Below are 144,179 nucleotides of genomic sequence, written 5' to 3' on the forward strand. Positions count from 1 at the left end.
TTCAGCTCTGCTACATGGCCACTGACAGCAGACACAGACAGCCATGTAGCAGAGGTGAATGGCAGATGACAGCAGACAGAGCCGCACTGTCAGAATGAACTCGGGTGAACTTCCCCCGACTTCATTGTCATGCTGCGGCTCTGTCTGTGTCGCGCCCTGATTAGCGGTCACCTGTGAAGGACTCACCAGTGACCGCTAAACTCCTGAGTAACTGAATTGAGCAGCCCTCTCTCATATACTCACCAATCCCCGATCACCGGCGCTGCACGGCGTTCACACTGCTCCGGCGGCTTTTACTATTTTGAAAAAGCCGGCCGCCCATTAATCAATCTCGTATTCCCTGCTTTCCCCGCCCACCGGCGCCTATGATTGGTTACAGTGAGACACGCCCCCACGCTGAGTGACAGGTGTCACACTGCACCCAATCACAGCAGCCGGTGGGCGTGTCTATACTGTGCAGTCAAATAAATAATTAAATAATTAAAAAAAAACGGCGTGCGGTCCCCCCCAATTTTAAAACCAGCCAGATAAAGCCATACGGCTGAAGGCTGGTATTCTCAGGATGGGAAGCCCCACGTTATGGGGAGCCCCCCAGCCTAACAATATCAGTCAGCAGCCGCCCAGAATTGCCGCATACATTATATGCAACAGTTCTGGGACTGTACCCGGCTCTTCCCGATTTGCCCTGGTGCGTTGGCAAATCGGGGTAATAAGGAGTTATTGGCAGCCCATAGCTGCCAATAAGTCCTAGATTAATCATGTCAGGCGTCTCCCCGAGATTCCTTCCATGAGTAATCTGTAAATTACAGTAATTAAACACACACACCCGAAAAATCATTTATTGGAAATAAAAACACAAACATATACCCTGGTTAACCACTTTAATCAGCCCAAAAAAGCCCTCCATGTCCAGCGTAATCCAGGATGGTCCAGCGTCGCTTCCAGCGCTGCTGCATGGAGGTGACCGGAACTGCAGAATACACCGCCGCTCCGGTCAGCTTCACACAGCAACTGAAGATAGCCGTGCGATCAGCTGAGCTGTCACTGAGGTTACCCGCTGTCACTGGATCCAGCGGTGGCCGCGGGTAACCTCAGTGACAGCTCAGCTGATCGCGCTACTCACCGCCGCTCCTCTCACCTCCACGCAGCAACTGAGGTGAGTAGCGCGATCAGCTGAGCTGTCACTGAGGTTACCCGCATCCACCGCTGCATCCAGTGACAGCGGGTAACCTCAGTGACAGCTCAGCTGATCGCGCGGCTGTCTTCAGTTGCTGTGTGGAGGTGACCGGTGTATTCTGCAGCTCCGGTCATCTCCATGCAGCAGCGCTAGAAGCGACGCTGGAGCATCCTGGATTACGCCGGACATGGAGGGCTTTTTTGGGGCTGATTAAAGTGGTTAACCAGGGTATATGTTTGTGTTTTTATTTCTAATAAATGATTTTTCGGGTGTGTGTGTTTATTTACTGTAATTTACAGATTAATCATGGAAGGTGTCTCATAGACGCCTGACATGATTAATCTAGGACTTATTGGCAGCTATGGGCTGCCAATAACTCCTTATTACCCCGATTTGCCAACGCACCAGGGCAAATCGGGAAGAGCCGGGTACAGTCCCAGAACTGTCGCATCTAATGTATGCGGCAATTCTGGGCGGCTGTTGGCTGATATTGTTAGGCTGGGGGGCTCCCCATAACGTGGAGCTCCCCATCCTGAGAATACCAGCCTTCAGTCGTATGGCTTTATCTGGCTGGTTTTAAAATTGGGGGGGACCGCACGCCGTTTTTTTTAATTATTTAATTATTTATTTCACTACACAGTATAGACACGCTCACTGGCTGCTGTGATTGGGTGCAGTGTAACACCTGTCACTCAGCGTAGGGGCGTGTCTCACTGTAACCAATCATAGGCGCCGGTGGGCGGGGATAGCAGGGAATGCGAGATTGTTTAATGGACGGCCGGCTTTTTCAAAACAGTAAAAGCCGCCGGAGCAGTGTGAATGCCGTGCAGTGCCGGGGATCGGTGAGTATATGAGAGAGGGGGATAGACTGACATGGACAGAGTGAGGGACAGAGATAGTGACCGACTGACAGAGATTAGTGAATGACAGACATTGTGAGGCGCTTCAGAAAGCAGATTTTCAGCTGCGCTCTGAAGCGGACCTTTTTTAAGCTGCGGTGCAGAGCGCACACCTGCGCACATAGCATAGCTTTAAGCCCGCTACACAAGCTTCAATATATCTCACAATCCGTCGTTGGGGTCAAGTTGTAAGTGACGCACATCCGGCATCGTTTGTGAGGTATCTGCGTGTGACAGCTACGTGCGATCAGGATTGAACGCAAAACCGTTGATCGCAAACACATCGTATCATTCTCTAGAATTGAGCGTTTTGTTGCACGAACCTAGTCAATTGTAACGTGTGACATCCCTCATACGATTTCGGTGTCTGACGCTATGTGCGCAGGTGTGCGCTCTGCACCGCAGCTTAAAAATGGTCCGCTTCAGAGCGCAGCTGAAAAGCTGCGTTCTGAAGCGCCTCACAATGTCTGTCATTCACTAATCTCTGTCAGTCGGTCACTATCTCTGTCCCTCACTCTCTGTCCATGTCAGTCTATCCCCCTCTCTCATATACTCACCGATCCCCGGCGCTGCACGGCGTTCACACTGCTCCGGCGGCTTTTACTGTTTTGAAAAAGCCGGCCGCCCATTAAACAATCTCGTATTCCCTGCTTTCCCCGCCGGTCACCTCCATGCAGCAGCGCTGGAAGCGACGCTGGAGCATCCTGGATTACGCCGGACATGGAGGGCTTTTTGGGGCTGATTAAAGTGGTGAACCAGGGTATATGTGTTTTTATTTCTAATAAAGGATTTTTACGGGTGTGTGTGTTTATTTACTGTAATTTACAGATTAATCATGGAGGGTGTCTCATAGATGCCTGACATGATTAATCTAGGATTTATTGGCAACTATGGGCTGCCAATAACTCCTTATTACCCCGATTTGCCAACGCACCAGGGCAAATCGGGAAGAGCCGGGTACAGTCCCAGAACTGTCGCATATAATGTATGCGGCAATTCTGGGCGGCTGTTGGCTGATATTGTTAGGCTGGGGGGCTCCCCATAACGTGGAGCTCCCCATCCTGAGAATACCAGCCTTCAGCCGTATGGCTTTATCTGGCTGGTTTTAAAATTGGGGGGAACCGCACGCCGTTTTTTTTAATTATTTAATTATTTATTTCACTACACAGTATAGACACGCCCACCGGCTGCTGTGATTGGGTGCAGTGTGACAGCTGTCACTCAGAGTGGGGGCGTGTCTCACTGTAACCAATCATAGGCGCCGGTGGGCGGGGAAAGCAGGGAATACGAAATTGTTTAATGGGCGGCCGGCTTTTTCAAAACAGTAAAAGCCGCCGGAGCAGTGTGAACGCCGTGCAGCGCCGGAGATCGGGGATTGGTGAGTATGAGAGAGGGCTGCTAACTTCAGTAACTTAGGAGATTAGCGGTCACCGGTGAGTCCTTCACTGGTGACTGCTAATCAGGGCGCGACACAGACAGAGCCGCAGCATGACAATGAAGTCGGGTGAAGTTCACCCGAGTTCATTCTGACAGTGCGGCTCTGTCTGTGTCTGCTGTCATCTGCCATTCAGCTCTGCTACATGGCTGTCTGTGGCTGCTGTCAGCGGCCATGTAGCAGAGCTGAATGGCAGATGACATAGTAAAAACACATCCCTACTAGTGATGAGCGAGTATGCTTGTTACTACTCGGTACTCGCACGAGTATCAATGTACTCGGGCTACACGGCGGGGACCGAGTAATCTCGCGATACTCGTGCTGTACTCGTGGTCTTCATGTTGGCGCTCTTTTTACAGCCATCCCTTATGCAGGGATTGGCTGGCAGACCACTGCAATGCCACAGCCCTGTTGTGGAATTGCAGTGATTGGCCGGCCCGCACAGCGTGACCGTGCCTTTAGCCCGACACTTCCCCGCTCGGCTACGGCCCCTCCCGCACTCCACTCCGCGTGTATATATATATGCACGCTTACACACACACGCACGTTTTTTTTTTTTAATTTACAGTTTTCTGGTTTCTACATGCTGCCGGTGGTCATTTCACAAAAATACTCGGGTCTCCCATAGGATAACATTGGGCTCAGTGCTCGGGCCGAGTACACGAGTATTTTGAGATGCTCGGCCCGAGCCTCGAGCTCCCGAGCATTTTAGTACTCGCTCATCACTAATCCCTACACATTACACATGCTTGGCAAGTCAATAAATAAAAAAAAAAAAAAAAAAAAAAAAAGGTGCCCAATGCATACGTCACAGAACACATGATCTAAAGGATCGCACACAAAATTGATCAATTTAACATAGACTACTAACGCACGTGTGACAGCAAATGAACGACCAACGTGAAATCTCATAAGATCCCATATGCAACCTGGGCGTGTCACATCGCAAATGCGATTGTACAACTAATTGCAACGTGTAAAGTGGGCTTTACACTGAAAAATTGTAAAACAGAATCATTTACGATCCATCTTAGTTTGTGTACTTTTAGGGACAGATTCCACAGGACCCATCCAGAACTCGATCCCACAATAGGTCAGCCATTTTGGCAGCATGAGCAAGAAACTACACAAAATTAGACAGGCTACAAGTGGCTGATCTAACTTTAGCACTATCATGTAAAAAGTATTTTTGATTACAAAATTCAGCTCTAATTACATGTATTTACATATTTGACATTAGTATTAGAGTTGAGAGAGTAACTATTCATACTCGCTATACTCATAACGAGTACTATCTAATACTCATACGTATTCATTCCCAATAGCGCGTGCAATGCAAGTCAATGGGGAAAAAAACTCAATGTAACGAATAACCCGAATGCTGTACTTATGCGAGTAGCAAATAGTACGGCATTCGGGTTACTCGTTACATTGCGAGTTTTCCCCATTGACTTGCATTACACATGCTATTCGGAATGAATACGCGAGTACTAGACAGTACTCGTTCTGAGTATAGAGAATACAAATAGTTAGGTATTCGCACAACTCTATTGGTAGATGAAGTAGAACATGGCGGATCCTTCTCCCTCCCAACATGCCAGGAGTCATCAGCCCCCATACACAGAGCCTGTACCACCAAAATCAGCAGGTTCAGCGTATGCATATGGGCACTTTTAACAAGCTAATCAGTACAATGTAGCAATGCATTCTTGTAGATATCATATAATCTGCTCATCCATTCTAAAGTGCCATGTTTCTAGTAGATTTAACAAAAGTCCACACCATATAACTCCATGTATGTCCAGAGAGTGATCAGACAAGAACAACCCCCACAACTCCAGGAACAAGTCACGCTCTATATCAACATTAGAAAAACACAAAAAAGGATATAAGGTCCAAGCACTTTCACTGAGCTGCATTGATTCCTTTAATGACCCCTTTGTCCAGCAGCCATAAGACAGACTTTAGCGTTTAGAGAGACCTTGAGATTCCTGAGTATGGACATGAGGCTAGAACCCCCACAGAGTACAGCTTGAGGTTATAGGACAGCCATAAATCAGACAAAAGGGTTATGGGGTCTTCTTCCATGTGTATGATGGCTGTGCTGGGGTTTGCAAGTATTTGAGAGATATTCCTGGAAGCTCATTCCTTGCACAGTGGGAGGGAATGGAGACTGGATTTTCCCACTATGCCCCACGGTGAACTGGCAACTGGGAAGGGACTTTTCATTCCAAATAAACCGACAGGTATTTTAGGCAGTAAAGTGTTGGAATTTGAGGATTACATGCACCCGGGGTGTATCTAAAGACTCCTCTGCCAGATCTCCTGCGCTATAGTGAACGTGCAGCAGCTGCACTTCAGCAGTATAAGCACCTGCCAGACCATCCCCCATACAGCTGTCAGTCTGCGCCCCCACAGGTGCCAGGACGGCAGCGCCGACAGATCGGGCAGCCCCGTACAGTGGAGATATACCTTCACCTACAGCTTTATTCACATTGTCACTGTGCTCCCAAAGTAACAATGAAGTCTTAGGCTAGTTTCACACTTGTGTTGGACGGGATCCGTTGCTATCCGCAGCCTTGAGGAAATACGGTATCCGTTACAGGAAACCGTTATATTCCTCATAGACTTCTATTAGCTACGGATAGCAACGGATGGTCTTGAATTGCATCCGCCCCGCAGCGCATCAGTTGTTTTGACGCTGACCGTCAGTGAGCGTCGGGCGGATGGAACGCTGCATGTAACGTTGTTTTGAGCAGCGGATATCTTTATTTTTCACTGCGCATGCTCTTTTTTTTTTTTTTTTTTTTATCACAAACTTTATTTTATTTCTCGGTGGCCCAACGTTCAGCTGAGCGCTCGGCCGCCGGCATGTCAGGACGCTCAGCTGATCCGCCGGCATGTCAGGGCACTCAGCTGAGCGCTCGGCCGCCGGCATGTCAGGGCGCTCAGCTGAGCGCTCGGCCGCCGGCATGTCAGGGCGCTCAGCTGATCCGCCGGCATGTCAGGGCGCTCAGCTGAGCGCTCGGCCGCCGGCATGTCAGGGCGCTCAGCTGAGTGCTCGGCCGCCGGCATGTCAGGGCGCTCAGCTGAGCGCTCGGCCGCCGGCATGTCAGGGCGCTCAGCTGAGTGCTCGGCCGCCGGCATGTCAGGGCGCTCAGCTGAGCGCTCGGCCACCGGCATGTGAGAGTGCTCGGCCGCCGGCTATTAAGAGCGATCAGCTGATCGTTCACAATAGTCGGCTGCCGGTAAACTGTAAGAAGAAAAGAAAAAAAAAAAAAGCTTTCCGTTATTTTGTACGATCCGTAGCATTGCGTTGTGCCACTATATGCAACGCATCCGTTGCATGCGTCGCACAACGCAATGCTACGGATCCCGTCCAACGCAAGTGTGAAACTAGCCTTAGACTTAGCACCATTGTGCTGGTCAAAACTGCAGCAGCAAAAATCCCTTTTATTTTTAAAAAAAATATATAATTACAAATTTACAAAAATATATACAGAATAAAATAGTCTCAGAAGACTTTAACATATGCTTTGTACAGAACCAGTTCAGTTGGAGATCATGCCCTGGTTTTCCTGCTGCAGTACCCACTCCTCCATAGTCTGTGCCCGTCACATGTATCATCCCCATTCTTTCCATTCCATGGCTCTTTGCAGTAATCCAAAGGCATTGAGTGCGATGACTGTCTGACAGATCACTACCATTCCTGGAGATGGCTCCTTTTTAGTCCAGTTATAAAGTTTTGGATTTTCATTCCCCGATTTCAGACCAGGTGCATTTTCAGGATTAGACCATCGGGTAATTAGGGAACTAACAAGTGAGCATTTACTTCACTTGCAGACGTATCTTTCCACTGTCCGCTCACATTTCTTGCACATGACATAACAGCACCAGTAGTATTTGCACTGGCAACGCTCCACAATAGTTTCTGTATAAACATTGTACCCACGACCACAACACATCAGGTTACAGCTGTCACTGCCCAATGAGGTTTTGTTGCAAAGGCTGAAAAAGAAATAAATAAGATTTAGAACAAGCAAAAAGCAACTTTCTATGAAAGGAAGTTATATGAAAGATTAGCGAGTATGGCTAGATAAGTTGCACTGATGATGTGGCCAACAGCCATCTTCCAGCAAGTTATGTGTAGGAGGTGGGTGAGCCACGTCCATTTGTACATAAAAGTGGTATTATATTATAAATGTATATATAAATATATTGTATATAGTTTAGGATGTAGCAGAGCTTAACAGGCGCAGCATTCGCTTCCACCTAGCGGTCACAGGTATGTTTTATAGCAAGGAAATGTATTTGACTAGATTCATGTTTTAGAGTACTGTAAATGTACCACCCGCGGGCTCTGGCTGCAACCGCCGAGCTGCTCGGATCCGTGATCGTACAGTCGGTGGCTCGAGCTCCTCACGGACCCGGGGGTGACGTCGCTATGCAAGGGGGTTGGCGCTACACGCAGGGACTCCGGTGGGGAGTTCCATGGCCGTGGTGGTTTGGACGGGATGTAAGTTCGTGACGCCACCCACGGGTTGTGGTGAATGGATGGACACCACCGCTGCCGTTAACTAGGCCTCCCGGGGACGGTGTTGCGCAGCTTGGTGTTGACCCCTCCGTGGGTAGAGGAGTGATGGGCCCGAGGGAGGTGCTGAGGCGTGGGGACAGGCGCGGGCAGGATGCTGGCGTGGTGCACGGCCCGAAGGCACTGGTTTACTCACTATGACACAATACACTGGAGTCTCTGGTAAACCAAACAGGATGATGAACGGGGCCCGCGGCCGGCTGCAGTATCTCCCTGAACGGGTTGGTGGTTTCCGCCTTTCTCCTGCACCTCTTTGTGTGAATGTTTTGACTCCTATGCCTAAGCAACGGTAGTCCGCTCCCCGGCTTGCTGGGTGTCGGAAGAGCCCCGTTTGCCCGCAGACGCTGGCCCTTTGGGTCTCTATGCCTTGGCGGTGGCTTTACCCTGTAAAGCCTAATGGGTCTTGTGTGGGAAAGGTCCTTAAGTCCTGACCTCAATCAGTTGATTTAACTCAGCCCTGTCAGTTCGGGGCTTCGTACTGGGTCTGAGTACCCCTCCTGGTGCGCTGGTTTCCAATAGATTCCCCGGTTCGGTACCGGCGGGCCACCGCCCGACCCCGGTCCCTACGGTTCCACCGGCTGTAATCCCAGCTCCTGCAGGCGGCCACCACCATCTGCCTCCTTGCGAGAGGTGACTGGGCTCCAACCCAGCCACCTGAGTAGACTATTGGCAGGCCTGGTCACAGGTCTGCCCTTGAACTTGACCTCTCTCCTTCACTGTCAAGACTAGACTCCCCTACAACCTTTGTCCTTTTTCCTGCCTACAGTCCTGTGAACTCCTCGGTGGGTGGAGCCAACCACCTGGCTCCACCCCCCTGGTGTGGACATCAAACCTGGAGGGTGGTGACAAGGTTTTTAAGTTTGGCTGCTGTCACCTTTTCAGGGAGGGGGTGTGTGTGCATGGGACTACCTGGGACGACCTGACAAGTCCAGGGTGTCACATAAATACTGTGTAAAGTAGAATACTGACCCCTTATGCTGTGTCAGGCAGGAAACATGGTAGAGAACCAGGAGCACAGTAGATAAAAGGGTTAAGGATAAGATATAGTATTAACAGATAAGCTGTTTTAGTGTAGTGTAACTAGGGACCAAATGAGCAGGAGGGGAAGTTAGTGGTAGTTAGAGACAGCAGGAACAGAGGTGAGCAGTGAATGGACACCAGGGAGACAGACAAGGAGGGAGGAGTAAATAGAGTAGGATAAGAAAGACAGGAAGTTTGAGGGGAGTGAAGCAGCAGAAGTTCAAAGTGTGCAGACAGGGCCCAGAGCTAGGGCCTATCCAGGAACGGAGGAGTGAGGAGTCCTCCCATTTGTCAAGACCTCACCCTGTGGACAGGATGTAAAGTGTCCTGAGACCGATGGGATGTCGGGGTATAGAGACACCGCCGGACGGAACCCAGAACTAGTCGGGAGCTGCCAAGTCGTCTGAGAGCTCGAGTGAGATACCACAACCGCACAGAAAGATTACAGGGGGAGGAAGCACAGATAGGACTCCGCTGCTGGACAGTTCTCAGGGCGAGTGCCAGCAAGATGGCAACCTCCCGGGAGAGTAGCAACAGCAAGAGCGGCCCTGAGGGCCTGAAAAGAGAAGTGTGATCTACAATAAAATGTTTTCTATTTGTTTACTAGAGACTGGTGTTTACTTTGTGTTGCCCTCCCAATCTACGAGGAGGACCCAGCAAGTCAAGATGAAGGTAACATCGGACAATCAAACAAAATGCCTCATGGCCCAATGGGAGCATTACACAAACATTTAATGAAGCAGGGGGAAGAACTGCCGGCCATCACCTGGCTCCCCTCTTCACATGCATGAGAGCAATTTTCATTATAGTATCATAGTTTTAAGGTTGAAGGGAGACTCTAAGTCCATCTAGTTCAACCCGTAGCCTAACATGTTGATCCAGAGGAAGGCAAAAAACCCCAATGTGGCAAACAAGTTCCAATGAGGAAAAAAATTTCCTTCCTGACTCCACATCCGGCAATCAGACTATTTTCTGATCTTTTTCAATCTTATATTAGATATTTTTCAATCTATCAGACTAGATTATTGTCATAGCTGCAAGTCAGACGCCATCATGAAGGTTTCAAATCTCACTTTAGATAATGAAAACAGCCAAACCACCACATGTATTACTTGGAAGAAGTTACATGGTAACTCAAGATTTCCTTCTTGATTTAAGAACCATGCATTTTATTTATTTTTTTTACTTTTGACTGTCAAGCAGGAGCTAAATATAGCTTTAAATACTGGTAAGAGAAAAGTTGTGACCCTGGCGTGACCAATGGACACTAAAGGTTGATGCATGGGGCTCAAGTACTCATACGTATCAAGGTGGCACAAAAGTGAGGTAGAACAATCGCTTACCGGTCTTGTGTTCCGTATGACCCCAGCTTAGGATTTCTGGTGCAGTAGTCAGGTGAACTATTCAAATAAACCAACTCAGACTCTCTAACTGGCCTAATGTCCAACTCCTTATGGACCAAATGTTTACGGGTCCCCATTTGTCTGTGGATGACCTTCGTTCCAGCCAAGTACTTGGACTTGAGCTCATCAGCTATATGGGAGAGATCCTGGAGACCCTTCCAGCAAGTCTTCACTGAACAGGACCCAGACACTCCATGGCACTTGCACTTTGTCTCCATTGAGTCCATTAGTACCTATGTGAAGAAAAAACAAAACAACAAGTTAGTATACTGTACTAATGAACAAACAGTGTTGATTAAAATGCTACAAAGACTTCTCTTATAACATGGATATCTAAAAAACGTGCTCCACGATCTCAACCTGCTGCTCTAGATGTGCCATGGGTATTTGACAATTCACATACTTGTGCCTGAGATGGAATGAAATCTTGGACTCGAAAAAGGCATCATGGCCCTAGTGCTACTTATGTATAGGAGTTGGAGATTGCCCTCAAAGGCCAGTTAAAATGCACTTTTAACAGGGAGTGTATAAGGTCTTTGCACTTTAATTTATAAGCCACTATATGGTTTAGCAATACCAATTCTAAAACTCTTACCTGTCTACCAACAGCATTGTTATGCAAATTCATCAGCTTAGTAGCTTGTGTTCCAAATTTGCTAGATTTCATTGGGGCATCAACAAAGGCAGATCCCATCTGAAGGCCATAACGCAGGTTGTCACCACATCCTCCCCATCGGAAACTTGGTCCAGGAACTTCAGCAGGGGTGGCACCACAGGAGCATGTGGGCAGCTCTCCTGAGGCACAGGCTCTGGCAATTGTGTGACTAATAGCGGCTGAGGCCAAGGCATACACAAAGGCAGACTCTCTGGTTCCTAAAATGTAAATATGTTAAATTAAAAATACTTAACCTCGCACAAGAGTATCAAAAAGTGGACAGACAAACAAAAAAAAAAAAAAAAAAAAAAGAAGAAGAACACACACACACACACACACACACCCCTCTAAGTGTGGCACCCCTGAGGCTCTGCTCGCCACAGAGTGCTGCACCTCAATTAAGCTGCGATATTGATCTCAGGTAAGGACGGAGTTAATCACCAGTGTTCCACATTCACACACTACATACAGCTTAGGAGCCTTCACACAGGATGGGTTGGCTCAGGTTAGGCAGGGGGCTGGCCATAACGATCATGGGACTTCCCGGTCACTGAAGCCAGCCACCTGGTGGGGTGGGGTGGTGCAGGTTTCACTTGGGGTAGAAATAGGTGCAACACACTCACATCAAGAGAAGATCTGTTGGGGTCATGGTTCTGGCAATACTTCTCTGGAAAAATTGGACTTTACTGGGCCCGGGGCTTGGAATGGAAGCTCAGCCAGGGTACCTAACTGTGGAGGGGGACACCCTAGGAATAGGACTCTCACTCCTCTCTCAAAACATTGGTGGTGACCCCTTACCAGATTTTGGATAGACCTAAGCCCATCACGGCAGTGACCAGTGACTGGACTGGCAGCTGAAGTTGTGAGTAAACTACACCCTGAATCCACAGACTGTTGGCTCGTCCTTACCGATGCTGCTACCCAGCACTTCGGTGCCAACAGTCATTAAAACCCTCATCCATCTGAGGCCCGCTCCGCCTGTGGGGAGCCACACCATCCCGGCTGCCATAACAAATGCCCCAACGAGGAACCCGGCAGCGGCAGCTACTCTCTGGCCACATACCACCGGTGGCGTCACAACAAACTTTCCCCAATACCCCACTTCTGTGCCGCCCAGGGCTATGGAGTACTCTGTCCCGGGCAGTGTACTACTGGGATGTGTCATTGAGTGGCTGTTCCCGGTTCAGTGACCGTAGGGATCACTTTAAAAGGGTGTTTATATACAAGTGAATGTTCAATAAAGTTTATCTTGTGATGCCACTTGCGGGTTATGGTTATGGAACAGCCGCTGCACAGTCTCTCCACTTGGGGCTGATGTGAGGGCAGCCTGGATGTTGTGCCCTCCGCAAGCAGGGCTGGGGCCCCAGGGGGTTAGGCATGGAAAGAAGGGGAGGCCACATGAGGGGTTACTGTTCAACTGGTTCTCTTTACTTACAGTAGATGGTAAGGCTATGTGCACACACACACAGCATTTGTGCATTTTTGGCCGCAAAAAAAAACAAAACAAAAAAAAAACGCACCCACGGCAAAAACGCAACGGTAAAAACCACATGCATTTTACCGCGTTTTGGTGCATTTTGCTGTGCTTTTGATCAATGCGTTTTGCTGCATTTTTCAAATGCATTGCATGGGTGAAAAACACAGGAAAGAATTGATATCCATTTTTTTTTTTTGCTCAAAAACAAAAAAAAAAGTTGTGTGCGGACAGCAATAATGAAAATTCATAGACTTTGCTGGGGAAGCAAAGTTATGCAGTTTTGAGCCCAAAACCGCACCTGAAAAATGTGCAAAAATGCAGCGGAAACCAAACACTCAGTGCGCACATAGCCTAACTGGTACTCTGAGGAAGGCTGATATTCACCTCTAGTTCAATTAGGCCAAGTGCCGGTTGGTGACCTGGTGGCTTCTTTCCCCTGCAACTTTGTCAAGTTGGTGGGAACCTGTGGCTTGGAGCGTCTTTAGGTCCCCTCCTGTTTGTCTCTCAGTCTCAGGCGGCAGTGTGAACCCTGTAAGGACGGTGTTCGATTCCGGTCCATGGCTCTCGTGTTACTGCTGGTGCCCCCGGACTTCTAAGGTCAACGAGGTCCTGGATGGTCTCCTCACTGTGTAGATTTTTTATCATGTTTGCCTGGAGCATTTGCCTGACCTAGGGCTCTGTGCCCAGTCGGTGCTATGGTTTCGGGAGTACCTCGCCGTACTCCTCCAGCAACCACACGCCTGGGCCTTCAGGTCTCCATTACACTCCCGTGTCAGAGCAGTTACGTCCCGTCTCCTCTCACTTCCACTTACTAACTCTAACTGTCCAACTGTTGTCCCCTCCCACCTGGTCGTTGTCTAGTGGACTGGATCGGCTCCACCCCTGGGTGGTCATCCATTGGGTCCATTTCTAGTCGGTCACCTGTCTATGTGGATGAGGGAAAACTGGGACTACAATGTGTTTTGCTGTTACCAGCACTGGTCTTCCAGGTCCCTGGGGGTAGATCCTGCATCTTTCGCAGGATGCAGTACCTTGTAGTGCCCTGATGGGTTCAGGGGATGCTACACTTCCCCCACCATTAACTGTACGCCTTGGGGCAACGGAAGCGGGCAAGGCCACCCCGTGACAACGCCTGACTTGACCCAGCGACGAGTAGGTTAACCACCTGCCCCGTGAGGCGCTACATAAGCGCTTAGGCTACTTTCACACACCCGGTTTGAGCAGTGCGGCTCAATCCGGCTGTGAAACCTATGCAATGGATGCGGCGAAAACACGGCATCCTTTGCATAAGTTTTTACATGTGGCCCGTCCGTTTTTTGCCGGTTGCGGCATGCTACTGAGCATGTGCAGTGGAAGAAACCGCATGCGGCGGCCGTATGCGTTTTTTTCCGCATCGCGCCGCATCCGGCGTCCATAGGCATGCATTGAAAAATGCGCCGCAGCGGCCGTATGCGGCGCGATGCGGTTTTTTTGCCGGAGCAAAAAACGTTGCAGGCAACGTTCCATCCGGCCGCGGCATCGGCTAAATCTGCCGCATGCGGCAAAAACCGGACCGAACGCAAGCCCAAGCGGCACAATACGGCACTAATGTAAGTCTATGCAAAAAAAACTGCAACCGGCGGCAAAAAAAAAAAAAAAAAAAAAAAATGGTTGCGATTTTTCTGCAGAGCGCCGTATTGTGCCACAGAGCAAAAACCTGATGTGTGAAAGTAGCCTTAGAGATATGAGAACATTGAATATATGACATTTGGACTGTATTACTGCTACATAGAATATATTCATAAAATGTAGGCAAATAAACTGCCAATTCATGAGAGCCTGTTACGACCAGGAGACCTCGCTTCATAAGTGACACGTGCATTTACCTTTGAGCAAATCTGGGGTGAAGTGTGGAGAAAGTTCAATCGACGAGCAGTTCCATCGTATGTCAGAGAACGTCAGCTGACATATTAGTTTGGTTTCCTTGGCTGCTGTAACCACACTCTGCATAAGCTCCAGGTTTCTCTTGCAAAGCTGTGTTTGGTCAGGAACCAGTCCTTCCAGCAGTTTGCAGTGCTCGCTCTCATTCCAGGCTACTGAACTGCCATTTACTGTAAGACCACTGCAAGAAAGACAAAGTTCAAAGGATGAGATTACAAGGAAATAGCAGTGGTATGAAAACCGTTCTATATGTAGAGTAATACTTCGTGTTATCCGTGTGTGACGCCCCTGGACTATCATGTCGTCACAGGGTACTGCACGCCCTCTCTCTTCAGTGCAGTATTCAAATCCCTCATGGTTCTGGGTCCCCATCTTCCGGTCTGCCTCCAACAGCAAGTCAAATCCTAGATACACCCTGCACCACAGCCACCAGTGGGCGGCTTAAGCGGAATAGGGTCGCTCACCTAGGGGTCAGGAAAGGTGAGGTGAGGTGAGGAGTGTCAGGTCAGAGAGTAGAAGAGAGTAGAAGTGAAGGAGAGAGAGGAGTAGTGAAGTGGAGGAGGCAGGGAGTGGTGGCTCCCAAGAGTAGCTGTCTAGGTTGCAGACGGTGGTCTGGACCTAGAGGAGTCGGACCCCCGGTCGCAGGGGACTTAGGCAAGATGCCTGGACCTGTTAAAGAGAACGGTCAGCAGCCTGGTCCTATCACCGGTCCGGGACAGAAGGCACGGCAGGGTACACTGACCCTAGGTCGGGGTGAAGCTTCAGGCAACCCGGCAATTAACCTGTGGAGAACGGAGCCTTCATGGACTGTTCCCACTAGCTCTAGAATAGGGACACTAGCGCAACGAGGCGGATAGGGCCTTCCATATAAGCAGCCCACTAAAATCCCAAGCGTGAGCCCTGAGAGCAGGCTCCCACACTTAGCCATAGTGGGGAGCTGGGCCCGGCAAGTTCTAGACTACCGGGCCACTACGGTGAATTTAAACTTTGTGCTAGGAGGCAGGCACGGACCATCAGGTAGCACTGCAGGGGATGGGACCTGGACGAGCTCCCCTTGAACAGCAGTGGCATGCAGAGACTTGGTTTACCCGGTTGTCAGTGTCTGCTTACTGGCAGAATTAGTACATGAGTGATCTCCCAGTCATGGCACCCCGTATCATCCATCACCCAGAGTCACGGGGCATACCCCTACCCGTGGAGGGTAACGACACCTTGCTGCCCCATTCCATCACCCCGGGTACTCCCACAGGCAGTGTGGGTACTCCCAGCTATCGCACACCATGGGTGGCGTTGTGGCACCCCTGACTGGTCAGGCGCCACTGAGTACTGCACCCATGATGGGTGAGTGCAAACAGGTAATCCTAAAGGCTGAATAGGGTGTGTACGCACAGACACATAGTAACCAGGTTACACACACACACACACACCCACACACACACACACACGTTAGAGGGGACCCCTGGGCAGACCCAGGAAGGGGCGTGGCCTCCATATCTCAGCTAGTGGTGCGGTAGTGAAGCTGGAAACTAGTTCTGCAGTGGCAGTCAGAAGGAGTAGGAGAGCAGCAAGCGGAGTCTGGAGTGGAGATGCAGCAGTGCGGACACGCTAGTCAGACCCTGCAAGTGTAGTGGCTGTTGGCGAGGGAGAACAGTCACCAGAAGTTGGACAGAAAGACGCTGAGGAAGTCAGCTGGTTGTGTACGGAGACTTCTGGAGGGCTAGGCACGCACGGGGAACAGGTCCCTAGAGCCAGACATCCATTTAGTGGTCTGCTTAACCTGCCGGTGGGGTGTGCAACAAGTCCCACACCAGCCAAAACAGAGTCCGAACATCAGCAGCAACGAGGGGGCCCATAAGGAGGATTGAGCCTGAGCTATCCACCTTGGTCCACGCTGCCAGCAAACGGGCCAGAAAAGGGGAGAAAAGGCAGCTGCGACTTCCCTGGATGAATCCCACGGTACTTTAAGTCAGGGGTTGTCCGAAACAAGAAGTGCTAGGAAGGCGAGCCAGCAGTCATCCCTATACCAGCCTGCAGGATACCTGGTTCCCATTTGGTGTATCTCAGCATCGCCCGGGTACCACTTGAAGCACTTGAAAGTGAGTAAAAACCAGTCGCAAGACACTTTGGACTGAGACCGAGTCCTTCTGCGACCTGTTCTACACACATACACCCGAGCACCTGGGGCCAGCTTCACTCTTGGGAGGCCATACCACCAGACTGCAGACCCCATCAGCCCCAGACGCTCGTTAAACTGCAGTGACGGTCACCCATCACCCTGACCGCAAAACAGAGTGGCGTCACGACTCAAAAGTAAACAACCTGACCTACCTGTTGCCAGAAGGGTCCCTAAAGAGAAGTCCCCGCAGTATCCCGGAGGCGACCGCTGCAATACTGTGGTCGGCGACTCAGCGTCACAAACTATTACTTCCCTATAAATATCCCCCTTTACTTTAGAGTGTGGCCTCTAAGCCCCCGGGTCCAGAGACCCTCGAGCCACGAACGGACACTACCCACAGATCCGAGTGGTTCGAGACGCTGCTGGGGCGGCACATGTGCTGTGCATGTGAAGTACCTACACTGTGCTGTCAGTCCCATAGAAGTTAGAGTAGTGATAACACATCAGAACGATTCATAAAGTTGCCTTTGGGACCTACATTCAGAATTGGTGTTCCGAATGGTCAAACCACAAGTAATCATACATTTATTACCCATCTTGCGAATATTTTAACCCATGATATGTTACGTTGTCACTCTGCATTTGATAAACCGGGTCCATATCTTTGACTCAGCCTTCATCTGCCTCCATAAGCCATGGATGGAGCGACACTCTGCCCATGGCTGTTAACCTATTAAATGCTGCAGTTAATCTCAGATAGTGGCATTTAACAAGTGCTAGAGAAGAGGGGAGGGAGGGGGAGGCAGGACTGCTCTGACCCCTCATAGATGTGTAATCGCAGAACACTGATGTGTTTTCATGACAGCCAGGTCAGCTGATGAACCCAGTGTGACTGCTCAGTAGTCCTATGAACGCTGGCCACGGGCTGGCTTTCATAGGAGACTGACTTCTATATACAGCAATGCCACAGTATTGTGTTGGAGGAGAAATTATAGCATTTCACCTTCTTTGCCATGCATGGACATTTTAACCCTGTTAACATTACGTCACATATAAAATGGATAGAGCAAATAGACCGAAAGAACCTCTAAAACATAATTTATTAAGTATTAATTAAAAAAAAAAAAAAAGCTTTATGGCAGAAAACCATATATAGCAATATAGCTCAATGGTCAGCACAAACAAAAAACACAAAACAAAAATTGTATCAGGGTGAGCACACGGGATAGAATGGTCTAAATAGTGCGGGATAGCCGGGTGTATCTTAGTATTGGCCCATAATATAAGACTGTATATTAATATCAAACAACAAGTTAGGTGGGGGTAGGACTAACCGTATCTATTAGCATCCCTACCTGACCGCAGAGGTTAATACACCCTAATTTTCTGGGCACCCCCACACAGCGTTGGCTTACCCTAGTCTATACATAAACCCAGCAAATTGCCAGAATTAGGCCCTGAAACAAAGTACCGAATGCACAGCTCAGATGAATAGAAGAAGAGGTGCTGCAGCCTGCATGAAACCATGAATGAAGGAAGAAGAAAAAAGCTCATGCATAATAGGCGCGCAACCCAATTATGTAAACAATGACTGGTCCATATACTTAATATAAACAACAATTTTATTAGGTCCAAAAACACACATGACGTTGGCATAGTGGAATCCTGGTGACCCCTTAACTGCTACCATACCCCCACCCCCAATACTTAACCCCTTATTGAAATGACCACAGACACATAATTGGATAAAATGGCCACAGCAGCCTTTTATTTAACATAACTTATAAAAACATTTATAAAACAGGGGGTTGTGGTCCTCGAAGCTCAAACAATCTGGTGATCACCCAATACTCCAATCCTACCTTCCCCCTCAACCCCATTACTCCCAGCCGCAACCACAAACTCGGGAGCACCAAACAAATATGAGGGGGAAGGGTTAAACCACCAAGCACGGGAACCGACCCCACCAAGCCGATGTTCCCCCCATGATCACCAGACCACTCCCCAAACCAGTAATTAACGGGGGGGATTCCACCTCCATTGGGACCCCCCAATCCAATTTTCACCAACTTCGAGGACCCCACCCCCACAACGAGAGCGCTTTGACCCCCTCAAACGCTCGAGACCCCCCCTCTATCGGACAATGCCATGGCCCGCTCAATACCCTCCTGAATTCCCAAAGACCACAAATCTGTCCCCACTGCATTCAGGTGAACCCCATCTGCCAACCAGTAATCCTGATCCACCGCCTCCAAATCAAAATGACGGACCGCCACCCCCCCATTCCTCACTACAAAACCCGAAATGGCCCGATTGATTTTTATACGGGTCTTATTCAGCCTTTCAACTGACCGAGCCCTACGCCATGTCCGTCTCGGGACAATCTCTGACCAGACCGTCCTAAGTCCTGGTACAGCCACCCACAGCCGAAGTAAATCATGTTTTATATCCCTGATCAACTCCCGGCCCACCACCATTCCCACATCATTCCCCCCAACGTGCAGGACCAGAATATCCGGCGCCCGGTCCAATCGCATTGCCCTGTGCACCTCGGGCAACACCCGCATCCACCGCATGCCCCGGATACCCAACCACCGGAGTACCGCCACATTTCGTGCAAAGCCCAGCTGACGACCCTCCGATTGGATGTCTGCCCGGATCGCTGCCCAGTGCACAAAGGAGTGGCCCAATATCCAGACCAAACGGGAAAAGTCCCCTGCAAAGGAATACAACAAAAACATTACAGTACCATACCATAACACAACAAATCCAAAACTCCCCACCTCATAAGCCATGCTAAGGGCGCACATAACTCAAATATCTCCTGGATTCCCACCGACCTATCCTCCGTACTACCTCCGGACTCAACCCGCACACAGCCGCCTCAGTTGCCGCTCCAATCCTAAAAGAATGAGGCGCATAACAACCAGGATCCAGGCCAAGACCTTCCACACACCTCCGGAAAATTGCCCGAAACTGATAATTCGACAAGAAAGAACCATCCTCATGACAAAGCAACGGCCCATCTACCCGCGGTCGCAGCCCCCGAAACTCCCGCAAACACCGCACCGGACACATTGCAGATTCCGCCACCATCCCCAGTAACACCCGCCGCCCTCTGCCGGATTGATCCGTCTTGGACCTCCGGAGCCAAAATTCCACGCTGGTGTCAAATAAAAGAACATCTCGCGCCTGAATCCCCCCGGAACCTTGCCGACTAACCGCCACCAATTCCCCAATCCGGAGCGCCCCGAAAAACGCAAACGAAAACGCCAGCCGAAACAAAATAACCTCAAAAACAGACGAACACACCGCACTCAGGTGGGCCCCCATTCGCTCCAAGAGAGCAAAAGAAACTGGCCTCCTTCTATCCCCACAACTCTGCCCCCGGCGAAACCCCCTCAACGCCTGCCGCACCAAAAAGCTTTTCGTCAAATCCGGCCTATTCCGCAACTTAAACCCAAAGGCCAGGCCCGCCACCACCCAACCCACCTTCGCCTGGGACCAACCCCATGCCGACCACCGCCCAATCCACAAGAGTAACACGCCTACCTGATCCTCCACCGACCGAATCAAACCAAAAGACTGCACCCAAACCTCCCATTGCTGCCACGCCTGCTGATAAGCCGTCCAAGTCGCCTCAGCCAACGATCCTCTAATCAAATGTCCAACTGCCCTCATACCACACTCCAAAGTTCGGGAGGGCACTGCAATCCCACGGCCATCGCCCCCGGCGCCAATTCCCTGAAGCGATCCCACTGGAAACGAGAGAGAGCATCAGCAATAGAGTTCAACACCCCCGGCACATGCGACGCAGACACACAAGCATTGATGGACAAACAGGCCAGCACTAATCTCCGCAAAACTTTAATCACCGGAGGGGAATTGGCCGAGATATTGTTAATTGCTAACACGACCCCCATGTTATCACAGTAAAACCGCACCCGCCTGTTCAGAAATTGCTCCTGCCACAGAGTCACTGCCACCAAAATAGGAAAGATTTCCAACAGCACCAAATTCTTCACCAGCCCCGCCGACCGCCAAACCTCCGGCCATCCCTCTGCACACCACTCTCCTCCAAAATAAGCCCCAAAACCCTGACCCCCAGATGCATCGGTAAACAAGTCCAACTCCGAATTACCCACTAGAGGCTCCATGAAGAGGGACCGCCCGTTATAGTCCGCCAAAAAACGTCCCCACACCTCTAAATCCGCCTTGACGTCGGCCGACAGACGCACAAAATGATGAGGCACTAGCACCCCCGCAGTGGCCATCGCAAGCCGCCGTGAAAAAATCCGCCCCATCGGCATCACCCGACACGCAAAATTGAGTCTGCCCAGCAACGATTGCACCTCCCTCAGGGAAAGCTTTTTGACCCTCAGCGCCCTCGCTACCTGCTCCCTGAGAGCGACCACCTTATCCGCCGGTAACCGAAACTCCCACTTGTCCGAATCAATAACAATGCCAAGAAAAGAAATACATGTCCCCGGACCCTCTGTCTTCCCCGGCGCCAACGGGACTCCAAAACGCTGAGCTACCCACTCGATCGTTGCAAGCAAACTCTGGCAAACCCCCGCATTCCCTGGACCAACACAGAAAAAATCGTCTAAATAGTGAATAACAGACTGCAAACCCGAAACATCCCTAACCACCCACTCCAAAAAGGAACTAAATGCCTCAAACAATGAACAGGACAACGAGCATCCCATGGGCAGGCATCTGTCAACAAAATAATTCCCTTCCCAAAAACAGCCGAGCAAGCGTACGCTGTCCGGATGAACCGGCAACAACCGAAATGCGGATTCAATGTCCGTCTTAGCCATCAGAGCCCCCCGTCCACACCGCCGCACCCAGGCCGCCGCTTCATCAAACGACGTATACACCACCGAGCATAGCTCAGGATCTATACCATCATTCACCGATTCCCCCCCCCCCCCGCGGGTAAGATAAGTGGTGAATCAGCCGAAACTTATTCGCCTCCTTCTTCGGCACCACCCCCAACGGTGAAACCACCAGATCCGGAAAAGGCGGGGACCGAAACGGCCCCGCCATACGCCCCAAAGACACCTCTTTTTCCAACTTCTCCCGAACCACCTCCGGATGCTGGGTTGCCGACTGTAAATTCTTAAAAACGCCCCTGCCCCGGACCTGCTCCCGAAGGAATGCAAAAACCGAATTGAAAACCCCTCGCTAGCAACTCTGCCTCCTCCCTCCTAGGAAACCTATTTAGGTAAGGGAGCATCTCTCGAAGCTTCACTGGAGTCTCCCCCTTTTGAATTACCAGGCCCCCCCTTGACCCTGCTACGTCGGAAACACTTCGACGCCCCGTGATTGGTGCCGCTACAGTGTGAGCAGTGGTGTTTAAACTTACACTGCTCCCCAAACTTGCACTGGCCCTCATTGAAGAGCCAGCAAAGTCCTGATTTCTGCGATCCCGGCTGACCTCCGGCTCCCCCGCCGGCCTGCTGGCCGTACCGCCCCCCAGCCTGGCCGGAAGCCCCGGCCGCCCCTGGAAAGGATTGCCCATACCGAGTCGGTGCCATGACCCGCAACCAGAGCCCAATATCCTTCTGGTCCCATCTTATGGATGGCCGAATGGCTTTCCGCTGACGAAACTGTTCGTCGTACCGCAACCAGGCCTGCCCCCCATACACCCTATAAGCTTCCCCTATAGAATCCAAATAGCAGAAAAGGTGCGAACAGTTGTCCGGCGCCTTTTCCCCTATTACACTGGCTAAAATTGCAAACGCTTGCAGCCAGTTTGTAAACGTCTGAGGGATTAACCGCCACCGCCGCTTCTCATCATCCTCTTTGTTGTCGTCTTTCTTGGGTTTGTCCAAATTAAATTTCTCTAACGGCAACAAAGAGAAGATTTCCACATAATCATCCCTCCAAATTTTTTCCCTAACTTCCTTCTTTAAATGCGAGCCCAGCGGCCCATCAAAACACACGTAAACCTCCCCCCTCGCCTTATCAAGGAGTCTTGCGAGGATAATTTGCATATTCCCAGTGCCTTCTGGGATAAGTGAAGAGTCACCGCGAGCTCAAGGAGAACCGGGTTTTGGCCGTTACAGCCGGAAGGAAGACTTCTGAAAGCCAGGGAAGGAGTCTTGCGAGGATAATTTGCATATTCCCAGTGCCTTCTGGGATAAGTGAAGAGTCACCGCGAGCTCAAGGAGAACCGGGTTTTGGCCGTTACAGCCGGAAGGAAGACTTCTGAAAGCCAGGGAAGGAGTCTTGCGAGGATAATTTGCATATTCCCAGTGCCTTCTGGGATAAGTGAAGAGTCACCGCGAGCTCAAGGAGAACCGGGTTTTGGCCGTTACAGCCGGAAGGAAGACTTCTGAAAGCCAGGGAAGGAGTCTTGCGAGGATAATTTGCATATTCCCAGTGCCTTCTGGGATAAGTGAAGAGTCACCGCGAGCTCAAGGAGAACCGGGTTTTGGCCGTTACAGTCGGAAGGAAGACTTCTGAAAGCCAGGGAAGGAGTCTTGCGAGGATAATTTGCATATTCCCAGTGCCTTCTGGGATAAGTGAAGAGTCACCGCGAGCTCAAGGAGAACCGGGTTTTGGCCGTTACATCTGGAAGGAAGACTTCTGAAAGCCGCGCGAATTTTAGCCTGTCTTCTTCATTGTGAGCGTGAGTGAGCAAAGTGTGAGCAAAAGTAAGTGTGAATAGAATTGTTTGTATTTAGTTGTTTAATTACTTAACATTTGTTTAGTGCTATCCCCATTAGAAAATGTGCTCCACTATTGCTAATGCGATCCAGTGTACATCTTGTCTCATGTATGCAGTCCTTGAAAAGCCGTTCGAGGGTGCATACTGTTGTTCGAGATGTGCGCAAGTTGCACGTTTGGAAGCCCAGATACTGGATCTAAATGAGCAGCTGGCAACTCTGAGATGCATTAGCAATATGGAAAGGAGTGTGCTGCTCACTGAGCAGCAGCTTGCTGGGTCAGATGTGGGGGAGGATCGTAGTAGGGAGCGGCAAGACGGTGAGGTAGGTAGCTGGGTGACAGTTAGAAAGGGGGGTAAAGGGAAAAGTGCTAGGGAGGCTAGTCCTGAACTGACACACCCCAATAGGTTTGCAAACTTGGCAGATGAGGGGGATGTCATTACAGGGGTAGCATTGCTGCAGCAAGGCATGACCTCTGAACGCCAGAGGAGTGTCTGCTCCAGTAAGGGGGGGAATAGGAGTGCAGGGCAGGCAAGACAGGTACTGGTAGTGGGGGACTCAATTATTAGGGGGACAGATAGGGCAATCTGTCACAAAGACAGGGATCGCCGAACAGTGTGTTGTCTTCCTGGCGCTCGAGTTCGGCACATCGCTGATCGGGTTGACAGATTACTGGGAGGGGCTGGGGAGGACCCAGCAGTCATTGTACATATTGGCACAAATGACAAAGTTAGAGGTAGGTGGAAGGTCCTTAAAGATGATTTCAGGGAATTAGGTTGTAAGCTTAAAGCATGGACCTCAAAGGTGGTATTTTCGGAAATACTACCTGTGCCACGAGCCACACCAGAGAGGCAAAGAGAGATCAGGGAAGTTAACAGGTGGCTCAAGAATTGGTGTAGGAAAGAGGGTTTTGGGTTCCTGGAGAATTGGGCCGACTTTTCAGTTGGCTACAGATTCTATGCTAGGGATGGGCTGCATCTTAATGGGGAGGGTGCAGCTCTGCTGGGGCAGAAAATGGCTAGAAGGTTGGAGGAGTGTTTAAACTAGGAATGGGGGGCGAGGGTATTCACTTTATAGAAGGGGAATGTAGTGCAGATAGTGACCAGGGCACAAGTAATGAAATTGGGGGTGGTACGGGGGGGGAAGGGTTAGGACAGTCAATACAGTAAGCAGGAATATAGGTACAGAGTCATACGTAACGTGCATGTACACTAATGCCCGAAGCCTCACAAATAAGGTGGAGGAATTAGAATTAATATTGTTGGAAGAAAATTATGATATAGTGGGGATATCAGAGACATGGCTGGATGAGAGCTATGACTGGGCTGTTAATTTACAGGGTTATAGCCTATTCAGGAATGACCGTACAAATAAGCGAGGGGGAGGTGTGTGTCTATATGTAAAATCATCCTTAAAACCCATCCTGCGTGACAACATATGTGAGGGTACTGAGAATGTAGAGTCCCTATGGGTGGAGATAAGGGGGGGGAGAATGAATAATAAAATACTGATAGGGGTGTGTTATAAGACGCCGAATATTATGGAAGAGGTAGAGAATCTCCTCATAAAGCAAATTGATAAAGCAGCGAGTCTCGGAGAGGTAATTATTATGGGGGACTTTAACTATCCTGATATAAATTGGGGAACAGAAACTTGCAGTTCCAGCAAAGGAAATAGATTTTTGATAACAATGAAAGATAATTACCTTTCACAAATGGTACAGGACCCCACAAGAGGGGGAGCACTACTAGACCTTGTACTAACCAATAGGCCAGACCGCATATCAAATATACAAGTTGGGGGTTACTTGGGGAATAGTGATCACAAAATAATACGTTTTCATGTATTCTTTAGTAAGATGTATAGTAGAGGGGCTACAAGGACACTAAACTTCAGGAAAGCAAATTTTAAACGGTTGAGAGATGATCTTAGTGCAATAAACTGGGATGATGTACTAAGTAATAAAAGTACACAAAGCAAATGGGAGACTTTTATGAGCATCCTGAATAGGGCTTGTGCAGAAAATATACCATATGGGAACAAACATGCTAGAAATAGGAGGAAACCCCTATGGCTAAATAGAGCTGTAAGGGAAGCAATAAAAGAAAAACAGAAAGCCTTAAAAGAATTAAAGAGGGTAGGTAGTGATGAGGCATTATATAATTATAGAAAATTAAATAAAATATGTAAAAAGCAAATTAAGTTAGCTAAGTTTGAGACAGAGAGACTCATTGCGAGAGAAAGTAAAAATAATCCTAAAATATTCTTTAACTACATAAACAGTAAAAAACTGAAAAGCGATAGTGTTGGCCCCCTTAAAAATAGTCTTGGTGAAATGGTGGAAGGGGATGAGGGTAAAGCCAACCTGCTGAATGACTTTTTTTCTACGGTTTTTATACAAGAAAATGCCATGGCAGATGACATGACCAGTGATGCCATAAATTCACCCTTGAATATTACCTGCTTAACCCAGCAGGAAGTACGCCGCCGCCTCGAAATCACTAAGGTTGACAAATCTCCGGGCCCGGATGGCATACACCCCAGAGTACTACAGGAATTGAGTTCCGTGATAGATAGACCATTATTTTTAATCTTCTCAGATTCCTTAATAACAGGGTCGGTACCGCAGGACTGGCGCATAGCAAATGTGGTGCCAATATTCAAAAAGGGGACAAAAACTGAGCCGGGAAATTATAGGCCGGTAAGTTTAACCTCTACGGTTGGTAAAATCCTTGAGGGTTTCTTGAGAGATGCTATACTGGAGTATCTCAAGAAAAATAACCTTATGACAGAGTATCAACATGGGTTTATGAGGGATCGATCCTGTCAAACTAATTTGATGAGCTTCTATGAAGAGGTAAGTTCAAGCCTGGACCACGGAAATGCAGTGGATGTTGTGTATATGGACTTTTCAAAAGCTTTTGATACGGTGCCACACAAAAGGTTGGTACATAAAATGAGAATAATGGGGATAGGGGAAAATATTTGTAACTGGGTTAAAAACTGGCTCAGTGATAGGAAACAAAGGGTGGTTATTAATGGTACGTACTCGGACTGGGTCTCAGTTCATAGTGGGGTACCACAGGGGTCAGTATTGGGCCCGCTTCTTTTCAACATATTTATAAATGACCTTGTTGGGGGCATGCGGAGTAGAATTTCAATATTTGCAGATGATACTAAACTCTGCAGGGTAATCAATACAGAGGAGGATAATTTTATATTACAGGGAGATTTATGTAAATTGGAGGATTGGGCTGAGAAGTGGCAATTGAAGTTTAATGTAGATAAATGTAAGGTCATGCACTTGGGTAGAGGAAATAACATTTATGATTATGTACTTAATTGTAGAACACTGGGTAAAACAGACACAGAAAAAGACTTGGGTGTATGGGTGGATGGTAAACTTCACTTTAGTGGACAGTGTCAGGCAGCTGCTGCCAGGGCTAATAAAATAATGGGATGTATTAAAAGAGGTATAAGTGTTCATGAAAAAAATATAGTTCTACCCCTGTACAAGTCACTAGTGCGACCGCACGTAGAATACTGTGTACAATTCTGGTCACCGATATATAAGAAGGACATAGCTGAACTGGAGAGGGTGCAAAGAAGAGCGACCAAGATTATTAGAGGAATGGGGGGGCTGCAATACGAAGACAGGTTATTAAACTTGGGGTTATTTAGTCTGGAAAAACGAAGGCTTAGGGGAGATCTAATCACAATGTATAAATATATGAGGGGACAGTACAGAGACCTTTCCAAAGATCTATTTACACCTAGGCCTGCGACTGGAACACGGGGGCATCCGCTACGTCTTGAGGAAAGAAGGTTTAATCATAATCACAGACGAGGATTCTTTACTGTACGAGCAGTGAGACTGTGGAATTCTCTGCCGCATGATGTTGTAATGAGTGATTCACTACTAACATTTAAGCAGAGCCTGGATGCCTTTCTTGAAAAATTTAATATAACCAGTTATGTATATTAGATTTTATGACAGGGTATTGATCCAGGGAACTAGTCTGATTGCCGGATGTGGAGTCAGGAAGGAAATTTTTTCCCCATTGGAACTTGTTTGCCACATTGGGGTTTTTTGCCTTCCTCTGGATCAACATGTTAGGCTACGGGTTGAACTAGATGGACTTAGAGTCTCCCTTCAACCTTAAAACTATGATACTATGATACTATGATCATCCAAATGAATCCGATCCTTGTCTTTTTCCGTCTGCACAGAAACCGACACTGGCTCGGACCCCCGTCGTACCTCCACCGTACTCGCCGCCGCCACCCCCACACCCGGGACCCCGGATCCCACCCACGCCGACGCACAACTTCCGACACTCCCGCTCCCCTCCAGCCGCGCCAACAACTGCCTGACTTCCGACAAAACCTCCACAACCCCTAGTGACCCCGGCGGCGCCGCCTGCCCCTGAGCCGTCCCAGCCCCAGCCGGACCCACTGCACTACCTAACACATCATTAGTCAAAGAAGACAAACAAGACACAGAGCTGTACTCACCAAGCTGCGCAGGAGCTGTGATCCCGCCAGCCGTCAATCCCGAATCCTGCCGTCCAGCCGTCCCTGGCACCGCGTCCCTCTCCTGTCTGAAGTCCTCCACAGGTCCGATCGCCGAAGGGAACCTCGGATCGGTCGGTCCCGAGCCCAATCCAGGTGGTCCACGCACCGCCGCTCCTGGATCCCGACCACCAGGCTGCTGCTGAGACCCAGAGCAGTCCTGCCCTGGCCCGCCGACCTCCTGCCAGGGATCCCGCTGTCCGTCCTGCGTGTCCCGTGCCGACCAGCCAGGCCGCCCGACCGGAACATCGCCAGTGCGGCCCGCCGCAGCCTCCAGGTCCACTTGTCGCCAGGTAGCAGCAGGCCCCTCCCCCCTATCGGGCCGAGGCCTGCTAACCACCGCTGACCTCAGCCGCGGACGTGAATTCCTCCCGGCCCGGAGGGGGCTCCCAAGGCTGGACACCCCCCCCACCGCCGGAGGGTCCCTAATGGGGCTTCCCCGCTGCCGCTGAGGCCCCGCAGGCACTGCACTAGATCGCCCCGGCTCTAACCCGCGCCTGCCCTGTGGCCCGCCGGGAGAGAGACGCTCCGGAGGCCTGGACCGGCGGCATGGCCGCTCCCTGATAACCGGAGAGACCTCCGCGGCCGGCCCCGGAGCCCCCGCCGACCGCAACGAGCGGGCCGCGCCTGCGGCCTGGCCGGGGCAGACGCACCCGACACCACGCCACCAGCCAGCACCGACCGCAGCTGCTCCTCCAGCCAGCCGGATGGATGGCGCCGGGCCGCCCCCCGCAGCTCCTCCAACAGACCGTCCATAGTAGGTGAAAACGGTCACTTTTTTTTTTTTTTTTTTTTACAGCAGTGTCTGTGACTGGCAGACAACTACTTCAGCTGCAGCCGCAGCAATGCCTGGCTTTTCCCCGCTCCTAGCCTAACGGTCCCTAAACCCCCACCCCTCTCCCTCTTCACCCTATCCCCCCTAGCCACGTCATGCCGGCCTCCACCTACCCCCTGGGGAGGGGGTGGAGGTTCCAGCCGGGCACTCAACACATAATGTCATAAAATCAATTAAAATGTGCAGGAATAGCACAGGTACAAACACATTCCCCCTGGAATCAGGTAGAAAAAAAAAATATTGCCACACATGAAATCATACAAGGTACTGATTATGATATTCAACAAGATAAATATATATACCTCCTATAATATATCAATGGGGTTTTGCATAGGCCCTGTGCGCACACTGCGTTTTTTGCTGGAGAAATTTCTAGAGAAAATGGTTGTAACATTTCTGCAGACAGACATTCTCCAGCAAAACCTATGGGGGAAAGAAAAAGAAAAAAATAAATATATTATATTATATTATATTATATTATAATATATATATATATATATATATATATATATATATATATATATATATATATATATATATATATATATATATATAGCCGTGCGCACACTGCGTTTTTTTTCTCAAGCACATTCTTTCTGCAGAATTTCTTGAGAAAAAGAATGAGCATGCCACTTTTCTGCAGGTACCTGTGCTTTTTGCCACAGATATGGTTAAAAAAAAAATAATGCAGAGACCAACCTGCGGAAAAAACTGATCAGTCGTACCTTTTTTTTTTTTTTCCATTTTAGAAATGAATTTACACCTCATCTGAGCATTCTCGGTTTAAAAAAAAAAAAAAGTTGCCGGAATCTGTCATTTGACGGATTGCGGTGGATACTGCACCCATAGGCTTCCATTATAACAAAGGACGGATCCGTCGCTGTCAGTTTTTAAAAAAAAAAAAAAACAAAAAACAAACACACACACACACACCACACGTTCATGTGGACGTCGGCTGGACTAACATTTTTCGACGGATCCGTCACATGACGGATCCGTCGAAAAATGAATGAAACATGATGATGAAACGTGATCAGCTGCGTTCTGAAGCGCATGGTGCCGGCGAGAACGTGCACTCTGCCTGCAGCTCCTGCCATAGACAGAGCAGGGGCTGCCGGCAAAGTGCACGGAAGAAGTGACATGTCACTTAGAACGCAGCGATTCGGGCAGCAGCCGAAGCGCTGCGTTCTAATATGCCACGTGCGCACGGCCCCTGCACAATCTCCATAGATTGTGCAGGGGACGCAGGACGCATGCAGTTACGCTGCGCTACAAAGCGCAGGGTAACTGCATGAATTACGCACACGTGCGCACATAGCCTTACACCTCTGTTCCACTGAAGGCTGATGCTTAATGGCCCAAGTGGCGCCAACTGCTTGCGTGGAATAAGTCCGCAGCCCACTAGTTGCAAGCGGTAGACTTCCTGGATCGCAGAGCAAATCCAGCGAGCCAGCGTTGCCTATGAAGCTGTCTGTCCTTTTCTTAGGCCTTTCAGGAACGACGAACAAGGAATCTATGTTCCTAAAGGGGCTGTCCTGGGTACGTAATATCTGAGAGCCCTCACAAGATCTAGCAAATGTAGAAACCTTTCCACCCTATGGACTGGGTGTGGACAAAAAGGAAGTCAGAACAATGTCCTCATTCATATGAAACGGGGAAATAACCATCGGAAGAAAATCCGGAAGGGGGCGTAGAACCACCTTGTCCTGATGAAAGATCAGAAAGGGTTCGTGGCAAGAGAGTGATGCCAGTTCCGAAACTTGTCTGATGGACGTAATCGCCACTAAGAATCTTACCTTCCAGGAGAGAAGAGCAAGAGAAGATTCCTTAAGAGGTTTAAAAGGGGACCAAAACGAGATTGAGGTCCCATGGGTCCAGCGACCATTTATACAGGGAAACTAGATGGGAAACACCCTTGAGGAAAGTCTTGATTTGCGGATTGCAATCTAGGCGGTATTGATAGAATATTGAGAGAGATGAAACCTGCCCCTTAAGGGAGCTGAGGGCCAACCCCTTTTGCAACCTGACTGCAAAAAAAAAAAATAAAATAAATAAATAAATAAATAAATAAATAAATCAAGAATTCTGGGGATCGCCAGAGGCATAGGTTGGACATTAGATTCCCTGCACTGGAAAAGGAAAGTTTTCCACGTACGGTGGTAAATATGGGATGAAGGCCGGCTTTCGGGCACTGTACAAGGTGGAGATGACCGCAGAAGAGAATCTCCCTCTTTTTAAAGTCCAGGTCTCAATGGCCAGGCCGTCAGCTTCAGGGCTCTGGAGTTCTGATGGGAAATGGGCCCTTGGTTTAGCAAGTCTGGGATGCTTACGAGGCGCCATGAGCAATTGTACTAATTCAGCATACCAGGCGCACCTGGACTAGTCCGGTGCTATTAGCATCACCGGGAATCCTTCTGCCTTGATCTTCCTGATTACTCGCGGGAGCAGGGGCAGAGGCGAAAAACATGTAAGTTGGACGGAAACGACTTCAGGAGACTAGAGCATCCGCGCCAATGGACTGTGGGTCACATGACCTGGCTAAGAACGCGGGTACCTTTGCGTTCAACCTTGAGGCCATTAGATTATTATTATTTATTTGTAGAGCACCATTAATTCCACGTCTGGTGTACTCCAGTGAGTGCAGATGTGTGGGAACACTTCTGGGTGCAGAAACCACTCTCCGGCGGCCAGGTCTTGGCGACTTAGAAGGTCCGCCACCCAGTTTTCTACTCCCGGTATGTGTAACGTTGAAAACACAGACCCCCGTCGATTCGGTCCAGGTGAGGATCCTGAGGACCTCGAGATAAGCTGTCTTGCTGCTGATACCTCCCTGCTGATTGACATAGGCCACAGCTGTTGCATTGTCCAATTGGACCCGAATCAAACGACCTGCTAGCAGAAAAGGGGAATGACCTGAGTGCGAGAAGATCACGCTGATTTTCAGGATGATTTCTGGGAAGGGAAGACTCCTGGGGTGTCCAACGTCCTGAAGCAGTGTGGAGCCAGTACGCTGCTCCCCAGACTAAGAGGCTGGCGTCCGTGGTCAGGAGTAGCCAGTCCACTTGGGGGAGAAAAACTCCTTCTTGATATGGAAGAAGACTGAAGCCACCAGTAAAGCGCATACGTGACTGAAGGTGTCAGGTGAAAAGTTCGTCCAAGGAAAAGGGGCTCTTGTCCCAGGCAGCTAGAAGCGCAAGCTGCAGTGGGTGGTGGTGTGGCTAAGCGAGCAGCACTGCCTCTATAGCCGCCGCTATCGTACCTAGTACTCTCATACTGAATCGTATGAAGTGACAGGAGTACGTAGAGGGCAGTGTGCCGCTTGTTGTAGAGCGGTTGCCTTGACTTGAGGGAGAAATATCAAGCCCCGGAGAGTGTCCAGGGACATGCCCAGGGAGGTGACGGATTTTGACACGACCGGGGATGATTTGACTGGAGTCAGAAGCCGCCCTAAGCAGGATAAGGTGCCCACAGAGATCTGCACGCTGGTTGAGCCCTTGATGAGGAGGTCATCCAAGCAAGGCAGAACAGCCAATCTCCTGGTGTGAAGGGCACTCATGGCGGCCGCCATGACCTTAGTTAAGACCCTTGGTGCTGTGGCAGAGCCGAGGGTAGGGCCACAAATGAAAATAAGAAGTCCTGAACCGCGAAGCGGAGAAACTTTGGTGAGCTGGAGCGATGGGTATGTGCAGGTACGCGTCCCTGATAGCTAGGGAAGCAAGGAATTCTCCTTCGACCATAAAGGTAATAATGGACCCTAGGAAGTCCATTCTGAATCTCCTTACGTGCACGTTTGCTCAGGTGTTAGAGGTCCAGGATGGGACAAACTGACCAGTCTTTCTTTGGCGACCACGATAGGTATAGCCTTGAACCTCTCGCCGTCCGGAACAGGTACCATCACCCCCGCCGTTTGGAGGGAGTGGATTGCTGAGGAGAAGGCCTCGTGGTGTTTTGGAGCGTTTGGGGGGGGGGTTTGAGGGAAAAGACTGACCAGTGGATCGGGTCCAGAATTCAATGTGGTAACCGGAAGACACAAGGTATCACACCCATTTGTGGTCTGAGGCGGCGGCCCAGATGGAGAAGGACGAGACTTCTCGGTCTTTGTCTAGACTGCCAGGACGAGGTGGACTCGGGGAGGGCTGAGACGGTCGGGCCCTGCATGTCTAGTAAAAAACATCCTGGGCTAGAGTTGGGGGAGAGAGGTACTCTTTTCTTCCCGTGGCGTCAGACAAAAAAAAAAAAAAAAAAAAAAAAGCCTGTCCAGACGATCGGCAAACCATCGGTCTGGAAAGGAGTACTGTGAGAGGCTTCTTAGAGACAGAGTCCGCTCTCCATTATTGGAACCAGAGGACCTTACGGATGGCTATGGTATTTGAGGTGGCAATAACTGCGCAGGTAGCAGCGCCAAGGGAGGCCTGCATGAGGTACTCTGCCACCGCAGCATTGTGAACTGTTACATCTGTGAGGGTCTGAGGGAAACTGGTAGTCCTGGTGCCTGTGCGACCCACACGGAAGGGGAGAGGGACCCGTGGCCTCGAGGCAGAGCGATCGAGCTGCTCCACTTGTCTGTCTGTCAGGTCCTTGAAGGAGGATCCATCAAGTAAAAGACAGGAGGGTCCTTCAGGCAGGCAGAAGCCGGGTGAGGGTCCACCGAGGCCGGATCGGCCCAGCCCTTAGAGACAGCTAAGCCAAAGGGGTACCGGGACTCCATGAGTTTACGGATACCGAAGCGGCGTCAAAAAGCTCTTTTTTTTTTTAAGTTTCTTCACCCTTTTAAAGGAGACCGCAGGGTCAGTAGTAGTGGATGGGAGATCTTCCACATGCAGAGTTTTGGTAGATTGCTGCAATAAGGGCGTCCATCGCAGCTTGATCGCTCGGGGAGGTTGAAACCAAGGAATCATCCCGGTACAAACATCATTCCCCTTCCTCCGGCCCCTCAGACCGCGGAACATGTGGGAGAACCCCATCTGTGAACCCCAGAGGGAGACCCATGGGGGTCATGCCCTTTTTCTGATCTGCAACTGGTGAAGCAGAGGGCTGATTCTTATCAGAAGGACCCTCTATAAAAGTGTCATCAGGCTGCGTTCTGTCCAGGGGCCCCCAGGGGTGTAGGACAATGTTGCATAGCCCACACCAGGTTCTGGGAACTGTGCCCATTCTGGGGCACTGGGAGCCGTAGGCTCTGGGCTGGCAGCGGTAGCTGCGGTGGTGGGGGGGCTACAAAGGCACCGGACTCACAGAAGGAAGCGGTGCTATCATCCCCTAGTAGCTCAGCGTGGCAGGATACATTAAAGGCTGCTTTACACCAGACAATCTATCGTGCGATAGATCGTCGGGGTCACGGTTTTTGTGACGCACATCCGGCATCGCTGGCGATGCCGGCCTGTGTGACACCTCCTAGCGACGCAGTATCGCTCACAAATCGTGAGTCGTGTACTGGTCGTTAGGTTCCATAATATCGTTTAATTTAGTCGTTCATCGTTTCCGTGGTAGCACACGCCGCTCCGTGTGACACCCCGGGAATGATGAACAGCAGCTCACCTGCGTCACGCGGCCGCCGCCGGCTATGTGAAGGAAGAAGGTGGGCGGGATGTTTACGTCCCGCTCATCTCCGCCCCTCCGCTTCCATTGACCGGTGGCCATGTGACGTCGCTGTGACGCCGAACGTCCCTCCCACTCCAGGAAGTGCACGTTCGCCGCCCACAGCGTGGTCGCACGAGAGGCAAGTACGTGTGACGGGGGTTACCGACTTTGTGCGACACGGGCAGCGATTTGCCCGTGACGCAAAAAGGACGGGGGCGGGTACGATCGATTGTGCAATTTCACAATCGGTCGTACCGTGTAAAGCAGCCTTAGTAGTCTTAGTTGTTGCTGTAGTTGTGCAGGGCATAAAACATGTGACTGCAGCCCCTGGCTGATGAGCCACAAACTCTGATTGTAATGAGGGAGCAATGCTCTGCAGAGTTAATATGTAAGTGAGGCTATAACTCATCCAGAACCCTGATGACCCTTTCCCCCTCCTGCGTCACAGTTCCTGTGGGAAGGAGGAAGCCAGCTCTGAGAGACGCCCACAGGCTCTGATCACAACAAGAGGGAGCAATGCTCTGCAGCAATGCTCTGCAGATCCTGTGTGAGGAGGGTTACACGCGCTTTCGTGAGGGAGCGTGGCTTATCGAGTGTCGTAGGGGGCAGGGCTTGGCTCTGACAAGAAGGCATGAGAAAATATAATAAAAAAAGAAAAAAAAAAAAAAAAAAAAATGGTGGGAAGGGACTCCCCTTCCCCCCTCCAGCCCTGTACAACAATGGTGGACAGAAAAACCGCTATAAGTGTACCGCAGCTGCGGGTGCACTTAGTCCAGGGAGTTGTCCCCTCCCCCCGCCACAGGTGGAATGCTCTGCAGGTGTCTGCAATCACAGTCCATGTGCATCCAGTGAGTGTGACCTTTGCTCCAGTTTCCTGTCAGGGAGCCAAATCACAGCCCATGTGTATCCAGTCAGTGTGACCTTTGCTCCAGTTTCCTGTCAGGGAGCCAGTGTGCAGATTCTGACGCCTGCTGTGCCAGGTCACAGAACGTGTATCAACTCCGAACCTGCCAGAAGGGACTGAGGAATGCTCTGGGGCTCTGGAAAAATTGGAATTCTCTCACCTCAGCTCCTGTGGAGATGGCAGTCTGGTCACGCTGGTGCGGAGCGAATATCAACTCAGAGCCTGCAAAAGGGGCTAAGGAAGTTTTCATCTGCTCTGGGCCCTGGAAAATCAGTGCCATGAGACCTGTCGTCCAGTGAGTAACAGCCCAGGAACCAGCGTCGCAGGAGGTGGTACAGGGAGGCAACACTCCGCGTTCCCGCCTGTTGATGGTTTTGGGAGATCGGTCCCCGAAGGAACAGTCGCCCTCTAAAAACAAAAAATTCTTGCTGCATTAGTCTGCAGAGATGTGCCTCCTATAGACACCAAGCTAAAACTAAGGTTGCCTGGCCCGTCCAGGGGGTGTATACTGCAGAGGAGGAGCTATGCTTTTGCATCTACTTAGTGTCCTCCTATGGATAGGCAGCATAACACCCATGGTCCTGTGTCCCCCAATGAGGCGTCAGAGAAATCTCACATTGCACTCAGACACGTTAGTGAATGATTCAGCTCCCATCTGCGATTTTTTTTCTCAGTCCAAATCTGACTGAGAAAAAAAAAAAAAAATAGGATGTCACTGGACAGGCACTCACACCATCCTAGTGACATCCGATTTTCTAAATACAGTTATCGAAGGTTTCCTAAAACACTGGAAACGGGTGAGGTCTCACAGAGTCACAATGTCTGTCAATCTCTATTCTCTGTCAGTCGGTCTCTCCCTCTCGGTCTCTATTCTCTCTCTGTCAATCGGTCGGTCACTATCTCTGTCCATGTCGGTCTATCCCTCTCCCCCCCTTTCTCATACTCACCGATCCCCAGCGCGGCGCTGCACGGCGTTCACACTGCTCCGGCGGCTTCTCCTCTTTTGAAAAAGCTGGCCGCTCATTATTCAATCTCGTATTCCCTGCTTTACCCGCCCACCGGCGCCTATGATTGGTTGCAGTCAGACATGCCCCCACGCTGAGTGACAGCTGTCTCACTGCAACAAATCACAACAGCCGGTGGGCGTGTCTATGCTGTGTAGTAAAATAAAAAAAAAAAAAAACGGCGTGCGGTCTCCCCCAATTTTAATACCAGCCAGATAAAGCCATACGGCTAAAGGCTGGTATTCTCAGGATGGGGAGCACCACGTTATGGGGAGCCCCCCAGCCTAACAATATCAGCCAGCAGCCGCCCAGAATGGCCGCATCTATTAGATGCGACTGTTCTGGGACTGTACCCGGCTCTTCCCAATTTGCCCTGGTGCATTGGCAATTGGGGTAATAAAGGAGTTAATGGCAGCCCATAGCTGCCACTAAATCCTAGATTAATCATTGCAGGCGTCTATGAGACACCCCCAATGATTAACCTGTAAATTAAAGTTAATAAACACATAGTAAAAAAATCCTTTATTTGAAATAATAAACAATAACAAAGACCCTTGTTCACCATTTTTTTAAATACCCAAAAAACCCATCCATGTCCGACGTAATCCACGGAGGTCCCGCGTCGCTTCCAGCTCTGCTACATGAAGGTGACAGGAGCTGCAGAAGACACCGCCGCTCCTGTCAGCTCCACGCAGCAACTGAGGTGAGCATCACGATCAGCTGATCATGTCAGTCAGGTTACTCGCGGACACCGCTGGATCCTCCAACAGTGACAGCAAGTCACCCGAGTGACAGCGATGAAGTCACAGGTGAGTTGCGGTTACGGGGGGGGGAGACTACAGCTGGCCGTGGGTAACCTGAGTGACAGCTGCACTAATCACGCTGCTCAATTCAGTCACTCAGGAGATTAGCGGTCACCGTTGAGTCCTTCACGGGTGACCGCTAATCAGTACGCGACACCCAGACAGAGCCGAGGTATGACAATGAAGTAGAATAAAGTTCACCCGAGTTCATTCTGATCGTGCGGCTCTGTCTGTGTCTGCTGTCATCTGCCATTCAGCTCTGCTACATGGCTGTCTGTGTCTGCTGTCAGCGGCCATGTAGCAGAGCTGAATGGCAGATGGCATAGTAAAAACGGATCCCATATGCATCAAACACGCATTACACATGTCGGCGGGGAAGGACGCCGCTGCGCTGCACTCGCTAACGCTCGGGTCCGGCGCTGCTGCGATGCCTGCTCGGTGGCTCAAGCGGTGGGCCGTATCCGGGGACTCGAGCGGCGCTCCTCGCCCGTGAGTGAAAGGGGGTAGTTTGGTTTGGGGATTTGGTCCGTGACGCCACCCACAGGTTGTGGTGAGGTTGGGCACCACCGCTGCTGGTGATGGGAATCCCGGGAGCAATGGCAGGGAGCAGCTGGGATGTTTTCCCCCTCCGTGGGTAGGGGTTGGTGGTCCCGGGGCCCGGTGAGGTGACAGGGAGGCAGGGTTGGATGAGTGCAGGGTCACTTGGACTGCGCAGCGCGGTGCCAGACGGCACGGTGGTACTCACTCAGCCACAAAGGTACGCAAAGTCTCTGGTAAACGAAATGGCTGGATGGACGGGTTCCGCAGCCGGCTGCTGTGGCTTCTCCTGGACGGTTAGTGGTGGCTGCCTTTCCCTGCACCTGTGTATGTTCGGTCCCGATGGATTCCCACCGGTAACCCGCTCCCCAGCGTATATATGTGCCGGAGGAGCCCTTTTGCCCGCAGGCTCTGGCCCTTGGAACTCTAGCTGTGGCGGTAGCTGTATTTCCTTCTGTTGGTTGGACAATTGCCTTCAATCGGGTCTTGGCTGTTCGGAACCCCAGGGGTTTCCTGTCACTGACGGATTTGACCTCTAATGGCGACTCCAAGCCTGGTCGGGTCCGCAGGCCCTGCCTGAGTGTGCTGGCTTCACTTCGCTCCCCGATTCGGCACCGGCGGGCCACCGCCCGTCCCCGGTCCTACTATTCCGCGTTGATCTGCCTCTCCTGCAGACGGCCACCACCGTCTGCCAACCTTGCTCTTGGTGCCCGGGCCACACACCCGGACACTCTCAGTCTGCTCCTCTCTCTTCCACTTCCCTAACTCAACTCCCCACTGAACTGAACTCCCTTCCTTCTCCCGCCTCCAGGACTGTGAACTCCTTAGTGGGTGGGGCCAACCGCCTGGCTCCACCCCACCTGGTGTGGACATCAGCCCCTGGAGGGAGGCAACAAGGATTTTGTGTCTGGCTGATGTGCCTGTCTCAGGGTGGGGGTGTATGTTGTAGTACCTGTGACGACCTAGCTAGTCCAGGGCGTCACACACACGCTCTGCTATCCTTGAAATAATTAAAAAAAAAAAAAAAAGGAATGCACTTGCGTTGCACACTGACCTAACGTGAACTAAAAATCAGCCAACTCGGACCGATTTTACTCGCATAGATGTGTTTCCAGCCTTAAAGAACATTCAGGGAGAAAGAAGAGAAGATTCCCAGACAGGAAGTGTGAGACACAGGGGTACACAGATTTCAGGTTTCCTTCACCCCTCTCAAGTGCCCGGGGCACAGCAGCAAAGAGAGCCAGGAGCCGGGACCACAGTCCGGTCTAACAAAGGGGCTCACACTGCCTGCTATACGGGACAAGACAAACACATAACAAGAGTCCCTGTAGAGCTTTAGGTCACAGGGATTCACCATACAGCGCAAGGAGGAAAGGTCTCACAGGTCACAACACCGATGGTGGCCTCCGAACTATCCGGGATCGACTGGAGCCCATCACAGCGAGGACCGGCACTCCAAAGGCAACATAAAAGTGAGTAAAGAGAACTTTGACCGCAGCCTCTGTGTCGTCACCATCATTGCCGGCGCCCCTGCGCTTCGGCTCTATAGACTACTACTACCACCATCATCTCCCTGGGGCCATAGCTCTGCCTTTTGGGAGCTGAACCATCCAAGCTGCATTGTCATCCGCCACAGCAGAGAAGTCCTGCAGCGGCGGCTAATATTGGCCGCACACCACAGGTGGCATCACGAACAACTACGCCCATAGTCTCCATCCCCAGCCATTTTATTGACACCTGGGGTCACGGAACCGGGCAAACACTGTGTCCCAGGAGAAGCACTGCGGCCCGGCAACGAGTAACCCCCGACCCCGTGGGCGTGTCACATTGACTTTTTAATTTTTTTTGTTTTTGACCTAAACCTTTGCACTGTTATGCAATTTTTCTGGGTTATGGTTATCGAATTCTGGCAATTTGCCAGGTATAGGGATAGACTAAGGTAAGCTAATACTAAGCGGGGGCGCCCAGAAAATTAGGGTGCATTAACCCTAGAACGCGCAACCATAGAAATCTACCATAGAAAACAAGTAACCTAGCAGGCCTGTGAGGCCCCAGGTATGCATTCTAGGGTTAACCTCCACGGTCAGGTAGGGATTGTGATAGAGACAGTTAGGCGGGCTTTGCACACTGAGACATCGCAGGTGCGATGTTGGTGGGGTCAAATTGAAAGTGACCCACATCCGGCATCGCATGCGACATCGCAGTGTGTAAAGCCTGGATGATACGATTAACGAGCGCAAAAGCGTCGTAATCGTATCATCGGTACAGCGTCGGCGTAATTCATAATTACGCTGACGCGATGGTCCGATGTTGTTCCTCGCTCCTGCGGCAGCACACATCGCTGTGTGTGAAGCTGCAGGAGCGAGGAACATCTCCTACCGGCGTCACTGCGGCTTCCGTAGGATATGCGGAAGGAAGGAGATGGGCAGGATGTTTACATCCTGCTCATCTCCGCCCCTCCGCTCCGATTGGCCGCCTGCCGTGTGACGTCGCAGTGACGCCGCACGACCCGCCCCCTTAACAAGGAGGCGGGTCGCCGGCCACAGGGACGTCGCACGGCAGGTGAGTGTGTGTGTGTGTAGCTGGCGTAGCTATCACCACATATCGCTGCTGCGACGGGGGCGGGCACTATCGCACTCGGCATCGCAGCATCGGCCTGCGATGTCGCAGTGTGCAAAGTGCCCCTTAGTCCTACCATCTACCTAACTTGCTATTTGATCTTAATATAAAATGGGCCAATTCTAAGATACACCCAGCTATCCCACACTATTTAGACCATTCTATCCTGTGTGCCCACCCTGACAAGTTTTGTGTATATTGACCGTTGCTCTATATAGTTTCCTACCATTAAGCTTTTTTTTAATTAATACTGAATAAATTATCTGGTTTAGAGTTAGACTGGTATGAAAATGGGGAGGGGGGGGGGCGCAACACGCCGCTTTTTTTTTTTTAAATTATTTATTTTACTGCACTACATAGAACAGTCCACCGGCGGTTGTGATTGGTTGCAGTGAGACAGCTGTCACTCAGCATGGGGGCGTCTCTGACTGCAACCAATCATAGGCGCCGGTGGGCGGGGGAAGCAGGGAACACAAGATGGAATAATGAGCGGACGGCATTTTCAAAAGCAGAAGAAGCCTCCGGAGCAGTGTGACAGCTGTGCAGCGTTTCGTGAGGGAGAGAGAGAGACTGAGCATGCTCAGTAGAACGTGACGGAATTCTGCACTGGAATTAGTCTCCAAATACATGGCGACGGAATCCAGCACCATAGACATTCATTATGCCTTTTAACGGATTCTGACGGAATCCTGCGGAGTGCGTTTTTTTACAGCAGCAGAAAACGCTACATTCAGCGTTCCTTCCGCCCGACGATCACCGACAAAACAACTGATGCGCCACGGGGCGGATGCAACTCAAGGCCATCCATTGCAATTCGCCCTTAATAGAAGCCTAAAGGCCACTTTACACGCTACGACATCGCTAAAGGTGTCACGGAATTTGTGATGCACATCCAGCCGTGTTAGCGATGTCGTTGCGTGTGACACTTATGAGCGATTTTGAATCGTTGCAAAGACGTTCAAAATCACTAATCGGTGACATGCCCCCCTATTCTCAATTATCGTTGCTGCTTCAGATACGATGTTCGTCGTTCCTGCGGCAGCACACATCGCTACGTGTGACACCGCAGGAACGAGGAACCTCACCTTACCTGCGGCCACCGGCAAGGAGGAAGGAAGGAGGTGGGCGGGGTGTTACGTCCCGCTCATCTCTGCCCCTCCGCTGCTATTGGGCGGCCGCTTAGAGACGCCAAACCGCCCCCTTAGAAAGGAGGCGGTTCGCCGGTCACAGCGACGTCACTAGGCAGGTAAGCAGTGTAACGGGTCGTAGCGATTTTGTGCGCCACGGGCAGCGATTTGCCTGTGACGCACAAACGATGGGGGCGGGTACACTCGCTAGCGATCTCGCTAGCGAGATCGCAGCGTGTAAAGCGGCCTTAAGAGGAATAAACTGCTTCCTGCAACGGTTACCGGAATTCCTCAAGGCGGCAGATTGCAACGGATGCCGCACAACGCAAGTGTGAAAGTAGCCTAATTTATATCTATTTTCTTGGAATAAGGAGGAGAGGGGAAAAAAAAAAAAAAAAAAAAAAACACACCCCAAAAAAACTCAAAAGCACAATGGCCAATAGTTGGTCACCATCACAAAAGTATTGATTACAATAGCGATAAAAGCACGCGCATCTGCCTGATTAAACTCCCTGCATGGTGTTGTTTACCCAAAAAAAATACATTTATAAGTGCCGCTATACAGCAATGGCCAAAAGTTTTGAGAATGCTACAAATATTAATTTTTACAAAGTCTACTGCTTAAGGTTTTCTAATGGCAATTTGCATATACTCCAGAATGTCAAAGAGTGATCAGCTTAACAGCAATTACTTGCAAAGTCAATATTGGCTAAGAAATTGAACTTTAACCCCCAAAACACATTTCAACATCATTGCATTCCTGCCTAAGGCCCCCTTCACACGTCCGTGAAACACGTGCGTGTTTGGTCCGTTTCCGTATATACCGGAGACACGGCCAAACGTGCACCAATGTTAATATATGATTGTGGTCACACGTCCGTTATTTCATTATGTCCGTGTGTGCGTGTCCGTGATCCGTATGTGTTTGCGTTTTGCACGGATGCATGTCCGTTATCTGCACGGAGCACGCACACGTGGACACAATGAAAGTCTATGGGTATGTGCACACACGTTAGTAAACACGTATGCATCTACCTATAGTCCGTGTCCGTTTGGTGTTTTTATTTCTAGTGATGTCGGCTATTCTTTCTATTTCTGTGTATGTCGGTCAATCTCCCTGAGTCCGTCGGTCGGTCTCTGTCGGTCTCTGTCTGTCTGTCCCTCTCTCACAGTCTGTCGGTCAGTTTCCCCCCCTCTCTCATACTTACCGTTCCCCGATCTCCGGCGCAGCGCTGCACGGCATTCACACTGCTGCGGCGGCTTTTACCATTTTGAAAAAGCCGGCCGCTCATTAAACAATCTCCTATTCCCTGCTTTCCCCGCCCACCGGCGCCTATGATTGATTGCAGTGAGACACGCCCCCACGCTGAGTGACAGGTGTCACACTGCACCCAATCACAGCAGCCGGTGGGCGTGTCTATACTGTGCAGTAAAATAAATAAATAAATAAATAAATAAATTAAAAAAAAAACGGCGTGCGGTTCCCCCCAATTTTAATGCCAGCCAGATAAAGCCATACGGCTGAAGGCTGGTATTCTCAGGATGGGGAGCTCCACGTTATGGGGAGCCCCCTAGCCTAACAATATCAGTCAGCAGCCGCCCAGAATTGCCGCATACATTATATGCGACAGTTCTGGGGCTGTACCCGGCTCTTCCCGATTTGCCCTGGTGCTTTGGCAAATCGGGGTAATAAGGAGTTATTGGCAGCCCATAGCTGCCAATAAGTCCTAGATTAATCATGTCAGGCGTCTATGAGACACCTTCCATGATTAATCTGTAAATTACAGTAAATAAACACACACACCCGAAAAAATCCTTTATTAGAAATAAAAAAACCACACACATACCCTGGTTCACCACTTTAATAAGCCCGAAAAAGCCCTCCATGTCCGGCGTACTCCAGGATGGTCCAGCGTCGCATCCAGCGCTGCTGCATGGAGGTGACCGGAGCTGCAGAAGACACCGCCGCTCCGGTCACCTCCACGCAGGTCCGTGCGATCAGCTGAGCTGTGACTGAGGTTACCCGCGGCCACCGCCATATCCAGTGACATCGGGTAACCTCAGTGACAGCAGCTGATCGCACGGCTGTCTTCATTTGCTGCGTGGAGGTGACCGGAGCGGCGGTGTCTTCTGCAGCTCCTGTCACCTCCATGCAGCAGCGCTGGATGCGACGCTGGACCATCCTGGATTACGCCGGACATGGAGGGCTTTTTCGGGCTTATTAAAGTGGTGAACCAGGGTATGTGTGTGGTTTTTTTTATTTCTAATAAAGGATTTTTTCGGGTGTGTGTGTTTATTTACTGTAATTTACAGATTAATCATGGAAGGAATCTCGGGGAGACGCCTGACATGATTAATCTAGGACTTATTGGCAGCTATGGGCTGCCAATAACTCCTTATTACCCCGATTTGCCAAAGCACCAGGGCAAATCGGGAAGAGCCGGGTACAGTCCCAGAACTGTCGCATATAATGTATGCGGCAATTCTGGGCGGCTGCTGACTGATATTGTTAGGCTGGGGGGCTCCCCATAACGTGGAGCTCCCCATCCTGAGAATACCAGCCTTCAGCCGTATGGCTTTATCTGGCTGGCATTAAAATTGGGGGGAACCGCACGCCGTTTTTTTTTAATTATTTATTTATTTATTTTACTGCACAGTATAGACACGCCCACCGGCTGCTGTGATTGGGTGCAGTGTGACACCTGTCACTCAGCGTGGGGGCGTGTCTCACTGCAACCAATCATAGGCGCCGGTGGGCGGGGAAAGCAGGGAATAGGAGATTGTTTAATGAGCGGTCGGCTTTTTCAAAATGGTAAAAGCCGCCGCAGCAGTGTGAATGCCGTGCAGCGCTGCGCCGGGGATCGAGGAACGGTGAGTATGAGAGAGGGGGGGAAACTTCAGTCACTCGGGGGATTAGCGGTCACCGGTGAATCCTTCACAGGTGACCGCTAATCAGTACTCGACACAGACAGAGCCGCGGTATGAGGATGAAGTCGGGTGAAGCTCACCCGAGTTCATTCTCATCGCGCAATTCTGTCTGCTGTCAGCCGACATTTATAAACGACATTGTGCATCACACACACACACACGGACATTCCACACGGACATTCCACGTACACATACACGTTAATTCCACACGCACACACGGACGTTCTGCACACAAACACGGCTAGCATACGCAATTCACACAGGTGCCACACGGACCATAAAAACGGACACAAAAACGGGACACGGACCCGAAAAACGGCCCGTAACACACGTGCGTGTTTTTCACGGACGTGTGAAGGGGGCCTTAAAAGGAGCAGCTAACATTGTTTTAGTGATTGTTTCATTAACACAGGTGTGGGTGTTGATGAGGACAGGGCTGGCAATCAGTCATGATTAAGTAAGAATGACACCACTGGACACTTTAAAAGGAGGCTGGTGCTTGGCATCAGTGTTTCTCTTCAGTTAACCATGGTTATCTCTAAAGAAACATGTGCAGCCATCATTGCACTGCACAAAAATGGCCTAACAGGGAAGAGTATCGCAGCTACAAAGATTGCACCTCAGTCAACAATCTATCGCATTATCAAGAACTTCAAGGAGAGAGCTTACATTGTTGCCAAAAAGGCTCCAGGGTGCCCAAGAAGGACCAGCAAATGCCAGGACCGTATCTTAAAACGGTTTCAGCTGCGGGAAACGGACTACCAGAAGTGCAGAGCTAGCTCAGCAATGGCAGCAGGCTGGTGTGAGTGCTTCTGCACGCACTGTGAGGCGGAGACTGCTTGAGCAAGGCCTGGTTTCAAGGAGGGCAGCAAAGAAGCCACTTGTCTCCAGAAAAAACATCAGGGACCGACTGATATTCTGCAAAAAGTACAGGGAGTGGACTGCTGAGGACTGGGGTAAAGTAATTTTCTCAGATGAATCCCCTTTGATTGTTTGGGACATCTGGAAAACAGCTTATTAGGAGAAGAAGAGGTGAGCGCTACCACCAGTCTTGTCTCATGCCAACTGTTAAGCATCCTGAAACGATTAGTGTGTGGGGTTGCTTCTCAGCCAAGGGAATCAGCTCACTCATAGTCTTGCCTAAAAACACAGCCATGAATAAAGAAGGGTACCAGAATGTCCTCCAAGAGCAACTTCTCCCAACTGTCCAAGAGCAGTTTGGCGTCCAACAATGCCTTTTCCAGCATGATGGAGCACCTTGCCATAAAGCAAAGGTGATCACTAAATAGCTCATGGAACAAAACAGAGATTTTGGGTCCATGGCCTGGAAACTCCCCACATCTTAATCCCATTGAGAACTTGTGGGCAATCAAGAGACGGGTGGACAAACAAAAACCAACAAATTCTGGCAAAATGCAAGCATTGCTTATGCAAGAATGGACAGCTATCAGTCAGGATTTGATCCAGAAGTTGATTGAGAGCATGCCAGGGAGAATTGCAGAGGTCCTGAAGAAGGGTCAACACTGCAAATATTGACTTGCTGCATTAACTCATTCTGTCAATATAACCTTTTGGTACTCATATGATTGCAATTATATTTCTGTATGTGATGTAAACCTCAGACAAACACAATTAAAAACCAGAGGGCAACAGATCATGTGAAAATATAATTTTCGTGTCATTCTCAAAACTTTTGGCCATGACTGTAGTCGATGCTAATTAGGCGTGTGACTGCTCGCAGGGACGTTTTTCCCCCAGACTGGTCAGCACTCTATCCATGATATCCCGCACTTGTAGATGTGATAACATGATTTCCAGCCTCTGTTGTAATCATGCGCCTCTCTGAAGCCGGGACACAGACACTCAACTCCAGAAGCACACTGACCCTGCCGAAATGAGCCCATGCGTGAGATTCCCAGGAGATGGCGATCAGGAATTAAGTGACTAGCATCATAAAGGGCTGGTTAGGCAGGGAATTCATTCACAGATGTGAATGCTGCTGGGATGGAGTTTGGAGGGTATGAAGAACCTGACAAGTTCTCTTTAAAGAGTAACCACCATTTTTTTTTTCTTTTTTTTTTTTAAAGCGTTACACATCTCTGGCACGAACCTCGCCTGAGATGTGTGCCACCAAACATCAGGGATTGGGCCACACGTCTGACAAGAAATGCCAGCAAGAGCATAGTCCTTAATGCTAATTGTCAAAGAATTTTACATGTTTGTAGTCCTGATGAAGTTAAACTTCAAAACATAGAAAATGACCCACATGCAACATCCATTGGATTTCATGAAACTAATATCCGCACAGACTAGGGTACCAACACTTTTTTTTCTTTTAATGAGTCCTGTATGCATTTAAATCAATTTACTTTGCAGTAATTATTTGCTATATTCAGCGGATTTTACCCAGATTTGAATCATTCACTTCTCCATACTCCTAGACCTGTCCTCAACCTCTACATTTTCAATCACTCCCTCCTATTACAGATCCGCTCTTCCCTTGGTGTCAGACCTTGCCCTCTTCTGGATCTCTTCATACCTTTCCAACAGCACCTTTAGTGTTTCCATTTGTGGCGCCCCTGAGGGTTCAGTTGCCACAGAGGTACTGCACGTCAGCTAGAGATGTGGTATCCCATTCCCGGGTAAGGAGGTGGTCACAAATCATGACACACAGACACACTTAATTTAGGCTGTGTGCACACTTGCATTTTTTACTGCGGAACCGCTGCGTTTAGAACCGCAGCGTTTCAGTGACAAATTGCATGTGTTCACCTTTCCCAGCAAAGTGTATGAGAAAGCCAAAAAATCAGTGCACACGCTGCGTTTCTAAACGCAGCGTTTTGGATGCCAAAAATCGGTGCGGAAAGAAAAGCAGCATGTCACTTCTTTTGTGCGGTGTGGCTGCGTTCTCTCCCCCATTAAATCAATGATGTGGGGTCAGAACGCAGCTACACTGCAGTGAGCTGCTTTTTTGTTGCGGTCCGCGGGCTTTGTCGGCATGCCAGAACGCAGGCATTTACCTGGAAGTGAGGTCAAGAGGTTTCCTGTTGACCTCACTTCCTGGCAAAGTCCTGGAAAGCCCCCGGTGTCGCCAAAGTGCCCGCCCCGACCCCCGACCCCCACTCCCGAAAATCCAACATGGCCGCGCGCACAGTAGCGCACCGGCCGCCCTGCTCCTATGATTTCTGTCGTATGTGCCTTGAGACATGCGACAGAAAAATGCCCCCCAGGCCCTGCCAGGTTACCCCCTATTCCCCCGGTATTCCCCCTTACCTGTCCGGTCGCAGCGCTGATCCCCCTCGGCCCCCTCCTCCTTCACAGCAGACGCAGGTCACATGTGCAGAGCAGCTGACAGCCAGCACTGTGTTCAGAGAGCTGTGCTGGCTGCTCGGCACTCTGCAGCTGTGTCTTGGGGAGAGTGGGTGCAGATTTTTGGCACCCACTCTCCTCAAATGGAGGGTCTGCCCTCCTAGAAAATGGGGGATACGTTCCCTGAACGTGCCCCCATATTCTAGAAGGTCCAGAGGCGACGTGGGACGTCCAAATGGATTTCTGCGGACCCATTTTTTTCAAATTTTTTGATTAAATTGGAGAACAAGGGAATGATTTGGGGAGTGTTTTTTCTAATAAAAAAATTTGTCATTTTTTTGCTTTTGTTTACTTTAATTAGTTATGTCTGGTATCTGATAGACGCCGTGACCTCACTAATTGCTGGGCTTGATGCCAGGTGACATTACACATCTGGTATCAACCCCATTTATTACCCCGTTTGCCAACGCACCAGGGCGCGGGATGAGTTGGGGCGAAGCGCCAGGATTGGCGCATCTAATGGATGCGCCACTTCTGGGGCGGCTGTGGCCTGCTATTTTTAGGCTGGGAAGAGTCCAATAACCATGGCTCTTCCCACCCTGAGAATACCAGACCCCAGCTGTCAGCTTCACCTTGGCTGGTGATCTAATTTGGGGGGACCCCACGTTATTTTTTTTTTAATTCTTTATTTATAAATAAAAAAAAAAAAAAAAGCCTGGGGAGCCCTCCAAATTGATCATCAGCCAAGATAAAGCTGCCAGCTGTGGTTTGCAGGCTACAGCTGTCTGCTTTACCCTGACTGGCTATCAAAAATAGGGGGGACCCCACGCCATTTTTTTCATTGTTTTTGGTTTTTTTTTGGATAAATACTAAGCTAGGCACCCTTTAGTGTCACATGAAAAGGTACTAAAGGTGCCAGCTTAGAATATGCAGGCGGGCGTGGGACGTTATATATATTTGACATCCATTCATCCATTGACGCTTTTTAGGCTGTGTGCCCACAATCAGGGTTTGCAGCGTTATGGGCGCTGAGTGTTTTCCCTGCATCCATAGCGCTGCATTGTGCAGTAGAAGCATAGTGGAAGGATTTTTGGAGATCCCATGCCCACTGTGCTTCCTTTCTCCGCAGCATAAACCGACCTGTGGCGCAGCTTCCCGAGCCTCAGCATGTCAATTTATGCTGCGGAGACGAGAGTGTTCTCTGCAGGTAGCATAGAGCTCCACAGCAGCCTGAACCCAAATCGTGGGCATGGGCAGCTGCAGGAAGGCTGACACTGTGTACTAGACGCTGTGTCGCTGGATCATGGCCACATAGCCTTAGGCCTCTTTCACACGTCAGTGATTCTGGTACGTTTGTGCTTTTTTTTTAAACGTACCAGAATCACTGACATACGCAGACCCATTATAATGAATGGGTCTGCACCACACGTCAGTGATTTTTCACTGCACGTGTCTCCGTGCGGCGTACCCGCGTGTGCGTGATTGCCGCACGGAGACATGTCCATTTTTTTCTGGCATCACTGATGTTCCACGGACCACGCAGTGGTATGGTCCGTGAAACACGTGCCAGAAAAAAAACGTACTTTTAAAAATAAAAATCATTTTAACTCACCCAGCGTCCAGCGATGTCCTCTGCAGCCCGTGCAGCTTGTTGCTTCTCAGCCGGCTCATTATTGTCGCGCATATTCATGATGCGCGACACAGCCGACCCGGAAGCAGCTGCTGCGGGGGTCAGCACCAGCCGGTTGCTGCACCGCGGGAGCGATCAGCACCATGGAGAGCGGGAGCGCGCGCAGGTGAGATGATTACTGAGTGCAATCACGGGCCACGGAGAACGGAGCCCGGATTGCACTTAGACAACCCACGTGTGCCGTGAATCACGGCACACGGAGGGACATGTGCGTGTTTTACACGCCAGTGAAAAACGTCAGTGTTTTTCACTGACGTGTGAAACGGGCCTAAAAGTGAGAATATTGTTGCTACAGCAACATTTTGGGGGAAGTAGCTGTGGATTCAAAATGCTTAATATACTCCTGAATAAAATCCTTGAGGGGTGCAGATTCCAAAATGGGGTCACTTGTGGGGGTTTTCTGACGTATAGGTACCCAAGGGGCCCTGCTAATGTGACATGGTGCGCGAAGTTTATTTCAACTTTTCCAAAATTCAAATGGTGCTCCTTCCATTCCAAGCCCTCCCATTTATCCAAACAGAATGTGGAGAAGGAAATGACATCACAGGTTTTTTTTTTCCAAAGGTCTGTGTTCAACCAACTTTATTAACACTGACAAGTCTTAAAAAAAACGCACCTAAAAAAAAAGCATGAAAAACGCATGAAAAACGCGTGCGTTTTCAATGCGTTTTTCTCAAAAAGCATTGTTTACAATTCTCCCCGCTGCCAGAGGGTGCGTTTTTTTCCGCGCTGAAAAAAAAGCAACGTGTGCACATAGCCTTAGCGACACTCCATTAAGACGTGGTAAGGGTGAGTTGCACCTTAGGGAAATCACAGTTCCGAAGCCTGGAGGAGGGGTTTAGTTAGTCAGTCAGGAAGTGGACAAGGAGGAGAAAGTTCCTGGGGTCTGGAGCTGAGGCAGCTTGTCCCAGGATCAGAAAAGGAGAGCTATGGAAGTGCGCCACACACCCATGGGTTCGCATCCACAGCTGGTATACCGATGTGGAGGGACTTGGCCGCAACAGGGAACCTGTCCCTAGACTAGTGGAGAACTACAAGGCTCAGCTAGTAAACCGGAGGCTGAGGTTAGTTCAAGTACCAAGGCCACCACTGTACATAAACCGCTGAAAAGGTGACCACATAGGACCAAGGGACAAAGCAGGAAAGCCACTCATAAAAAGGGATCCGCAGACACCAGCTCAGGGCACTGTGTGTGAGGCATGGGGCAGGCGGGAGAGGACAGCGCAGGAAGACGACCAGGAAAGGAACACAGAAGGGTGTACCGGATTGTGCCTCCAAACTATCCGGGGATTGGCTGGGACCCATCAATACAAGATCCAGCACTCTGATTAGTCATGGTAACCTGGAACTATCAACAGTGAGTAAAGAACTTGTGACTGCATTCCTGTGTTGACCACTTATTGTCTGCACCTCCAGCCCTGCACCCCACCATTACATCTCCCATCGACAGCCCAGCTCTACCTGTGGAGAGCTATACCAACTCAGCTGCATCACCACCGACGCCAAGGGAAATTCATAGCAGCGGCGGCACCTATCTTGCAGCATACCATGGTTGGCGTCACAAATTCATCTCCCCTTGTAAAGAACATTCCCCATTTTAAAAACAACACAGCCGGGGTCACGAATCTGGGCCTTGCCGCCATGGCATCCACTCAGAACAGAACCGGCCTGGTAACGAGTGACCCACGGCCCTGGTGGGCATGTTGTGTCGCCCTGGACAAGTCAGTGGCCACAAAGAAAAACACCAACACACCCCACACTCCCTGCAGGCACATCAAGGTCAGACACAAAACCCTTGTTGCCTTCCTCCAAGGGCTGATGTCCACACCAGGGGGTGGAGCCAGGCGGTTGGTCTCCGCCCACCAAGGAGTTCACAGTCCTGGAGGAGGGAAAACAGGCAGTCTAGTTTGGAGGAGGAAGTGGAAGGAGGTGAAGGAGAGAGATTAGTTTAGGAGTTGGAGGAGTGAGGAAGTGAAGTGGTACTAGAGCAAACAAACAGTCTGAAGAGCGTCCGGGTGTGTGGCCTGGGCGAGACAGCAAGGTTGGCAGACGGTGGTGACCGTCTGCAGGAGTGGCCTATTGGAGTCTACCGTAAGGACCGTGGACGGGTGGTGGCCCGGCGGTACCGGACCGGTACACAAAGAGAAGCCAGCACCAGTGGCAGGGGCCTTTTGGACCCTGGCAAGGATAGGAGTCGCCGTGAAGTTGCCGAATCAGTTAGTGAAGGGGACCTCCGGGTTTCCAAACAGTCAAGTCCCGACAGAAGGCAACAGTCCAACCCAGTGAGAGAGACACCGCCACCGCCAAGGCAACCGTTTCTCAGGGCCAGCGCCTGCGGGCAAAAGGGGCTCCTCCGGCCCATATCCAAGTCGGGGAGCGGGTTACCGGTGGGAACCCATCGAAACCGTACAGACTGAGTAGGTGCAGGGAAAAGACAGTCACCGCTAACCTGCAGGGAACAACAACACCGCAGCCGTCCGAGGGACCCGTCCATCCAGCCGCTTGTTTTACCGTGAACTGTGTCATCATCATTGGGCTGAGTGAGTACCTCCGTGCCGTGCGGCACAGCGCTGCCCCTGCGACCCTGCACCTCATCAGGCCCCGCAACCCGCCTGTCGTCAATCCTTACCCCATCACCGGGCCCCGGGACAACCAACCCCCTACCCACGGAGGGGAGAAATAACAACTGAGCTGCTCCCTGTCACCGCTCCCGGGATCCCCGTCTAGAGCAGCGGTGGTGTCACCAAAATCAACACAACCGTGGGTGGCGTCACGGATAATATCCCTAAAACCAAAACCACCCCTTTTCACTCACGGGCGAGGAGCGCCGCTCGAGTCCCCGGGATCCGGCCCATCGCTCGAGCCACTGAGCAGCAGCAGAGCAGCGGCAGCCGGACCCGAGCAGTGGGAGAGCGCAGCGTCCCTTCCTCCGCCCGCGACAATGTCAAACTCCCAAACAACCTCTTCATCCCGTCCTCTCTGTTGGTGTCCCACAAGGCTCTGTCCTGGGACCCCAACTCTTCTCCATCTATACATTTGGCCTGGGACAATTCAAAGTAACATGGCTTTCAGTACCTCCTATAAGCTGATGACACTCAGATCTACCTTTTTGGACCAGATGTCACATCTCTGCTGTCCAGAGACCCGGAGTGTATCAGCCATATTCTCCTTATTCTCCTTTTTCTCCTCTCTCTTCCTAAGGCCTCCGCCACACATCCGTGAAAACCACGTCCGTGTAAAACGGGCCGTTTTTCGGGTCCGTTTTTATGGTATGTGTGGCCTGCGTGTGTATCCCGTATGCTAGCCGTATGTGCGTGTGGAATGTCCGTGTGTGCGTGAGTGAAATAACTGACGTGTGTGTGTTGTCCGTGTGAAATGTACGTGTGTGATGCAAAATGTCGTTACTACATGTCGGAAGACAGAGTAGCGGGATGAGAATGAACTCGGGTGAACTTCACCCGACTTCATTCTCATGCCGCGGCTCTGTCTTTGTGCCGTGTACTGATTAGCGGTCACCTGTGAAGGATTCACCGGTGACTGAAGTGTCCCCCCCTCTCTCATACTCACCGTTCCCCGATCACCGGCGCTGCACGGCGTTCACACTGTTCCGGCGGCTTTTTCTAATTTGAAAAAGCCGGCCGCCCATTAATCACTCGTATTCCCTGCTTTACCCGCCCACCGGCGGCTGTGATTGGTTGCAGTGAGACACGCCCACCACGCTGAGTGACAGCTGTCTCACTGCACCCAATCACAGCAGCCGGTGGGCGTGTCTATACTGTGCAGTAAAATAAATAAATTAAAAAAAACGGCGTGCGGTCCCCCCCCCCCCCCCCCCATTTTAATACCAGCCAGATAAAGCCATACGGCTGAAGGCTGGTATTCTCAGGATGGGGAGCTCCACGTTATGGGGGGCCCCCCACCCTAACAATATCAGTCAGCAGCCGCCCAGAATTGCCGCATACATTATATGCGACAGTTCTGGGGCTGTACCCGGCTCTTCCCGATTTACCCTGGTGCGTTGGCAAATCGGGGTAATAAGGAGTTATTGGCAGCCCATAGCTGCCAATAAGTCCTAGATTAATCATGTCAGGCGTCTATGAGACACCTTCCATGATTAATCTGTAAGTTACAGTAAAAAAAAAAAACACACCTGAAAAAATCCTTTATTAGAAATAAAAAACACAAACAAATTCCCTCATTACCAATTTATTAACCCCGACAAACCCTCCATGTCCGGCGTACTCCACGGACCTCCAGCGTCGCGTCCAGCTCTGCTGCATGGACGTGACAGGAGCAGCAGAAGACACCGCCGCTCCGGTCAGCTCCACGCAGCTAATGAGATGAGTAGCGCGATCAGCTGCTGTCACTGAGGTTACCCGCGGCCACCGCTAGATCCAGCGGTGGCCGCGAGTTACCTGACTGACAGCAGCTGATCGCGCTACTCATCTCATTAGCTGTGTGGAGCTGACCGGAGCGGCGGTGTCTTCTGCTGCTCCTGTCACCTCCATGCAGCAGAGCTGGACGCGACGCTGGAGGTCCGTGGAGTACGCCAGACATGGAGGGTTTGTCGGGGTTAATAAATTGGTAATGAGGGAATTTGTTTGTGTTTTTTATTTCTAATAAAGGATTTTTTCAGGTGTGTGTTTTTTTTACTGTAACTTACAGATTAATCATGGAAGGTGTCTCATAGACGCCTGACATGATTAATCTAGGACTTATTGGCAGCTATGGGCTGCCAATAACTCCTTATTACCCCGATTTGCCAACGCACCAGGGTAAATCGGGAAGAGCCGGGTACAGCCCCAGAACTGTCACATATAATGTATGCGGCAATTCTGGGCGGCTGCTGACTGATATTGTTAGGGTGGGGGGCCCCCCATAACGTGGAGCTCCCCATCCTGAGAATACCAGCCTTCAGCCGTATGGCTTTATCTGGCTGGTATTAAAATGGGGGGGGACCGCACGCCGTTTTTTTTTTTAATTATTTATTTATTTATTTTACTGCACAGTATAGACACGCCCACCGGCTGCTGTGATTGGGTGCAGTGAGACAGCTGTCACTCAGCGTGGTGGGCGTGTCTCACTGCAACCAATCACAGGCGCCGGTGGGCGGGTAAAGCAGGGAATACGAGATTGATTAATGGGCGGCCGGCTTTTTCAAAAGAGGAAAAGCCGCCGGAGTTTTTATAACAGCCGTGCAGCGCCACGCCGGAGATCGGGGAATGGTAAGTATGAGAGAGGGGGGAACTGACCGCCAGACAGCTAGAGGGACAGACAGACATAGAGACCGACCGACGGACTGAGAGAGAGAACGAAACATAAAAAGAAAAAAGACTGACATCACATGAAAAAAAGCACAAAACATACAGGGAACAAACAGAGATGCGTCCTTGTCACTCGGACGTGCGCACAGACCCATTGACTTTCATTGGGTCCGTGCTGCGTGTTGCGTGAATAAAACGGACATGCTGGCGTGAGACACGGACCAAAAAACGCATCACGGAGATGGACTCACGGACATAACCAAAAACGCAATTGTAACCGCAGAGATATAGTAACATTGGTGCACGTTTGGCAGTGTCTCCACTATACACGGAAACGGACCAAACACGCACGTGTTTCACGGATGTGTGTTTCAGGCCTAAAGCTGTGGCCAAAACTGAACTAATCATCTTTCCATTATCTCACCTCTGTTCACTACCTGACCTTTCTATTAGAATAAACAACATCACACTCTCCCCAGTACCAGAAGTCCGCTGCCTCGGAGCAACATTCGACTCTGCCTTGTCCTTCATACCATACATCAAATCCCTCACCACCTCCTGCCGTCTTCAACTAAAAAAAAAAAAAAAAAAAAAAAATATTTCAAGAATCTGTCCTTTCCTCAATTTTCAATGTACGAAAATGCTAGTGCAAGCCATTATCATCTCCCACCTCGATTACTGTAACATCCTCCTCTGTGGCCTCCCTCCTAAGGGGTACTTTGCACGCTGCTACATCGCTAGATGATGGTAGCGATGCCGAGCGCCATAGTCCTCGCCCCCGTCGCAGCTGCGATATCTTGTGATAGCTGCCGTAGCGAACATTATCGCTACGGCAGTTTGACACGCACTTACCTGCCCTGCAACGTTGCTCTGGCCGGCGACCCGCCTCCTTCCTAAGGGGGCGGGTCGTGCGGCGTCACACGGCAGGCGGCCAATAGAAGCGGAGGGGCGGAGAGGAGCGGGACGTAAACATCCCGCCCACCTCCTTCCTTCCTCATTGCAGGCGGGACGCAGGTAAGGAGATGTTACTCGCTCCTGCGGCTTCATACACGAGGAACAACATCGTACCTGTCGCTGCAGCGAAATTATGAAACTGACCGACACTACACAGATCACCGATTGTCAACGCTTTCGCGATCGTTTATCGGTGTTTCTAGGCTTTACACGTTGTGACGTCGTTACCAGCGCCAAATGTGCGTCACTCTCGATTTGACCCCGACGAGATCGCAGTAGCGATGTTGCAACGTGCAAAGTACCCCTTACACTCTTGCACCTCTCCAGTTCATCCTTAACTCTGCTGCCAGACCGAGCCACCTCTCTCCTCACTACCACCCAACTTCTCCCCTCTGCAAATCCCTCCATTGGCTCCCAATCTTGCACCGTATCCAATTCAATCTACTAACACTGACCTACAAAACTGTCCATAATCTGTCTCCTCCGTATATATCCGAACTAATCTCCTGATAGACTCCAACACGTAATCTCTGATCCTCTCAAGATCTCCTTCTCTCCTCCTCCAACTGCTTCCAAGACTTCTCTAGAGCATCCCCTCCCTGTCTTCTGGAATTCGCTGCCTCAACACATCAGATTATCTGATGCTTCAAACGGAACTTGAAAACTCATCTGTTCAGAAATGCCTATAATCTCTAAAGTCTCCACTGCCTCAGCACCACCAAATCTACCGCCTCACCACTACCCCACCTACTGTCTCCCCAATATTCTATAGAATTTAAGCCCGCAAGGACAGGGTCCTCTTCCCTCTGTACCAGTCTGCCTATTGTAACGTGTATACGTATTTTGTATGTAACCTCCTCTCATGTACAGCACCCTGGAATCAATGATGCACTATAAATAATAATAATTAACCCCATAGCGACGGCCTAATGTCTCAAGACGTCGGAAAAACAGGGTACTTATTCTGTTCCGACGCTTTGAGACGTCAGGCCGGAAAAAGCTTGTAGCGCCCCCCAGTGATGGAAAATCTCGGGGGTTTCAGCTACCGGGGTGTTTTTTTTGGACCCCGATAATGTGATCGCCGGTATACACCGTATACCGATGTACACAAGAAAAAAAAAAAGAAGAAAAAAAAAGGCAAATAATACTGATTTCTTTCTCATCTGACATGATCAAACATGTCAGATGATAAAGAAATATAAGCCCGTAGTGCCCCCAAAGCCCCCGGTACCGGAGAAATCAACCCCCACCACCTCCACCGGACATCCAAAATGACGCCGCCGCGCGCGGAAAACTGCCGCCGCCGCCGGCTCTGCATTAATTTCCCTCTGATCTGAAATGATGAAACATTTCAGATCGGAGGGAAATGTCCTCCCCCTGAGCCCTCCTCCGGTACACTGGAAATCTCTGGTCCCCCGGAGCCCCATCCGGTTCTCCAGAGCAATCCACCCTCCCATCCGGAGCATCCAAGATGGCGACGCACACAGTAGCGCGCGGCCGCATTTATCCTCCTCTCATTTCTGTTGCATGTGACACGTCACATGCGACAGAAAAGTCGTCCCCACGTCCTGCCAGGTCACCCCCCCCATCAGCCCCAGCCCCCGGTCTTCCCCGTTACCTGGCTGCCGCTCTGTCCCCGCGATCACTCCGCCTCCCTCTGAAAAGCGGGAGGCGCATGCGCAGACAGCGGCTGTCAGCTGGCTCCCTGCAAGCAGGGACGCTGAGCTCACTACCGCAACTGCTGTACTATGGACCGGGGGAGTGCGAGTGCAGTAATCTGCAGCCACACTCCTCACATGGAGGGCCTGCTGTTCCAGAAAATGGGGGATACGTTCTCTCAGCGTGCCCCTCATATTCTGGAATGAGGTTACTGCAGGTCACTCTGCCCTAGGTTGGACCGGGGCAGTGTGAGTGCAGTATTCTCAGATTACTGCACCCACACTGCTCACAGGAAGAGCTTGCTCTTCTAGAAAATGGGGGATACGTTCCCTGAGCGTGCCCCCCATATTCTTGAAGGTCCAGAACCTCCAAAATGGATTACGGTGGACCGGAATTTTTTTTATTTTCAATAAATTGGTGAAAGAGGGAAAGTTTTGGGGAGTGTTTTTTCAAATAAATTTTTTTTGTCGTCTATTTTTTTTCTATTACTGACTGGGTTAGTGATGTCGGGTATCTGTTTAGATGCTGTGACATCTCTAACCTCTGGGCTTGCTGCCAGGTGACATTACACATCTAGCATCAACCCCATTTATTACCCCGTTTGCCACCGCTCCAGGGCAACGGGATGAGCTGGGGCAAAGCGCCAGAATTGGCGCATCTAATGGATGTGCCACTTCTGGGGCGGCTGCGGCCTGCTATTATTAGGTTGGGAAAGGCCAAATAACTATGGCCCTTCCCACCCTGATAATACCAGGCCACAGCTGTCTGCTTTACCTTGGCTGGAAATCCAATTTGAGGGGGAGCCCACTTTTTTTTTTTTTTAATTATTTATAAATAATTATAAAAAAACAGCTTGGGGTGACCTCCAAATTGGATCACCAGCCAAGGTGAAGCTGCCAGCTGTGGTCTATAGGCTGCAACCGTCTGCTTTACCCCAGCTGGCTATCAAAAATAGGGGGGACCCCACGTCATTTTTTTTTTTTAAATTATTTATTTATATTTGGGCTAAATACAAGGCACAACACAATGAAAGTCACTAACGGGCACCAGCTTAGAATATGCAGGGGGTAGGACATTATATATGTGTTAGACATCTATCCATCCATCGATCCAAGCGCTTTAGGCTATGTGCCCACAATCAGGATTTGCAGCATTTTGGATGCAGAGTGTTATCACTGCGTCCATAACGCTGCATTGTGCAGTACAAGCACAGTGGAAGGATTTTTAGAAATCTCCTGACCACGCCACTTCTTTTCTCTGCAGCATAAACTTACCTGCGGTGCGGCTTCCTGAGCAGCAGGATGTCAATTTATGCTGCAGAGACTAAAGTGTTCTTCGAAGGAAGAATAAAGTCTGCAGCGGTCTGAACCCGGAGTGTATACACAGGTAGCTGTGTTCTCCCGTGGACAACACTCCCATCTCTGCAGGAGGGCTCGCACTGCATCCTAGACAGTGTCGCCAGATTGTGGGCACATAGCCTAAAAGTGAGACATTTGGCGCAACAGCAACATTTTTGTGAAGTACCTGTAGATTTAAAATTCTCACTATACCCCTGAATAAAGTGCTTGAAGGGTCTAGTTTCCAAAATGGGTTCACTTGTGGGGGTTTCTGCTGTATAGGTGACCTAGGGGCCCTGCAAATGCGACATGGTGCCCACAATTTGTTTCAACTTTTACAAAATTCAAAATCATGTTCCTTCTGTTCCGAACCCTACTGTTTGTCCAAACAGAGCTTTTTTTCACCACATATGGGGGTATCACTGCGCTCATAAGAAATTGGATAACAAACTGTGTGCTCCATTTTTTGGTATTTCCTCTTGAAAAAGTGAGGAATTTTGTGCTAAAGAAACATTTTTCTGAAAAAAAAAACAAAACAAAACCCAAAATTTTCAATATGACTACCTAAGGTTATGAAATTCTATGAAGTATCTGTGGGTTCAAATGCACTATACCCCTAGATAAAATCCTTGAGGGGTCTAGTTTCCAGAATGGGGTCACTTGTGGGGGAGCTCCACTGTTTAGGCACCTCAGGGGGTCACCAAACGCAACATGGCGTTCGCTAATAATTCCTGCCAATTTTGCAGTCAAATGGCACTCCTTCCCTTCCGAGCCCTGCCATGCGCCCAAACAGTTGATTTCCACCACAGATAAGGTATCGCCAAACTCAGGAGAAATTGCACAATACATTTTATGCTGAATTTTTTCCTTTTACTCTTGTTAAAAAAAAAAAAAGCTACCTGGTTGAAGTAACGATTTTGTGGTAAAATGTTATTTTTTTATTTTCATGGCTCAACGTTACAAAATTCTGTGAAGCACCTGGGGGTTCAGGGTAGTCACTAAACAACTAGATAAATTCCCTGAGGGGCCTAGTTTCCAAAATGGGGTCACTTGTGGGGGGTTTCTGCTGTTTAGGTACCTTAGGGGACCTCCAAATGCGACATGGTGCACGCAATCTTTTTCAGCCAAATTTCCTTTCCAAAACTCAAATACTGTTCCTTCCGTTCCAAGCCCTCCCATTTGTCCAAACAAAGGTTTCAGACCACATGTGAGGTATCACTGCGCTCATAAGAAAGTGGGTAACAAACTTTGAGGTGAAATTTTTGGAATTACCTCTTGAAAAAGTGAGAACATTGATGCTAAAGCAACATTTTTGAGAAAATTATTAAAATTTTCAATATGACAACGTAAAGTTAACAAAATCTGTGAATTACTTGTGGGTCCAAAATGCTCACTATACCCCTAGATAGGAGCCTTAAGGGGGTCTAGTTTCCAAAATGGTGTCACTTGTGAGGGGTTTCTTCTGTTTAGGTACCTTAGCGGACCTGTAAATGCAACATGGTGCCCGCAATCTATTTCAGCCAAATTTGCTTTCCAAAATTCAAATATTGCTCCTTCTGTTCCGAGCCCTCCCACTTATCCAAACAGAGGTGTTTGACCACATGTGGGGTATCGGCGCGTTCATAAGAAAGTGGGTAACAAGTTTTGGGGTCCATTTTGTTGTGTTATTTCTTCTAAAAGTGAATAAATTTGGGTTAGAGCATTTTTAGGTAAAATTTAATTTTTGCTTTTTTTCATTCCACATTGCTTTTGTTCATGTGAAACACCTGAAGGGTTAATAAACTTCTTGAATGTGATTTTGAGTACTTTGGGGGGGTGCAGTTTTTAGAATGGGGTAACTTTTGGGTATTTTCTGTCACCTAGGCCTATCAAAGTCACTTCAAATATGATGTGGTCGCTAAAAAAATGTTTTTTTAAATTTTGAAGTAAAAATGAGAAATCGCTGATAAACTTTCAACCCCTCTAACTTCCTAACAAAAAAAAAAAAATTTGGTTCCAAAATTGCGCTGATTTAAAGTAGACATGTGGGAAATGTTATTTATTAACTATTTTGTGTGACATAACTCTCTGGTTTAACGGTATAAAAATTCAAAAGTTGAAAATTGCTAAATTTTCAAAATTTTTGCCAAAATTTATTTTTTTTCATAAATAAAACACAAAAAATATTGTCCTAAATTTGGTACTAACATGAAGTCCAATATGTGCCGAAAAAACACAATCTCAGAATCACTGGGATCGGTTGAAGAGTTCCAGAGTTATAAACTCATGAAGTGACACTGGTCAGAATTGCAAACTTTGGTCTGGTCATTAAGGTGAAAATTAGCTCCGTCACTAAGGGGTTAAGTAAGATGAAAACAATTCACAGGTGGAGAGGAAAATATAAATAAAAAAGGAGAAAAAACACCCCACACTATTAGTGCATTTCTGCTGTGGAAATGCACCAACATCATATGTAATCTGTACATGAATATCAATGAAGATTATCAAAGAAACACGGGGACAATGTTTCCAAAATCAAGCAGTTATTAAAAACAGAAGACCGAAAGCTGTAGGAGGAAGCGATAGAACTAATGGAAATAATGTCAAATATTCACTCATTGTGGGGACTTAGCCTTACAGGGAATTTCAGGTGTGGAGGAGGGGAAGTGACAACCCTGGAGCACATTCTGCTTAATAGTTGTCACCTCAGATTATGGAATATCCTATATAAATTGTGTGCAGAACCTTCCACCCCTCCACGCTCCAAAGCAATCTGAGCACCAAAGTAGAAAAATAAAGATTACCCAGTCTGTGCTGAAGTCTACAGATGACAGCAGTGCCCATACATACATACACACACAGCAGTGCCCATACATACATACATAGCAGTGCCCATACATACATACATAGCAGTGCCCATACATACATAGCAGTGCCCATACATACATACATAGCAGTGCCCATACATACATACATAGCAGTGCCCATACATACATACATACATACATAGCAGTGCCCATACATACATAGTAGTGCCCATACAATACATAGCAGTGCCCATACAATACATACATACATACATACATACATACATACATGTATAGCAGTGCCCATACATACATAGCAGTGCCCATACATACATACATACATACATACAGATTTCTCCCGTGCATCCCCCATACTCTGGAACGCTCTACCTCAGCACATCAGACTCTCCACTACCGTGGAAAGCTTCAAGAGGAACCTCAAGACCCACCTCTTCCAACAAGCCTACAACCTACAATAGCCCTCAGCCCAGTAGACCACTGCGCAACCAGCTCTGTCCTCACCTATTGTACCATCACCCATTCCCTGTAGACTGTGAGCCCTCGCGGGCAGGGTCCTCTCTCCTCCTATACCAGTCTGTCTTGTACTGTTAATGATTGTTGTACGTATACCCTCTTTCACTTGTAAAGCGCCATGGAATAAATGGCGCTATAATAATAATAATAATAATAATAATAATAATAATAATAATAATAATACATACATACATAGCAGTGCTCATACATACATACATAGCAGTACTCATACATACATACATAGCAGTGCTCATACATACATACATAGCAGTGCTCATACATACATACATACATACATACATAGCAGTGCCCATACATACATACATAGCAGTGCCCATACATACATAGTAGTGCCCATACAATACATAGCAGTGCCCATACAATACATAGCAGTGCCCATACAATACATAGCAGTGCCCATACAATACATAGCAGTGCCCATACAATACATAGCAGTGCCCATACATACATAGCAGTGCCCATACATACATAGCAGTGCCCATACATACATAGCAGTGCCCATACATACATACATAGCAGTGCCCATACATACATACATAGCAGTGCCCATACATACATACATAAATAGCAGTGCCCATACATTCATAGCAGTGCCCAGGGGGACTACCAGATAGAACCGCTATGGAGTAATAGGTCACTGTGACACATTGGAAAAGGTGAAGAGGAATTCTCAGAGCTCACTTAGAAGACTAACGATTGGGGCATTCTACCCCCCAAGACGTGTGTAGAGGGCAGATATACTCACAGCCAGTGGATGGCGACACAAGGTCCAACACAAGTAAAAAGTAAGAAGATCCAGAAATGAAGTAAAGCCATTGCGGGTGTATGAAAATCCGGTTGATAAAAGGGGTGCGGGCGGTGAGTGGGGTGCGGGCGTCCTCCTGCGGTGATCAGGTGTAGTGCTGCTCGGTGTCGGGTGACTAGGGACCGACGTCCATTACTCCGCTGTCACTTATCGCTCTGGCTCTCCTCTCTGCCGTACAACTGCTCCCTCCTAGATTTAAAGCCCCAGGTACGTCACGGCAACGCCCCCGCTCCGGCTCCGCCCCTTACCTGATGTACTGCGCTGTGCACCCGGCGTTATAGCGGCTCTGTGCCGGGCGCTGTAGTGGCATCACACTGCTGGGAGTTACTTCTCTGTCTGGACCCTTTGTGCCGCCGATCACGCCCGTTTCATGGCATTGACTATGGCAGAGTTGCGCTCATGGATGTATAGAATAGGATTTGCACCTGGAGTTTTCCTTTTTCCGCCTTGTTTACAGACATAATCCTGATGTGTAGACTCCGATCACTGAGCTGTACAATGATCACAATCATGTATGGGTGTCTCCAGCCTTCCAGACAGGAGAAAGTGCCTTATTTTCCCGATGATCCCGGCCTGATGGGTGATTGACAGCCCTGATAGAAAATTCCGGGGGCGTTTACGGGACATATTTACATCTTCCCATGAAATGGCAGCGATTTCCTTCCCACTATAATCCAGATTAGCACTGACACCTCTCATCACACTGCGGAGGTGAGAACTGCACCACCCCAACTTTCATCACTGCTTTCACAGCAGATTTGTGTCACTTCGCTTCTATTTACATGTGAACAGGAGCCTTAGCACGGCATGGACCTCCTACACATCAGTCACCCATTGCCCCTCATAGACTGCATACATGTGAGTGTGACCAGGGCTGCCACTAGGAATTTCAGGGCCCCATACTGGCAAAAGTTCGGGGCCCCCTTGATGCTTCGCCTCCACCCCACGAATCTTCCACAGTCCCACCGCCACTCTTGGAAAAACTTCACTATTGCACTACAACCTCACCAATCACACATTAACTCTTCACATGGAACACCGTATCACACACGCAGCCATCAGATTTTGTTTTGGCCAAAATATTTTTTTAAGCCTGCCTCCACGACAAGGTAGACTCTTTTGGCCAGGCCCTACTTTACTCTAACTTTTTTTTTTTCTTTTTAAATCTAACTTCTTTGGTATATATTTATTTTTGGTATATCTATTTTTTTTTTCTTTTAGGGAATGTGTCACATACAGTTTTTAAAGTAATTGAAACCAAATTGTGATAATGCAGACTTGTGGATTTAGACCTAACAACCCCTTCAAAGGGAATCTGTCACCAGGTTTTTAACACCTAATCTGAGCGCAGCATAACATAGCGGAAGACATCCTGATTCCAGTGATTGTCACTTATTGGGCTGCTTAGTGTAGTTTTGATAACATCACTGGTTAATCAGCAGGAGATTATAATTACAGGGCTACTTGTCATGCTGCAGGTAGTCCAGCATATTCATGAGCTCTGTATAATTGCTAGATCTGCAGCAGAGAAAACATTGATTTTATTACAATGAAAGCAAACAGCCCAGTAAGTGACACATCCCTGGAATCAGGGTATTTGTTTCTACTTTATGCTCTCTCAGATGGGGGAGCAAAAACCTGCTGACAGATTCACTTTAAGGCCCTTTCAGCAGATAGAGAGAATCATAGATAGATAGATGGATATGTGGCGTCCCTGAGGCTTCAGTCACCACAGGGTACTGCACCTCACTTAAGGTGCAGTACTCATCCTGGATCCAGAGGAGGTCGGTACCAGTTCCACAGCACAAACTCATATACACAACCAGGTTGCCCTCCCCATTAGGGACCAGGCTAGCGTCAGGTCTTAAGGTAGTCACCAAACATGGGGGCCAGCCACCCACTAGTGACAGGGAACCCGGGGAGAAGCAGCCACAAGGGGGAGTTAGGAGCTTACACAACAGTTAGAGTGTTCTCCAGCAGGAGAGAACAGGAGCGGGACCGGTGTGGTTCAGGGTGCAGAGTCTTAGGGTGGAACAGACTTCACGTTGTATCACCAGAATCTGCAGGACAGGGGGCTTGCATGTCCCTCTGACCACCACGAGATCCCGGAGCACAGTTCCACATAGGGTCCGGAGTCGTGATTACAGTCAAGCCCCACGGCGCCCCCGCGTCATCTACACACGGGACAGGAGCTAACACTACACGAACCGGGGTCCCCAAGCAGCATCAGAACACGGGGATCCATCTTTAAAGGCGCAAGAAGAGCCCATCGACCACCGTACCGGTTGTAACCTCCAATGGATCTGGGATCGGCTGGGGCCCATCACGGCTGGAACCACAGCAGCTGATTCAGCCTTTTGATTGCCGTCGCCCCGCACTTTGGTGCCAACGGCCACTACTCTCCTCATCATCCTCCCCGGGGCCCCACTCCACCTGTGGGGAGCAGAACCATCCTTGCTGCGGCACCATCTGCCCCGGAGGACAGAGACAGCAGTGGCGGCTAATCCCTGGCCACGTACCACAGGTGGCGTCACAAGACTATCATCCTCATCATTCCCCCACCATCATCCAAATCCCCTTTTATTGTACACCTCGAGGCCACGAAGCCGGGTAGGGCCACCTGTGACATCCCCCTGACTCGACATCACCGGCCCAGCGATGAGTAACATTTAACCCCTGCCCCGTGGGTGCTACATATTGATGAGAGACGGACAGCCAGAGAGACAGAGGGACACATAGATAAATAGAGGGATAGGTAAAGGGATAGATAGAGGGATAGAGAGATAGTGGGGGATCACAGCAGGTGGTGGTGGGGGAATCACAGCAGGTGGGGGGAAATCACAGCAGGTGGGGAATCACAGCAGGTGGGGAAATCACAGCAGGTGGTGGGGGAATCACAGCAGGTGGTGGTGGGGAATCAGCAGGTGATGGGGGAATCACAGCAGGTGGTGGGGGGAATCACAGCAGGTGGTGGGTGAATCACAGCAGGTGGTGGGGGAATCACAGCAGGTGGTGGGGGAATCACAGCAGGTGGTGGGGGATTGTGGAGAAACGGGGCTCAGTGGGTGCTCTCGTCCACTAAAACCCGCCGTCTTTAGAAAGACAGCGTGGCTCAGGGCTCATCCCAACTGAACGCCGGCCTCCTTAACCGTGGGCGTAACACTACTCAGACAACACAGGGTGAGGGAACCACAATAATTAGACTTTATTGGATCCCCAAACAATTAATGGCACATAACACATAACCAGCAAAACACAAATTTAACAAGCAACAGAGTCTCACCCTTCCGCTGGCTCACCAGGGATTTAGAATGTCCTTGCCTCAGAGCTTCCAAGGGCCGCTTACTCCAATCCAGCAGCACCCCGCTTTCGGCGGGCACCCACCGAGATAGGAATAGCGCCAGATTTAGGAAGCTATGTGAGGTCTGCAAAGTCTGTAGCCAGGTGACTGGATTGTCTCAACCTGAGTGTCCTCTTTAGGTACTCCTGGTATGATGATACAATCCTGGCAACCGGGGTCGAAATCCCTAGGCTGTGGATATGGTCTCCAACCGGAACCGGAGTCCCTAGATTGAAGCCATGAGGTATCCTGATCCTCTAGTCAGCTCCTAAGAGCTTAGACTGGATCCATCAGCATCCATCAACCTTCATCATCCTGGTGGCTTTAAGAAATCCCTTTTATAGCCACATCCTTCCACTTGGATACACTGCGTCCTCATCGATTAGTTGGACAAGATCGCCTCTCCCATTGGATGAATCTCAAGCTGCATGGACAATGTTCATCCAAATGATGTCTACAGAAAGACTGAGGGTATACATGTAGTCTGGAATGCATAGACTAGATAATGGCTACTAAGGTAATCACATTAGCAATACACAACTACAATACAATGATTACTGGAAGAGTCTGGAGAAACAATACATCTGGCTTTCAGTGGCCAACACAATTACATGAGTCAACGAGAGTCTTGTAAAAACAATGAGGGACTTATCCCCCGTCTATAAACAATCTATCATCCTGTCTGGCTGAATTTTAAGAAACTTTAACCCATGAGAGTCCATGTCGTCACATTCCTCCCCCTTCTTAATATAAGCCAGACATGATAGGCTTCCGATCATCCTTCTCCTCTTGACGGCATTGTCCTTTTTAATGGTGAGGTCAGCAACAGAGGCTTGCATCTATACACCTCCCCCTGATTACCTCCCCCAAGTTCAGCAGCCATATTGCGGACAAGCATTAAGGTGGGGTCCATGAGTTGGGCTTGCATACATTTCTTACTATCAATCTTCCCCCAGGCAATAGCCACAGTGTGGTTAGGCTTACTCACGGTTCTTGGCTCAGAAGTGGATGCTAGAGACTGGGAATGTGAATTATCCTTGGAAAAGATGTTAGAAAAATCCACATCAGGGTCCTGCTTGGCTTGGAAGTGGGTGATGGCTGCTTCAAACTGACTGGATAGTCCTTGTCCTAGGTCATTCTCCAAAATGACTGGTGTGAGCAGGTAATCCCCAAGCCCCACTTTCACTTCCCTCTGAGTGGTATCCGAAACAACAGGCTTGGTGGGGCCATCTATGAACCCCACTTCAACTTCCTCCTGGCTAGTCCCTGAAACAACAGGTGTGGGGAGGCTGTCCATAAACTCCATATGGACCTCTTCCTGGTCAGACCCCAAAGTAACTGGTGTGGGGACGGTGTCCATAAGCTCCACATCATCCTTGCTCTGGTCAGTCTCCACAATGACAGGTATAGGGAGACTGTTCACAAGTCCCACATCGATCGCTTCTTGGTTAGTTCCCAAAATACCAGGGGTGGGGATGCTGTTCATAAGCTCCACATCAGCCTTACTCTGGTCAGTCTCCACAATGACCGGTATGGGGAGGCTGTTCACAATCCCCACATCGATCACTTCCTGGTTGGTCCCCAAAATACCAGGTGTGGGGAGGCTATCCACAAGCTCCACCTCGACCTCTCCCTGGTCGGTCCTTAGGTCCAACTGCTCACATGCCAGAGGGACGTCTGAGCGCTGGCCCTCAGCCAGGGAGATGGATAATTGGGAATCTGGTAAATGGTCTTCTGGGGAAACAATAACTGGGCTTACCAGAGTGATGGAAGATCCAATGTCTCGAAGTTCCCTGAGCCTGTTTATCACCGACCTTGACCGTCTGGATGTGGGGATGGAGGTTGGCTGGTGTACGATGTCCGGCCTGCCGTAGGGTGTGGACTGGATAAACCACTTCCTCAGCTATTGGTGTTTCTTGGGAGTAGCATTCCTCAGGTCTCGTTGGTTCATCTCGGCATATGTTGACTGGTTGGAGTGGCAGATGGGCTCCAAGCATGCAGCCTCTTTTGTTTTGGTGCAGCTTCTGCTGGGTAGCGGGACCATCCTTCTCGAGCGGCTGGTGCTAGCAGTACGGCAGCTGGAATCCCATAAACATATTCCAGAACCCAAGCCCTCTCTTCTCTTGAGGATCTAGGCCCCAATGCATCCAACAACGCTGTGGCTTGGGCCATTTTGGACAAAGTTGATTCCCGATTTTCACTAGATCTATGATGTGGCACATAGTGTAAATCCTCTGGGTCAATATCGGCGGGATCCTCATCGTCCTCTGCATCATTCTGGGCATCCCAATGGACTAATTTCTGGATCAAGTCCGACTGAGTCTCAGCGTTTCAGTAGATAATCTTTTGCTTCTGGCACAGATCCTGTAGCATCCATTTACTGCTGTGGTCGTAACTCCTCTCTGGTCCTTGTCCCATGGCTGAGCTGGTGGGGTTGGACATGGCAGCGTCCGAAACCTGAATGCCTCCCCTATGGCCTGCTGGGTATACTTATGTGACCCCCTGGTTGTTGAGCCCTGGACGGTGTCCACGAACACCAGTCCGCTGCAGCTCCCCTGGGTAAACAAGGCTGAGTAGTATCCCACCGCTGCCACCAATTGTGGAGACACGGGGCTCAGTGGGTGCTCTCGTCCACTAAAACCCGCCGCCTTTAGAAAGACTGCGTGGCTCAGGGCTCATCCCAACTGAACGCCGGCCTCCTTAACTGTGGGCGTAACACTACTCAGACAACACAGGGTGAGGGAACCAAAATAATTAGACTTTATTGGATCCCCAAACAATTAACGGCACATAACACATAACCAGCAAAACACACAAATGTAACAGGCAACCCTCACCCTTCCGCTGGCTCACCAGGGATTTAGAATTTCCTTGCCTCAGAGCTTCCAAGGGCCGCTTACTCCAATCCAGCAGCACCCCGCTTTCGGCGGGCACCCACCGAGATAGGAATAGCGCCAGATTTAGGAAGCTGTGTGAGGTCTGCAAAGTCTGTAGCCAGGTGACCGGATTGTCCCAACCTGAGTGTCCTCCTTAGGTAGTCCTGGTATGATGATACAATCCTGGCAGCCGGGGTCGAAATCCCTAGGCTGTGGATATGGTCTCCATCCTGATCCTCTAGTCAGCTCCTAAGAGCTTAGACTGGATCCATCAGCATCCATCAACCTTCATCATCCTGGTGGCTTAAAGAAATCCCTTTTATAGCCGCAGCCTTCCACTTGGATACACTGCGTCCTCATCGATTGGTTGGACAAGATCGCCTCTCCCATTGGATGAATCTCAAGCTGCATGGACAATGTTCATCCAAATGATGTCTATAGAAAGACTGAGGGTATACATGTAGTCTGGAATGCATAGACTAGATAATGGCTACTAAGGTAATCACATTAGCAATACACAACTACAATACAATGATTACTGGAAGAGTCTGGAGAAACAATACGTCTGGCTTTCAGTGGCCAACACAATTACATGAGTCAACAAGAGTCTTGTAAAAACAATGAGGGACTTATCCCCCATCTATAAACAATCTATCATCCTGTCTGGCTGAATTTTAAGAAACTTTAACCCATGAGAGTCCATGTCGTCACAGGGATCACAGCAGGTGGTGGGGGGAATCACAGCAGGTGGTGGGGGAAATCACAGCAGGTGGTGGGGGGAATCACAGCAGGTGGGGGGAATCACAGCAGGTGGTGGGGGAAATCACAGCAGGTGTGGGGGGAATCACAGCAGGTGGGGGGATCACAGCAGGTGGGGGATCACAGCAGGTGGGGGGATCACAGCAGGTGGGGGGTCACAGTAGGTGGGGTCACAGCAGGTGGGGGGTCACATCAGGTGGGGGGGTCACATCAGGTGGGGGGTCATAGCAGGTGGGGGGGTCACAGCAGGTGGGGGGGTGTCAAAGCAGGTGGGTGTCACAGCAGGTGGGGAGATCACAACAGGTGGAGGAAGGTGAGAGGGGGCAGCAGATGAGGGAGGGGGGCAGCGGCTGATGGGGGAGAGCAGTGGCAGATGGAGGGGAGGCAGCAGATGGGTTCAGTGATGGTGGATCGGGGGCAGTGACTGCTGCAGCCGGTGGCTGCAGGGTGGGGGCTGGGGCAATGGCGGCGGCTGAAAGGAGACAGTGTCTATAACTTACCGATCACTCTCCTCAGCTTCCACAGATACCGGAGTGAAGCTGGGGGGAGCGGTCTCTGGCCCCAGATCCACAGTGATTGGAGAGATCGGTAACAAGGCCGGTCTCTCCAATCAGAGCTGGGGGCGGGTGAAACTGACGTCACCCAGCTCCAGCCAATGATCGGTGCTATAGCTGCACTGATCAGGGCTGGATTTCAATGTTTTAACCATTTTCAATGGCTTAAACATTACAGTGGCTGTGATTGGCTGAGCGGCGTTCGTCAGCCAATCACAGCCTCCTTAGGTCCGGGGAGGAGACACCACCCCTCCTGAGGCCAGGCAGAGGTCTCCTCCTCCCCGAATCTAAGATATTTGCAGCGATCGCAGCCACCGGGGCTGCGATTTTGCCATGACGTATGGGGTACATCATGGGTCCTTAGGTGCCAGGGAGCTATGACATACCCAGTACATCATAGATTGCTAAGAGGTTAACGTTTTCAGGCTCTAGGGGCCCGCTCCCGCTTGGGGCCCCTGTGCGACTGCAGGTGCTCTCAGTGCAACTTCCCCACTCCCTGCCCAGAGGAATGAAAGGGGAGGGGCCCGGGCTGTCAGCCGGGCCCCCCCTCCTGCCTGCTGCTCACCAGGCCCGATACAGGAGTCCCAGTAATAATGCCCTGATGGCGACCCTGAGTGTGACTATACATTCCTAATAGAAATGAGCAGATTGGCACTGCCTTGGTCCAGTGCCCCCTCAGGTACGCCACAGGGTAAACTACCCTGGTCCAGTGCCCCCTCATGTATGCTGAAGGGTGAACTGCCCTGGTCCGGTGCCCCTCAGGTACCCCGCAGGGTGAACTGCCCCGATCTAGTGCCCCCTCAGGTACGCCGCAGGGTGAACTGCCCTTGTCCGATGCCCCCTCAGGTACGCCGCAGGGTGAACTGCCCTTGTCTGGAGCCCCCCAGGTACGCCGCAGGGTGAACTGCCCTGGTCCGGAGCCACCCAAGTATGCTGCAGGGTGAACTGCCCTGGTCTGGTGCCCCCTCAGGTATGCCGCAGGGTGAACTGCCCTGGTCCGGAGCCCCGCAGGTACACCGCAGGGTGAACTGCCCTGGTCTAGTGCCCCCTCAGGTACGCCGCAGGGTGAACTGCCCTGGACTGGTGCCCCTCAGGTACGTCGCAGGGTGAACTGCCCTGGTCTAGTGCCCCCTCAGGTACGCCGCAGGGTTAACTGCACTGGTCTAGTGCCCCCTCCTGGTACGCCGCAAGGTGAACTGCATTGGTCTAGTGCCCCCTCAGGTACACCGCAGGGTGAACTGCCCTGGTCTGGTGCCCCCTCAGGTACGCTGCAGGGTGAACTGCCCTGGTCTGGTGCCCCCTCAGGTATGCCGCAGGGTGAACTTCCCTGGTCTGGAACCCCTCAGGTAAGCCGCAGGGTGAACTGCCCTGGTCTGGAGCCCCCCAGGTGCGCCGCAGGGTGAACTGCCCTGGTCCGGAGCCCCCCAGGTACGCTGCAGGGTGAACTACCCATGTCTGGTGCCCCCTAAGGTATGCCGCAGGGTGAACTGCCCTGGTTCGGAGCCCCTCAGGTACGCCGCAGGGTGAACTGCCCTGGTCTGGTGCCCTCTCAGGTATGCCGCAGGGTGAACTGCCCTGGTCTGGTTCCCCTCAGGTACGCCGCAGGGTGAGAAAGGAAAGTTTTTTTCAGCTCACCCGTAGTATTATTTCACCTGGCTCCAGTACCCAGAACGGTGCAGGGATGTAAATTCCGTGTTCAGGAATATAAAGCAGCAAGTGGTGGAAATTCCTTTCCTAATCCAGCAACACGTCCGAGATAGATGTGAATTAAAAATTCATTTTATTGAAAAATTATTAAAATACCAATCATCAGAATGACATCCAAAAAATTTTCTTTAAAAAGAAAGCGTCTTACGCGTTTCTGGCCATTGTGGCCCTTAGTCATAGACATATGTTATCCAAATGAAACACATAATATATAGAAAAAAAAACTTCTTCACTTCCCAGAATGCTACATCCGGTCAAACATACACAGGTTCACCTAATTATGTCAGCAAGGCAGCAGCCTAATACATTGCAAAAGGAGATCTTCCCGAATCAATTTAACCCTTTGGGATGTGCTAAATATAATTCATTAAATTCCATAAGATCCCATAGAGGAAATATTTATATCCATTACTCTCCATGAATTAACACTTTTCAAAAAGATGGATCAATTATGAATAATGATTACAATCATAAATATACCTGTATGCAATAAATACCAAAAGCATTTAGAACAATAATCAATATATTAATATATGTACATTAAATCACTTTTGATGTTCATGCCCATTGGCATGCAAGTGTTGTATGTCAAAATCCACCTGGCTTCCCTGTCCCGCAGTATCTGAATACGGTCACCACCTCTTCTAGGGGCTGGAATCTGCTCCACAGCATTCACTTTAAAGGAACTAACATCCCCATTGTGATTATATAAAAAATGCTGTGAAGCCCCTGACAAGTTCCTTGAAGCGGGATTCATGATATCGTATAAATGTTCCCCAATGCGTCTCCTTAAAGTGCGGCTTGTGGAGCCTACATACTGTTTGCGACATTTTTCGCAAGTTATAACATAAACGCAGTGGTCTGAACTGCAGTTGATGAAAGAATTGATTTTATAGCGTTTCCCAGTAGTGGAATTGACACTCTCTTTGGTGTTATACATATGAGAGCATGTTCCACATTGCTTTTTGCCGCACTTATAGGAGCCACATGTAGGTAACCAGTTTTTTATTGAACTGCATGCAGGTTTTGCCAGATATACATCACTAGGAAAGATGAGACTGCCGATTGTGGGGGCACGTCTAGAAACAAATCTGCAGCCTGTGTCCAAAATATTTTTAAGAGTTTTATCTACAGATAAAATGGGCAAAAACTTGCGTACAATCTCAGTAATTTTCCAAAAGCTATTACTATATTGGGTAGAAAATACTGGGACACTGTTCTGATTTGTTCTTTCCATAGGGATTTTCTGCTTCAAATAGTGTGCTCTGGACTCAAGATTTACTTTATTCTTGGCCCTATTAATCATTGCTCTACCATAACCCCTATTCCGCAGTCTACCATCAATGACCTCGCATTCTCTTGTATAGGCTGTCTCAGTACTGCAAGATCTCCTGGCCCTAACGTATTCTCCTACAGGTATATTCCTCACTATATGTTTAGGATGGTGGCTAGTCGCATAAAGAAGGGAGTTCCCTGATACATCCTTCCTGTAGAGCTCAGAGTTGACTCGTTTATTCACTGGGTCACCAACAAGAGTGAGATCTAGGAAGGAAATAGACTCCCGCTGGCTGCAAGAAACAAAGTTCAGATTGAACATGTTAGAATTAATGTACCTAAAAAACTCTGGTATGGCCGCTTCACATCCACGCCATATTATCAAAATATCGTCTATGAAGCGACCATACCAGAATACATCAGAAAGAAAAGGGTTCCAAGAATTATAAATGAACTGCTTCTCCCACCAATTCATGTAAATATTGGCTAGCGATGGTGAGAATTTTGCCCCCATGCTGCAGCCACAGATCTGGATGTAAAACTGATTCAAAAAAATAAAATAATTATTTCTAAGCAAAAAAGAAATTATGTCCAAGATAAATTCTTGTAATTCTTCTGAATAGTTTGTACAAACCAGCATCTGTTCCTGCAATGCAATTAAAGCCAAGTTGTGGGGTATAGACGAATACAAAGCAGTAACATCACTAACTTATCCATGAGTAGCCTTCTTGCCATTCAATTTCCTGCATTACAGTAAGAACATGTTTAGAGTCCCTGATGTATGCTGGAGAGGACTTCATAAGGGGCTGGAGTCTCTCATCCAGCCATGTTCCGATGTTTTCAAACAGGGACCCTATTCCAGACACGATTGGCCTAAAGGGTGGTGGAAAGACACCCTTATGGGTCTTTGGAAGTGCATGGAATAAAGGGATCCTAGATGTTTCAGGCACCATATACTCCAATTGTTTCTCAGTTAATAATCCCATGTCTGCACCTCTCTGTAATAATAGTTGTAAATCTGTCCGTATTCCAATAGTTGGATCACTATCAACTTTGCGGTATGTCCGTTCATCATTTAACATAAGCTGTAATTGTCCCTCATAGAGGCCACGGTCCAAGATCACCACTGAGCCGCCCTTATCTGAGTTTTTAATGATGATTCTATCGTTGGATTTTAATTTATTCAAGGCTGTTCGTTCCTGGACGGTCATGTTGTCATTATCCAGGATTCCACTATTAACCGCATGCAGCTTTTTGAGCTCCTCGAACACCACATGCTGATAATCATCCATGGCAGGAGATCTTGAAGCCAAAGGATAAAACTGCGGATTTGGCACTCTACTGGAAAAATCAGTGTCAGTTATTAAATCTAGATCTTCCCCATTGTTGGTACTTAATGATTCCAAATTCTGCAAAGTAACCTGCTCCATAAACATTAAATTCTCAAATTGATTAGGGAACACTATTCTCTCATTAATATCATAATCTTCTGTTTCTGGCTGAAAAAAATGTTTCTTTATGGTCAATTGCCTGACGAATTTATTCACGTCTTTGAAGGTAGAATATAAATCAAAGTTCCTACTTGGCACAAAATTCAGGCCTCTCCTGAGTACATTGGTTTCATCTTCAGACAGAATAGTAGCTGATAAATTGAGGACTGTGAATTCATTGCCATTTTTCACTTGCGGTTCCTGAACGAGTAACCATGAGTTTTTATTTGGTTTATGTTTCCTCCCCGACCTCCTTGTTGGTTTCTGTTTTTTTTGGCTCCTTGGCCTAAAAAATTATTACTACTGTTACGTTCTGACGTTCCGGCCAGGGGTTCAGGATCTGATTCTCCCTCAGTGGTGTCCAATTCTGTAGAAGAAAAACTCACCCGTGATTCGCGCCGGTTTAATCTCTAGTCATCCGAGCTGTTCCTTAGTATAGACTTTGGATTTCTCATAGTTCTGATATCCCGCCACGTGTACACCTCATTATTATCATAGTCTCTCCTATCACGGGTGAATTTTCTTCGTTTGGTTTCCGTGATGTCATTTTCTAGTTTCTCAAGTCGTTCAAAAACATCCTTTTTAAGTTTTGTGTACGAGGAATCATCCTTGTATTTCACAAGCGATGCATCCAGTTCTTTGATCTCCTCCTCCAGAGTTATGATCCTAGATTGTTCTTAATCCACTATGAACTTCATTAATTTAGTGGAGCAATCTGATAGAATTGCATTCCATGACACCAAAAATTCTGAATCAAACATAAAAGTAGGCTGTTTTTTGATACGTAAGCCCCGAGGTATCATAGAATTCTCAATGTATTTTTGCAACGTCATGCAATCCCACCAGGTGCGCACCCTGGAGGACATAGATTTCTCCATTTTCTGCATGCATTCTTTTAAATCCACAGGTTCAACACCAGCAGTGGAATAGTCCATTGAAAAAATAGCAGCCGCCCAGTTGAGTCTGTCAGTATTGTCTGGATTAAATAGGGCCATTTTATGCTGAAAAGGTGAAGAGGATTTTTTTCCAAAATGGTAGTTTAAAAAACCATTAATTGTGCATATATACCTAGGAGCCGGTAAATAGATTAAAGTCCAGATAGAAGAAAATTCTCCATCATCCTTATTCAGGAAAATAATGTCCAAGGGGAGCAAGAAACGAACACAATTGGTAAGAAAGGAAAGTTTTTTTCAGCTCACCCGTAGTATTATTTCACCTGGCTCCAGGACCCAGAACGGTGCAGGGATGTAAATTCCGTGTTCAGGAATATAAAGCAGCAAGTGGTGGAAATTCCTTTCCTAATCCTGGTGCCCTCTCAGGTACGCCGCAGGGTGAACTGCCCTGGTCTGGTTCCCCTCAGGTACGCCGCAGGGTGAACTGCCCTGGTCTGGTGTCCCCTCATGTACACTGCAGGGTGAACTGCCCTGGTCTGGTGTCCCCTCAGGTATGCCGCAGGGTGAACTGCCCTGGTCTAGTGCCCCCTCAGGTACGCTGCAGGGTAAACTGCCCTGGTCCAGTGCCCCCTCAGGTACGCCGCAGGGTGGACTCTCCGGGTCATCACTGGAGCTCTGACATCCTGGGTGCCTCTTGGGAAGGTTCATGTAACATCTTGATATTCCAGTGGTTATTCCCAGGATAATAAGTTATCACTTACACATTGTTGGGGTCTGCCCACTAGGACCACCAGTCATCGTGAAAACTGGGTTCCAAGAACAGAGCTGTAACGAACCCGACTTGATGGTAATGGAGGGGCACATGCATTGTCTAGTAATTGTCTATGGCATGGCCAAGTACAGCAATTGACTGTTTTCAGCCATCCAATAGACAATGAATGGAATGGATGCCGACCATGAGCACCTCAGCACCATTTTTATTGTGGCTCAGATGAACCCTGATTCTAGAGCTTTATTTTCAAAATTGCTAGCAGTTGGATTCCCATTGATCTGTAAATTGTCCCCTATCCCATGTACAGGGAATAATTTACTATTTTAGGAATAATCCTTTAACTAAATTGTTATAATGTAAACTTAGGAACAAGGAGTCGTGCTGCAGTCAGATGGCATATGCCTCTTTATTAATCAGGAGTGCAGTATGAAAAGCGCAGGGGCGCAACTGCGACCGGCCCTCAGGGTCGAGGGGCCCACCCTGCAGGGAAGCAGCTGACTCCTCACAGTCAGAGAAAAGCTGCACTGTTCCAGCACACTCAATGGGAAGTGCCGGGCAGTGCTGGGTTCCAACTCTATCTTCTGCCTGTGACTTCAGTCTCCGCATGTGTGACAGTGTGCTGGCTGTGGCTAATTATAAAGCAGGTGAACACAGTGGAATACCCCCAATGGCGGCAAGTTACGCGATCGCTATGGGGCCCGTGAGTAAGGAGGGCCGAATGCCAGCGCTGGCACCGGGCCCCCTGTCTAGGATCGCTCTTTCAATTGTATCATTGTATATATTGCAGATGCCGATACAATTGAAAGCAATGATGAGAGGGGGAGCGGAGCGCAGCCTCTCCGATCATTCTACCGCTGTGTCTGCGGCGCTTTGACTTGTCAGCACAGTGGAGGGCGATGACGTCACTACTGCGTGCCGCTGTGCTGAGATGTGTAGTGCGGCAGAACAGTGACATGCTGAGGAGACCGGAGCAGCAGGGGAATAAGGAGAAGTGAGTACATTTATTTCATCATGGTGGCCAGATGACTATGTGGTGCATTAGACAATATGGGGCTGTATGCTACTTCATGAGGGTGCATAATACTATATGAAGCAATATAAGGGGTGCATAATACTATATGGAGGCTTTTAAGGGCTACATACTACACTATATGGGGCTGCATAATACTATATGGAGGAATATAAGGGCTATATGGGGGCTGAATAATTCTATATGAGCAGGAGCGGAACGATTGTGGTCGCAGGGATCACGATCATACCCAAGGGCACAGGGGGCCTGTTGGCCCCAACCCGTGCTTTAGCTGGACGTGCGTCCGAGGCTGCACATCCAGCTAAAATGCATCACAGTGCAGAGATCTGTTGGGTCCCTGTACTGCAATAGTTGCTGCCAGCCAAACAGAAGCCGGCAGCTTTCATCTATGTCCCAGTGACTGAAGGTGGCGCAAGGCAATGACGTCATGCGTTGCAATAGCATCGACACCGAAGAAAGCTGCCGGCCACTGTGTGCTAGCTACACAGGAAGACACTGTGTGACGTGGGAGCCAGGGATGGTGAGTACAATGTTGTTTTTTGCATTAGACAGAGCGGAGTCATATTTACCAGGAGGGGGACATATATACCAGGAGAGGGACAGTAAATACCAGGAAGGGGACATTGTGTACCAAGAGAGGGACAGTATATACCAGGATGGGCCCAGTATGGGGACATAGATCTATACCAGGATAGTGACATATATACAAGGATGGGGACATATATACCAGGATGGGGACATATATAATAGAATGGGGGACATTTTTACCATGATGGGGTTATACAGTACAGACAAAATGTTTGGACACACCTTCTCATTCAAAGAGTTTTCTTTATTTTCATGACTCTGAAAATTGTAGATTCACATTGAAGGCATCAAAACTATGAATTAACACATGTGGAATGAAATACTTAACAAAAAAGTGTGAAACAACTGAAAATATGTCTTAGATTCTGGGTTCTTCAAAGTAGCCACCTTTTGCTTTGATTACTGCTTTGCACACTCTTGGCATTCTCTTTATGAGCTTCAAGAGGTAGTCACCGGAAATGGATTTCACTACACAGGTGTGCCCTGTCAGGTTAAATAAGTGGGATTTCTTGCCTTATAAATGTGTACCGCCACCGTGCCAGTGGCCAAGCCGCTCGGATCCGGAACCGCAGTGGCTCGAAGGCTCTCCAGACCCGGGGGTTCGTACGGACACTCGAGTTTGAAAAGAGGAGTATGTACAGGGGAGTTAAAAGTTCGTGACGCCACCCACGGTGCGTGGTAAGGTGAGATACCACCGCTGCTGTTTGGGAAAGGGGGAGCCCGGTGGCGATGGTGCGGCAGCAAGGTATTTAACCCCTCCGTTGGTAGGGGGTTTGTGCCCCGGGGCCCGGTGTTGGCAGTGCAGGAGTGGGGTGTTGTTGGGAGAAGGAAGGGTTTCAGCGTACTCACCCAGTCCAAGAATACTGACACCGACAGCTTGTAAACCAGAATTCTGAGCACCGCTGCAGCCAGGAGGGAGCACGCTTGGGTCCATGCCCTTGGTGTTGCTTGTTAGCCTGTGGCCTTTTCCATGGCACTTTGTTCACTGTTTGGACCCTGTAGTGTGGAACTACAGTAGTCAGGTCCCGCTCACCCGTATGGCTAACGGAGTGAGCTTGCTCTCAGGGTTCACGCTTGGGATTTGATGGACTGTGTTTGGGAAAGTCCTATCCCATCGGTGCGCTAGTACCCCTATTTTGGAGCCGGTGAGGGATGAATCTTGAAGGCTTCACCCCCATCGGGTAAATTACCAGGACGCTTGAAGCTACTTCCCGGCCTAGGGTCCACGTACCCAGTCGTGCCATGGCCCCTGCCCGGAGATGGCTCAAGGCCGCCGGCTGCCCTCCTCGGCAATCCGTGCCCCTTGATATGATACCCTGCGATTAGGGTTCCAGCTCCTACCAGGCCCAGACCAATGTCTGCCACCTAGTACTCAAGGAGCCCTGCTCCTCACCGGTGACCTCTCCCTCTCAGAGAGTCACCACACACCTCCTACTCCTTTCACTCCTTTTTCGGTTCTCCTTCACTTTCTCACCTTCCCCTACCAACCTCCCAAGTGGGCGGCCCTATTCCCTTCAGGCCCCCCAACGGTGTGTCTGGTGAGTATATTGTAAAGTGTTTCTAAGATTTTGACTGGCTAAGCTCTTAGCAACACCAAAGGACCAGGACCCGTAACCAAGGAGGATTGGATACTGTGCAGAAGGGCAGATTGCACAATACCCTGCGACGACCTGATAGGCCAGGGTGTCACAAATGGGGTTGGGACCATCAGTTGTGTTGTGCAGAAGTCAGGTGCATACACAGCTGATAGTCCTACTGAATAGACTGTTAGAATCTGTATTATGGCAAGAAAAAAGCAGCTAATTAAAAGAAAAATGAGTGGCCATCATTACTTTAAGAAATGAAGATCAGTCAGTCCGAAAAATTGGGAAAACTTTGAAAGTGTCCCCAAGTGCAGTGCTTAATAAGGAGGTGGGTCGCCGTCCAGAGAGATGTCGCAGGTCAGGTGAGTGCATGTGAAGCTGCCGTAGCGATAATGTTCTACATGCGTTAATTCATAGTTTTGATGCCTTCAATGTGATTCTACAATTTTCAGAGTCATGAAAATAAAGAAAACTCTTTGAATGAGAAGGTGTGTCCAAACTTTTGGTCTGCACTGTATATACACCAAGATGTGGGCTAGAATGGGGAACATATATACTAGGATGGGGGACATATACAACAGCATGGGAAAATATATTTATGATGGGGACATATATATCAGGATAGGGGGGACACATATGCCAGGATGGGGGACATATTTACCAGGAAGAAACCCAGGATAGGGGACATTAGAACAGGATGAGGGACATTGCTACATAATGAGGGAGGGACTTGTTTGTCTTCATAGGACTTAGAACGCTAAATGTATACATACATATACATACATCTGACCAACATAAGGGGTCCCGGGCACCGAGTTCAAATTTTGCACTAGGGCCCATCGAACTCTAGTTATGCCATTGAAGAGGCGCATTCCTCCGTGTGCACCTCTGCAGTACTCTTACTCCTGTCACTGTGGGAGTAAGATTTGAGACATAGCTAATGCTGCTACTAGTATGAATTTGTTGAGCAGTGGTCACCATGCCTTGTCCTGCCCCAGCTCTGCCTGCTTTGTTGGAGCTGGTTAAAAATTATTTAGGAACACCAAAAGCTGCAAAATTTAGAGATAAATTTTGCAATCTTTCAAAGCCTTGATGAATCAGGTTCAAAAAGTATGTGCACACAATGTCTTTTTCAGGCAAATTGCAAATGAAAAAACCATTACAATAAATGGACATGGTGCACAGCAATGTAAAAACAATTTATTGTGAACATAGTCAGTTTTGAGTTACTTAATTTAACCACCTCAGGGTTTGTAAACCAGCAGCGTATCTAGTAAAGGCAGGCGCAGCATTTGCTCCTGGCGCAACTGGCAGGGGGTGCCGTCGGACTGCCTGATGCAGCAGTGCAAGGTGTCTTCCCTGCGGCTCCATTTTGCTGCCTACTGTAATGGAAGTAGGCAGATTTCCCAATGGCTATCAAGGTGACAGCTGGCTCAGAAAAGGTGCAACCGCCAACTCTAGGTATTCAATTGAATTTGCGTCTTTGAGGACGTCTTCAGCAGCATGATCAGGTCAACTGATCACGCTGCTGACATCACTCCTTGGCACTGCAAAGGCTGCAGAAATTTGGTGTGGTAAGTCTTTTTGTGGAGTTGAAGACATTGAAGATTTATTGTAGTTAGGGGAAGGAGGGAAGAAATATGAGACAGGGTCAGGGGAATGTATACAGAGACAATATGGGGATCAAATTGGGGGAAGAAATTTGAGGACACAGTATGAGGAGCAAGGGGGGAATATATAAGGACACAGTATGGGGGAATGAGTGGGGTAATTTGAGGACACAGTATGGGGTATCAGAGGGTGGGATGGGTGCGGACACAGTATGGAGAGTGAGAGATGGAAATATGAGGACACAGTATAGAGAGCGATGAGGGGAGAAATTTGAGGATAGTATGGGGTGAAGGCGCGGTAAATTTGAGGACACAGTATGGAGAGCAAGGGGGTGGGATGGGTGTGGACACAGTATTGGGATCAAGTGGGGTAATGTACTCAGATACTGTATGTGGAGTGAGAGGGGATGATTGCAGAGGTAATGAGACAGCATGAGGATGAGAAAAATGTGAGGGGGCACAGAATAGAGACTGGGTTGCACAGAAAAGAGACTGGGTAGTGTGAGGGGCCGTATAGGGAAGAATAGCATAGGGGGACAGTGTGAGGCCATAGCAAGAAGGGGACAGGGGGAGTATGATGAGGGGGACAGTATAGGGACTGGGCACTATTCAGTGCCACAGTGTGAGAGCACAGTGTGAAAAGAGGGCCCAATATGGAAAGGAGAGGGCGTGTGGGGTGCATGTACCACAAGAGGGACAGTGTGTGTATCATATTTTATGCAGGGAACACAGACTTTTATTCCATGGGTCTACGCGTTTCAAGGTCTAAGACCTCTTCTTCAGGACCAGTAAATCAACAGAGTGTTGATTTACTGGTCCTGAAGAAGAGGTCTTAGACCTTGAAACGCGTAGACCCATGGAATAAAAGATTGTTTAATTTATCAACATCTCCTTCTGGATTACTGGCGGATTGCGCGGGTTTAACCCCTTCTCCCTCTCCACTTTGAAGTCTGAAACATGTGGGGCCGCTGCAGCTGCTATTATCTCATGCTATCTGTGGTGGTTGTGACCTCTCACAACCTCAATCGGTGAGTGCATTTACCATTTGCTAACCGTGTGTTTAATCTGGTAAAACCCTATCAGCGCTTCTCTTTTCTAGTTTATCTAATGCAGGGAACACAGTGAGGGGCAATTATTTATTTAGACGCACAGCATAGAGCAGAAATTTATATTCAGGAGCATTATAATGACAATACTATTTTTAAGGGTATTATGCCAGGATGTGCTGAAGAAGACCAGAGAAGATGGAAGTCTGCAGAGGCAAGTTGTGAATGTGAAAAGTCAACATGGGAGAAAACAACTCCAATCAGAGACAATGTCATCTATAAGGTCCCTGGTTGTAAATGATTATTTGCGATACTGACTAATTCTCATCTGTACTTTGGTTCCTGATAATTACTGATAACAACAACTCCCAGTATGACCTTACTATTGTTAAGGACGTACTGTAAGTTGTAAGTTTATATGATACAAATGTATGTGGGTCTGACCTCACATTACAATTAATGTGCCATGTACTGATGGTGGTTCTAGTGATTTATTAATGTATTGATGAGGGTTTTGACACCGTGTTTATGTCATCATATATCGGTAATATCCTTCTTTGTGTACACATTTACACTGAACAAAAGTATAAACGCAACACTTTTGTTTTTGCTCCCCAGTTGAATTCTACAGCGGGCTTTACACGCTACGATATTGTTAGTGAATTATCATCGGGGTCACGGTGTTTGTGACGCACATCCAGCTTCATTAACGATATCACAGTGTGTGACACTTATGAGCAACCTTAAACGATCGCAAAAGAGGTCAAAATCGTTTGCCACGGAGAGGTCGTTCTGAAACAAAAAATCGTTCTCTGCTTATTAGCGATGTTGTTCGTCATTCCTGCGGCACCATACATCGCTGTGTGTGATACCGCAGGAGCGACGAACATCTCCTTACCTGCATCCACCGGCAATGCGAAAGGAAGGAAGGAGGTGGGTGGGATGTTACATCCCACTCATCTCCGCCCCTCCGCTTCTATTGGACGCCTGCCGTGTGATGTCGCTGTGACGCCGCACGAACCGCCCCTTTAGAAAGGAGGCGGTTCGCTGGCCAGAGCGACGTCGCAGGGCAGGTAAGTGCGTGTGACGGGGTTCAGCGAGGTTGTGCGGCACGGTCAGCGATTTGCCCGTGTCGCACAACCGACGGGGGCAGGTACGATCGCTTGCGTGTAAAGCCCGCTTACGATCTAAGGGGTACTTTGCACACTACGACATCGCAGCTGCGACGTTGGTGTGGTCAAATCGAAAGTGACGCACATCCGGCCTCCCTGTCGATATCATAGTGTGTAAATCCTTTTTGATACTATTAACGAGCGCAAAAGCGTCGTAATCGTATCATTCGTGTAGTGTCCGACATTTTCATAATTTCGCTGCAGCGACGGTACGATGTTGTTCCTCGTTTCTGTGGCAGCACACATCGCTGTGTGAGAAGCCACAGGAACGAGGAACATCAGCTTACCTGCGTCACCGCGGCTCACGCCGGCTATGCGGAAGGACGGAGGTGGGCAGGATGTTTACGTCCCGCTCATCTCCGCCCCTCCGCTTCTATTAGCCACCTGCCGTCTGACGTCGCTGTGACGCCGCACCACCCGCCCCCTTAGGAAGGAGGCGGGTCGCCGGCCAGAGCGACGTCACAGGGCAGGTAAGTCCATGTGAAGCTGCCGTAGCGATAATGTTCGCTACTGCAGCTATCACAAGATATCGCTGCTGCGACGGGGGCGGGGACTATCGCGCTCGGCATCGCAAGCATCGGCTTTCGATGTCGTAGTGTGCAAAGTACCCCTAAGACTTTTTTCATGTATACAAAAGAACATTTTCTATGAAATATTGTTCACAAATTTGTATAAATCTGTGTTAGTGAGCACTTCTCCTTTGTCAAAATAATCCATCCACATCACAGGTGTGGCATATTAAGTTGCTGATTAGACAATATTATTATTGCACAGGTATACCTTAGGCTGGCCACATTAATAGGCCACTCTAAAATGTGCAGTTTTTTTTATAATTGGGGGGTTTGTAACCAGTCTGTATCTGGTGTGAACACTATTTGCCAATAAGTGTGCCACTGAGGGTGTGTCATCCGTGTTTTTCCGATATGGCTAATGAAAAAAAGATATTACATAGTTTCTCCTATACGATCAATGTAAAACACATACAGCACACCATTCAATTGCTGCTCGTGTTTTTCACAGTCCCATAGACATATACTGTATCATCCATGTAGCCAAAAATGGACGTTTCCTTATGGTTCACACGGACATACGTGTGAAAACACAGACATGTGAAGATCACCATAGGTTATATTGAGTAAGTGTGGTATCCGTAAAAAAAAAAAGCGGATACCACACGTACCAGAAGCATGTACATGTGAAGAAGGCCTTTTCCATAGATATATTGGAGAATACAAAAGTGCAGCAGACAGTGTATATATTTGTATTTGATAATTCTTTTCTGGCTTCTGCCTCGAGGAAGGATGGGACCTGGTGAGTTTGGCTGCAATACACAGGCCTATTGTCCATGAAAGCCAGGTGATAACTTGCACTGTACAAAGTAGCATTGGTCTATATAATTAACATAGCATATGCAGCTGCAGATCCCAAGGGCATTGCATTGTTTAACCCTTGCATCTTTGCTTAGAAATCAGTCAGGAAACAGTAGCTTTTGTAAACACTCTAATTTGTTTGTTCTTACAAATATTTCAGCCGTTTCCATATGCCTGGCTTTATCCTGGTTTTCCTTGTTCTCTAATGCACAGGAAAATACAGATCTGATAAAAAATACATGAAATTATTCCTTTGCTTTTTTTCTAATTAAAATTAAATGAGGAGAATATAAAATATTGGGCTTGATTCATCAAAACTTTGAAAGTTTTGAAAAGTTGCCTCTTGCCATTTTCACACGATTTTTGACCAGACCCAACAAAGTGTGTGGAGCATGGGCAGGATGAGGCCATGGCGGCCTCCACTCATCAAATTCATGACGAGTGGTGACGTTTGCTATACCACCAGTCTTACTCCAGCAGGGACTTGAGTATGATCTGTTGTGGGTGCAAATGGAGGCAGGGCTACCATCAGGGCATGACAACAATGACTGGTGTATGGCGCCCAGCTGGCCATGGGGTAATTACTTAACTTTATTAAGCCCCAGGCCGAACCGGGCCGACCTCTTCACCGGGCTCCAGTCACAAACGCAGCAGAGGGACATTGCCATGTTGCTCGAGGCACTACACTGGTTAATTTGCATGCGAACTAGCGCTTCAGGGGCAGCGCATGCGCATGCAAGTTGGCCATCTGCTGTTTGCAAATTCAGTGGCACAGAACAGGGCACCAGCGCTTCATCCCACGGCCCAGGGTGCAGCATCGTAATGAGGTCATTTACAAGTAACAGAGCCACGAAGGTGGCAAGGACGCGGCAGCTAGCGGGAACAGGTAAGGGCTCGGTCAGCTGAAGACAGGAGTGGCGTCAGGGGCGGACTGGGGTGTCTGGGGCCCACCAGGGGAATTGACTCCAGTGGCCCACCCTACAGATAAATATAAACACTCATTAGTGTTATCCCCATTATTGTGTTGCTTTGAATGTATATATGGCGCCCTGGACAAGCCAGGTCGTCACAGAACAACACCAACACACCCCACACTCACGGTCAGGCACACCGAAGTCAGACAAAAACCCTTGTTGCCTCCCTCCAGGGGCTGATGTTTACATCAGGGGGTGGGCCAGGCGGTTAGTCGCGCCCACCAAGGAGTACACAGTCCTGGAGGCGGGAAAAGAGAACAGAGAGTAAACAGATAGAGTTTGGAAGTGGAAGTGAGAGGAGGGAAGTGGCAGTTGAGTAGCCTAAAGTTGGTCCGAGTGTGTGGCCCGGACAGATCAGCAAGGTTGGCAGACGGTGGTGACCGTCTGCAGGAGAGGCCTATTGGAGCTATCCGTAAGGACTGTGGACGGGCGGTGGCCTCGCGGTACCGGACCGGTACGCAAAGAGAAGCCAGCACCATCCGGCAGGGGCTTACGGACCCCGGCAAGGCTAGGAGTCGCCGTGAATTTGCCAAATCCGTTAGCGAAGGGAACCTCCTGGGTTTCCCAGCAGCCAAGTCCCGACAGAAGGCAACCGTCCAACCGAGAGAGGGAAACACAGTCACCGCCAAGGCTAAAGTTCCCAGGGCCAGAGCCTGCGGGCAAAAGGGGCTCCTTCAGCAACCTTCAAGCTGGGGAGTGGGTTACCGGTGGGAACCCATTGGAACGTACACACTACACAGGTGCAGGGAAAGGCAGTCACCATCAACCTGCCGGGAGGAGAAACACCGCAGCCGTCTGTGGGACCCGTCCATCCAGCCGTTTGTTTCACCGGAGACTGTGTATTCGTTACTGGCTGAGTGAGTACCACCGTGCCGTGCGGCATAGCGCTGTCCCCGCGACCCTTCACCTCACCAGGCCCCGTAACCCGCCTGCCATACATCCCTACCCCCATCACCGGGCCCCGGGACAACCAACCCCCTACCCACGGAGGGGAGAACTAACATCCAGGCTGCTCCCTGTCATCGCTTCCGGGATCCCTGTCCAGAGCAGCGGTGGTGTCACCAATCTCACCACAACCGTGGGTGGCGTCACGGACAATACCAAATCCCCACAATCAAATCCCCCTTTTCACTCACGGGCGAGGAACGCCGCTCGAGTCCCCGGGATCCGGCCACCACCGAGCAGCGGCAGCAGCAGCAGCCGGACCCGAGCAGTGGGAGAGCGCAGCGTCCCCTCCTCCGCCCGCGACAACTTGGCGTCACGAACAGGATCTTACCGCTCTGCCGTCTGGTAGAGGTGCGCCTTGTTACCGCCGGAGGTGTCCGGCCGGAAAATTTGAGAAGCCGCCATCTCCAAGCGAGCGTCTCCTTGAGCAGTGGAGGCGCGAAGGCCTAAACCCCGCCCCTGTAGAGGAGGAGCCGGAAAGAGATTAAGGGGGACGGAAACAAGATGTCTGCGCCCGATGAAGCCGCTGGAGGAGCGGCGGTCGCAGCCACGGGGGCGCCCGTAGATGGGAATGGGCCCGCCCAGGTCCCGGCCGCGCTGGCGGGGGGCGCCGTGGCCCCAGCTCTCGCTCAGGTGATGCCGTTCTCCTTGCCCTATGTGCCTGGAGCTGCCTGGCTGCCGCAGTACGATGGGAAACCTGATGCCTTGCAGGTTTTCTGGAAGAAGCTTAGTCCGCTACTGGAACTGTACCCCCTGACTGATAAGCAATGTGCAGCGCTAGTGCTAGGGCAGCTAACCGGCGTGGCTGAGCAGGAGGCGGAGACCTGGGCTGAGGGGGACCGGTCCTCTGTAGCCACCATCTTTGAGAAGCTGCAGACTGCCTTTGAGACCCGTACCGAGGCAGAGTTGCGGATGCAGTTCTATCAATGCCGGCAACGGCCCGCAGATAGCATTCGGGACTATGCCTTGCGCCTGTAAACCGCACTCCGCACATTGAAGCGGGTGGACACCATCAACAGTGGGGACAGCAACAAAATGTTAAGTGAGCAGTTTGTGCAGGGGATGAGGTCCTCAGAGGACCGCAAACAACTTCGGCTGTGGTCCCTAGAACACCCTGATGTGGACTTTGCCGTGTTAGAGGAACGGGCCATCAAAGCTCTGCAACCCCCCGCATCTGAATCCCCTGAGCTAGCCCCATGGCCGGTTGAGACTGCTCCCGTCGTGGTGGCCCCTACCCCACCAGCACCTCCAGCACCTGCAGCCCCAAGCAGAACGATGAAAGAACTCGCTGCTCAGGTTCGCTGCAAGGATGGGAACCTCGCTAAGATCCTCGCCACACTCCAGCCTCCGACCAAATCCCAGGCCCCAGTGAAGATGCAGCTCGCCGACAGCCCTGAGGACGCCCCCTGGATGCAGCGGAGAAGGGCCAATGACTCACGGTATGGACCCCCAATCTCTTACAGGTGCAGCAAACCCGGCCACTACTCCCGACGGTGTCAGGTAAACGAGCAACCCCTGGGGCCACGGGCCAATCCTCAGGAGTAGAACCCCATGGCCCCCCAGACTGGCGGGACCGGTACATCGGAGCCCGGCCCATCATCCCCGTGGCCGTGGACGGCATACTGGTGATGGCTCTCCTGGACACTGGATCACAGGTAACCACTATACCATACACACGGTATCAACGGTATTGGGGAAAAGACGAACTGGCTCCCCCAGATGCCAGCATGACACTGATTGCTGCTAATGGACTCCCATTGACCCAAGTGGGGTACAAACAAGTGGCCATGACTGTGGGACGAGCTGAACTGCAACACCAGGGTATGATTGTGATAATGAATGAACCCAGTGATCATAACCTGAAGGTAGTGCTAGGGACTAACGTGATGGAGCACTGTATGAGTGACGTGCTGACCCTACTGCAGCAGCTGGCCGCCACGGCGGCGGGGAGCCGACAGAGGGCGGTGCAGCGTGAGATCCGAGCCCTGATGTACCGCCAACATGTGAACTCGACAGGAGGAGAGATTGGTGGGGTGAGAGTGATGGATGTTGTCCCTTTGATTGTACCTCCTAGGAGCGAGATGATGATTTGGTGTAGGGCAGCGGTAGGGCCCCAGGGGCGTGACTACCCCGCCATGATAGAGCCCATGCCCTCTGAACACTGGCCCACAGTAATGGCCGCCCGAGGGGTGGTAGACGTAAAGAAGGGGAGAGTGCCCATGAGGGTGCTGAACTGCGGGGAGGAAGAAGTCAGGCTTCCCCGGTACGCTACCCTTGCCAAGTTGCTCACTCTGGATTGCCACACCATCCGCGAGGCCATACCCCCCACCTCACCACCTACTGCCAGCACTCACCCATCCCAAGGGGAGTTAGACTAGTGGTGCCGACAGCTACACGTAGGCACTGACGATACCCCTACACATCATAAAAAAGGGGTATACCGGGTGGTACGGAAGTATGAGCGAGTTTTTAGCAAACATCCCCTAGACTTTGGGCACATTAAAGGGGTCCAACACCATATCCCCACCGGTGAGCACCCCCCTATCAAAGAAAGGTACAGGCCTATTCCCCCTGCACACTACCAATGTGCCAAGGACATGTTGAGGAACATGAAGGAGGCAGGGGTTATTAGGGACAGCTGTAGTCCCTGGGCCACCCCGTTGGTACTGGTTAAGAAGAAAGACGGCACCATGCGGATGTGTGTGGATTACCGAAAAATTAACCAGATAACGCATAAGGACGCCTACCCTCTGCCCCGCATTGAGGAATCCCTGGCTGCGCTGAGAACCACTAACTACTTTTCCACCCTTGATCTCACCAGTGGGTACTGGCAGGTGGCTGTGGCGCCAGAAGACCGAGAGAAGACTGCATTTGCCACCCCTATGGGACTCTGCGAGTTTAATAGCATGCCTTTCGGGCTGTGCAATGCCCCTGTAACCTTCCAACGGCTGATGGAATGCTGTCTGGGGCATCTACATTTTGAGACCATCTTGCTGTACCTGGATGATGTGATTGTGTACTCCCAGATGTATGAAGCCCACCTGGAGCACCTAGCCGAGGTGTTCGCGTCCCTTGCTAAATATGGGATGAAGTTGAAGCCATCAAAGTGTCATCTGCTGAAACCCAGAGTGCAGTACCTAGGGCATGTGGTTGGTGCAGAAGGTGTCGCCCCTGACCCCGAGAAAATCACCGCCATCCAGGACTGGCCGAGGCCGACCACGGTGAGGGAGGTGAGGCAGTTCTTGGGCCTGGTGGGGTATTACCGCCGCTTCATCAAGGGGTACATGAAGATGGCTGTCCCGATGCAAGATCTCCTCGTGGGACAGACCAAAGGTGGTAGACCCCTAGGAGCCCCACTGGTGTGGGAAGAAAGGCATGAGGAATCCTTCCGCCAGCTGAGAGCGGCCCTGACCGGAGAAGAAATCCTAGCGTACCCTGATTACAGCCACCCCTTCATCCTCTACACCGATGCCAGCAATGTAGGCTTGGGGGCAGTCCTATCCCAGGTCCAAGACGGAAAGGAAAAAGTGATTGTTTATGCTAGCCGAAAGCTCCGACCGACTGAGAGGAACCCTGAGAACTACAGCTCTTTCAAGCTTGAGCTCCTGGCCCTGGTGTGGGCTATCACCGAGCGGTTACACCATTACCTGGCAGCAGCTACGTTCACCGCTTTCACGCATAATAACCTACTGACCAACCTGGACACAGCGAAGCTGGGCGCGTTGGAACAGCGGTGGGTGGGCAGGCTAGCCAACTACGATTTCACCATCAAGTACAGGGCCGGCCGTGCCAACGTTAATGCCGATGCACTCTCTCGGTGTTACGGTTGCTGCGAGCACTGGAGACTATGTCCAGATTTCTTGCTACTGCACATGTGCGAGCGCTGGAGACTAAGTCCAGATTTCTTGCTACTGCACATGTGCGAGCGCTGGAGACTAAGTCCAGATTTCTTGCCACTGCACATGTGCGAGCACCGGAGACTAAGTCCTATCTTGGAGCCATTGCACATGTGCGGGTGACATCATCGCTGACACGAGGTCACATGTCTCTGACACCTTCTATGCCGATTGGTCGCTGGTCATGTGCTTGTGACGCCTTGCTCGGTGATAGGCCAGCATGACGTCACTCCTGTCGTTCTGGCAGCGGATTGGCTCTGGTGTCCTCCATCTTGGATGAGGCACAGAGTCTATATAAGACCCTGACACACGCCGCATGGCGCTCAGTCCTCTTGGTTCATGCATAAGAGTAGACGCTCTGTGCGCGTTCCTCTAGGCATTCCTCTGTCTATGCTAGGTGAGCGCTACCGGTAGGGTAGCGTTCTTATACCTTACAGCTTCGGCTGCTGTCCGTATCCTTACCTCTTAGGGGAGCGGACATAGGCAGGTGCCTGAGGCACATGGTCTGGCTGGGCCTTGTGGTTCGACTCGTAGGTGGACGTTGCCGCTAGGGTAACGTTCCTTATACTGCGTCTGGCAGTTGTTCGTATCCTCGCACACTAGGGGAGCGAACAGAGGTAGGAGCTTTGTGCGGCTTACGCTGCTGTTCGTCTCTTTTGCACCACTAGAAGAGCGGACCTAGGCAGGTGCCATATCTAGTGGTTCGTGTCCTCGCACACTAGTGGAGCGAACGCAGGTAGGAGCTTTGTGCGGCTTACGCTGCTGTTCGTCTCTTTTGCACCACTAGAAGAGCGGACCTAGGTAGGTGCCATTTCGCACACATTGCCTTTGTCTCTGTGATTATTAACAGAGATCATTCCACACACCCTCCAAGTAAGGGAGGAATTGCTTTACTTACTTATTATATCCTTCTGTGAGTTAACAGAGGTATCGCACTCTGCCATAGTCTGCAGCAGAGTCTTTGCATGGTGGAACCTGACTGTCTGATACTCCTTTAGGTTATTATCAGACAGCCCCCCGTAACACTCGGATGCCCCACCGGTCGGAAGAAGGGCCCGAGGATGACGACCTCGAAGAGATTGAGTTGCCCGCCTTTCATCGGCCGCCAACTGAGAAGGTGCATGTCCATCAACAACGGGTAAACCTAGACCCGCTGCCCAGCCAGGAGTGGCAAGAAGCTCAGGACCAGGCACCCGCTGTCCGCCTAGTCAAGATCCTGGTGGAACAAGGCGCTGCTGGGATAGACCCTGCCACCCCAGCCGAAGCCCAACGCCTGTGGCGAGAACGGACCCGGCTGTATCTACACCAGGGGAAGTTGTACCGTGAGCTGATTAACCCAAAGACCCATGAGAAGATTCGCCAGTTGGTGATTTCCCAAGCTAATGTGCCCACCATCCTGCAAGCATACCATGATGGTGCTGGACACTTCGGATGGAAGAAACTAGAGATTCTGTTGAGGGAGCGGTTCTATTGGAGTGGAATGCGGGAATCTGTAGAGGCCTGGTGCCGAGAATGTGGCCCTTGCACGCTGAGAAGGAAAGACGAGGCCAGCCAGAAGGCGCCCCTACACCCGATTGTTACACATCAACTGCTGGAGCTGGTTGCCCTGGACCATGTAAAGCTCACCCCCAGCCGAAGTGGGTACACCTACGCTCTAACCATTGTGGACCACTATTCGAGGTTCATGGTGGTTGTCCCAGTCAAGGACCTAACCGGCCGTACCGCCGCTAGAGTGTTCCAGGCTTATTTCTGCCGACCACATGGATACCCTGAGAAGGTGCTTACTGACCAAGGCCCGGCATTGAAGCGGAGGTATTCCAAGAATTTTGTCAGTTGTACGGCTGCAAGAAAATCCAGACCACGCCCTACAATGCCCAAACCAACGGCATGTGTGAAAAGATGAACCACCTGGTCCTGGGCCTCCTTAAGACGTTGCCGCTAGAAGAGCGGAACCTGTGGCCGGAAAAGCTACCTGACCTGGTTGATATGTACAACAATATCCCTTCCAGCTCAACGAAATGCACCCCAGCATACCTGATGAGGGCTCGCCCCGGCCGGCTACCGGTGGATCTGGACATGGGGTTGGAAGCCCCGGAAGCACTCCCTTCAACAGCTGAATGGGACACTCAGCGGAGGGTGCAGTACCGACAAATCCAGGAGTACGTTGAAAAGAACTTGAGTCGGAGTCGGGAACAGCAGGAGCAGCACTTCAATCAGAAGGCGTCTGCTGGTCCTTTCCAGCCTGGAGATGTAGTGCTGAAGCGAAAAAGGAGGACCCACAAGCTGGATGATCAGTGGGAGCAAACCCCATATGTCATACAGCCCACAGGATGGGAGAATGGGAAGGCTTACCAGATCAGTCGTGACCAGGGGGGAACTCTGGCCACGGTTTCCCGGGACCATCTAAAGAGGTGGCCACCAGCATTGAGGGTGGCAGCCGAAGCTCCGGTTCCCAGACCGGCGGAGAAGGCAGAAGAGGTAATCCACACCATAATGGGTGATTTCCCAGCAGACTGGCCTACACAGAACGGCGCGGTGATTCCTCTAGTGATACTGTTCCCACAACCTGTGGATGAGGAAGTAATGGAAGTAGTCAATCATGAGCCAGTGCCCAGGGATGAACCTGTACCCAGCTTCCCTATGCCTCCGCCTGCCCCACACGATAGCAGGGAGGAGGAACTGATGGTTCCCTCTGCCACACTGCCTGTCACCACTGACACCAGGCCCCGGAGGTCCACTCGTCCCAACCTAGGTAGACCCCCACTTAGGTACAGGGAAACTACTCTTTAGGGGGGGGGGGAAATTGTGTGTGTTGAAAGAACCGTTTAAAAGTTGTAAATGAATGATAAGAATGATTACCGAAGATTCATCTGATTTGCAGCGGTCGTTGCCGGCAACTGGTCCCCGTTGGGACCCCTCACAAACCACTGCGTAGGAACTACTACGGACAAGCCCGAGAAATGGAAGGGTAACCACGAACTTGTGGTCTGTAAATAAAAATGTTGGCTTTACCGTAACCGCCTCCGGAGAGGCTGATTTGGAGGATGGGCCTGGAGGGAAGTGATGGCCCAGGCCCGCCACTACCGCAATTGGTGGCGATCCTCTGGGGGTTTCAGGGGTTCCCCATGGACGTGGGTCCCCTGAAAAGGACAAAACCCGCTCGGGTAGCTTGTGCTGGACTGGGGTCAAGGGGTGCTGCCTGTTTGCTTAGGGGCAGCATCAGGGCCAGGTCACTTGGGTGGGAGAGAGCAGAAGCCGTTACCGTTTAGCAACGTTTAAGTACCATGCCTCCCGATGTGTGAAGATGTTATTATAATTGTGATCTCTGTTTACCGTTTATCTTTTTCAGTTTGTGAAAATAAAACCGGTGATGGACGGGCAGCCTGCGGACGGTCTGCATTTTACTAAGGGGGAATGTGGCGCCAAGTCATAACAGAACAACACCAACACACCCCACACTCCCGGTCAGGCACACCGAAGTCAGACAAAAACCCTTGTTGCCTCCCTCCAGGGGCTGATGTTCACACCAGTGGGTGGGGCAGGCGGTTGGTCCCGCCCACCGAGGAGTACACAGTCCTGGAGGCGGGAAAAGAGAACAGAGAGTAAACAGATAGAGTTTGGAAGTGGAAGTGAGAGGAGGGAAGTGGCAGTTGAGTAGCCTAAAGTTGGTCCGGGTGTGTGGCCCAGACAGATCAGCAAGGTTGGCAGACGGTGGTGACCGTCTGCAGGAGAGGCCTATTGGAGCTATCCGTAAGGACCGTGGATGGGCGGTGGCCCGGCGGTACCGGACCGGTACGCAAAGAGAAGCCAGCACCATCCGGCAGGGGCTTACGGACCCCGGCAAGGCTAGGAGTCGCCGTGAATTTGCCAAATTCAAGGGGCTCCTTCAGCAACCTTCAAGCTGGGGAGTGGGTTACCGGTGGGAGCCCATTGGAATCGTACACACTACACAGGTGCAGGGAAAGGCAGTCACCATCAACCTGCCGGGAGGAGAAACACCGCAGCCGTCTGTGGGACCCGTCCATCCAGCCGTTTGTTTGACCGGAGACTGTGTATTCGTTACTGGCTGAGTGAGTACCACCGTGCCGTGCGGCACAGCGCTGCCCCCGCGACCCTGCACCTCACCAGGCCCCGTAACCCGCCTGCCATACATCCCTACCCCCATCACCGGGCCCCGGGACAACCAACCCCCTACCCATGGAGGGGAGAACTAACATCCAGGCTGCTCCCTGTCATCGCTCCCGGGATCCCCGTCCAGAGCAGCGGTGGTGTCACCAATCTCACCACAACCGTGGGTGGCGTCACGGACAATACCAAATCCCCACAATCAAACCCCCCTTTTCACTCACGGGCGAGGAACGCCACTCGAGTCCCCGAGATCCGGCCCACCGCTCGAGCCACCACCGAGCAGCGGCAGCAGCAGCAGCAGCCGGACCCGAGCAGTGGGAGAGCGCAGCGTCCCCTCCTCCGCCCGCGACATATACACAGGCGGCTCCTGCACATCTATATTGTGCACCATAACTGGGATGTACAATTAATAGTAGTTTGCAGTAATGGGGTCTTTGGTGAAAACAAGTTAACACCGATCCACAGGGTAGGTTGGTGATAACTTGTTGATCAGTAGAACCTGACCAGTGGAAACTGCACCGATCGGAAGATTGGGGAACTTTTTGCAGTGGCAGGTGGGATGTGTGACCGCAGCTCCATTCATCCTCTGTGGGGTGGGATGTGTGACCGCAGCTCCATTCATCCTCTGTGGGGTGGGATGTGTGACCGCAGCTCCATTCATCCTCTGTGGGGTGGGATGTGTGACCGCTGCTCCATTCATCCTCTGTGGGGTGGGGTCTGTGACCGCAGCTCCATTCATCCTCTGTGGGGTAGGATGTGTGACCGCAGCTCCATTCATCCTCTGTGGAGCAATCGGATAATAACAAGCACAGCGCTCGCAGACACTGAGGGAATGAATGGATCAGGGGTCGAGTTGGACACGAGCTCCATTGTAATGGGGGATAAAAGTTGCACGATCGGTGCAGGTCCCAGCAATCAGACCCCACTGACGAATAAGTTTTCACTTGTCCTTATGCCACGTTCACACGTTCAGTATTTGGTCATTGTCTTAAGGCCCAGTCACACTAAACAACTTACCAGCGATCCCAACAACGATACAACCTGATAGGGATCGCTGGTAAGTTGCTAGGTGGTCGCTGGTGAGATGTCACACTAAGCGACGCTCCAGCGATCCCACCAGCAACCTGACCTGGCAGGGATCGCTGGAACGTCGCTACACGTGGAAGCATGCTGCGCTTGGTAACTAAGGTAAATATCGGGTAACCAACCCGATATTTACCTTGGTTACCGGTGCACACCACTTAGAGCTGGCTCCCTGCACACCTAGCCACAGTACACATTGGGTTAATTACCCGATTTGTACTCTGCTACGTGTGCAGGCAGCAAGGAGCTGGCTTCTGCGGACGCTGGTAACCACGGTAAACATCGGGTAACCAAGAAGCCCTTCCCTTGGTTACCCGATATTTTCCTTCGTTACCAGCGTCCGCCGCTCTCACACTCCCTGTTCCCTGCACTCCTAGCCAAAGTACACATTGAGCTAATTACCCAATGTGTACTCCAGCTACGTGTGCAGGGAGCAGGGAGCTGGCACTGACAGCTGAGAGCGGCGGACGCTGGTAACGAAGGTAAATATCGGGTAACCAAGGTAAGGGCTTTTTGGTTACCCGATATTTACATTGGTTACAAGCGTCCGCAGAAGCCGGCTCCCTGCTCACTGCACATTTAGTTGTTGCTCTGTCACTGTCACACACAGCGATGTGTGTCCAGGACATTCAGCAACAACCAACGACCTCACAGCAGGGGCCAGGTTGTTGCTGGATGTCACACACAGCAACATCGCTAGCAAGTTGTGCCTCAGCAGCGATGTTGCTAGCGATGTTGCTTTGTGTGACGGTACCTTTACATCAGTATTTGTAGCCAAATCCAGGAATGGGTGATAAATACAGAAGTGGTGCCCGTGTTTCTATTACACTTTTTCTCTGACTTTATCGCTCCTGGTTTTGGCTTCAAATACTGAGGTAAAAAACACACTGAATACTCAGTGTGTGCACGTGGCCTTAGTAAAGGTGATTACTTGTTTTCACTGGAGAACCTCTGTAAGTGCATATTTACTGCAGTGTAATAGTCACAGGGCAGGGAGCGGTTAAATGTTTAAGTATTTAATTTCTACTGGAAATAATCTCCCCCTTATAGAGGGAAAAAGTGACCTCCCTAATCAACACAATCCACTATACCAAAATGAATAATACAATATACAAGGGGGAAATACAGCCACACCATGACCAGACAACATATTACCACCACATAGTGACCGAATACAGCCACATACAAGGGAGAAATACCACCACACTGTGACCAGACCCCATATTACCACCAAACAGTGACCAAATACAGCCACATACAAGGGAGAAATACCACCACACCGTGACCAGACCACAAAGTGACCGAATAATACCACATACAAGGGAGAAATACCGCAACACTATGACCAGATAACATACTACCAACACATAGTGATCAAAAGCAACCACATACCAGAGAGTAATACCACCACATCATAATTAGGCCACACAGTAACCGAATATTACCACATACAAGGGAGAAATACCGCAACACTATAACCACACCACATAATGACCGACTATAACTACATACAAGAACGTAATACTGCCACACCATAATCAGACCACATAGTGACCGAATACAACCACATACAAGGGAGAAATACTGTGACACTATTACCACACCACATAATGACCAAATAATACCACACACGAGACAAATATCAGTACAACATGACCAGACGACATATTACTACCACACAAGGACATATAATACTATAATAATGATCATGAATAAAAACTACAATGCTAATTACACTAATATTATCATCAGTGCCATAATGCACATGAGCTCTGTATATAGTGTATAAGTAATACAGTGCTCACCAGTGACATTATACACAGGAGCTCTGTATATAGTGTACAGTATAGTGTGTGTGTTCATGTAACACACTGACTTACCAGTGACGTCTCTAGCTGACTTTATTCATCTTCGCTTTTTCTCTTCATCCGGTGCTGACCGCCATCACTTCTTCCTGCCATGACGTGACTCTACAGAAAATAAGTCACCTATAGCTGATCACTCCCAGAGCACATTCCTCACTATTTCCCCAATTTCTACATCACGTCAGACTCTTGTTCCCCCATTGGAGACAGTATCCTCAAAATTACCGTAACTTATATTTCATCAGTAATAATGTCCCCTAATTTGCCTCTACAGTAATTATGCCCCAAGTGCCCCCATAAACTAATAATGTATGTCCCTCATTCTGGCCCCATATAGTAATTATGTCCCTCATCCTGGCCCCATTTATTTAAGAATTTCTGGGAAAATAAGTGGAATCAGAAGGGGCTGTTAATTGCTTCCTGCACAAAATATCCCCACACACTGCTCCTCTCCAAAATAGCCCCACAAAGTGCCCCTTTCCAAAATGTCCCCCAAACTACATCCCTGTATAAATCCCCCCCTCCTCATTATACTATGCTGCCTTCCACAATCTTTGATGCCTCATAATGTCCCTTATTGCCCTATAATGTCCCAATTTCTTTCATAACGTCCCCCACTAACCTATAATGCCCCAATTTGCTTCATAATGGCTCCACTGCCCTATAATGTCCTCCACTGCCTTATAATGTCCCCCACTGCCTTATAATGTCCCCCACTGCCCTATAATGTCCCCCACTGCCTTATAATATCCCCCACTGCCCTATAATGTCCCCCACTGCCCTATTATGTCCCCCACAGCCCTATTGTGTCCCCCACTGCCTTATAGTGTCCCTCACTGCTCTATAGAGTCCCCAATTGCCCTATAGTGTCCCCCACTGCCCTATTATGTTCCCCACTGCCTTATAGTGTCCCCCACTGCCTTATAGTTTCCCCCACTGCCCTATAATGTCCCCACTGCCCTATTATCTTCCCCACTGCCCTATTATGTTCCCCACTGCATTATAATGTCCCCTCTGCACTATAATGTCCCCCTGCCCTATTATGTCCCCCACTGACCCATAATATGCTCCAAAAAGTCCCCCACCGCTTGTTAATGCGCCTTGTAAAATAACACTGCTCCTCCCCCACCTGCAGCCCTTCATATAAAAGTACATCTTCGTCTCCTCTGGAGCGCTTACCTGTGCCTGCGCATCCTCCTCTTCATCCTTGCAGCTGCGGCCCGGTGATGATGATGCCGGTGCAGGACTGAGGCGCGCTCCTTTGCATCCCCGGTGAAGACGGTACTTCACGGTGCGGGGCTGAGCAGCGCTGCTCTGCCTCCTGTGATCGGCCGCACTGTACAAATGTATGCGCGCCTGAAAGACACGCATACATCTGAATACCGGCGCGGTCGGTGCAGGCAGGGCTGGCTCCAGGTTTTTGTGGGCCCTGGGCGAAAGAGTCTCAGTGGGCCCCATCCACACATAGACATGCACAGATACATAAACATACAGGCATACGTACACATACTTATTTATAGAGAAATTCACAAAAACACATAAATAGACATAAATCTATACACAGTCATATACACTGACATACATAGATATACATCATACATGCACATACACATTATTTTTATATATTTATCCTGTATATATATTTCTAATATTGGGAAGCCGGCAACAGCCTCATTCACCTCCCCGCTTGTCTAACAGACACGGGCGCACATAGAGCACACTAACACTGCTGTATATACATCACAAGAGAGGCTGGGGACATACACATTACTGGGGGAATCCATATTACTGAGGAAAGGTGTATACAGCAATGGGGGGCATACAGCTCTAGAGGAGGGCAGTGACTCTGAGGTGGGGGGGACATACAGCTCTGAGGGGGTATACAGCACCTGGGTGGAGGGAACATACAGCTCTGAGGGGATATACAGCACCTGGGTGGAGGGGACATACAACTCTGGGGGTATAGTAGTATGCAGCCCCCATATTGTGTTATGAAGCCCCCATTGTCCTCCATATAGTATTATGCAGCCCCCATATACACTATGCAGCCCCCATATAACATTAAGCAGCCCCCGTATAGCACAATGCAGACCCATATATCATTAGGCACCTTCATGTAGTATACAGCCCCTATATACTACAGTGCAGAGCCAGATAGCATTAGGCACCCTCATGTAGTATATAGCCCCTATATACCACAGTGCAGAGCCAGATAGCATTAAGCACCCTCATGTAGTGCAGAGCCCCTATATAGCACTGTGCAGAGCCAATAGCATTAGGTATCCTCATGTAGTACACAGCCATATATAATACAGTGCAGACCCAGACAGCACAGTGCAGAGCCAGTAGCATTAGGCACCTCATGTAGTATACAGCTTGTACAGTTAGGTCCAGAAATATTTGGACAGTGACACAATTTTCGTGAGTTGGGCTCTGCATGCCACCACATTGGATTTGAAATGAAATCTCTACAACAGAATTCAAGTGCAGATTGTAACGTTTAATTTGAAGGTTTGAACAAAAATATCTGATAGAAATTGTAGGAATTGTACACATTTCTTTACAAACACTCCACATTTTAGGAGGTCAAAAGTAATTGGACAAATAAACCAAACCCAAACAAAATATTTTTATTTTCAATATTTTGTTGCGAATCCTTTGGAGGCAATCACTGCCTTAAGTCTGGAACCCATGGACATCACCAAACGCTGGGTTTCCTCCTTCTTAATGCTTTGCCAGGCCTTCACAGCCGCAGCCTTCAGGTCTTGCTTGTTTTTGGGTCTTTCCGTCTTAAGTCTGGATTTGAGCAAGTGAAATGCATGCTCAATTGGGTTAAGATCTGGTGATTGACTTGGCCATTGCAGAATGTTCCACTTTTTTGCACTCATGAACTCCTGGGTAGCTTTGGCTGTATGCTTGGGGTCATTGTCCATCTGTACTATGAAGCGCCGTCCGATCATCTTTGCGGCATTTGGCTGAATCTGGGCTGAAAGTATCTCCCGGTACACTTCAGAATTCATCCGGCTACTCTTGTCTGCTGTTATGTCATCAATAAACACAAGTGACCCAGTGCCATTGAAAGCCATGCATGCCCATGCCATCACGTTGCCTCCACCATGTTTTACAGAGGATGTGGTGTGCCTTGGATCATGTGCCGTTCCCTTTCTTCTCCAAACTTTTTTCTTCCCATCATTCTGGTACAGGTTGATCTTTGTCTCATCTGTCCATAGAATACTTTTCCAGAACTGAGCTGGCTTCATGAGGTGTTTTTCAGCAAATTTAACTCTGGCCTGTCTATTTTTGGAATTGATGAATGGTTTGCATCTAGATGTGAACCCTTTGTATTTACTTTCATGGAGTCTTCTCTTTACTGTTGACTTAGAGACAGATACACCTACTTCACTGAGAGTGTTCTGGACTTCAGTTGATGTTGTGAACGGGTTCTTCTTCACCAAAGAAAGTATGCGGCGATCATCCACCACTGTTGTCATCCGTGGACGCCCAGGCCTTTTTGAGTTCCCAAGCTCACCAGTCAATTCCTTTTTTCTCAGAATGTACCCGACTGTTGATTTTGCTACTCCAAGCATGTCTGCTATCTCTCTGATGGATTTTTTCTTTTTTTTTCAGCCTCAGGATATTCTGCTTCACCTCAATTGAGAGTTCCTTAGACCGCATGTTGTCTGGTCACAGCAACAGCTTCCAAAAGCAAAACCACACACCTGTAATCAACCCCAGACCTTTTAACTACTTCATTGATTACAGGTTAACGAGGGAGACGCCTTCAGAGTTAATTGCAGCCCTTAGAGTCCCTTGTCCAATTACTTTTGGTCCCTTGAAAAAGAGGAGGCTATGCATTACAGAGCTATGATTCCTAAACCCTTTCTCCGATTTGGATGTGAAAACTCTCATATTGCAGCTGGGAGTGTGCACTTTCAGCCCATATTATATATATAATTGTATTTCTGAACATGTTTTTGTAAACAGCTAAAATAACAAAACTTGTGTCACTGTCCAAATATTTCTGGCCCTGACTGTATATAGCACAGCCTGTATATAGCACAGTGCAGAGCCAGATAGCTATAGGCACCCTCATGTAGCATACAGCTTGTATATAGCACAGCCTGTATATATCACAGTGCAGAGCCAGATAGCAGTAGGCACCCTCATGTAGTATACAACTTGTATATATCACAGTCTGTATATAGCGCAGTGCAGAGCCAGATAGCAGTAGGCACCCTCATGTAGCATACAGCTTGTATATAGCACAGCCTGTATATAGCACAGTGCAGAGCCAGATAGCAATAGGCACCCTCATGTAGCATACAGCTTGTATATAGGCTATATACAAGCTGTATGCTACATGAGGCTACCTATGACTCACATAGTCTCCACTGACTGATGGCTACATAAGGAGTCACTGTTAGCCATCCCCTTTTGACATGGGTCAAGCTTGTCTCTCTTAAATCCTACATCACCATGTCTATAAGGGTATGTGAGCCTCAGCATCTGTATATATGTATCTAGTGGACGTACCCACTATAACCACTTCTGGCTCCCCTGTTTTAGTGTCCATATTAGGGTCATATTGTCTCACCTATCTGGGGACATGAGTACCGCTTGTCGGTTACACAAGGAACCCCAGTGGCCACTGTGTCCAGCGTGTGGACCTTATGGCATATTATACGTCATTTAGGTCTATATAAAATTTCGGGACAATCGTTTTTTGAAATAACTAGCATATGTGTTTTATGTTTGACTGACATGGAAATTTGTATTCATGTATACACATTTAAGCAATATCCAACTTTGCTTACATATCCAGATTTACTGCAGACACAGATATATGTGGAACCCTCTGTTTTTTCGCTGTATCTGTGACTATTTGCATATCCATTATTCTCCTTGATTATTGTACTAAAGCATTTTTCCATCTAAATGTTCTACCCACGATAGGGTTAAATTTAGCCCTCTTCCTCCCCTTGTGCCTGACGCATGCGCATAGTTTCGAACAGCCTATTTTATAGAATGTGATTTAATACCTTATTGAGATCATAATATCATTTCCTATAGACCGTTTCGCTACTCTATATCTATCTTATGCGCCGTATTTAATGCTGTGTTTGGGCTGTAAGCACTGGCTGCCTTTTTTTTTTTTTTTTTTTTTTTTTTACACGTCATGTGACTGAGCAAGTTGGAGCTCCATGCTCACTGCCCAGGATCTCCCAGCTGCAACACTGGTGAGTACTGATGATCGGTCCTTAAATAGGACACACAATACCACTGCACACTGCCTTCTTTCCCCTGAGGAAGCCACTGTACACGTGGCGATACGCGTGGGGTTCCACGCCAGGAATTTTGTCGGTACTCTCTCTATCTACTCCCCCTTTATGGCTGCCATTATACTTTGGGGTAGTTGGTACGGTCCCGCTTTTGCACTATCTCTAGCCTAAATCTTTAAAACCCTGCCTCGGCCTCCTTGTATGGCCCTAGTGGCTTCTTGGCCCTATCTTTACAGGCTTGGTTTATATATTTTTTACTTGCTGGGGATATTTGTTTGCATGAGGTATATTCCCTTTACACTCATTGGTCCTATATTGATATTGATTGTGTTGCCCTTCATTGATATACTTGCAAACATGCTAAATATATTGCGCAGGTTTTTTTAAACCTTTATACATATCTGCAGGTTTTTTTGTTTTTTTTTGTTGTTTTTTTTTGTGTACACTATATTAACCATATACTGGTCTATATTGCACATGCTGCATTAATAGGTTTATTATAGGGGTAATAGGCATGGTGTATATCCGCATATACCGGAGATACTGACTGTATGTGGTGCCTGCTGTTGATGCATTTGTATTATATCAAATGTTTTGCAGATTTAGTCTAACCTCCATACGTACCCACAGCGTGCTGCCTTTACCCTGATCAGCTATAAATTTGCCTGTGTATGCATATGGTGTACCACTAGGTCTTCACTATACGACTCATTGACCTCCGTGGTCACTACATATAGGGGTAACTTACTGCAATACGTGTGATCCTTTATATGCAGGTGTTGACATATCTGTTTATATCTATACAGCGACTTTTCAATTTTGCATCCCATTTATTTTGTTCTGTGTAGTATATCATACAGTTTCTGTCTCATTACCATTATAAATAGACCAATTCTGGGACCGGGCCTTTGTGCAATATTCTATAGAGTACCTTCATTGTATCGACATTGTATTCTTTATATGTCACCTTTCCTGGAGTGTATGGTGTCCATGCCTTTGGCTTTTTAAGTGTTTTTAATTGTGTTATTGTGTGCCCATACTCCAAGTGTGGAGACATGTGGTTTCTTGTTTCTGTGTGTATCAATAAAATATTTATCCTTTACATACTGTTGTGGTGATCCCATGTTGGTATACCTTTTCTCCTCCCCTTTCTTAGTACGTGTTTAGTATACCAGGAGATCCCACTAGGTGGTGCCCTTCCCCTTTTCCCCTGTTGTTCTCCTCTCCAGGTTGTCTTGTATACCTTTCTGGAAGGCGGCACACCTTCTGTATAGTGTTCTACACTGCTTATATATTTCTGTATAAAATAGGTTTTTGGTTTAAGTATTTTTGAGTAAATAACGCAGACTTTAACATGAGATATCACATGGATCTGGCAGCAAGGGAGGCAGCCTGGCTTAATCAATCATCTGACGTGTTCGGTGCCTCTGTGAGCTCTGGAGCCACTGGTGGACCAGCTGGCCCCCAGGATGAGAACCAACAGCTCACACAGGACCTAATTAATCTACATAAGAGGGTAGTGAAAGTATGGTGGAACATCAGAACTCTTGAAGAGTACAAAAAACTTAAAATCACACCCAGAGGTCTTAGGGTTCAAATATTCCCGGCCTGGGAGACTGATACCCAGTACAGGATCACTTGGGAGCAGGGTTTACAAACATGTTCTTTTATACTACTGGACATGTTAATTGATCATGACCGCCTACTTCTTTCACAACTAAAAGAGGAAATTAAGAACAAAGAACATATTTTGTACCAACAGGATTCACAAACAGTTGTGATTCCATTCCAAAACAAACTTAAGGGAATCCTTGATATTTTTGAAAGACATTATTAGGGGGAAAAAAAGCAAGTTTCAAAGAGACAAGACTGATTACGCTGAGAATAAGGCATACAGGTGGTCCCACAAGGGCAATAGGCGCAGACCAGCCAATAGGGAACCAGACATTACTCCGGTAGCCTCTGAACCCTCCTCGAGTGATTTTTTTTTTTTTGTCCACCGACACAAGCGATCAGGAAAGCGCACTAGGAGGGGTCGCCGGAAAACGAGGTACCAGGAGAAGAATCGGCGGAGCCCATCCATTGCAGTCGCCTCCTCAAAGAGAAATGAGGAGTCGGAGACGGAATTGGTGAAGGGTAAGGATGATGATCTGCAAATTGTGAACCTGTCTACATATCAGCTATCTGATGCAGAAAACAAGTTATTGGCCAAAGGGCTTTCCTTTGCGCCTATGAACAAAATGGATAAGTTCACCATTACTAAGGATGTGTACCTTTTTTACAGACAGCTTACTTTCAAGTATCTCTACAGTCGCCCTGAACTCATCGACACACTTCCACCTGAGGACCGCCAAGTTTTTAATGACCTTCTGGATTTATTGGAGGAAAACGAGAGAGACACCGGTGAGAAAATACCATTCACGGGACGGCTTTTGTCACAGGCTACACCCTCCCTCAGCCTCTGCCCTGCTGTAGAAATTTTTTTCAATAAAGTCTGTAAGGACATTGAAAAACTTAAACCTGATAACAACAGGGGTAATAACCTTACAGTAGGTGAAAGACAGATCTTGTCTAAACTCAATAATAACCAGGAATTTCTCATTAAGGAGGCTGATAAAGGGGGGAATGTAGTACTGTGGCCAGTAGAGATGTACGTTAGAGAGGCTAGGAGACAACTTTCCAGCAGAGAATGCTATGCAGTATTGCCTTCGGACCCCACTAGCACCTTTAAACGAAATCTGGATGGATTTTTATCTACGGCCCACGAGCATGGCATCATTTCCCTGAAAGAAAAGAATTTTTTAACAACAAAATACCCAGTTATACCAACATTTTACATGCTCCCCAAAATGCATAAGGGCCGCCTGGAACCTCCGGGTAGGCCTATAGTTTCAGGGATTGGTGGCCTGTTCGAAAGGCCATGTATCTATGTGGATTTCTATCTTCAGCCTCTAGCGCAATCCTCACCGTCCTATGTGAGGGATTCCACCCATCTAATTGAGCAGATGACCAATCTTAGAGTCCCGTCCAATACTTTGTTGGTGACACTAGATGTTGAGGCTCTCTATACCTCCATCAATCATGAGGCAGGGCTACGAGCAGTATCACACTACCTGGACCACAGAACTACCGGCAACAGAAGACATGATTCCTTTATCTTGGATCTTCTTCATCTGATACTTGATAGGAATTATTTTGTCTTTGACAGAACATACTATAGGCAGACGTCCGGGACTGCTATGGGGGCATGCTGTGCGCCACCTTATGCTAATATCTTTTTGGGGTGGTGGGAGGAGACACAGGTGTACATTCTAGAGCATTACAAAGCCAATGTGATTCGTTGGTTTCGGTATATAGATGACATTATATTCTTTTGGTCTGGGTCCCTGGAGGACTGTGAGGACTTTATTACTACCCTCAACGACAACACTCTTAACATCAGGCTAACTTCTAACATAGCCACTGAGATGGTAGAGTTTTTGGACCTCCGAATCTCCAGGGTAGGCGAAAACATCATTACCACCTTGTACCGTAAGCCAACGGCCACAAATAGCCTTTTGCATTATAACAGCTTTCACCCTACCCATGTTAAGAACGGGATACCCAAGGGCCAGTTCATGAGGGTCAAGAGGAACTGCAGTGAAAACTCTGATTTTGAGAACTATGCCTCTGATCTTACCAACAGATTTCGTAGGAGAGGATACCCAAAGCAAGTGGTCTCCGGGGCTCTGCAGGCTTGCAGAACTATGACACGGCAAACCCTGTTACAGCCGAAGATGCGGAACAAACAGACCACAGTGAGTATCATTACTCCTTTTCATAACCAATGGCAAGACCTGTACAGACTCCTCCAGGTAAACTGGGATATCTTATTGAGTGATAAAAAACTGATCCCCTTTATCAGTGAGAGACCCAATCTGGTAGCGAGAAGGGCTCAGAACCTTAGGGGTATCCTCTCCAAGAGTCACTTTATGAGACCAATGCAGAGCTTGGGAACAGGTGTAAAACTCAAAGGAACATTCCCATGTGGGGCCTGTACAATTTGTCCTTACATGGTGGCCAGTGATCACATCTCTTTGCCAATCTTCCCTAGGAGTATCACCTGTGGATCCTACTACAATTGCCGTACAAGAAATGCCATCTATATTCTCGTCTGCGACTGTCCTAAAATCTACGTTGGTGAAACCACCCAAGAGGTGAGGAGGAGGGTGCAGCAACATTTCTCAAACATAAATACAGCAGAAACGGATCTGAAGAAAGGTAAAGCTCTTACTTCGGTGGCTTCCCACTTCCTTACATTCCATAGAGGCCGGTATTCCACAATTAAGGTGCTTATTGTGGATTCAATCAAGCCGAATATTAGGGGTGGAAATGACACTAAGCAGCTGTTGAAAAAGGAGTCCAGATGGATCTACACGCTTAAGAGTTTAGCCCCCCATGGTCTCAATGAAGAATTGCTTTACACTGGGTTCTATAATGTCATCTGATAAATTTTGTTTCTATCCTCTAAGTCCATCCCTTTTTGTTTCCATTCAGATATCTTGTCCATATATAATGGGAGGCAAGAAGAAAATTTGAAGAGGACAAAGAGGACAAGAATGGAGAACCAAAGGCCTTCTTTGAAAATCTACTGTTTTTGAACAACAAGGGTTTCACTTTGGACTTTTCATTACAACATTCATATGGAGGATCTGCGGACCCATTGACACATAAACGAGCCGATACTGTACCTCATAGTGGGACGGTGGGGACATGTTGGAGGGACTTCAATTGAATTTCCGTAAATTATATACGGCTATTATTGACATTATTCAAGAACCTTGATGTATGGGGATATACTGATACATGGGAATCTATGATCTCCCACTGATGTATTACTTTGTGTCATGTCCTCTATGCATGTAAGGTATAATGTTCAGAGTGTCTTTAAACATGACTGACCAACTGCGGTCTGTTTGTCTGTATCTTCTGTTGTGACCACTTTGGCTCTTTGCCCTCGTAGCCTCAGGCTAGCAAATCTCAGTGCCCCCCTAATCCCTTTCCTCCTTTTTTTTTTTTTTTTTTTTTTTTTTTTTTTTCCTTTCTCTATATGGGGATGTCGGTCCCAGTGTTTGCATGGTTCATTCTCTGTAACTACCCCTAGTTTCCTGATTGGTATTTGTACGAGGACTATACTTCTTCGCCTCCGTTATGACACATGTATTGATATGTGGGACCTAATGACCTCTCTCTGATGCACTATACTGTATCATATCTATTATACATGACATATAGTACCTTTAAACATGATTAATCAACTGCAGCTCTATTTGTCTGCATCATCTATTTTGATTTCTCTTGTATGTGTGTTGGCAATTTTGGATTAGCAAATCATTTGGTATATCACCACGTACCACAGGTCCCAAAGGGACGCTATAACACCTTAAAAGCTCGTCTCCACTAACCTCTATATCATTTTTGACCTGCAAGGGGATGCTGGTCCCAGTGCCTGTGTGGTCCACCTTTTGTAACCATTGTTAGTTCTTCCGATTGGGTATACGTACTATGTATGCATTGCTCTACCTTTGTGGTGACATCAGTACTGACTGATGGCTACATAAGGAGTCACTGTTAGCCATCCCCTTTTGACATGGGTCAAGCTTGTCTCTATTAAATCCTACATCACCATGTCTATAAGGGGATGTGAGCCTCAGCATCTGTATATATGTATCTAGTGGACGTACCCACTATAACCACTTCTGGCTCCCCTGTTTTAGTGTCCATATTAGGGTCATATTGTCTCACCTATCTGGGGACATTAGTACCGCTTGTCGGTTACACAAGGAACCCCAGTGGCCACTGTGTCCAGCGTATGGACCTTATGGCATATTATACGTCATTTAGGTCTATATAAAATTACGGGACAATCGTTTTTTTAAATAACTAGCATATGTGTTTTATGTTTGACTGACATGGAAATTTGTATTCATGTATACACATTTAAGCAATATCCAACTTTGCTTACATATCCAGATTTACTGCAGACACAGATATATGTGGAACCCTCTGTTTTTTCGCTGTATCTGTGACTATTTGCATATCCATTATTCTCCTTGATTATTGTACTAAAGCATTTTTCCATCTAAATGTTCTACCCACGATAGGGTTAAATTTAGCCCTCTTCCTCCCCTTGTGCCTCACGCATGCGCATAGTTTCGAACAGCCTATTTTATAGAATGTGATTTAATACCTTATTAAGATCATAATATCATTTCCTATAGACCGTTTCGCTACTCTGTATCTATCTTATGCGCTGTATTTAATGCTGTGTTTGGGCTGTAAGCACTGGCTGCCTTTTTTTTTTTTTTTTACATGTCATGTGACTGAGCAAGTTGGAGCTCCATGCTCACTGCCCAGGATCTCCCAGCTGCAACACTGGTGAGTACTGATGATCGGTCCTTAAATAGGACACACAATACCACTGCACACTGCCTTCTTTCCCCTGAGGAAGCCACTGTACACGTGGCGATACGCGTGGGGTTCCACGCCAGGAATTTTGTCGGTACTCTCTCTATCTACTCCCCCTTTATGGCTGCCATTATACTTTGGGGTAGTTGGTACGGTCCCGCTTTTGCACTATCTCTAGCCTAAATCTTTAAAACCCTGCCTCGGCCTCCTTGTATGGCCCTAGTGGCTTCTTGGCCCTATCTTTACAGGCTTGGTTTATATATTTTTTACTTGCTGGGGATATTTGTTTGCATGAGGTATATTCCCTTTACACTCATTGGTCCTATATTGATACTGATTGTGTTGCCCTTCATTGATATACTTGCAAACATGCTAAATATATTGCGCAGGTTTTTTTAAACCTTTATACATATCTGCAGTTTTTTTTGTTTTTTTTTGTTTTTTTTTGTGTACACTATATTAACCATATACTGGTCTATATTGCACATGCTGCATTAATAGGTTTATTATAGGGGTAATAGGCATGGTGTATATCCCCATATACTGGAGATACTGACTGTATGTGGTGCCTGCTGTTCATGCATTTGTATTATATCAAATGTTTTGCAGATTTAGTCTAACCTCCATACGTACCCACAGCGTGCTGCCTTTACCCTGATCAGCTATAAATTTGCCTGTGTATGCATATGGTGTACCACTAGGTCTTCACTATACGACTCATTGACCTCCGTGGTCACTACATATAGGGGTAACTTACTGCAATACGTGTGATCCTTTATATGCAGGTGTTGACATATCTGTTTATATCTATACAGCGACTTTTCAATTTTGCATCCCATTTATTTTGTTCTGTGTAGTATATCATACAGTTTCTGTCTCATTACCATTATAAATAGACCAATTCTGGGACCGGGCCTTTGTGCAATATTCTATAGAGTACCTTCATTGTATCGACATTGTATTCTTTATATGTCACCTTTCCTGGCGTGTATGGTGTCCATACCTTTGGCTTTTTAAGTGTTTTTAATTGTGTTATTGTGTGCCCATACTCCAAGTGTGGAGACATGTGGTTTCTTGTTTCTGCGTGTATCAATAAAATATTTATCCTTTACATACTGTTGTGGTGATCCCATGTTGGTATACCTTTTCTCCTCCCCTTTCTATATACAGGCTGTGCTATATAATATAGCACAGCCTGTATACAGCACAGTGCAGAGCCGGATAGCAGTAGGCACCCTCATGTAGTATACAGTGATTAATACTCACTTCTCCTCGTTCCCCCACTGCTCCGGTCTCCTCGGCACGTCCATTGCTGTCGCTCTCTCTGACCTCTTAGTAGGCGCACAGTAATGACGTCACCGCGCTCTGCTGCAGAGCTGTCAGAACGCCGACAGTTACAGCGGGGATAATGATAAGAGAGGGAGCGCGCCGCTCACTCTCTCATCATTGTTCTCAATTGTATCGGCACCTGGGATGCCGATATAATTAAAAGCACGATCCTCGGTGGGGGGGGCGGTGACAGCGCAGCCACCGGGCCCCCCTGAGTAGCGGTGCGCCACTCCTGCCACCGTGAGTGGGCCCCCCCAGCAGCTCAGGGCCCCGGCATTTGACCAGGTTTGCCGGGTGCTGGCACTGACAGTGACAGCAGGGAGATCGCTCTCCCTGCTTGCCGCTGCAGACGGAATGGGATTGTCACTAATCATATCGGCAATGTGCCGATATGAGTAGTGAAATTACCGGCCGGGAGGGCCTCTCACACATATCCATAGTGGCCCAGGGAAGTGTAGGGGGGCGGGGCCTGGGGGGCGTGGCCATCAATAGCAGGGGCCCACCGGGGGTTCTCCTGACCTCCTGGTGGGCCAGTCCGCCCCTGAGTGGCGGGGGTGGTGGGGGCCACTGACCCTAGCCCCTGCTTTTCTTCAGCTGGATGCACGTCAGACTATACCAGGAGAAGCCCAGGAAGGGGACATATATACCAGGACCTCAGTATATTCCAAGTATATTATTAGGTCTACATGAAGTATAAACTTCTTGTTCAGACAGAAACTACTGCAAAATCCTAATAAACTACTTGGAATACACTTACCTGACTTGTCCTCTTCACTTCTTGTGCATCTCGATCGGTAGCGCACATTTTATGCCTTCATCTCCTGTTTTCTATATTTGCAGTCCGAGAGGCCACACCAGCCACATCTTTGAGTGAATTCCTGCGGTTCTTTGTACACAACCCCCACTAGGTGAGCACTCTGCAATTCAGCATTACTGATTTTCTCCCAGATAAGACCCTATTGCACTTGTCTTTCCCCTAGTGTCTTCATCTGATCATGAAGAGTCATACACCTCTTCATGAATCAGGAGCGTCTGACTCGAGCACATCTCCTCATCAAGATCAGCATGAAGAATGCTGATCTTCATGAATCTGAGAAAGCCTGTGCGATTGCAGACATGTATGTTTTACTGTGAAACTATAACATCTCCGAGAATATACATAGAATTGAAAATTGGTCAGGGACTATGTGTTTCTGCTGATTAAACAAAGGCAGGTCCCTGACAGCTCCTCTCTGCCCTGAAGCCTTTGAGTGGCTGGTATCAAACAATCAGAAACTCTCAATATTGTACCCACATACAGAGAAACGTGTCAGTTAAACGGAGCCAAGCAGGAGAAAGCAGCTGGTATCCTGACTTAGGACAGAAGAGAGGGGGATTGTTACAAGTTTTGAGAAGTTACGCCATTTGAAACCTATATAAAGAATTCAGTAATAAATGACCATTGAAAGCTCCACTCCACTACCATGTTGTCATCTTTTCAAGCTACAAGAGAAAAAGTTTTGCTACCGTGTTAGCCAGTTGAAAATTATTGATTGCTCTCAGTGTACCGCCCTGAGAGGGCTCGGCCGCTCCCCTTGACGGGCCGAGACGCTCGAGGTCCGGGCTCGGGTTGTCGGTGGCTCGAGCGCCTCCGGACCGGGGGCCACGTCGCTCTGTTAAGGGGAGGCAGTGGGGTGGTGGTGTGGAACAAGGTTCGCAGCCGGGGGCCGCGTTGTCGTTGGACGGGTCGTGACGCCACCTACGGGTCGTGGTGACGGGATGCACCACCGCTGCGGCAGGAGTGAAGGGGGCTCCCGGGATCGGTGTTGAGGGCGCAGCCTGGATGTTAGCCCCTCCGTGGGTAGGGGCGGTGTGTCCCGGGGCCCGGTGGGACGGGCGATGATGTCGGGGTGCAGGGTGCCGTGCTGCGGTGTGGTGTCGTGCCCGGATGGCACTGGTGTACTCACTATTAATTCACACTCAGAGTCACTGGTAAACCAAAGTTCGGGTATGGTCGGGTACCGCAGCCAGCTGCTTGGGTTCCTTGTGAGGCTGATGGTGGCCCCTTTCCCTTGCACCTCTTGTTTTGATTTTTGGCTCCCCTGCCTGGGCAGTGGTAGCCCGCTCCCCGGCGTTGAGCTGCCAGAAAAGCCCTTGGTTGCCCGCAGGCGCTGGCCCGTCGGATGCTTGGCCCCTGGCTGAGGCTCTCATCCGGTATCGGTGGGCTGTTGCCTTCTTTCGAGACTTTGGGTGAGGATGAACCCGTGAGGTCCAGACTGCAATCAGTGAATTTGCCTAAACTCAGTGGCTTCTTAGCTAGGACGAGGTCTGAGTACCCGGTTACTGGTGCTCCAATTAGCTGTTGACTCCTCGGTTCAGGTCCGGCGGGCTCCAACCCTGGCCCGGTCCCTACGGTTTCGCCGGTCGCTGTACCGGTACTCCTGCAGGCGGCCACCGCCGTCTGCCTGCCTGACGTTACGGGTATCCCAGGCTCCAACCCGGGTCCCTGACAGCTTCTCTCCTTCCTCCTCCTGTCACTCTCCAACCTCAACCACTCAAAACTCCACTCCAAACTAGACTGTTTGTATTTCCTGCCTCAGGACAGTAGTCTCCTCGGTGGGCGTGCCTTTCCGCCTGACTCCGTCCACCTGGTGTGCCCTACTGGCCCTGAGGGAGGCATCAGGTCTCCCTTTCGGGTGACGGGTGTGTTCTCACAAGGGATGGGGGTGTGTGTGTGGTGGTGTTGTGGGTGTTGTTACCTGTGACCCCTGGGGTCCAGGGCGTCACATCAGTCAGAGAAACAAAATTATAATTTTGTAGTTGTGATACCTTTTAATGGCTAACTAAAATAAAAATAAGATAATGTTACAAATAGACATAGTCGCGGTTCGGCTCGAGGTCGGTTCGCCGAACGGGGGTCCCGTTCGAGTTCGGTTCGTCGAACGTTCGACGAACCGAACTCGAACGTATAGGCTATAATGGGAGGCAATCACAAACACATAAAAATGCATGATAAATGTACACAAACAGTTAATAAACATTGCCATAACACTTACCGGTCCTCGCGATCCCTTCTGCACTCTGTCTCCTGCCGCTATTCCATCCGATGATCGCTGAATCCTCCCGGTGACCTGCACTGCCAGCAGAGAAGCAGGACCTATCGTGACGTCAAAATAGCCATGTGACCAGTCACGTGGCTATTATCTCATTGGCTACAGACTGGTCACATGACTATGACACGTCATGTAGGACCTGCGAGTGCATCTCTCCGGTACACGGTGCACATATGTGTATCGCCGTGTACCGGCGACATGCTCTAGCACACGGTCGACTCCTCGTTCCGTTAGGGACCGGCTGACACAGCCGGTCATTAACGGAGATCACCGTTGCCATAGCAACGCAGTTAGCGGTGACGTCACCGCTAACCGCGGCTCCGAGAGCACCGTTGCTATGGTAACGCGTCTGTCAGCGTTACCGCTAGCAGCCAGCACTGATCACTCACAGAGTGAAGGCTGCACGATTGTAGTGAGCATTGTAGTGAGGATGGAGGTTCCCCAGCCCCAAGTGATGCCCCTCACTACAATCGTCACTACTACTACACTAGAAAGAAAGCAGACAGAAGAGCAGGGTCGTGGAGGGCTGACAGGGGTAATAAAGATGGAGTCTCTAATGTGTCTGTGTATTTATTTCTATTAAAGTATTTTTTTCTCTGTGTGGTGTCTTTTTTTTAACCCTTTATTGGAGATTCTTAATGGCCGGGTCAAACGTGCCTGACATTAAGAATCTCTGGCTTAATACTGGCTGGTAAAACAAAGCCAGTATTAACTCATGATTACCCAACAAGCCACCCGGCTCCAGGGCTGTTGGAAGAGTTGGATACAGCGCCAGATGATGGCGCTTCTATGAGAGCGCCATTTTCTGGGACGGCTGCGGACTGAAATCCGCAGCAGAGGCGCCCACAAACCTCGGGCTAACCTGTGCTGCGGATTCCAGTCCCCAGCTGCCTAGTTGTACCCGGCTGGACACAAAAATAGGGCGAAGCCCACGTCATTTGTTTTTTAATTATTTCATGAAATAAGTTAAATAATTAAAAAAAACGGGCTTCCCTATATTTTTGGTTCCCAGCCGGGTACAAATAGGCAACTGGGGGTTGGAGGCAGCCCGTGGCTGCCTGCTGTACCTGGCTAGCATACAAAAATATGGCGAAGCCCACGTCATTTTTTTGGTGGGCAAAAAACTTCTGCATACAGTCCTGGATGGAGTATGCTGAGCCTTGTAGTTCTGCAGCTGCTGTCTGCTCTTCTCCATACATACAGACAGCAGCTGCAGAACTACAAGGCTCAGCATACTCCATCCAGGACTGTATGCAGACGTTTTTTGCCCCCTGAAAAAATTATGTGGGCTTCGCCATATTTTTGTATGCTAGCCAGGTACAGCAGGCAGGTACGGCTGCCCCCAACCCCCAGTTGCCTATTTGTACCCGGCTGGGAACCAAAAATAAAGGGAAGCCCTTTTTATATTATTTCATGAATTTCATGAAATAATTAGAAAACAAATGACGTAGGCTTTGCCCCATTTTTGTGTCCAGCCAGGTACAACTAGGCAGCTGGGGATTGGAATCCGCACCACCGGTTGGCCTGAGCTTTCTGGGCCCCACTGCTGCGAATTGCAGTCTGCAGCCGCCTCAGAAAATGGCATTTTCATAGAAGCGCCATCTTCTGGCGCTGTATCCAACTCTTCCAGCACCTGCCTGCTATACCTGGCTAGCATACAAAAATATGGCGAAGCTCACGTCCTTTTTTTGTAGTTTTTTGGCAAAAAAAATAAAAAATGCTTCCCTGGATTTTCCATTGCCAGTGAAGGTAACACCAAGCAGTGGGGGTTAGGAGCCAGTAGCTGCTTGGATTACCCTTAGCTAGCAATACAAAAAATGCAGCGGGAGCCCATATATATTTTTTTTAATTATTTATTTAAATAACTAAAAATAAAATGGGCTTCCCTGTATTTTGATTGCTAGACATCACAGTGCTGTAAAAATAAATCTTTAAAAAAATGACGTAGCGCTCCGCGGTATTTTTGATTCTCAGCGCAGATAAAGCAGACAGCTATGGGTTGCCACCCCCATCTGCCTGCCGTTACCTTGGTTGGCAATCAAAATACAGGGAAGCCCATTAATTTTTTCTATTTAAAAAATAGTTAAAAAAAAAAAATTACGTTGGGTCCCCCCATTTTTGATAGCCAGCTAGGGTAAAGCAGACGGCTGTAGCCTGAAAACCACAGCTGGCAGCTTTACCGTGGTTGGGGATCCAATGTGGAGGTCCCCTCAGGCTCTTTTTTATAATTATTTTATAAATATTAATAATTACACAATAAAAGTAGGGTCCCCCCCAAATTGGATCACCAGCCAAGGTAAAGCGGACAGCTGTGGTCTGGTATTCTCAGGGTGGGAAGGTCCATAGTTATTGGGCCTTCACAGCCTAAAAATAGCAGGCCGCAGGCACCCCAGACGTGGCGCATCCACTAGATGCGCCAATCCTGGCGCTTCACCCCAGCTCATCCCGTGCCCTGGTGCAGTGGCAAACGGGGTAATAAATCGGGTTGATACTAGCTGTAAAGTCACCTGAGATCAAGCCCAGCAGTTTGTGATGTCATGGCGTCTATTAGATACCCAACATCATAAACTGTCAGTACTAACAAAAACAAAAAATTGACAAAAGAAATTTATTTGAAAAAACAGTCCCCAAAACATTTCCTCTTTCACCAATTTATTGTAAGAAAAAAAATAAAGGGGTCCCACGACGACTCTGGACCGTCTAGAATATGGGGGGGAGACACTCAGGGAACGTATCCCCCATTTTCTAGGAGTGCGGACCCTTCATGTGAGGAGTGTGGGTGCAATGAATCTGCACTCACTCTCCCCGGGTCCACAGCAGCAGAGTCCATGTCGTAATGGTTGCTACCAAAGCTGCAATGCCCTGCTCATGAGGTAAGGGCATGCCTAATCAGGAGAACTACTGTAGAGGAAGCTCTGCTCACTGGTATATAGGTGCTCAGAGGTAATAATAGATAAAATTAGTGAGTAACCTCGGCACTCTATATCTCCCAGACTAAGTCAGTAAGTCACAATGGATAGTAATGCAAAATCACTCTTTATTGGTCCGTATTAAGAATTTTTTTTTTTCATAAGCATATATGTTTTTGTCCAAAACAAGTTACAAATGACGTTTCGGCCTGAGCCTTCGTCAGATTGGACTTATCTGCATGTAATCATGAAAAATGACAATAATCAGTATCACATAAGAGTGAGAGAACAATAACATAAACTCGAACAATGTAGAGGTACAATTGGGATGCAGCAAAAAAATTGCAACACAGCAAGAAATGAAACACATGATACAAATGTCATAATACAGTACAAGGACAATATAGTAATGACAAATATGGGGTCAGAGTAGGCTTAGACAGCTCTGGTACGAAAGAGATGTCAATCATAAAGTAACATGTGCAGTAGGTGTAGAGCTACAGTATGCATGGCAGAGCTAATGGGTAGACTGACCATAGAAAAAGAACGGAGAAAAAGTGGAGCATAAGAGGAGAAAAAGTGGAGAAAAAGTGGAGAAAAAGTGGAGAAAAAGTGGAGCATAAGAGGAGAAAAAGTGGAGATTAAGAGGAGAAAAAGTAGAGAAAAAGTGGAGCATAAGAGGAGAAAAAGTGGAGCATAAGAGGAGAAAAAGTGGAGAAAAAACTGGAGAAAAACTGGAGAAAAAGTGGAGGAAAAAGTGGAGAAAAAGTGGAGCATAAGAGGAGAAAAAGTGGAGGAAAAAGTGGAGAAAAAAGTGGAGAAAAAAGTGGAGAAAAAGTGGAGAAAAAGTGGAGCATAAGAGGAGAAAAAGTGGAGAAAAAGTGGAGAAAAAGTGGAGAAAAAGTGGAGAAAAAGTGGAGCATAAGAGGAGAAAAAGTGGAGCATAAGAGGAGAAAAAGTGGAGAAAAAGTGGAGAAAAAGTGGAGAAAAAGTGGAGCATAAGAGGAGAAAAAGTGGAGCATAAGAGGAGAAAAAGTGGAGAAAAAACTGGAGAAAAACTGGAGAAAAAGTGGAGGAAAAAGTGGAGAAAAAGTGGAGAAAAAGTGGAGCATAAGAGGAGAAAAAGTGGAGAAAAAAGTGGAGAAAAAAGTGGAGAAAAAAGTGGAGAAAAAGTGGAGAAAAAGTGGAGAAAAAGTGGAGCATAAGAGGAGAAAAAGTGGAGCATAAGAGGAGAAAAAGTGGAGAAAAAGTGGAGCATAAGAGGAGAAAAAGTGGAGCATAAGAGGAGAAAAAGTGGAGAAAAAGTGGAGAAAAAGTGGAGCATAAGAGGAGAAAAAGTGGAGATTAAGAGGAGAAAAAGTGGAGAAAAAGTGGAGCATAAGAGGAGAAAAAGTGGAGCATAAGAGGAGAAAAAGTGGAGAAAAAACTGGAGAAAAACTGGAGAAAAAGTGGAGAAAAAAGTGGAGAAAAAGTGGAGAAAAAGTGGAGCATAAGAGGAGAAAAAGTGGAGAAAAAAGTGGAGAAAAAGTGGAGCATAAGAGGAGAAAAAGTGGAGAAAAAAGTGGAGAAAAAGTGGAGAAAAAGTGGAGAAAAAGTGGAGCATAAGAGGAGAAAAAGTGGAGAAAAAAGTGGAGAAAAAGTGGAGCATAAGAGGAGAAAAAGTGGAGAAAAAGTGGAGAAAAAGTGGAGAAAAAGTGGAGCATAAGAGGAGAAAAAGTGGAGAAAAAGTGGAGAAAAAGTGGAGCATAAGAGGAGAAAAAGTGGAGAAAAAGTGGAGAAAAAGTGGAGCATAAGAGGAGAAAAAGTGGAGAAAAAAGTGGAGAAAAAGTGGAGAAAAAGTGGAGAATAAGAGGAGAAAAAGTGGAGCATAAGAGGAGAAAAAGTGGAGAAAAAGTGGAGAAAAAGTGGAGCATAAGAGGAGAAAAAGTGGAGAAAAAGTGGAGAAAAAGTGGAGCATAAGAGGAGAAAAAGTGGAGAAAAAAAGTGGAGAAAAAAAGTGGAGAAAAAGTGGAGAAAAAGTGGAGAAAAAGTGGAGAAAAAGTGGAGAAAAAGTGGAGAAAAAGTGGAGAAAAAGTGGAGAATAAGAGGAGAAAAAGTGGAGCATAAGAGGAGAAAAAGTGGAGAAAAAGTGGAGAAAAAGTGGAGCATAAGAGGAGAAAAAAGTGGAGAAAAAAGTGGAGAAAAAGTGGAGAAAAAGTGGAGCATAAGAGGAGAAAAAGTGGAGAAAAAGTGGAGAAAAAGTGGAGAAAAAAATGGAGAAAAAAATGGAGAAAAAGTGGAACACCCTTTGGTACCTTTCATGTGGCACTAAGGGGTGCTTAGCTTTGTATTTAGCCAAAAAAATGAAAAAAAAATGACGTAGGGTTCCCCCTAGTTTTGTAGCCAGCTAGGGTAAAGCAGACGGCTGCAGCCTGCAGACCACAGCTGGCAACCTCACCTTGGCTGGTAATCCAAAACTGAGGGCACCCCACGCTGTTATTTTAAATTAAATAAATAATTAAAAAAAAAAACACGTAGGGGTCCCCCAAAATTGGATCACCAGCCAAGGTAAAGCAGACAGCTGGGGCCTGATATTCTCAGACTAGGGAGGTCCATGGTTATTGGAATCTCCCCAGCCTAAAAATAGCAGGCCGCAGCCGCCCCAGAAGTGGCGCATCCATTAGATGCGCCAATCCTGGTGCTTCGCCCCAGCTCATCCCGCGCCCTGGTGCGTTGGCAAACGGGGTAATATATGGGGTTAATACCAGGTGTGTAATGTCACCTGGCATCAAGCCCTGGGGTTGGTGAGGTCAGGCGTCTATCAGATACCCGACATCACCAACCCAGTCAGTAATAAAAAAAATAGACGACAAACACATTTTTATTTGAAAAAACACTCCCCAAAACATTCCCTCTTTAACCAATTTATTAGATTGAAAAACAAATCCAGGTCTGGTGTAATCCAAGGGGTTGCCATGACGATCCACACTGTCCCAGTCAATGAAGAGCAGGATGTTCCCCATTGGCTGGGAGAGCAGTGCAGTGACCTGAGCTAACATCAATGGGTCAGCCCAGGTCACTGTAGGGCATGACAAGTGCTGCTGTCAGCGAGGTACATTACCTGCGCTGATCTCCAGCACACTGACAGCCCCTGTCACTGAGGTCAATGACCGGCGCCTTCACAGCAAGTATCGCGAGAGGTCCGTGACGTCACCGCTAGTCAGTCTCGGGTCGGAAGCGAGAGGTGATGTGACAAGCGGCGGCCATGGAGGACAGTGACAGCGCTGAGGTCGGGATGGCGGGACTTCATCACCGCAGGTAAGCCGAGCGGGGGGGGGGGGATGTGTGTGTGTGTGTGTGTGTGTGTGTGTATGTATGTGTACATGCCGCAGGCAGGAGGGGGCGGAGTGAGCTTGAGCTGAGCGGGGAAGTGTGGGCTTCCTGCACGTAACTAAGATAAACATCGGGTTACTAACCAAAGCGCTTTGCTTGGATACCCGATGTTTATCTTGGTTACCAGCTTGTGGCAGGCTGCCAGCGATGGCTCCTGCACACTGTAGCTGTAAAAAGCCCTGCTTTTTGCTGCTAGAACCGTTCTCGAACATATCTAGAACTATCGAGCTTTTAGCAAAAAGCTCGAGTTCTAGTTCGATCTCGAACAGCCCAAAAATCACTCGAACCTAGAACTGGAGAACCACGAACCACGAACCGCGCTCAACTCTAGTTACAAAGCAAGCTTTCGAGACATCTTTGGTCTCTTCATCAGGCATGGTATGACAAAATATCTGAAGAAACACATATATATATATATATATATATATATATATATATATATATATATATATATATATATATATATATATATATATATATATATATACAAACAGAGCAGAGGGATGGCATAATAAAAGGACATTTAAATGAACAAACACTGAGCTTAGAGAGTGAATCCTTAATTAGCTTTGATTAGTGGTGTGAAAGATTTAGTATACCAATATCCATGTAGGATCAGAGGTCTGGTGCCTTCAGTCTCTGGAGCAGACCCCTCAGATTTTTGTAGTGTGTCATAAATCCTCCTGACAGAATGAGTCCTGTGTGGACAGAGTTAAACACTGTAATTAATTTGTATTCCCAGTCCCTTCAATGGTTCTGGGATCTGAAGTTGCCTTTTAATATGACAACTTTCATGTGGTTTATGTTGTGTCCTGAAGCACAGAAATGTTTGGCCACAGGTAAATGAGTTTTTTTGTCTGTAATTGTGTGCCGGTGAGATCTCATTCTTGTTCAAATGATTTTTATTAGGTTTTGTAGTTAACAAATCTTGAAATCATGTGTTAGAAAATTTAAGGACATATATATAGTAATAACAAGGTTAAGAAAATTCACATCCCCAATAGGACATATAGTGCTAAGGATTAAGTACACCACATAGGAGGAGGAACATGTGAATGTCCCAAGAATCGTATAGTCCTTCTGTGTGTTAGGGATCTGTATCCGGTCTTTGCTCTCTACATGAGAGCTCGGGTACTTTGAACTTACGTGGATCCGGACTTTTACAGTATTTCTTGGGCTTGTGTAAATGTTGTTGAGAAAACTTTGAACATGCTTTTTTTCAACAATGGGGTCTTGCATGATGAGCATGTATACAAGCCATATGTCACGATGACTCTGAGATAGAGGGGAACCAAGACCCCTAAGCTGTCCCTCAAACTAGGCGGCCCTATGCTATCCCTAACCTGAGAGATACCCCTAGTGATGGAGGTGCCCGAGTCTCGTTTCTGACCCTGCTCCTGACAAGTCCTGATCTGTTTCCGGCTCTCCCCAGGGAGGAACGGGGCAGGAGTGTAATGGAAGTCACAGATATAGATACATACATACAAGGGAAAAAACGAAATCCTGTCACACAGCACGCACACACATAGGTAATAAAGACAATAAGAGATTCAGGGTATTCACTTTATAGAAGGAGAATGTAGTGCAGATAGTGACCAGGGCACAAGTAATGAAATTGGGGGTGGTACGGGGGGAAGGGTTAGGACAGTTAATACAGTAAGCAGGAATAAAGGTACAGAGTCATACGTAACGTGCATGTACACTAATGCCCAAAGCCTCACAAATAAGGTGGAGGAATTAGAATTAATATTGTTGGAAGAAAATTATGATATAGTGGGGATATCAGAGACATGGCTGGATGAGAGCTATGACTGGGCTGTTAATTTACAGGGTTATAGCCTATTCAGGAATGACCGTACAAATAAGCGAGGGGGAGCTGTGTGTCTATATGTAAAATCATCCTTAAAACCCATCCTGCGTGACAACATATGTGAGGGTACTGAGAATGTAGAGTCCCTATGGGTGGAGATAAGGGGGGGGAGAATGAATAATAAAATACTGATAGGGGTGTGTTATAAGACGCCGAATATTATGGAAGAGGTAGAGAATCTCCTCATAAAGCAAATTGATAAAGCAGCGAGTCTCGGAGAGGTAATTATTATGGGGGACTTTAACTATCCTGATATAAATTGGGGAACAGAAACTTGCAGTTCCAGCAAAGGAAATAGATTTTTGATAACAATGAAAGATAATTACCTTTCACAAATGATACAGGACCCCACAAGAGGGGGAGCACTACTAGACCTTGTATTAACCAATAGGGCAGACCGCATATCAAATATACAAGTTGGGGGTTACTTGGGGAATAGTGATCACAAAATAATAAGTTTTCATGTATTCTTTAGTAAAATGTCTAGTAGAGGGGCTACAAGGACACTAAACTTCAGGAAAGCAAATTTTAAACGGTTGAGAGATGATCTTAGTGCAATAAACTGGGATGATGTACTAAGTAATAAAAGTACACAAAGCAAATGGGAGACTTTTATGAGCATCTTGAATAGGGCTTGTGCAGAAAATATACCCTATGGGAACAAACATGCTAGAAATAGGAGGAAACCCCTAGGGCTAAATAGAGCTGTAAGGGAAGCAATAAAAGAAAAACAGAAAGCCTTAAAAGAATTAAAGAGGGTAGGTAGTGATGAGGCATTATATAATTATAGAAAATTAAATAAAATATGTAAAAAGCAAATTAAGTTAGCTAAGTTTGAGACAGAGAGACTCATTGCGAGAGAAAGTAAAAATAATCCTAAAATATTCTTTAACTACATAAACAGTAAAAAACTGAAAAGCGATAGTGTTGGCCCCCTTAAAAATAGTCTTGGTGGAAGGGGATGAGGGTAAAGCCAACCTGCTGAATGACTTTTTTTCTACGGTTTTTATACAAGAAAATGCCATGGCAGATGACATGACCAGTGATACCATAAATTCACCCTTGAATATTACCTGCTTAACCCAGCAGGAAGTACGCCGCCGCCTCGAAATCACTAAGGTTGACAAATCTCCAGGCCCGGATGGCATACACCCCAGAGTACTACAGGAATTGAGTTCTGTGATAGATAGACCATTATTTTTAATCTTCTCAGATTCCTTAATAACAGGGTCGGTACCGCAGGACTGGCGCATAGCAAATGTGGTGCCAATATTCAAAAAGGGGACAAAAACTGAGCCGGGAAATTATAGACCGGTAAGTTTAACCTCTACGGTTGGTAAAATCCTTGAGGGTTTCTTGAGAGATGCTATACTGGAGTATCTCAAGAAAAATAACCTTATGACAGAGTATCAACATGGGTTTATGAGGGATCGATCCTGTCAAACTAATTTGATCAGCTTCTATGAAGAGGTAAGTTCAAGCCTGGACCAGGGAAATGCAGTGGATGTTGTGTATATGGACTTTTCAAAAGCTTTTGATACGGTGCCACACAAAAGGTTGGTACATAAAATGAGAATAATGGGGATAGGGGAAAATATGTGTAACTGGGTTAAAAACTGGCTCAGTGATAGGAAACAAAGGGTGGTTATTAATGGTACGTACTCGGACTGGGTCTCAGTTCATAGTGGGGTACCACAGGGGTCAGTATTGGGCCCGCTTCTTTTCAACATATTTATAAATGACCTTGTTGGGGGCATGCGGAGTAGAATTTCAATATTTGCAGATGATACTAAACTCTGCAGGGTAATCAATACAGAGGAGGATAATTTTATATTACAGGGAGATTTATCTAAATTGGAGGATTGGGCTGAGAAGTGGCAATTGAAGTTTAATGTAGATAAATGTAAGGTCATGCACTTGGGTAGAGGAAATAACATTTATGATTAAGTACTTAATTGTAGAACACTGGGTAAAACAGACACAGAAAAAGACTTGGGTGTATGGGTGGATGGTAAACTTCACTTTAGTGGACAGTGTCAGGCAACTGCTGCCAGGGCTAATAAAATAATGGGATGTATTAAAAGAGGTATAAGTGTTCATGAAAAAAATATAGTTCTACCTCTGTACAAGTCACTGGTGCGACCGCACTTGGAATACTGTGTACAATTCTGGTCACCGATATATAAGAAGGACATAGCTGAACTGGAGAGGGTGCAGAGAAGAGCGACCAAGATTATTAGAGGAATGGGTGGGCTGCAATACCAAGACAGGTTAATAAACTTGGGGTTATTTAGTTTGGAAAAACGAAGGCTTAGGGGGGATCTAATCACAATGTATAAATATATGAGGGGACAGTACAGAGAGCTTTCCAAAGATCTTTTTACACCTAGGCCTGCGACTGGAACACGGGGGCATCCGCTACGTCTTGAGGAAAGAAGGTTTAATCATAATCACAGATGAGGATTCTTTACTGTACGAGCAGTGAGACTGTGGAACTCTCTGCCGCATGATGTTGTAATGAGTGATTCACTACTAACATTTAAGCAGAGCCTGGACGCCTTTCTTGAAAAATGTAATATTACCAGTTATGTATATTAGATTTTATGACAGGGTATTGATCCAGGGAACTAGTCTGATTGCCGGATGTGGAGTCAGGAAGGAATTTTTTTCCCCGAACTTGTTTGCCACATTGGGTTTTTTTTTGCCTTCCTCTGGATCAACATGTTAGGCTACAGGTTGAACTAGATGGACTTAGAGTCTCCCTTCAACCTTAAAAACTATGATACTATGATACTAGGTGTAAACACAAGAGAAGGAAGGACACTACAAAACAATAGGGGTAAACTTCCACAAATGCGACAAGCAAATAGCACAATTTTCACCAGAGAATCTGGGACACCACACCTCACAGACCAACATAGAATTTATAGTTGTCATGGGTAGAAAATTTCATCCAGTTTAAATAGAACAAGAGAAGACGTGATTGGCCTCCCCACCACATGTGATGAAAGGATCCTAACAAGCAGAGTAGCAAAGATTAACTCTTGCTAGCCAGAATGTGAGCACACAGCAGATCGACGCCTGTGTCTGCTTGTGTTGATCCCAGACACCAAAGAAACCATCAGACGGAGTGTCAGAATCTGCAGTGTGAACAAAGCCCGACGTCTCCTTTACAGTCTGTGAAGTGTGTACAAAACTCCTTATGACATCATGAATTTTGAGTGCATTAGGGTACTTTCACACTTGCGTTCAGCGGAGTCCGTCACTATGGAGAATAGCGCAGTCCGTTAACGCACTGCGCTATTCTCCATAGACTTGTATGGACGACGCACTGTAACGCAAGTGTCAGCGTTGCATCCGCTGGATGACGCAGCGTCGTTATTTTGACGCTGCGCCGGGCGGGAGGAACGCAGCATGTAACTTTTTTTGAGCAGCGCAATCCGTTCGATTTCACTGCGCATGCCCTCCCTGGCTCCCTGCACCCATAACCAAGGTAAATATCGGGTAACCAAGGAAAGTGCTTTGCCGATATTTACCTTCGCTACGTGTCCAGGGAGCCCGACACTTCCCCGCATGGCTCCGCCCCCTCCCGCACTCCACTCCGCATGTATGTACATACACACACACACACACACACACACACACACACACACACACACACACACATGCATATACTTACACACACGCACACTCACTTGTCTTCAGCACCATGGCCCTGCTCGGCTCCACCCACTCCTCACTCCGCCCCGCACACATTCTCGGCGGCCGAGGAATCAGCTGATTACCCGGCGGCCGGCTACTGGGAGCGATCAGCTGATCACCCGGCGGCCGGCTACGGGAAGCGATCAGCTGATCACCCGGCGGCCGGCTACTGGGAGCGATCAGCTGATCACCCGGCGACCGGATGCTGTGAGCGATCAGCTGATCACCGGGCGGCTGGCTACTGGGAGCGATCAGCTGATTGTTCACAATAGTCTGCCGCTGGTAAATTGTAAAAAAAAAAAAAAAATCAAAACGGATTCCGTTGTTCTGCAGCATCCATTGCATCCGTTGTGCCACTATATGCAACACATCCGTTGCATCCATCACACAACGCAATGCAACGGATACCGTTCAACGCAAGTGTGAAACTAGCCTTACTTAGTGTTTTCTTTGATACAATTTCACCTGCTGATTCCAGGTCTTTCTGTAGCACTTCACAGCTCTCCTTTGAAATCCTGCTGGGAGCACCTGGTCGTGGCCGATTTATGGTGAAATTATTATTTTTTCCACTTCCGGATTATGGCCACAACAGTGCTCACTGGAAACTTCAGTGGTTTATAATTTCATTTTGTAACAATAAAGTTGCAAAGGTCTTGAGACAGTTCACTGGTTTTACCCAGCATAAGATGTTTCTTTTGGCAGTGAGACACTTTTTTTATAGACCATCAGTTGAAACATCTCATCTTATTTTTCACTAAGTGGCAGGATTGCTTTCTAATTACTGATATATTTCAGCTGATGTAATGACTTTTCATGGTCTTTTACACCTCTCTGTCTACATGTGTTCAATTATTTTATCATGTGTCATTTCTCATTATTATAAAACTTAATTTATGGACATCTAAGGTTTGATTTCTTTGCCTGTGTGCATTGGATGGATTGTTACTGACAACTAGTGAAAAATCCATTTCAATGGCACCTTTAGAAATACATTTACTTAGAAAAGTGATGTGTTCAATACTTATTTCGCCCTCTATATGTTTCCTTGTGTGTGTCTGCGTATGTGTGCACGTTCCTGTCTGCATTAGTGTACTTATCTGTGTGCAGGGGCGAACTGGCCCACCAGGAGGTCGGGAGAACCCCCGGTGGGCCCCTGCTATTGATGGCCATGCCCCCTAGGCCACGCCCCCTACCCCCCCTGGGCCCCTATGGATATTTGTGAGAGACCCCCCCCGGCCGGTAATTTCACTAATCATATCGGCACATTGCCGATATGATTAGTGACAATCCCATTCCCTCTGCAGCGGCAAGCAGGGAGAGCGACCTCCCTGCTCTGCATGCTGTCACTATCAGTGCCGCTCTGATCCTCTGTGCAGCGACACTGCAGGACGAGGCGGTCGCAGAGCGATGACTGCTTCCTTCCTGTGCAGGTGACTGCAGCATCGCGCTGCGGAGGACGGACCCGGCGTCGCCCCAGGCCAGGCTGCAGGAGCATCAGCACGTGAGTATAGAAAGCGGGGTTTATAGATTAGCTCCCCCTGCTGGCCGGAGGGAGAACTGCGTTGGATGTTAAAACTTGCTGGCCAATGGACCTCCCAATTACCTCCAGGCTCAGCATTAACCCTTTGGAAGGGCAATGCTGTTGTGGCAACCAGGTCCTTGGGCGCCACACTCCCCCCTTAGTTAAATTCAGTACTCCCGGACTGTAGAAACAAAAACAAAACAGGTTACAACATTTCATCCCATTGTGGGAGGCGCATTACTTAAACGTTACAACTTAAACACTACTATAGAGTCCAGTGTGGCTCCCTGCCGGGTGTCCATTACACTGCTCCATGGGGGACCCGCCCCGATCAAACCCCCAATGTAGGCTCTGGGCGTGCGTCAGAGCATTGATGACCCCACTCTATGCACGCCGGACGGGTTTTTCTTCAGGGGTGTTGAGCACACTGGTGCTAACTATGAACAATTTAGGTGTTGGCCACATATAGTCCAGTGACCCAATTGTCCATTTACTTAATCACCTAAGACAAAAAGCATTTTATACACAACATGATAGACATTTCACATAACTATTTACATTTTGTTAGGTATTTTATTTTCTATGTTCTATACCTTGGAGGGGGCTGTCCCCGAGTGCTACGTTGGGACCGGCGTAGCTCTGGGGTTTGTCCCTGACTACTTGGAGTGTCTGCCCCCCCCCACCGTGTTATTGGTAGGCCTAACCCTGACAGGGATGCACTTTGGTTGCCTACGGGATCTCAGATTCGCCAAGGGTACGGCAGGTTCGCCACTGGCAGGGGGTTGAACCTCCTGTTCCACTGCTGGCGTGTCATCTTGTGTTGGAGCGGACGGTTCTTTAGGTGGATCTGGAACCTCTTCTGTTTCTGGCTCGACCAACTGCGGGAACGTCAAAACTGGTACCACTATGGCATTGTTTATTCGGGTCCAAGTTTTGGGGAATTTTCCAAGGATTGTTTGGATCATCTCCTCCTCTTTTTCTTGACTTTGGGGACTTTCTCGTACTTCTTCCACTTCCCTTTGGATCCTGCACCGTTCAGGGCACGCTTTCAGGCGGTCTCGAGAAACTGCTTGAGAGGTCTTGCCTTCATCCTTGCTTATGAGGCATACCTTACTATTGTCAAAGTTGGAGGGGATAATGGTGTAGGGTTCATTCTCCCACTGATCATCCAATTTATGCGCCCTCTGCTTCTTCTGGAGGACTTGTTCTCCAGGTGCTAAGGGAGTTTCTGGGGCTGTTTGATTGTAATGCTGCTCTTTTCTCGTTCTTGCTTGAGACAGGCTCCTTTCTACGCATTCCTGGACCTTACGGTACTGCTGCTGCCGCTCTGTATCCCAATCCTCTATTTCCTGAACCGCCTCAGGTGACACAGTCCCCATCTCAAAGTCTACAGGTAACTTGCCAGGTCTGGCTCGCATCAGGTAAGCAGGGCTGCAGTTGGTCGAATTTACCGGGATATGGTTGTACAAGTCTACCAGATCTGGTAACTTTTCTGGCCATTGGTTTCTTTCTTCCAAAGGTAGAGTCTTGAGCATATCAATAACCACATGGTTCATCTTCTCGCACAATCCATTGGTTTGGGGGTGGTACGGTGTGGTTCTGATTTTCTTACAACCGTACATTTTACAGAACTCTTGGAACACTTCTGCCTCGAATGCAGGACCCTGATCAGTCAGTACCCTTTCAGGGCAACCGTGAGGTCGACAAAAGTAGGCCTGAAATGCTCTCGCTGCTGTTCTGGCTGTCTGGTCCTTCAAAGGCACTACTACCAGGAAACGAGAGTAATGGTCCACAATGGTGAGGGCGTACACATAGCCTGACCGGCTTGGTGTTAACTTCACGTGGTCCAGGGCCACCAACTCCAGGGGCTGCTTCGTGACAATCGGCTGTAGGGGAGACCTCTGGCTGGCATCATCTTTCCGCCTCAGGTTACACGGACCACAGTCTCGGCACCACTTCTCGACTGTCTTTCTCATGTGCACCCAGTAGAACCGATCACGGAGTAGGGTCTCCAACTTCTTCCACCCGAAGTGTCCTGCATTATCATGATAAGCTGCTAGGACCATTGGAGCATCCCTCTGCGGGACCACTATCTGCCAGACGAGTTAATTCGTTCGCCAGTTGACATATCTCTTGCAGAGCTTGCCTTGGTAGGTGAACAGTCATCCCCTCTCCTTCCACAGCTGCTGGGCTTCTTCCGGAGCATCTGGGCCAAGATGGGTCTCAGCTTGTGCTAGCTTTTCTTTGACCAATCGCATGGCCGGGTCACCGTTCTGTGTCTCTTCCCAATTATGGTGGAGTAATGGGTTGACCGAGACCTCGTGCTGGCTCGAGCGCTTCACTCCTACAGCATGCTCACACTGGGAAACACCTTGGTGATGGAAAGCCGGTAACTCTATCTCTTCGAGTTCATCCAGGTCTTCTCCAGACTCGGGTAAGTGAGGCATTCTGGACAGCGCATCAGCATTGTTATTCTTCTTGCCAGCCCGGTACTTGATGGTAAAGTCGAAGTTAGACAGCCGGGACATCCACCGCTGTTCCAACGCACCTAACTTGGCTGTTGCCAGATGTGTCAACGGATTGTTGTCCGTGAAGATGGTGAACTTGGCCGATGCCAGATAGTGCTTGAAGCGTTCAGTCACCGCCCAAACAATAGCGAGGAACTCCAGCTTGAAGGAACTGTAGTTTTCTGGATTCCTTTCTGTGGGCCGCAGCTTCCTACTGGCGTAAGCTATTACCTTCTCTCTGCCTCCCTGCACCTGGGACAGAACTGCTCCCAGTCCCACGTTACTGGCGTCTGTATACAGTACAAACGGCTGGCTGTAGTCAGGGTAGGCCAGAATTTCTTCTCCCGTGAGAGCCCCTTTCAGCCGGACAAAGGATGTTTCTATTTGGCTGCTCCATTCAAATGGAGGGCTCTGCTTCTTAGCCTGCTTTGGCTGGCCCACCAGGAGATCTTGAAGGGGCGCTGCTATCTTTGTGAAACCATCAATGAACCTTCGGTAGTAGCCCACCAGCCCAAGGAACTGCCGCACCTCCTTTACCGTGGTGGGTCTCGGCCAGTCCTTGATTACGGTGACTTTCTCCGGATCAGGTGCCACACCTTCTGCGCTGACCACATGACCCAGGTACTGTACCTTTGGCTTCAAGAGGTGACATTTGGACGGCTTTATCTTCAGGCCATATTTCGACAAGGACTCAAACACTTCTGCTAAGTGCCTCAGGTGGTCTTCATAAGTCTTGGAGTAGACTATGACGTCATCCAGGTACAACAGCACGGTTTCAAAGTTGTGGTGGCCCAAGCAGCACTCCATCAACCTTTGGAATGTCCCTGGGGCGTTGCAAAGCCCGAATGGCATACAGTTGAACTCGCAGAGGCCCATTGGTGTCGTGAATGCAGTCTTCTCCTTGTCCGCCTCTGCCACGGGAACCTGCCAATACCCACTGGTGAGATCCAAGGAGGAGAAATAGTTAGCTGACTTTAAGGCTGTTAGTGACTCCTCTATTCTGGGTAGTGGATAAGCATCTTTATGTGTAATGCGGTTAATTTGCCTGTAATCTATGCACAGTCTCATTGTACCATCTTTTTTCTTTACGAGCACTAGTGGAGCTGCCCAGGGGCTACAACTATCTCTGATAACCCCAGCCTCCTTCATTTCCCGTAACATCTCTTTGGCACGCTGATACTGTGCGGGGGGTACAGGGCGGTATCTCTCTTTAATGGGATGATGATCACCCGTGGGGATTTGATGTTTAACCCCTTTCACCTGCCCAAAATCTAGGGGGTGTTTGCTGAAGACCTGCTCGTACTCCTGTACCACCCGGTAAACCCCATGCTTTTGGTGTGAGGGGGTGGAGTCGGTGCCCACATGTAATTTTTGGCACCAGTCTTCCAGCTGCCCCTTGGAGCCATTGTCTTCCGCCTGGTCGGACGGGATCAAGGGTTCCATTGCTTTGATGGTATTGTTGCTGACAGTGTACAGTTTTGCTACAGTGGCGTACCGGGGCAATTTGGCTTCCTCCTCCCCACAATTCAGGACACGGACGGGCACTCTCCCCTTGCGAACGTCTGCTACCCCTCTGGCTATCAGGACTCCAGGCCTACTGTCTGAATACACCGGTTCTACCAAAGCATGGTAATCCTGACCCTTGAGGCCTATTGCTGCCCGACACCATATCAACATTTCACTTCTTGGGGGTATTGCAATGGGGAGGGGGTCACTTACCCTCACACTGCCAATTTGTCCTCCGGCCAGCTCTACCTGCTGCCTCCTCATCAGGGCTCTGATCCCCCTCTGTAGGGCACGCTGCTGCCCAGAGCTGGCAGTTTCAGACGCCTGTTGCAACAAAATTATCACTTCGGCAATACAATTTTCTATCACATTTGTACCAATGGTTAGCAGTGGGTCAGATTCTTTGCGATCAATATCTACAATTATCATCCCCTGACATGGCAATTCTACCCGCCCCACTTTAATGGTTACTGCTTTATACCCAATTTGAGGTAAGGGCTGACCATTACTGGCCACAATTGTTAAATCATCATCTGGGCCATGGTCAATGTCTGAATCAGCCCAATATCTTTTGTACAGTTTATAAGGGATGGTTGTTACCTGTGACCCCGTATCCAGGAGGGCATTCAAAGGGATCCCATCCAGCACAATAGGAAGGACTGGTCGTCCTCCCACATACTTGCTGCGGCTGGGGGTTGAGCCGGGCTTTCTTGCACCTGGGGGTTGGCTCCTGGCCCCAGGCTCGGCCCATTTAAAGGACAGTGTCGTGCAATGTGGCCCGCCTGGCTGCAGCGGCGGCAGATCGGTTGTCCCATGGAATCATATCGGTCTGTGTCTTTTCCTCGGGTCGGCGGAATCCTCCTCTGTCACATCCATGGGACGTCATCTGGGCTGGAGGCCAACTCGATTCTTGCAGGCGATGGGGTCACTTGTAGAGACTGCACGGTCTTGGCAAGGGCAGCTACAGTCTTGGTCAGCTCCTGGACCTGCTGTCTGAGCTCTGCAGTGGGATCCTTATCCAGGGACTGCGCCTCAGCCCCTGCAGCGGCTCGTGTTGCAGGCACCACCCCGGGGTACGTGATAGCAAGAGGACGGAGGGGTACTGGGTCATTCGGTCTAGATTCTCTCAGTACCCGGATGGCCTGGTCCTTAAACTTTGCAAATCCAGAGCAGGGTTCTGCAGGACCATGATACGCAGCTGTGTCCTGTGGGCATCTGACAGGAGCCCCTCTATGAACTGCTCAGTTAGGAGTTTGTCTTCTTCACGTACACTCTCTGGGTCCACCTGTTTAACTGCTTTCAGGGCCTCCTGCAAGTTTAAGGCATAGTCCCTTATGCTGTCTGTGGCCCGTTGTTTGCACCCAAAGAATCTCATCTTTATTTCTGCTGCGGTGCGGGTGTCAAAAGTACTCTTTAGCTTGGCCAGTATCTGGGTTGCTGTCCCTTTATCTGTATCAGGCCAGGACTTCACTTCACGCTGGGCCGCGCCGGCTAGCTGCCCCACTAATATGCCCACCTTCTGGCTCTCGGTCAGCGGGTACACCCGGAACAAGCTGTGCAGGCTTTCTCTGAAGTCGCTCAAGGTATGGGACTCCCCGGAGTACTGCTCCCGGGATGTACGGCATTGTGATTGGCATTGGCTGGGGCGGCGGCGACTGGGATTGCTTCGGCCGGTGCTGTGGCGCCTCGGGCTATGGCAGCCACCTGCTCTCCCTCTGAGTCGGACATCTTCCTCCCCCTTAGTGGACCTTACCAGGCTCCGTTCACTTTTCAAATTCCCTTCTGGGTCGCGCGGGGGTTAACAGCGCTCTGCTCTGATGGCGCGCTCCCTTCGCGCTCTTTGTCAGGCACGCCCCCTTCTTCCTGCGCTCGGCGAGGCTAATGGCAGCGGCAGTTTGCAAACAGTAACACAGTCTTTTAAGCACAGTTTCTGCAGGCGCACAGTACCCGGTGGGACCGGGCACGAAATCCTGTTCGTGACGCCAAATGTTGACTCGCCCACCCCAGGGCTATGGGACACCCGGTGCCGGGCCGGACTAGTCCGGTGGTAGTCAGTGGTGGCTGGGCCCGGCTCCGTGGCCCTGGTGGGTGTCAGTAGAATATGTGGCTTGATGAATAAAGTTTGTGTTCATGACGCCACCTGTGGTCTGCGGCTATTAAGCCGCCGCTGCTGTGTGAGGCCTCCGGGGTGATGATATAGCAGCAATGGTGGTACTGCTCCCCACAGGTGGAGCGGAGCCCCGGGGACACTGTTAGTGCTCGTGAAAGTCTATGGTGTTGTGTGGCTAACACGGTGCAGGGCCGACAGGCAATGAAAGAACCAGGCACAAACAACAGTCTCTTTACCTTTTCCTCTTTTACTTTGGGAACAGTCCAGTCCTGGGAGACCGTTACAGGTGGTGATGGGGATCCGGTCGGCCTGGAAGTACTTGGGGGAATCTTTCTGGCCAGCTGAGTATGAGGCCTACTCCTGTGCTTTTCTTTGTTATAATAGGACCCTACTTCTCTGAATCCAGCAATGGCCCTCTTTGCTGCTGGGACCGATGGTACGTCCCTTTCCCTCTGTAGCAGACTGTGCAGGCCCTCTCTGGTGCTTCTCTGCTGGAGTCCACACCGGGCCCTGATGCTGCAGCTGTACCTTCGGGCTGTTTATGGGCCAGGTGCTTGCAGCTCTCCTGCCCTTCGGATTCGGCTACCAGGGAGTATTTTAAGCCCTGATGGCCACAGACTCCGATGTCCGAGTCTCTCCGCTGCCTCTCTGCTACTCCTGCTTCCCTGGTCCAAGCTGCTCTAGCTCTAGGCCCCAGATCCACAGGACAGCACTACTCTGCGTCTGTTCACTATCACTCCTCTCTACAGACTGTCTGCTACTTCCTCCCTCAGGTCAGACTTGGGGAAGGCTCCCTGGAATTCCAGGTTCAGAGCTCCCCCTGCTGGCCGGAGGGAGAACTGCGTTGGATGTTAAAACTTGCTGGCCAATGGACCTCCCAATTACCTCCAGGCTCAGCATTAACCCTTTGGAAGGGCAATGCTGTTGTGGCGACCAGGTCCTGGGGCGCCACATTAGCATGAGAGAGCCTGGGGCAACAGAATAGTGACCTGGTACCCTAAACAGGATCCTGCAAATTAATTCACTTTTACCAGTCATATATCCCTGTATATACTGATATACTATGTGCTCAGGCATCTGATGTTATGTACAGATAACATGCGGCTGATATAAATGATGTCTGTGCTCATCATATACCATCACATATTATCCCATATATGACATCTGGTATCTGTTGTCACAGCAGACCACACACCATCACATATTATCCTATATATGACATCTGGTATCTGTAGTCACAGCAGATCATACACCGTCACATATTGTCCTTGTCACGGGGTTCTTCTCCCATGTCAAACAATCAACAGAGCGAGAGATGGCGGTACAATCCAAAGAGCATTTATTCCAAGAAAATCAAAACGGTCCATAAAATAATCCACAAAACAGAGGGTAAAATTAATTCAGTAACACAAATATAGTCCGGTAAGCGATAAATGTCCAGGTCTCTCTCTGAGAAGTCTCAGCTTCTACCAGAGGATCAATCTTCCTGCTTCATTCTTGAAGTTCTCCAACAGACTGCCAATCTCCAAGTAAAACAGAGAGTTTAGTTGAATCCCTGGACCCCTCCCCCAGACCTAGGGACAGAAACACTGTAGGGGGTGATTATCTATAGACAATAGAATGTACACATAAGCAGTACAAATAATGGATAGTGAACCACGCCTAAACATGAACCCACACAAAATGGTACATGACCCACAATATCCCACCATCACAGTCCTGTATTCTGGATGTGATATACTATGTACAGACATCTTATGACATATACAGGGTAATATGTGACTGGTATATCCTATACTATGACATTTTTCCCTTGGTGTGGAGTTTGTATACTTTGGTGACATGGTTGCGTATGTTTGAAAAATAACAAAACAGAAAGATATTCTGACGTCCAGTAACCGTGTAGCACTTGTGTGACGACCTTTACACCAGGTCTTTTTACTACATTGTCCTCACTGGTGGCTTTGCCATCTTTTTCTGCTGGGGATCCGCCAGCATCTTTACTCATTTTACTCTTATAAGGGCAGAGTCACACTTGCATATGGCATGTGATGCGAGAGCATTTGATGCGATCTGCTAATGACCCTCAGCTCAGGATCTGCTGCGAGTGTAAGCCGAGTGTAATTTGACTGAGATCTGTTCCTGAAATCGGATCACAGCTGCGGAGGAGCGGTCGGGCGCTGTGGAGAACAGTGAGGGGTTCATCTCCCCCATTGTCAGCCTGTGCATACATTGCACTGTACTTGGATAACATCCGAGTGCAGTCCGATGTTTTTTCGCTTGTATGGATGCGAGTGACACTTCTTTCGCAGACAATTGTAGCATGCTGCCATTTTTTCCTCAGTCAGTTTTGGGCTGAGGGAAAACTCACAGGTCATAGCTGCTTACATGGGGCCGAATGCAATGCCAGATTTTCTCCCTGCACTTGGGTGAGTCATACGCAAGTGTGACTCTGTCCTAATGGAGAGTAGCTTCAGCAAAAATTGAGTGTATCACTTCTAACTTCTATTACTGCTCATTTTCAGTTGGATTCCAGGCAGAATCCACCTGAAAAAGATGTTATGTACACATACCCTAAGGGTAAGTTCACATTTCTGCTATTTCCCGGGCGTCACAATCCGACGCTTTGAGAAACAACTGGAACCACCAAAAATGCTTTGGCGGCTTCCGTTGCTTCCCATAGACTTGTATGAGCGGCGGATTGTGACGGATAGCCTTGCGCTGTATCCGCTGCTTGGCAGATCGACTGGTCGCCGGTGGGGAGGAATGCTGCATGCAATGTTTTTCGGTGCGTCACAAGCAACGCACCGTGTCTCTCTCTCTGTCTCTACCTCTCTCTCTCTGTTTCTGTATCTCGCTCTCTCTCTCCCCTCTTCCTAACAGGTTAAAATAAACCTTTTTAGGAAAAAAACGGTACCTATTCAACGCTACATGTGTTTGTACACAATTAACCTTCCCAACGTCACAAGCCGACAAGAGACGGATTGTGACACTGGGAAAATAGCGGAAATGTGAACTTAGCCTAAGGCTATGTGCCCACGCTGCGGAAAATGCGCGGATTTTGCCGTGGATTTCTCTCGGAAAAGCCGCGGATTTTCCAGAAATCTGCAGCACAGCTACTCCCCAGCCATTTCTATGGCATTTGGGAAATGCTGTGCCCACGCTGCGGCTTTTTCCGCAGCGCAAATCGTGCGGATTTTCGTGCGGGAAAATCTGCAGCATGTCAATTATTGTTGCGGATTTCTCCGCAGGGTCCCATATACTTACCTGTCTCACCGAAGTCACTTTCTCCGTCCGGTGTACAGGAGCGCGGTGAATCCAGGTACAGGAAGGAACAGGTGGGCGGAGCCTGCACGAGCTCCAGTCATGTGACAGCCGGAGTTAGTTCAGGCCCGCCCACCTTCTCCTGCAGATGCTGAGAGAGTGACCCGGCTGCCGGAAAGCGAGGTGCTGCATGATGGAGGTAAGTATGAACACCCGATCACTGCAGCACTTGTTCTGCATTGAGGATGCAGTGCCGAAGCCATGGTACTGTATCCTCAATGCAGAATGCCCGCACCATATCCGCAGGACATTCCGCAGCATGGAAACAGACAAAAGTTGTGGTGCTGTTTCCTGGGAGCACCTGCGGAATGTCCTGCGGATATATCCGCAGGACACTGTCCCCGTGGGCACATAGCCTTAGGCTTTGTTCACATGCAGCATTTTTTGCAGTGTTTTTTTTATACAAATTCCATGATGCCTTTAACAGTACAAGCAAAAGCTGTGAGATTTCAGAAATCTCATGCATAGAGATGAGCGAACCGGTCGCGGTTCGGCTCGAGGTCGGTTCGCCGAACGGGTGTCCCGTTCGAGTTCGGTTCGTCGAACGTTCGACGAACCGAACTAGAACCAATAGGCTATAATGGGAGGCAATCACAAACACATAAAAATGCATTATAAATGTACACAAACAGTTAATAAACATTGCCATAACACTTACCGGTCCTCGCGATCCCTTCTGCACTCTGTCTCCTGCCGCTATTCCATCCGATGATCGCTGAATCCTCCCGGTGACGGCACTGCCAGCAGAGATGCAGGACCTATCGTGACGTCAAAATAGCCATGTGACCAGTCACGTGGCTATTATCTCATTGGCTACAGACTGGTCACATGACTATGACGCGTCATGTAGGACCTGCGAGTGCATCTCTCCGGTACATGGTGCACATATGTGTATCGCCGTGTACCGGCGACATGCTCTAGCACACGGTCGACTCCCCGTTCCGTTAGGGACCGGCTGACACAGCCGGTCATTAACGGAGATCACCGTTGCCATAGCAACGCAGTTAGCGGTGACGTCACCGCTAACCGCGGCTCCGAGAGCACCGTTGCTATGGTAACGCGTCTGTCAGCGTTACCGCTGTTACCGCTGACAGCCAGCACTGATCACTCACGGAGTGAAGGCTGCACGCAGCTTCCCGATTGTAGTGAGGATTGTAGTGAGGATGAGGTTCCCCAGCCCCAAGTGATGAGCTGGGGAACCTCATCCTCACTACAATCGTCCCTACTACTACACTAGTGAGGATTGTAGTGAGGATGAGGTTCCCCAGCCCCAAGTGATGGGCTGGTGCACCTCATCCTCACTACAATCGTCACTACTACTACACTAGAAAGAAAGAAGACAGAAGAGCAGGATCGTGGAGGGCTGACAGGGGGTAATAAAGATGGAGTCTCTAATGTGTCTGTGTATTTATTTCTATTAAAGTATTTTTTCTCTGTGTGGTGTTTTTTTTAACCCTTTATTGGAGATTCTTAATGGCCGGGTCAAACGTGCCTGACATTAAGAATCTCTGGCTTAATACTGGCTAGTAAAACAAAGCCAGTATTATCTCATGATTACCCAACAAGCCACCCGGCTCCAGGGCTGTTGGAAGAGTTGGATACAGCGCCAGATGATGGCGCTTCTATGAGAGCGCCATTTTCTGGGACGGCTGCGGACTGAAATCCGCAGCAGAGGCGCCCAGAAACCTCGGGCTAACCTGTGCTGCGGATTCCAATCCCCAGCTGCCTAGTTGTACCCGGCTGGACACAAAAATGGGGCGAAGCCCACGTCATTTGTTTTTTAATTATTTCATGAAATAAGTGAAATAATTAAAAAAAAAACGGGCTTCCCTATATTTTTGGTTCCCAGCCAGGTACAAATAGGCAACTGGGGGTTGGAGGCAGCCCGTGGCTGCCTGCTGTACCTGGCTAGCATACAAAAATATGGCGAAGCCCACGTCATTTTTTTGGTGGGCAAAAAAATTCTGCATACAGTCCTGGATGGAGTATGCTGAGCCTTGTAGTTCTGCAGCTGCTGTCTGCTCTTCTCCATACAGACAGACAGCAGCTGCAGAACTACAAGGCTCAGCATACTCCATCCAGGACTGTATGCAGAAGTTTTTTGCCCCCTGAAAAAATTATGTGGGCTTCGCCATATTTTTGTATGCTAGCCAGGTACAGCAGGCAGGTACGGCTGCCCCCAACCCCCAGTTGCCTATTTGTACCCGGCTGGGAACCAAAAATAAAGGGAAGCCCTTTTTTTATTATTTCATGAATTTCATGAAATAATTAGAAAACAAATGACGTAGGCTTCGCCCCATTTTTGTGTCCAGCCAGGTACAACTAGGCAGCTGGGGATTGGAATCCGCAGCACAGGTTGGCCTGAGCTTTCTGGGCCCCACTGCTGCGAATTGCAGTCTGCAGCCACCTCAGAAAATGGCACTTTCATAGAAGCTCCATCTTCTGGCGCTGTATCCAACTCTTCCAGCACCTGCCTGCTATACCTGGCTAGCATACAAAAATATGGCAAAGCTCACGTCCTTTTTTTGTAGTTTTTTGGCAAAAAAAAAAAAAAAAATGCTTCCCTGGATTTTACATTGCCAGTGAAGGTAACACCAAGCAGTGGGGGTTAGCAGCCAGTAGCTGCTTGGATTACCCTTAGCTAGCAATACAAAAAATGCAGCGGGAGCCCATATATATTTTTTTTAATTATTTATTTAAATAACTAAAAATAAAATGGGCTTCCCTGTATTTTGATTGCTGGACATCACAGTGCTGTAAAAATAAATCTTTAAAAAAATGACGTAGCGCTCCGCGGTATTTTTGATTCTCAGCGCAGATAAAGCAGACAGCTATGGGTTGCCACCCCCATCTGCCTGCCGTTACCTTGGTTGGCAATCAAAATACAGGGAAGCCCATTAATTTTTTCTATTTAAAAAATAGTAAAAAAAAAAAAATGACGTTGGGTCCCCCCATTTTTGATAGCCAGCTAGGGTAAAGCAGACGGCTGTAGCCTGAAAACCACAGCTGACAGCTTTACCGTGGTTGGGGATCCAATGTGGAGGTCCCCTCAGGCTCTTTTTTATAATTATTTTATAAATATTAATAATTACACAATAAAAGTAGGGTCCCCCCCAAATTGGATCACCAGCCAAGGTAAAGCGGACAGCTGTGGTCTGGTATTCTCAGGGTGGGAAGGTCCACAGTTGTTGGGCCTTCACAGCCTAAAAATAGCAGGCCGCAGGCACCCCAGACGTGGCGCATCCACTAGATGCGCCAATCCTGGCGCTTCACCCCAGCTCATCCTGTGCCCTGGTGCAGTGGCAAACGGGGTAATAAATCGGGTTGATACTAGCTGTAAAGTAACCTGAGATCAAGCCCAGCAGTTTGTGATGTCATGGCGTCTATTAGGTACTCAACATCATAAACTGTCAGTACTAACAAAAAAAAAAAAATCGACAAAAGAAATTTATTTGAAAAAACAGTCCCCAAAACATTTCCTCTTTCACCAATTTATTGTAAGAAAAAAAATAAAGGGGTCCCACGACGACTCTGGACCGTCTAGAATATGGGGGGAGACACTCAGGGAACGTATCCCCCATTTTCTAGGAGTGCAGACCCTTCATGTGAGGATTGTGGGTGCAATGAATCTGCACTCTTCTCGGGTCCACAGCAGCAGAGTCCATGTCGTAATGGTTGCTACCAAAGCTGCAATGCCCTGCTCATGAGGTAAGGGCATGCCTAATCAGGAGAACTACTGTAGAGGAAGCTCTGCTCACTGGTATATAGGTGCTCAGAGGTAATAATAGATAAAATTAGTGAGTAACCTCGGCACTCTAAATCTCCCAGACTAAGTCAGTAAGTCACAACGGATAGTAATGCAAAATCACTCTTTATTGGTCCGTATTAAGAAAAAAAAAATTTTTCATAAGCATATATGTTTTTGTCCAAAACAAGTTACAAATGACGTTTCGGCCTGAGCCTTCGTCAGATTGGACTTATCTGCATGTAATCATGAAAAATGACAATAATCAGTATCACATAAGAGTGAGAGAACAATAACATAAACTCGAACAATGTAGAGGTACAATTGGGATGCAGCAAAAAAATTGCAACACAGCAAGAAATGAAACACATGATACAAATGTCATAATACAGTACAAGGACAATATAGTAATGACAAATATGGGGTCAGAGTAGACTTAGAAAGCTCTGGTACGAAAGAGATGTCAATCATAAAGTAACATGTGCAGTAGGTGTAGAGCTACAGTATGCATGGCAGAGCTAATGGGTAGACCGACCATAGAAAAAGAACGGAGAAAAAATGGGGAAAAAAGTGGAGAAAAAGTGGAGAAAAAGTGGAGAAAAAGTGGAGAAAAAGTGGAGAAAAAGTGGAGAAAAAGTGGAGAAAAAGTGGAGAAAAAGTGGAGAAAAAGTGGAGAAAAAGTGGAGAAAAAGTGGAGAAAAAGTGGAGAAAAAAAATGGAGAAAAAGTGGAGAAAAAGTGGAGAAAAAGTGGAGAAAAAGTGGAGCACCCTTTGATGCCTTTCATGTGGCACTAAGGGGTGCTTAGCTTTGTATTTAGCCAAAAAAATGAAAAAAAAAATGACGTAGGGTTCCCCCTAGTTTTGCAGCCAGCTAGGGTAAAGCAGACGACTGCAGCCTGCAGACCACAGCTGGCAACCTCACCTTGGCTGGTAATCCAAAACTGAGGGCACCCCACGCTGTTATTTTAAATTAAATAAATAATTAAAAAAAAAAACACGTAGGGGTCCCCCAAAATTGGATCACCAGCCAAGGTAAAGCAGACAGCTGGGGCCTGATATTCTCAGACTAGGGAGGTCCATGGTTATTGGACTCTCCCCAGCCTAAAAATAGCAGGCCGCAGCCGCCCTAGAAGTGGCGCATCCATTAGATGCGCCAATCCTGGTGCTTCGCCCCAGCTCATCCCGCGCCCTGGTGCGGTGGCAAACGGGGTAATATATGGGGTTAATACCAGATGTGTAATGTCACCTGGCATCAAGCCCTGGGGTTGGTGAGGTCAGGCGTCTATCAGATACCCGACATCACCAACCCAGTCAGTAATAAAAAAAAATAGACGACAACCACATTTTTATTTGAAAAAACACTCCCCAAAACATTCCCTCTTTAACCAATTTATTAGAATGAAAAACAAATCCAGGTCTGCTGTAATCCAAGGGGTTGCCATGACGATCCACACTGTCCCAGTCAATGAAGAGCAGGATGTTCCCCATTGGCTGGGAGAGCAGTGCAGTGACCTGAGCTAACATCAATGGGTCAGCCCAGGTCACTGCAGGGGATGACAAGTGCTGCTGTCAGCGAGGTACATTACCTGCGCTGATCTCCAGCACACTGACAGCCCCTGTCACTGAGTTCAATGACCGGCGCCTTCACACCAAGTATCGCGAGAGGCCCGTGACGTCACCGCTAGTCAGTCTCGGGTCGGAAGCGAGAGAAGGTGATGTGACAAGCGGCGGCCATGGAGGACAGTGACAGCGCTGAGGTCGGGATGGCGGGACTTCATCACCGCAGGTAAGCCGAGCGGGACCATGTGTGTGTGTGTGTGTGTGTGTACAATACATGCCGCGGGCAGGAGGGGGCGGAGTGAGCTGAGCGGGGAAGTATGGGCTTCCTGCACGTAACTAGGATAAACATCGGGTTACTAACCAAAGCGCTTTGCTTGGATACCCGATGTTTATCTTGGTTACCAGCTTCTGGCAGGCTGCCAGCGATGGCTCCTGCACACTGTAGCTGTAAAAAGCCCTGCTTTTTGCTGCTAGAACCATTCTCGAACGTATCTAGAACTATCGAGCTTTTGCAAAAAGCTCGAGTTCTAGTTCGATCTCGAGCAGCCCCCAAAATCACTCGAGCTTAGAACTGGAGAACCTCGAACCGCGAACCGCGCTCAACTCTACTCATGCACGTTTGGTTATTTTTTTATTTCAATACTGAATTTGTGAATTGCAGCATTTTTTTTTAAAATCTGCAGCACATCACTTCCTACAGCATTTTTGCACTCATGGAAAGCAACAAAAAAAGTAAAACAAAAACTGCAATAGCTTTTTTTCTACAGTGCCCACTAAAGTACTACGTACTGCTCTTTACCACAAGAGCACAGCTTTGGAGGTCTGCTACCTCCATACACAGAACACAGACTGATTCTAGAGGCCTTACTTTTACCTACAGCACCACACCCTATTGTGAAGATATGGTGATCTGCCATCCCACCCATCTCTTTAGCTGTTCACAAAACCCCAGGCCTCTTAAAAGCCCATTAACCCTCTCATTACCTAGCATACTGGAGCATACATCTGGTTTTACACCACTGATGCTAATAATCTCAGCGATACATGTCTCCTCTTGTATTTTACAAGTGACCACCTTACATATCTCTCGCAGCTTAAAGTCGGGGGGTTTCGCACTCTCAGTCAATAAACAGGGAAGTCTCAACAGGACATATGCATTACCGTGCAGTTTCCCGGGCCCATGCTCCACATTGTATACTGAAGTCCTGGAGTGCAAGAATCCACCTGGTCACTGTGGCATTCTTCCCCTTCCTTTCTCTCATCCACCTCAGGACTGCATGGTCTGACACTAGCCTGAACCACAAGTACCTTCCATACACAGAATAATTCCAGAGGCCTTACTTTTACCTACTGGACCACACCGTAAGGTGGAGATATGGTGAACAGACATCTCACCCATCTCTTTAGCTGTTGACAAAAACTCGGCCTTGTTAAAATCCATTTAGTATGGATGAGCGAGCCTGAACTGTAACGTCCATGGCTTGGACTCAAAATAAAGTGCATGGAGTGGGGAGGGCACCACAAGAATAAATGCAGGGGATCTAAACCACAAAGGACATCCAAACAACACAGGATGTCCTGTAGAAGACCAGCCGATGTGCAATAATGTGCAATAATAACCAATTATGTAACAAAAAGTCTGTGTCTGAGTTTGGTGTTTGGGTACTGTTTGTATGTTAATAAAGTTTGTTGAAAAGCTTTTCAATAAACTTTATTAACATACGAACAGTACCTAAACACCAAACTCGGTGCAGTCCAGTCAATCAACAAGCTTTACTGCATGCAGGAGATAACAGAACGCTGCTGTAAACAATGAAGATTAAAATATAAATAAAAATGAAGCCTATTTATGACAACCAGCGCAGGTAAAACAGACAGCTACGGGCTGCAACCCTCAGCTGTCAGCTTTACCTTGGTTGATTATCAAAAATTGAGGGGATCACACACAATTTTTTTTAAATTATTTAAATAAATCATTAAAAAAACAACGTGAAATCTGCCCTATTTTTGGTAGCCAGCCAAGGTAAAGCAGACAGCTTGGGACTGGTATTATCAGGGTTGGAAAGGCCAAAGTTTTTTGGCCATACCAACCTAAAAATATCAGCCCACACCTGCCCCAGAGGTGGCGCATCCCCTAGATGCACGAATTTTGGTGGTTTGCCCAGTTCTTCCCAATTGCCCTGGTGCAGTGGCAATCAGGGTAATGCTAACATCACGCACAGGGATTAGTAATGGAGAGGTATCTGTCAGACACCCAATCACTAGTTTGGAAAGTTAAGACACAGATGTTAATCGCGCTCACCTCTCTGCT

The 144,179-nt window shown here is 48.7% G+C and overlaps 1 protein-coding gene across 1 annotated transcript; it reads right to left on the reverse strand.

The window, feature by feature from the left end:
• Positions 1 to 7,049: 7,049 nt before the first annotated feature.
• Positions 7,050 to 106,046, reverse strand: LOC142251850 (protein Wnt-11-like). The gene is made up of 6 exons (XM_075324898.1): positions 105,987 to 106,046; positions 73,882 to 74,840; positions 14,523 to 14,758; positions 11,121 to 11,398; positions 10,466 to 10,758; positions 7,050 to 7,519 (listed from the first exon to the last, which is right to left on the reverse strand). The coding sequence occupies exons 1-6, from the start codon at positions 106,044 to 106,046 to the stop codon at positions 7,345 to 7,347; spliced, it is 2,001 nt and encodes a 666-aa protein (XP_075181013.1). The 3' UTR covers positions 7,050 to 7,344.
• Positions 106,047 to 144,179: the final 38,133 nt, after the last annotated feature.

The sequence above is a fragment of the Anomaloglossus baeobatrachus genome, chromosome 9 (genome assembly GCF_048569485.1).
Source record: "Anomaloglossus baeobatrachus isolate aAnoBae1 chromosome 9, aAnoBae1.hap1, whole genome shotgun sequence".
Classification (NCBI taxonomy): Eukaryota; Metazoa; Chordata; class Amphibia; order Anura; family Aromobatidae; genus Anomaloglossus; species Anomaloglossus baeobatrachus.

Bases quoted from the DNA above. Each gene is read 5' to 3' on its own strand.
- LOC142251850 (XM_075324898.1), bottom strand. From the start codon at position 106,046: ATGAAGAAGATCCAAGATAAAGGAATCATGTCTTCTGTTGCCGGTAGT. The intron at 10,759-11,120 runs GTAAGAGTTTTA...TTCTTCACATAG, and splicing joins ACAATGCTGTTGGTAGACAG to GTACTAATGGACTCAATGGA. The intron at 7,520-10,465 runs GTAAGCGATTGT...TTTCTTTTTCAG, and splicing joins TCATACGGAACACAAGACCG to CCTTTGCAACAAAACCTCAT.